At 37.6% G+C, this 139,522-nt stretch overlaps 17 protein-coding genes and 3 long non-coding RNA genes across 29 annotated transcripts in view; 16 read left to right on the top strand and 4 right to left on the bottom strand.

Moving 5' to 3' along the window:
- Positions 1 to 34,811, bottom strand: part of LOC117572754 (5-hydroxytryptamine receptor 2A) — a 71,399-nt gene extending 36,588 nt beyond the window's left edge. For 2 of the 3 annotated variants that reach the window (XM_034255838.2, XM_052006181.1), the window contains exons 1-4: positions 34,469 to 34,811; positions 8,118 to 9,010; positions 7,150 to 7,857; positions 3,867 to 4,000 (exon numbers count right to left, since the gene is read on the bottom strand). In XM_034255838.2, the coding sequence (XP_034111729.2) occupies positions 3,867 to 4,000; positions 7,150 to 7,857; positions 8,118 to 8,142 (867 nt within the window). In that variant the 5' untranslated portion in view covers positions 8,143 to 9,010; positions 34,469 to 34,811. Of the gene's footprint in view, positions 1 to 3,866; positions 4,001 to 7,149; positions 7,858 to 8,117; positions 9,096 to 34,468 lie in introns of those variants that run through there. The other variant, XM_052006180.1, reaches the window with a different exon arrangement.
- Positions 34,812 to 41,588: 6,777 nt separating this feature from the next.
- LOC117571201 (uncharacterized) lies at positions 41,589 to 43,118 on the bottom strand. Its single transcript, XM_034253246.2, has 3 exons — positions 42,980 to 43,118; positions 42,731 to 42,828; positions 41,589 to 42,673 (listed from the first exon to the last, which is right to left on the bottom strand). Exons 2-3 carry the CDS (start codon positions 42,768 to 42,770, stop codon positions 41,718 to 41,720), a joined length of 996 nt encoding a protein of 331 aa, XP_034109137.1. The 5' UTR covers positions 42,771 to 42,828; positions 42,980 to 43,118; the 3' UTR covers positions 41,589 to 41,717.
- Positions 43,119 to 56,321: 13,203 nt separating this feature from the next.
- On the bottom strand, positions 56,322 to 58,106 carry LOC117568683 (uncharacterized). Its single transcript, XM_034249491.2, has 3 exons — positions 57,991 to 58,106; positions 57,700 to 57,933; positions 56,322 to 57,631 (listed from the first exon to the last, which is right to left on the bottom strand). Exons 1-3 carry the CDS (start codon positions 58,076 to 58,078, stop codon positions 57,357 to 57,359), a joined length of 597 nt encoding a protein of 198 aa, XP_034105382.1. The 5' UTR covers positions 58,079 to 58,106; the 3' UTR covers positions 56,322 to 57,356.
- Positions 58,107 to 58,890: 784 nt separating this feature from the next.
- LOC117568609 (uncharacterized) lies at positions 58,891 to 59,834 on the bottom strand. The gene is made up of 3 exons (XM_034249370.2): positions 59,711 to 59,834; positions 59,394 to 59,645; positions 58,891 to 59,331 (listed from the first exon to the last, which is right to left on the bottom strand). Exons 1-3 carry the CDS (start codon positions 59,796 to 59,798, stop codon positions 59,150 to 59,152), a joined length of 522 nt encoding a protein of 173 aa, XP_034105261.1. The 5' UTR covers positions 59,799 to 59,834; the 3' UTR covers positions 58,891 to 59,149.
- A 7,549-nt stretch (positions 59,835 to 67,383) lies between these two features.
- Positions 67,384 to 68,445, top strand: LOC117568447 (uncharacterized). 2 transcript variants are annotated; one of them, XM_034249118.2, is made up of 3 exons: positions 67,384 to 67,477; positions 67,538 to 67,780; positions 67,835 to 68,445. In XM_034249118.2, exons 1-3 carry the CDS (start codon positions 67,393 to 67,395, stop codon positions 67,972 to 67,974), a joined length of 468 nt encoding a protein of 155 aa, XP_034105009.1. In that variant the 5' UTR covers positions 67,384 to 67,392; the 3' UTR covers positions 67,975 to 68,445. The 2 variants fall into 2 exon arrangements, with proteins under 2 accessions (XP_034105009.1, XP_034105008.1); XM_034249117.2 differs by having other exon boundaries at positions 67,384 to 67,480; positions 67,835 to 68,444.
- A 240-nt stretch (positions 68,446 to 68,685) lies between these two features.
- On the top strand, positions 68,686 to 69,408 carry LOC117568446 (uncharacterized). Its single transcript, XM_034249116.2, has 3 exons — positions 68,686 to 68,803; positions 68,868 to 69,110; positions 69,175 to 69,408. Exons 1-3 carry the CDS (start codon positions 68,716 to 68,718, stop codon positions 69,315 to 69,317), a joined length of 474 nt encoding a protein of 157 aa, XP_034105007.1. The 5' UTR covers positions 68,686 to 68,715; the 3' UTR covers positions 69,318 to 69,408.
- A 6,630-nt stretch (positions 69,409 to 76,038) lies between these two features.
- Positions 76,039 to 76,725, top strand: LOC117570822 (uncharacterized). Its single transcript, XR_004572381.2, has 3 exons — positions 76,039 to 76,212; positions 76,295 to 76,498; positions 76,564 to 76,725. It is a non-coding gene; the product is annotated as an uncharacterized LOC117570822 (long non-coding RNA).
- A 3,948-nt stretch (positions 76,726 to 80,673) lies between these two features.
- On the top strand, positions 80,674 to 81,873 carry LOC127565462 (uncharacterized). The gene is made up of 3 exons (XR_007954767.1): positions 80,674 to 80,843; positions 80,938 to 81,150; positions 81,221 to 81,873. It is a non-coding gene; the product is annotated as an uncharacterized LOC127565462 (long non-coding RNA).
- A 110-nt stretch (positions 81,874 to 81,983) lies between these two features.
- On the top strand, positions 81,984 to 82,926 carry LOC117570462 (uncharacterized). The gene is made up of 3 exons (XM_034252124.2): positions 81,984 to 82,243; positions 82,306 to 82,533; positions 82,611 to 82,926. The coding sequence occupies exons 1-3, from the start codon at positions 82,138 to 82,140 to the stop codon at positions 82,721 to 82,723; spliced, it is 447 nt and encodes a 148-aa protein (XP_034108015.1). The 5' UTR covers positions 81,984 to 82,137; the 3' UTR covers positions 82,724 to 82,926.
- Positions 82,927 to 85,394: 2,468 nt separating this feature from the next.
- On the top strand, positions 85,395 to 86,535 carry LOC117570040 (uncharacterized). 2 transcript variants are annotated; one of them, XM_052003970.1, is made up of 3 exons: positions 85,395 to 85,581; positions 85,643 to 85,846; positions 85,937 to 86,535. In XM_052003970.1, exons 1-3 carry the CDS (start codon positions 85,458 to 85,460, stop codon positions 86,389 to 86,391), a joined length of 783 nt encoding a protein of 260 aa, XP_051859930.1. In that variant the 5' UTR covers positions 85,395 to 85,457; the 3' UTR covers positions 86,392 to 86,535. The 2 variants fall into 2 exon arrangements, with proteins under 2 accessions (XP_051859930.1, XP_034107357.1); XM_034251466.2 differs by having other exon boundaries at positions 85,907 to 86,535.
- Positions 86,536 to 86,678: 143 nt separating this feature from the next.
- LOC117569052 (uncharacterized) lies at positions 86,679 to 87,857 on the top strand. The gene is made up of 3 exons (XM_034250056.2): positions 86,679 to 86,889; positions 86,954 to 87,163; positions 87,226 to 87,857. Exons 1-3 carry the CDS (start codon positions 86,787 to 86,789, stop codon positions 87,534 to 87,536), a joined length of 624 nt encoding a protein of 207 aa, XP_034105947.1. The 5' UTR covers positions 86,679 to 86,786; the 3' UTR covers positions 87,537 to 87,857.
- A 4,681-nt stretch (positions 87,858 to 92,538) lies between these two features.
- On the top strand, positions 92,539 to 93,773 carry LOC117569841 (uncharacterized). Its single transcript, XM_034251170.2, has 3 exons — positions 92,539 to 92,778; positions 92,841 to 93,044; positions 93,112 to 93,773. The coding sequence occupies exons 1-3, from the start codon at positions 92,658 to 92,660 to the stop codon at positions 93,402 to 93,404; spliced, it is 618 nt and encodes a 205-aa protein (XP_034107061.1). The 5' UTR covers positions 92,539 to 92,657; the 3' UTR covers positions 93,405 to 93,773.
- A 679-nt stretch (positions 93,774 to 94,452) lies between these two features.
- Positions 94,453 to 95,711, top strand: LOC117569840 (uncharacterized). The gene is made up of 3 exons (XM_034251169.2): positions 94,453 to 94,827; positions 94,892 to 95,095; positions 95,161 to 95,711. Exons 1-3 carry the CDS (start codon positions 94,707 to 94,709, stop codon positions 95,466 to 95,468), a joined length of 633 nt encoding a protein of 210 aa, XP_034107060.1. The 5' UTR covers positions 94,453 to 94,706; the 3' UTR covers positions 95,469 to 95,711.
- A 495-nt stretch (positions 95,712 to 96,206) lies between these two features.
- LOC127564977 (uncharacterized) lies at positions 96,207 to 97,793 on the top strand. Its single transcript, XM_034251164.2, has 3 exons — positions 96,207 to 96,437; positions 96,508 to 96,705; positions 96,771 to 97,793. The coding sequence occupies exons 1-3, from the start codon at positions 96,317 to 96,319 to the stop codon at positions 97,118 to 97,120; spliced, it is 669 nt and encodes a 222-aa protein (XP_034107055.1). The 5' UTR covers positions 96,207 to 96,316; the 3' UTR covers positions 97,121 to 97,793.
- Positions 97,794 to 102,171: 4,378 nt separating this feature from the next.
- On the top strand, positions 102,172 to 108,904 carry LOC117569836 (uncharacterized). Of its 2 annotated transcripts, XM_052004263.1 has the most exons (4): positions 102,172 to 102,416; positions 102,482 to 102,685; positions 102,755 to 103,132; positions 108,816 to 108,904. In XM_052004263.1, the coding sequence occupies exons 1-4, from the start codon at positions 102,299 to 102,301 to the stop codon at positions 108,902 to 108,904; spliced, it is 789 nt and encodes a 262-aa protein (XP_051860223.1). In that variant the 5' UTR covers positions 102,172 to 102,298. The 2 variants fall into 2 exon arrangements, with proteins under 2 accessions (XP_051860223.1, XP_034107054.1); XM_034251163.2 differs by lacking the exon at positions 108,816 to 108,904 and having other exon boundaries at positions 102,173 to 102,416; positions 102,755 to 103,607.
- LOC127565507 (uncharacterized) lies at positions 104,106 to 105,056 on the top strand. Its single transcript, XR_007954814.1, has 3 exons — positions 104,106 to 104,374; positions 104,438 to 104,644; positions 104,711 to 105,056. It is a non-coding gene; the product is annotated as an uncharacterized LOC127565507 (long non-coding RNA).
- Positions 108,905 to 109,996: 1,092 nt separating the features above from the next.
- On the top strand, positions 109,997 to 117,032 carry LOC117569835 (uncharacterized). Its single transcript, XM_034251161.2, has 5 exons — positions 109,997 to 110,029; positions 115,512 to 115,533; positions 115,599 to 115,739; positions 115,797 to 116,003; positions 116,078 to 117,032. Exons 3-5 carry the CDS (start codon positions 115,622 to 115,624, stop codon positions 116,557 to 116,559), a joined length of 807 nt encoding a protein of 268 aa, XP_034107052.1. The 5' UTR covers positions 109,997 to 110,029; positions 115,512 to 115,533; positions 115,599 to 115,621; the 3' UTR covers positions 116,560 to 117,032.
- Positions 110,622 to 114,791, top strand: LOC117569838 (uncharacterized). Of its 4 annotated transcripts, none has more exons than XM_052004264.1 (3): positions 110,622 to 110,851; positions 110,916 to 111,119; positions 113,929 to 114,791. In XM_052004264.1, exons 1-3 carry the CDS (start codon positions 110,731 to 110,733, stop codon positions 114,357 to 114,359), a joined length of 756 nt encoding a protein of 251 aa, XP_051860224.1. In that variant the 5' UTR covers positions 110,622 to 110,730; the 3' UTR covers positions 114,360 to 114,791. The 4 variants fall into 4 exon arrangements, with proteins under 4 accessions (XP_051860224.1, XP_034107058.1, XP_051860225.1 ...); XM_034251167.2 differs by lacking the exon at positions 113,929 to 114,791 and adding an exon at positions 111,188 to 111,848; XM_052004265.1 differs by lacking the exons at positions 110,622 to 110,851; positions 110,916 to 111,119 and adding exons at positions 113,028 to 113,563; positions 113,659 to 113,862.
- A 336-nt stretch (positions 117,033 to 117,368) lies between the features above and the next one.
- Positions 117,369 to 118,541, top strand: LOC117569045 (uncharacterized). 2 transcript variants are annotated; one of them, XM_034250043.2, is made up of 3 exons: positions 117,369 to 117,613; positions 117,674 to 117,907; positions 117,981 to 118,541. In XM_034250043.2, exons 1-3 carry the CDS (start codon positions 117,505 to 117,507, stop codon positions 118,244 to 118,246), a joined length of 609 nt encoding a protein of 202 aa, XP_034105934.1. In that variant the 5' UTR covers positions 117,369 to 117,504; the 3' UTR covers positions 118,247 to 118,541. The 2 variants fall into 2 exon arrangements, with proteins under 2 accessions (XP_034105934.1, XP_034105936.1); XM_034250045.2 differs by having other exon boundaries at positions 117,371 to 117,613; positions 117,692 to 117,907.
- A 3,986-nt stretch (positions 118,542 to 122,527) lies between these two features.
- Positions 122,528 to 134,981, top strand: LOC117570348 (5-hydroxytryptamine receptor 2B). The gene is made up of 9 exons (XM_034251905.2): positions 122,528 to 123,158; positions 126,341 to 127,125; positions 129,381 to 129,514; positions 129,890 to 129,999; positions 130,078 to 130,267; positions 130,338 to 130,475; positions 131,167 to 131,499; positions 132,422 to 132,871; positions 133,093 to 134,981. The coding sequence occupies exons 2-9, from the start codon at positions 126,708 to 126,710 to the stop codon at positions 133,189 to 133,191; spliced, it is 1,872 nt and encodes a 623-aa protein (XP_034107796.1). The 5' UTR covers positions 122,528 to 123,158; positions 126,341 to 126,707; the 3' UTR covers positions 133,192 to 134,981.
- Positions 134,982 to 139,522: the final 4,541 nt, after the last annotated feature.

The following is a 139,522-nucleotide window of genomic DNA, read 5'->3' as shown; positions in this document are numbered from 1 at the left end:
GATATTTCATAGTAACTTTTCTTCGAAAATTGAATGGAACAATGGATATATTATCATTTGCGAATCACAGTGATCTGATGATGAATGCAAAGCGCTTAGCTGGCGGTAAATACATTGACGCTGGTGCAAATTTCGTAACTGATCAAAGTATGACAGAGTACAGCCCCATCCTTGGAGTCGCAAGATACTGCATTGTCGTGCCGTCAGCAGAAAGGCTACCTTTGGAAGATTACCCGAAGCATTTAGTGAATATATCATTGCTTTTATTTCTTTGCTTCGTCGTCCTTGTAAATGTTATGCTTAAGAGATTTGCTTATCCCAGAATGTCATTCACGGCGATACTTTATGCCAGTTTGAAAGTTTCAATGATGCAAGGAATTAGTTGTAGAGAATTTCGAAACTTGCGGTCATCTGACAAATTATTACAGATCTTTATACATTTTTATAACCTGTTAATGACTAGCATAGTCTTCAGTAAATTTATTAGATCATTTACTCATGGAATTTATCAACCAGAGATTGACGATATGCAAACATTTGTGCAAAGTGGACTTCGCATTATGATTTCTGATGATGAACATATTCGTATCTTTAATGATGTCGAATTACCACGCAATCTTTCAGATCGCCTTCTTTTTGTGGACAAAAAAGTACATATGCAACACTTCCTTGCCTTAAATAGAAGCTTTGTATACGTCGTTAACTCAGGGCATAATATGGAATTGAACTACATACAAGAGCGGCTAAGTCGACCAAAATTTCGAATTGCATCCTCGCAACTATGCTCGGCCTATCGAAATCTCAGACTGCCGATTCGTTACGATATGTCCAGCACATATTTTATGGACAGCTTTATAAGAAGAGTTCAAGAAGCTGACTTGTTTGATAAATGGATGAAAATGACACTTTTACATGCACGGAAGATAGGATTAGTTACTCAAGCCCCTTATGAACCATCCGAAATATTGCCTTTACCATTAAGTTTATTTAAAAACTTATTCGTCCAATTTTTCATGGGCATAACACTTAGCTTTATTGTCTTTGTAATTGAATGTATTCTTGCATTTTGGAAAAAGAGACGAGCTGCAAGAAAATATGGTGAAAATCAAAACGACATCGCTTAAATTAACTTTAATCCCAGTTATACCTAATCAAATTTTTAATCATTATCAAGAATTTTACGACACTTTATTCACATAAATAAAACTAAATGTATTGCACACTTCATAAGCACTTCTAAAAAATTTAAATTGTTATTAATTTGGGCGGTTATTAAATCGAGTTATTTTTTAAATATTGACTCAAAATAGTATGTTTCTGCTTGATATAAGATGATATGCGAACTCTTTGAGGATGACAAAATCAATTTTTTAAATATTCATTTCAATGAAAATTTATAAACTTGATATATTTATATACGAAACAAACATATTAAAAATCGTTAATATATATAAAAATATATATACTTTTATATTAGAAATTGAAGTTCGAATTATTAGAGCAAAGTTTCCCTTGAGATTCCTTTGAGAATTACTACTTTGCAATAGAACAGAAAAATAACCAATTTAAGTTTATAGCTGCATTTTCATTTAATAACTGTGCAAACATGGAATGCGTAGACACCGACTCGGCTTTTACTTGCCACGAGAACAGTTTGTGAGTTGCAAGCATGAGGTGTGCCAGCCTTTTATTGTATCTGTGGCTATTTGGCCACGTTGCCAGTAAATTAAAGCCCATAGTAGAAAGTGATAATCAATCTGAATATATTTTTCGATTATTAACATACATGCGAAAACATATAGTCTTAAAGAATGTTGTCATCCTTCTTGAGAATCAGCAACTGGGTAACGAACTAATCAATGTGAACTCTCTGCAGAAGCGTGTTATGAATACTATGGAATATCCTGCATCTATCGTTGATATTAGGACTAGTTCCTTGAAAATCAATTTGAATGTACTCACGCTGTTTATGATACCTCTTAGTGGCGTAAATGATCCTATTCTTAACAGTTTTGTTACTAAACTGCAACCTAAATATTATGTTGCCATAATTTTTATATACCACTCAACTGAAGAAAATTCCTTAACGGAATTGCAAATTATCCAGATGTTTTCATGGTGTTTCGAGAGACATTATCTTTGGGCCATACTAGAAAAAGGCAAAACGGAGCTAAAGCTTGGACATATCGTTATATATCGGAAATAAAAGTTATTCAACTAACTGATACTTATATGAATGCTCCATCTAGGAATGTTTATGCTCACTCCTTCCACCATCGATGGTTGGTATCAGCTTATAATAACATTCCTTATGTATATTTGGTAAGAGATGAGCATCGAATTGAAAAACAAATCAATTATGTTAACTTTACACACATCATTCACAGTATAATTCAACGGATCAATCAGATTTAACCGGAGGCAATTTGAACATTGGAGGAGTAATGGGTTGTTTTTTGTCAACTTTTCTACGTTATTCGAATGCAAAGATGGAAATTTTAGCATTTAAGAATCAAAGTGATCTCGCTTTGAATTCTAAGCGTCGAGCTGGTAATCGCTTGATTGATATTGGAGCGAATCTTTCATGGAATCAAAGTCTGGGAATACACAGCCTAACCGTGGAGTGGACTAAAGTTTGCATTATAGTACCGACAGCAGATCGAGTACCATTACATTTTTATTTACGACATACCATCAAGCCATCTTTGCGTGTATTCATGTGGTTTATTTTTTTTGCACATATTGTGATAATACGTCTGACTTATCCACGAATGTCATATATGGCGATCTGCCATGCAAGTTTAAGGATTATTTGTATGCAAGGTATAGATATAAAAGAATTCGGCCGTCTGCGATTACCTGTCAAGCTACTCCAGCTCTTCACACATATTTACAATCTATTGATATCCAGCATCGTCTGCAGCGGCTTTATTACCGCATTTACCACTGGTTACTATCAATCAGAGATTGAAGATGAACAAGGACTCCGTGAAAGTAATCTGCGCATTATGATATTTGATCCTCTGCTCATTCAATTCTTTGAAAGTGATCAACTACCAAAAGGTCTTTCCGATCGATTGCTTTTGGTTGATCAGAACACACAAGAAAAGCATTTCTTTGGTTTAAATAGAAGCTATGCCTATGTAGTTGCCCTAACTAAAATGTTGCAACTTGAGGACATGCAACAGAAATTGATGCGTCCCAAACTTCGAGTTGCATCCTTAAAGTTATGTTCAACTGATCTACAGCTGAAAATGTCGTTTCGACCAGAACTGCCATCGGCTATGCTACTGACTCGTTTTGTACATGTGACTCGTGAAGCGGGCTTGTATCAAAAGTGGTTGGAAATATCGTTTCGACAGGCACGGAAGTCAAGTTTGGTTACCCTGCCATCATACGAACCGTCCAAAGAGTTTCCCTTGCCGATGGATTTTTTCAAAAATATATTCATTGCATTTGCAGTTGGGCTGCTTATTAGTTTTGTTGTCTTTGCACTCGAATGCATATATAAGGCTTGGCAAATGCGAAGAAGTCACCATCGTTTAGATATATGTTGAATTTTTTTAGAATTATCCTAATCAGTAATCTTATTTCCTATCACACTTTTCATGTAAGTGAAACACTATTTTGTCATTATGTGAGAGAAACAATCGATCAGAAAGCAGAAGCTATGGAAATTTCGCTTAGCTATATGAGAGTAAACTAACCAATTAAAATTTGTATATTTAATCACAATAACGCATATATCAATAAATACATTTGTAAACTTAATTGTGACCTTACCTAACTCAGTTTGATTGAAACATTATTTTCGATATCGATTCTTACATTCCTAAGTTGTATGGTGTTTTTTTTTCCAAACTTACCTCATAGACAGCACCCAGTGGCATCACCAAACAAGCAACAAATAGATCAGCCACTGCCAGCGAGGCAACCAGATAGTTGGCCACATTCTGTAGATTTCGCTCCAGTATAATAGCCGCTATCACAAAGACATTGCCTGCAATGGGAGAAGGAAAAAGCAAAAGGAGGTTGAAAAATTTGTGTGAAAAAAAGAAGTGGCAATGACAGCTAAGGCGAATTGTTGCCACTGCAGCTGGGCCTAATTGCGAAAATTGACTTGAGCGAAAAGTTTGCGATTCAATTAAGTACGTTTGCAAGTCGAATCCGAGCGCAGCTGCCAAGTGAAAGCAATGCGAATGAGAAAGCGAACGCGAATGAAATGAAACGAAACGAAAAACGAAAATGAAAATGAAAACGAGACGCAACCGCAGTGGGCGGAATAAAGTTTGTAAATTGCCAAAGTTGGATGTGTATGTGTGTGTGAGGGGTTAAATAAAATGGGAATCTTATTAAACTTGCCGCTAGTCGGTTTGTGCGCCGCATGTTGCATTGTAACATTTTGCAGTTGCCTAGCGAAACCGAATATCACTGCAATTTTGCCTTCCCCCTCACTTCTGCCTGCCTGCCACATTGTGTTGCACTTGAATTGCCCCGGACAAAGTTCACAAAAGCTAAAATAAACGACATCAGCTAATCGCGCTGTCGTAAACTTTGCTAAGCCCGTCGTCGACGTCTGTGTCTGCCTTGAAGGTGGTGGCACACAGCACTCGTTGTTAGGGGTTGGAGATGAGGCGCCAAATTGACAGCGGCCTGTGCAGAGATGCACTCAGTAGCGCCACCTTTGATGTCTGCTAGTTGCCTGGCAGTGTCTGCCAGTGTCACAACTACTTGTGGCGCACTTGAAGGTGCAAAAAAGAAATGGCTGCTAGAATACCTGTAAAAGTTGAGCCCAAGTGCAAGACATGCAATTTGCGGCATTGAATTTGCCGTCTGCAGCAGCAACGGCACTCACAACGACAGCGACGGCGACGGCAAGGGACACTGCCCTGCAGCCCCCGCACACACATATACATGCTGTCGACAAAGGAATACACATGCAATTAGACACTTCAGTGTCAAAGTGAAGGCAAACTGACAGGCTGCCTGTCCCTCAACTGTTTGCATTTCAGCTCAACTCATCTCTTGTTCTCTACGCTTCTGCTATCTCTCTCTCTCTCTCTCTCGCTCTCTGTACAGTTTTTGCCCTGGCTTCTCAAATGAAGATTTCGCACAAAGTTGTCATGGAAATCCCCAGGAAATAGAACAACAAAAGGTGATTGTTTAAGATAATATAAGAGAGGGCAAGCAAAAAAAAAAGAAGTACAGTATTCAGTGCAGCTGCATATAAATTGCACTTACGGAGTAATTGAATCGTTAAATACTGATTGAATAATAAATGAACAAATAAAAACAATAAGTGGCTTAATGCAATCTAAAATGGGGCATTGTGCGCTGATAACATAAATTATAAACTACAATACGCATTTACATATTAATTGAAAATTATTCTGATTACAAATTTCAGCAAAGTGAGCAAATAAATAGCATACAGATTTCGTTCATTGCTAATGTGTTCGCTCGTTCGTTATATGGAATTTGTTAAACATTTCTCAAATGCTAACGAGCATGTCCATTCTATTCAAACAAACTGTTGTTATTGAAGCCCTGTGTGTCGTTGGACAGTTAACTATTTGTCGTGTTTGCTCTTTTAAAGTTGGCATTAAAACTCATTAGCATTTCCTTTTATTTATATGCTAAATGCTGGCACTCAAAAACAGAGAGCAAAGCAACAGCATTCAACGCAAATGCAACCACTACGAAGCTCAAAAGTGAAGAAAAACGAAATGAAAATGGCAACAAAAATACAAAATGAAAAACGTGGAACGTGAAACGAGGGTAAAACTAAACTGAAAACAAAAACCAGCCAGCTCGAAAGCAGAGCGAAAAAAGCTAAATAAAATACACAACAACAACAACAGCGACAACAGCGAGAACAAAAACAAAATAAAAATAAACACAAATTAGATGAAAATCAAAATGAATACTAAATGAATGCAGAAAACAAGGCACGCATGTGAATGGCAACTGGCAGGCGGCGAGCAAAATGGCCAAATAGCAAATGGCGGCAGCTGCCATTAAACTGGGCCCCCGAAACGGCGGCAAAATGTAGCATACTTTTTTGGGCATTGCTTTTCGCTTGAGCTTGGTTTTTATTTTCTGTTTAGCTCTTGACTTTTGCTTTGCTTTTCGTTGCGTTGCGTTGTGTTTAAATGTAACGCAACGAAATGAAATGAAATCTACTTAAATTAATGAAATCAATTTCAGCCGCTGCGCTCTTTTACTTTCGTGCTTCTGGTTTTATGCCAAATAAATGTTGCGCCGCAGTTTTACAATCTGGTGGGCCGTAAAGTTCTCATGGTAATTTTTTGAGCACAAAATTTGTTGGTTTCGCGTGGCTTGAAACTGTGATTGATTGTCTGTCAATTTTAATGCGGCGTGTCTTTGCATCGTTTTTTTCTATCTGTTTTGTTTTTTTTTTTTGTTTGCTGCTGCCTAGATGAATGCTGTGCCGAACGTCTTCTGTTTGCTATGCGGATTTATGGCTAAATGCGTGTAATGAATGAAGCCAACAACAATGGCTACGGCAATGGCAATGGCAATGGCATTGAGCTGCCTTATTAATAACAAGCCGTCGAGTGGCACTGCGACTGACGCTGCCCCTGATACAGCCGCCGTCGTCAATGCTGAGCTAAGTATAATAACAACAATAATAAATAATATAAAATGGTCCCAGCATCATAAATATCAGTTACGCGTATTTTATTATCTGAAACTCAACCGAAATGCTGAGTGGGCGCAAAATCGCCACCCAAACACAAATCCCCCAAACCAGATCCGCCTTCTTCTCATCAAACTGCGATGGCTGCTTTGGCTGCTGGTTGCTGTCATTCGGTTTGCCTTATTGAATTGTTTGCCATATTCCCCAGCGAAATGGCGCGTCGGATTTGCTGGCACGCGCGTGCCTGAGACTGGCTTCTATGGAATTTATTGGCGTGGTAAAGGAGAGCGCGCGCAAATAATTATGTCTATGTTTAGGCTTTGGCTTTAGCTTTCGCTTTGACTGTCTCTCTTACTGTGGCTGTGGCTGTGGCTTTTGACCTGTCTATCGCTCAACAACTGAAGCATCAGTCCCGTCAGTTCCGTCAGCGTCGCGTCGCGTCACCCTAATGAGCTTTCCATGTTCCGCATCCGTTGTGGACGACTTACCAATTATGGTGACGAGTATCATCAGGCCAAGCAGCACCGATGTGACCGCCATGCGTAGCAGCTGCGTGAAGTCATCTTCATCCACTTTGCTGTCCGTCACATTGACTGCCCCGCTGGCATTCATCAGCTGCCCGGTGCCATTGACCAAGTCACCAAAAATGCTCAAAGCCGTTTCATTTGCCTCCAGCAGCAGCGTATCGTTTAACAGCATGGCGCCAAGGCCAACTGCCACATTCGTGTAGTTATTGTCCGTCGTGGCAGCAGCAGCTGCAGCAGCCACAGAAACCCCATTACTGCCATCCACATCGATCAGTTCGATTGCCTTGCCGTTGCCACTGCTGCTGCTTGTGGCCAGCGCTCGATGGGCGGCCTTTGCTGTAATGCGTGCTGCTGCGGCAGCAACCGAGGCAGTTGCTGCTGCCGCCGCCAGCGCTGCTGTGGCAAGCGGTGAGCTTGCTGTTGTTGTTGTCGTTGTGGTTGAAGCAACTGCCGAGGCGGCATTTATGCTCCGAAAGTCTGTATCGCCGCCGCCATCATTATAGTAATGATTGTTGTTGTTATCGTCGCCGGCAAAATCCTCGTCCTCATCATCGTTGCTGCTGTTGTTGCTATTGTTGTTGTCGTCATCATCTTTCGGCCGCTGCGGCTCGGCTATCAAATAGGCGTTGTCGTTCATGCTATTGGCTATGTATATGTAATCCAGCGCATCTGCAAAAGGCAAGCAGGTCGTGTATATAATATAATGAATAAACTAGTTGCTGGCTGCCTTTGGCAATTTGTCAATTTCAATCAAGAACTGAGCAACTTCGAGTCTGTTTAATAAAATTAATTAATTTTGTAATTAAACAAAATTGTAATTTCAATACAAAATTTGTAATGATTAATTCAAGTTTATAATTCGCTTTGATAAAACTTTCATCTACAGTTGCAAGTCAATTTTGAAATTAAACTTTGTACTTTTTACTTACCATTAAAGTTAGTCTTTCTGTCCATTTTATTTGTCGTGTATTATTTTTGGTGTTCTCCAGCTTTTTTTTTTTTGTTATTTTTGTTGGTGCACGAAGGGAAAGTAGCACGCTTAATTGCAGCCGCAGCGGAAATGAGGCGAGTGAGCGTAGACGGAAACGGAAGCGCGACTATGCGACTATGCAATGGCAATGGCAATGGCCTGGCTGAGGTTCAGTCTGAGGCGAGATGAAGCTACTCAGGCGGCGTCGTTGGCGTCGGTACATGGTGACACGCACACACTCGCACATACACACACCGATGTAGGCTGCCAGCCCAGGATGTATTCTCTTAACGAGCTTTTGAGTGTTTACACGAAGCGTCGTTTACAGTTTTCTTCTTTCGGCTTTCACTTTCTTTTTGCGACTTTGGGCTTAACTCTGATATGCGTGTGTGTGTTCGTGTGTTGCCATGTGTTGTTGTTGCTATTGTTGCTCTCTTCTTTGTTTTTTTTTTTTTATTTTGGCTGGCAGTGTTGTTGTTCTGTTGTTGTGTTGATTGTTGTTGCTGCCAGCTGCCGGTTTTCGCCAACTGCCTTGTTCTTGTTGCCTGTTATTTTGTACTCCTTTTAAGCTCTTCCGTTTGTTCTCATGTGTTATGGCTCGTTTATGTGCTATTTTCATATCCTCAAAGTGAATTTCACATCCGCTGGCGGCGTTCTCATGCTCGTGGCTGGTGCTCCTCGTTGCTGCTCCTGCTGTTGATTTAGTACCCTCATATTGCTGTCGCTGTTGCTGTTGCTGTTGGTGTTACTGCTTTTGCCGTGTGTCGTGTCGTGACTGCGCGGGAGGCGTTGAGCGGTGGGGAAGACGCGGGGGGCCAATTGCCCCGCATTAAACCGCATTCATTTGCGCAGCTGCAATGAAAATTCAATTAGAATGCATAAATTTATTAACAAAACGCGCACACTAAATGCACAAATTCCACATTCCAACACACAAATTTCAAATTTCATAATTTCAATATTTGAACATTTTCAATTTGCTACCGAGTTTATGGCGAAATAATTTCCTGAACTGAAGCATCGTCAACAAATTTATTGCATATATATATCAATTTCCTGCACATTGTGCGTAAAGTGTGTAAAGTGAATTTGAATTTGCCACACTTGCTCTTACTCTCGCCTTTGCACTCGCTCTCCCTAGCTTCGCGCTCGCTTGTTAAATAATTTAACGCAATTTTTGCAATTACACACAATCACTTTGCACGATAAATAAAAATGAAGACTGGCACGCAAGTTGTTTTCATTTCTTTTGTGCTGTAAAGCAGAGTCTCGCCTCTTGCGACACCACACCACATCGTGTGTGTGCGTGTGTGAGGCATATATCTACCATATATACATACACATACATATATGTAAGTGTGTGTGTGGCCGGAAGCTTGCGTGCGTGCGACAGGCGCCATCGCTAGTGGCTTCTCTGTGCAGCAGCAAAATAAATTTAAAGCGCATAAAAAAACGCACACCATACATGTGCTAGTAGAATGGAGCACGGCTAATAGTTACCCAGTAAAAATATTGTATAAAAATCATAAAGTTTAAAGCAATGAAATCTAACTTGATATATTTATCATGAATTCAATATAGAAGAATATAAATAGCATAGATAATCTTAATATACTAGCGTGTGTACGTGACTATCTGTTACCCTATAGCAATAATATTGTGATAGGAACAATGTCTTTACACCCAAATGCAATTTACGCTTTCTCTGCTATTCTGACAATTCTCTATTGATATTAGTTATAACTCTCTTATCTCTTTTGAGACTCTGTATTACCGGATGAACCATTCAGAGCGATGGAATTAGTCTTGATTGAAGGTTTGAATAAATCTGACTTTTAACAATAAATGCTTTTCATTTTATCATTTGATTACCACAATATTAATATAGTTAAAAGCATTAAAGATTATTTGCTACTGTTAACAACTGCTGTATTTACAGGGTATTCAAAGTAGAAGCCGACGCCGAAGTAAAATGTCATCGCATGCCTTTTGTGTGCTTTGTAGCTGTAACTGTAACTATATATCGCATTTTGCCATATAGTATACATTGCGGCGCCATAAACGCGCTGTGAGAATGTTGAATGCGTAATGTTGGTATAAAATCGACAAAGAAATAAGTTTTCCACAAACACAAACACCACACACTGTAAAGGTGGCACTCGTAAAAGCTAGAGAGCGAGAGCTCTATAGATTTATATGATCATTACTGAATTGTTTGCCCATTGCTTAATTCTCAACTAAGTAAATTATAGCGTTAAATAATTAAATTCTCTAAGCACTTTCCATTTTAAAGTTAAAGTATGCAGTTTTTAGTGTAGAATTTTAGTCGTAGCTTTAGTCTTTGCTCTATAAATGTATATGATCCAAACTGATATGTTTACCCATTGCTTAATTCTCAACTAAGCACTTTCTCTTCTTTTTCTTTAAAGCAAAAGTCTGCAGTTTTTCTGTACATGGAAATGTTGTGCTTTTGCAATTGGATTAGTCGTTGCTTTAGTCTTTGCTTTAGCCAAAATGTATGCACTGCTAATTACACAGCTCAAATGCTAAGTACAGCAGCAGCACAGCAGTTTGCATTGAGCTCATTAAGCGTTCGCATTTACTGTGCACACAACAACAACAACAGCAACAACTAGTCTTCCCCCCTTTCGTTATCGCTCTCTTCATTTTAGTTTGCTGGCATTCATATGCAAGTAAGCTGACTTGATTGGCAATCGTGCATATACGTTGCTGAGTAGCTTGTCTATTATGCATCCTCCAGAACACTTTTTTGGGCTTTGGATTGTGCTGTGGATGTGGATGCGAATTCACTTTGGACACGTGCAAAGGATCCCCAAAGTACAGCTGCACAGATTTCAATGATGTGCTTGCCGCACGTTTTCAGCAAAAGAAGAAAAAAAAAACAGCTGCAAGTTGCCAGCTGCTTAAATATGATGCTATAATTTTGCATCTTTAAATATTTACAGTCATTGCAAAAGGTCGATTCCAAGCACTCTGTGTGTGTGTGCTTTAACCTTCAAACAACAGGCAACACTGTATATTGTTTATGCTTGAGTAAAGCTTACATGTGTATGTGAAGTGTAAGCTTACGTGTGTGTGTGTGTACGCGAGCAGGTAACTAACATTTTCAAGTTCAAAGTCGATTTAATGCGGAAGTTTATGTCAGCCATGAGTGTTCAAGGCAGAGCAGTGGCTACACTTGCCTCCAGTTTCAAGGGGCAGGCATTAGTCCGGGAGGTCTAAAGAGAGAAGAGGTGGAGGAGGGGGTGGCGGTGGCCAAGGGCGGGCGGTGGACAGTTGCAATGTGCACAGCGCGCGCATTTGAAGTGCATTTGAGTGTGAAGACGACACATGTCGTTTAAATGCACACCTGTCTACGTGTCAGTCTGAGTGAATGTGTGAGTGAAAGTGTAAGTATGTTTGTGTGAGTGCGTGTGTGTGTGTGTATGTAGTAGTTTGTCAGCAATGCTGCCGAGTGCACTTGTTGCGGTTGGCTAGCAGAGAGCCACAGTCAGTGCAACTGCATATATAATGCATGAGTCTAGGCACAAACGAGTCTCTGTCTCTGTATTAGTGAGTGTTTATATTAGTGTGTGTTTGTACGTGTGTGCGGTTGAGCATGCATCTTTTTATAGTTAGCTTATCGCTTATTTATGTGGTTTGGCCTTTAAGCGTGCGAATGAATCAACTTTAGATTCACTTTGCCTGCAATTATAACTTTGACTATCAGCGTTTCACATAAGGTTTCTCTTTGATGTTATTTCCTGTGAATGAATTATTGTTATAAGTTACTACGCATAATTCACAATTCTAAGCTGAGATCAAATGGCTTAAGCTTATCCAACACAATTGCGTATTGATTTTACATAAATAATATGATTTATTTTTTTAAAGAAGTTCATTTTAATTTTACATAAATAATATAATATAATTTATTATGTGTCAAATATTTTTAAAAGGTTTCAGTTTTTATTGTTGCTCACTTTTAGAAATTATGTATATGCATATGTATATATCATATATTTATATAATATATTTTAAACGATTTTAAAGAGAATAAAAAATTTAATTGTTTCTTCTTTAATGGATAAACTTAGAAAAATAACTTTTTCTGTATATACGTCGAAATATAATATTGTTTATATTGACTGATTAACTGAACTACATACAATTACTTGAGCCACCCTCGTTATATAGTTACACTCTATATGCAAGTTTGTTGTTTTGCTTTTTAAAGTGAATTTTGAAAATGTTTGGCGAAAACGAAGCGTTTTGTTTGCAATCTCAATGCCAGCTGTTGGCTCAATGCGCTTATTCTGCGGTTTTATGAGTGTGAATTCGTGTGAATGTGTGTGTGTGCGTGTGTGTGGTTGTGTGAGAGAGTGTGGAAATGAATGTAAGCGTGTTGGTCGAAGTGGGCCAAAGAAGCAAAGTATACTAAACTGAAATAAAATAAAATAAATTGCATGCATTTTTCATTCGACGCTCGATTTCATTCACAGGCGCTTAGGCAGGCACAAACACACACACACATACACCAATGCACTCGCACACACACACTAATAGTGGAATACGAATACAGGGAAATGGGCAAAAGCAAAGGCAAACATGACCAGACATTTATCAGTTGTTCACATGCATTCAAAGATACTAATGTACATATTAGTTCAGCCCTGTAAGTGGCTGCCACACTCTTCCCGCTGCCGTTCCTTCAACCTCTCCACACCCACCGAACCCATGCTTCCTCTAGCAGCGCAACCGCATCGCCCACTCCTCCATTTCCCTTGCCCACCCTTTACTTCCTATTCAGCCAATGTTTGTGCATCGAGGATGTGTGTGTATGTGTGTGCGTGCGTGTGTGATAGCTGGGTTCCTTTTTGTGCCATTTCCGCTTCATTTCATGCGCCATTTTTCTCTATCTTTGCACTCGAGTGTTTGCGCCTTGTTGCCATGTCCTGGCAAGGCCTTTCATTGGCCTGACTGACTGTTCTCCGTTGGCGCTGTCGTTGTTCTTCTTGTTGTTGTCATTCTGGTTTGCTGCTGCCTCTCTTGCGGTTGCAGCTGTTATGTGTATTCTTACAGCATCAGTTGGCATTGTGTTTTTGTTTTTGAATTTTTTGTATTTTTTTTTTGCCAGCTTGCAATTGCTTTGCCAATCAGTCTACTGCAAATAATTTATAACTTTTGCGCCTGAGCCGGCAACCAGCCAACTTTACAGGCATTTCTCTTTCACTCTCTTTCTGTGTATGTGTGTTCCTAAGCTCATAAATATTACGCATACGCAACGTGCCACATAAGAAGTGCCATGCATTGCATTTGTAATTAGTTGGGCTTAGTTTATTTTCGTTTAGGTTTAGTGGTGTTTTAGGTTTCTATTGTGCCAAATAGATTGCATCTATTGTACCATTATTAAGGTCTCTGTCTAATTGCTCATTAATATTCGATTGCCTGTGGCTGCCCGTCAATTATTCAATAATAATCCAACAATCGAGTACTGTGTGACCACAAACAACAAATTATACATAGTGTAAATAAAAGCCGGAATCGCACTCTATTTAACTGTCTCTCTCAATCCCCCATCCGCGTTTGCATGTATCGCTCAACCAGTCAGTCTCTCTGTCTCTCTCCTCCCTCCCTCTCACTCTGTCTCTCTACCTCTCTCTCTCTCTCTCTCTCTTTCTCTATAGCTATTGATTGCGTTGTAAAACAACGCAAATAAGAAAAGTGCTGCAAATATTTAAACCAATAAAAATGCAATGCATTCAATGCTGACATTTTTACATATGGCAAAAAACTGTGGAAATGTTATTTTGGTTGTTATCGTTGTTGTTGCTGTTGTTGTTTGTAGCATGTGCAAAAATTCAATAACCCAAGTGCTTTGTGTTGCACAAATAAAACAAACGGCAACCATGCCAAGTATTAGCTGAAATTGTAATTCGATTAAAGTCCGACAATTTTCAAAAAATAAATAACAATTGTATTTTCATTTACAAAACGATTCAATTTTTTTCTGCGGTCAAAGTCATCGAAGAAGCGTTTAAATAAAGCAAAATCAAACTTTCAATGGTACAACATAACAAAATCTATAATAAATTTATTTCACTTCAACATTTCAAGTGGCAATTTCAGCAAAGGAACAAAAAATTGTTAAATTTATGCGATGAAAATTCAATTAAACTTCTTTACAATTCTTTACAATATAAATGTGTGTGTGCATGGGAAATTGTTGCCTTTTAATTACATTTCAGCTTCAGGAATCCACATAGAAATACACTGGGAGATCAGAGTGTGGTCTGGCGACTTCAATACGCATGTGTGCGAGTGTGTGTGTGTGTGTGTGTGTATACTTCTTGAATGCCATGCCACATGATAATAAATTTCCGCATGCAATATCCTGCATTTAAATAACACTTCCTGTGCCGTCTAGGCCAAGGCATCCGTCGTCCATACGTCAACGAGACACTGAAATGAATTTATTTTCCAACAGCTCTCTCTCACAGTCTCTTTGTACGTCTCTCTTCCTCTCGAAGTCTGCCGTGGACGTTACTGTTCTGCTGAGTTACGTTGAGTTGAGCTGCTCTCGTTCGCTCTGGGTTCGGTCGGTCAGTTCATTTCGCGTTGAATGGCGGGCGAACGCACTTTGCTTCATTACTTTGCCATGCCCTTACCGTAGTATACGGCTAAAGCAATGGTGGCATACTTCTGTGTGTGCTCTTCAGCCATTTGGCACTTCATCGCAGAGTGCGCCCAAAAGGCTGCTACGTTTATTTTTTGTTGCTCTTTGCTGCGTTACTGTTTTTGTTTTGCTTTCTTCCTTTTTGGCGACCACACGCATAAGAAAAACATGGCTTAAGGTGGGCGGGGTGGTATAAGCAAGGAGCGGGGAGGCCACCATCTTTACCACACAATAAAAATTTATGAGCCGTGTGCGTGTGTAGCCCTTTTTGCCTGAAAGTCGCACAACATTTGTGCGAGGCGCGCATAAATTTTATATGCCGCAACTTGACATGCTTTTTGCAGAGCCTTTCTTCCCTACTCCTCGTCTTTGGAGTCTGCTTTGTTGTCATTCGCCGACGTGTTCCAGTCACCGAATGTCTCTCGCTATCCAGTGCTGCTCGTAGATAGCTGCAGGTAATGCAGCGCCGTAAATTTTTAGTAGTAGTTGTCGTTGTCGTTGCCGTTGTGTCGAGCTGCTGTACGGTGTCTCATCATGCATAATGCATAAACTTGAAAGGATACGCGAAGGCAGTTGCAGCACTTGCGAAACTGAGCGCGGGGCGTAGCCACTTTTGCAACGCTCAATCAATTAGTCACAGGTCAAATGCGTGTGCAAAAACCTATACTCCATCACAATTTCGCGCAATTAAAGCGCTCTTGAGGGCTTATCCTTGACAAGAGCAGAGACAGAGACTCGCAGTCGTCTACCAACAACACACACACAAAAAAAACAAAATGAAATAAAAATATGATTTCATGCTCTTGCGCACAATTTAGTTACACAGGCACAAAGATTTCACGATGTGTGTGCGGGTGTGTGTGAGGCCCATGTGTGCGCCGTGATTTCTTTCTCATGCAAATAAACGTGAGTTACAGACACGTAGAGACATGTGGAGTTCACAGTTCAAGGGAATGCGGGCAGCATGTAGCGGGGCGGCAAAGCCAAAAGCTGCCAGCCAGGCAGCCAGCCAGACAGTCGATCGATGTGAATGAATTTGAGGCTGCTTTTTAAATTGCCTGGCAACCTGCATTTGGCGTTTAGCTCCCGTTAAGTGCGGCGAGACGTGAACATTTTTCGGGTAAATCTGTTGTAATGACGTGACTGAAATTCATTCCACAACATCTCATCAGAATTAAGTAGGTGTGATTCAAATTATATTAATTTTAATAAGCTAACATATTGTAACTTATCAGCCACACTTCAGTACGTTCTTTGAAAATGTCGCGTGCTTGGCTTAAAAGTAACGACTGCTAAATAGCGAGTAAATAAATATAACAGCGTTGAATTAAGTCGATACAGAGTAACGAGAAGTGAAGTGGATTTTTTTTTTAAATATATGTCAAAGAGTAACAATAACGAGGAATGAAAGCGAAATTAAATGACGCTTCTATTAAGTAGGGAAATGGTAAATTTCGAGTAAATAAATATAACAGCATTGAATTAATCCTCTGCATAGCAACGGTAATCGGTATAAGATTTTGATTCCATATATAGGAGTCAATAATGAGGTGTTAATGATAAATGACACTTTTATTTCACAGACGACTAGTAAGAATTGAATAAATAAATATAATAGAGAAATAAAGTAGTTTTATGTGGAATAAGTATAAGTTTCAATTCCATATAAACGAGTGAGCGCTACAAGTTTGAGGTAAATTAACATTCCTATTAAATAAGCGTCGAGTAATCAGGTATTAGGTAATTAAGTATAGCAGTTCTGAATACTTACTGCAGAACAACGAGAAGCGATGTTTTTGATAAGACAAGGTATAGACTATTATTGAAAAGGCATAAACTTCTAATACACAATTCAATAGTAGATAAAAAAGTAAGGAAATTTTGATATATTTAATGACAGCTTTAACTTAAATTGGTTAAGTTTATGGAAGTCTGATAAAAGCAAGCAAAGTAGCGTAAAGAGTAGCGCTTTCCCTTTTTAACGATAAGACTAGATATTTGATATCTTGTTTTTTGATATCTCTAAAGGAAAGGCAAAGTAATAGTATATTCCAGCCACATCTCGAGTTATCACTCTCGGGTCAACCCTTGACGAACTCTTTATAGCCATGATGGACCTTCAACTTTTTTGCTGCAGGCTGACGCTTTGATTAAAAATTTATTAATATTTAACTTTCTGCACGCATTGACAGCAACAACATCAACATCAACAACAACAAAAACAAGAGCAACAACAACACAAGCAACATCAACAGCGACGACAATGAAAGCAATGTCCAACTAGCAGCTACTTTGCATAATTGCAAAAATAATCGGGCCGAAAAGCGTCGTCGGGACTTAAATGAAGTTGTTAATATTAATGAGGAAATTTTTCCAGCATGGCCCAGCCGTTGCAATGTTTGGTTTTAATATTGTTATTAATCAGCTTTTAATGTATTTAATTAAGTTTTGCTCTCACTCTTCCTTCGGTGTGTCTGTGTGTGTGTGTGGGTGTTGCGTTGCAAATATGTTGAAAATTTAATCAACATGCTTTTGCCAAGTTCGAGTGCCCTCAGGCCTCACAACTGGATTGGGCCAGGCTAATAATCATTATTGCAAATACTCTCAGCAATCCACAAGATTTAGCAATAAGTAGTAGGGGCAGAGGAAGGGCAGCGAGTAGGGGAGCAACAGACCCATAGGGCTTGTAACTGGGTCGCCGAGTGAATATTATTACCATGGCATCCAACTTTTATCGACATTTAAAGCAGAAGCAGCAAAAAACTTTTGCAGCAACCAAAAAGTTGTCCAACAGTAAAAAAAGAGAGAAAAACTTTTTCTTCAGTTTTTTTTTTATATCAAAATTTTTTGTTTGTTTTTTTGCGTTGTAGAATCTTTTCATTTTTTTCAATTTGTTTATGGGCAAGTTGAACGAATGGCCAAGCGTTGCTGTACATGCCTGACACTAACATATTAGGGTGTTGTTCGAGCAGCTGCAGCAAGTGGCAAGTGGCAGGCGACAAGCGACACAATTGGCAAGTCGCAGGCAAGCAGCTGTCCAATGTTCGATCATGTCCACCACTTGTCATACTGAGTGTCCGCTCATTTGTCTGCGCCTTTGCAAATTTGCACTTTATTTACGCAAGCATTCTCAGTGTCTTCTCCCTCGATGCTTTGTCTCCCGTTACGCATTCAATTTTTCATCTTTATGCGACGCTAACGCTTTCGAATGGCCGCCGGGCAGCGGCATAAACGGTGCGAGAGAAAGGGAATGAGAGAGTGAGAGAGAGCCTCCCATATCCGGCTGGCGTTTATCTTTTGATTTGTGTTTGGCTTCACTTGCTCCATCTGCTGCTGTTGGTCTTCGCTTTTTGCTCAAGTGTTTACAAGTGATTTGCTGTGTTGCTTGTTATGCTTTTGAGCGCAGTTTGAAATTTCTCTGTTTTCTTTCGTTCTCTCGGCTTCATTTTTTTTTTTTTTTTTTGTGCCTTGTCGGTGTCTTGGTAAAAGTTTCGGCAACAGGAAAACCCAAATGACTCGAGTGAGCTGTGCTTCCGGCTGTTTTGTAGCTTGTTAGCTTTGAACATGCCAATTGAAAATTCGGCTGTTGCCTCCTCTTGGTCCGAGTTCGAGGTGACAATTCGCCAAGAGGCGAAATTTCAGCTACTCATTTGCATTCGATTTAAATTGAAAATTTGCGACCGGAAACTGTTAAATGCACGTATCAATTGCCAAAATGACAACGTTAAAGAGCTTCAAGAACTATGTGTTTGTACGCTTAACATAGATATATATCTATATGTTTGAGTGTGTTAGAACGTGGTTGGGCAACCATCCAAATCGTCAAGCTGCCAAGCTGCGCAAACTGTGCACAATTCTTGTCTAAAAATCGATGAGATGACGACGCTGATGGTGACAAAAATTAAAGGCAATCTCCAAGCAAGGAGTGAAGCACTCTTTCACATACTGCTCATCGAGTATCACAGCTGGAGATGCGGCTCAATCTGTGTCGCATTTTATAGGAGCACACGAACGAACCGTGTCGCCGTCTGCTTTTACTCTATTTTATTTTCGCTTTATTTACTTAATGTGCGCACTCGAGTTGACGACATCGCTGGCAGCCATATCTGGCGCCTGATGCTCGTAAAATGAAACTTGCAGCCAGTGAAATTAGTTGTTGCAGCCTTACCTCTCCTCCTACTATGTATTTCCTGTAGCAGCGCGTTGGCGTGTTTGGGCCAATTTTTTGGCCTAGTCACCTAGTGTCAGGCTGTCAGACTGTCAGGCTTTTCAGATCTTTAGACAGTCAGCGAATTCACCGAGCTACGCTTTGTGGTTACTCGCTATTAAATGAAATTGACTTGTGCTTTGGCCTTGCAATTGAAGCTTTACCTCTTGCGAGCTGGGGTATATTAAATTTGAGATAAATTTGCAGATATCAAAACGAGCTAGCGTATAATCTTTTTATAAATTCAATTTGGCTGAAAAGCGGTCTTAAGACTGAGCTAAAAATCAAATTTTGTAGCATGCAAAAAGAGTGTAGAAAAATGCTGAAAACAGCTAAGAGAACAATATACTTGTTTGTATATTTTGTATAACCTAATAGTAGCTTTTAAGATCTTAAATAAATATCTTTAAAGTTTGCTACGCAAGTGTATTTGCTTAGTCGTTTCGTTTCGTTCTATTTGATTTCTATTTGTTGTAAGTTGCAGCTCTTACTGGCTGCTTTTAGCTGTAGTAAAAGTTTATGAACAACAACGCTGCAATTGTCGTTTTACAGCCATTGCCAAAGCAAAGCCTTGAAGTTTTAAGAGTGGCCATTGTATGTGAGTGGAATGCGAAATGTGGAATTGCGCAAATGTTCAGCATACAACTACTATACTATATATGTATGTACGTATGTAGTGTGTGTACATGAGTATGCAAATCAATCGACAGTGAACAAGCATGAACTGCATCAGTCTGTGTCGGCGCTCAAGTTCAAGGAAATCACACATACACACTCGAAAAATAATCATAGACGTGAGTGGCTGTGCTCTTAAATATTCCACTGCTCTATAAAAAGTACAGAAACTAACCAGATTGAATAAAAATTCTAATCTAGTATATGACGAGTATCAAATGCAGCGCACTTTGAGTGAGAACAGCCCTCGTCTTGGGCCGCACGGAGGTGTGTATATAATATGAATCGCATATACAAACAGCCAGTGAAGCCATAACAAATGAAAAGCAAACTTGTGGCTTGACATTGATGAATGCACGATGAGATTTATGCTACGCTTCCTCTCTCTCGCTTGCTGGCTGTTTGACTGCGTATACGTAATATACGTAGTGTACAATATATATGAATGTATATAAAGTGAAAATGTGTATAGGTATATACTATACGTAGCTGAACGTTGTCTATGAGCTGTCACTCATTCGCTCACTCTCTCCTTCGCTTACTCGCCCAGAAGGGCTCACTGTCTGGCTGGAATAAATGTTAAGTATACGCATAATAGGCCCCACACTACGCCGCGCGCTGTTGCTGTTGCTGCTGCTGCTATTGCCTGTTGTGTCTGCCTCTCGTTAGACTCTGGTGTGTGCTGTGTGTGTATTTTGCTCATTTACGCACTTTAAGTCGCTGGCTTAACACACGTGTCTGCGCCATAGTGTGCGCTGCAGTGTTTACCTGCCCGTCAGCGATATGGAGGGGAGAGACCGAAAAGCAAAGCAAAACAAAAGTAGAGCAGACACAACACTCATACGCCACGTTGGCCCCAGTCACAGGCACAGTCAGCATCCCCCAACAGGGTCGTCATTTTTATATCTCTCTTTCGACACAGGCATAAAGACGGGCATCATTGGCTAGTTAGCTTGATTGTTGTTGGCAATATAACTAGCTCTATTGACTACGACTCTATTACTTGGTGAATTGATCTGCTAATTGGGATTCAGCATTTTATTTGAATGTTGTTAAGTTTTGCTTTAAATAAATATAAAATACAACGCTTTGTGTTCTTCCATGTGCTCTAAACAAATAAAATGGCAAGTGAAGCTGCTACTTCAATGCACGCTTCATTTCTCTGTTTTGGCATGAGGGCATCTCGACTGTCGACTAGTTGCATTGTGCGCACTTGGCTCGGCGTTTTTATTGTTTTGTCTGCTGTGCACACGGGTAAAAGTCGCTTTCTCTGTTTTAATTGTTTGTTTATTTGCTCGCTGGGGCCAAGGACCAACAGCCCTGGGCAGCGACGGACCACAGTTCGTCCCTGCAGCTGGTCGCCTTTTCGACTGGGCGTCTTCTTGGCTTTTTGCGTGCTTTTTTGCCATTTGGCAAACATTTGCATAGCTTACAATTAGTGACCCACTGGCCACGGTACACTGCACGGCACAGAACGGCACTGACTGCGTTGGAAACATTTACTGTTTATTGTCTTTAGTGACTCTAACTGTTGCTTGAGCACTCGACTGTTTTAATCATATTATTTTTGGACTGCACTCCACAGCTGAATGTCAAATGTCAAAGTTTGACCCTGATCTTGGCATGATAGCCATTTTTGTAGTATAAATGCCAAGTTAGTTTGCCATGACATTTATTGTGTGATGGAATTCCGTTCAGATCTCTAACTTGAAAGTTCTAGCTGAGCATAGTTTATGCGCAGTACAAAATTTGTGCTTAAGTCAGTTGCTACCTGGTGCTGCCAGTGCAATTAATGCTGTAGAAGTAATTATATGCATTACCGAAGCACATGTCGAGCAAAAACGGGGGAGTGAAAGCACAGAAAAAATTAATTAAAATGCAATTAAAGTGGCTGCTGGTACAGCACAAAGTACTCCTCAAGTCCTCCCCCCAAAACGACCACATGCACTTTAACTTATTTCTTTTAATGGTTTATTTTATGAAAACGGCAGCCTTAAGTGCTAGTCGGTAAAGCGGAGGGTGCGGGGGAGAAGAAACGAGCAAAATTACGCGGTAAAGTACCACTTGGCGTTGCGTATACGCAGCGTGTGTATAAGCTCTTCTCGCTTCAGCTTCCAGCTGGAATGTATGTTAACGAAAATTGCATCGTTTATTTGCATTAACTATGCCATACTCTTCACTCTACCCTCCCCCACCTCGTCATCACTGTCTTGCAGAGTGCACTTTGCCTAATTGATTGTGCTTGGCAAGCGCTGTGGCAGTGACTGGTCAGCAGATTTCTTTCTTTAATTGCAGCTGCCAAATCCAACACAGCATAGAGACGCCACAATGTACCTACACACAAGTACAATCACACTCTCGCCCACACACACAGACATACCTGAAATACGCAGACAGTAAAAAAAGGGTTGCTGTTCATCGAAGTCGCCAAGAGCAACGTGCGTTGACTTTGTCGCACACAAATATCCAGTTACAGATGAGAAAAGACTCTCGACTTGGACCCCCGCCCAAAAAAGGCATTTCTCTCTCCCCTACTTCTGTGGGTGTGCTGTGGTACTGTGCTGTGATGCGTCATCAGCCTTTGGCATTGTGTTGCCTTTGTGCTATTATTAAAATGCTGCTGCTTTATTTTCTGTGTGTGTTTCTTTTATTTTTTTATGCAAACATGTCTTATGTCTTCATTGCGAGTACACTTACTTTCCACACACACACACACACAACATGTACGCGTATTTTGCGAATTTGTCTTTTTTTAGCCTTTACTCTGGGGAAATTTTCGGGGCTGAGTCGGGGTGCTGTACTTGATTATGAGCCATTGTTGCTCTTGTTTGTCTTGTTCTTGGTGTTATGGATTATGCGACCATTGGGAGCAACTTTTTTGCCATGTTGTGCATTTCATTTGATTATGCAATGATAATGGTGACGATGAAACTTTAAAGCAAACTCTCAACCAGTCATGTGACAACAGAAGCGAATTAAATGTAATTAAAAGCATTTTTGGCATTTGCTGGAATTTCGGCAAATATTTAAACACTTGAAATTCGACAATGACAGCGACAACGACAACGACGCGGGCGACATTTCAACATTTCAGCATTTCGACATTTTGGAATTTGTTTTGCACCTACATAACATGCATATGTGTGTGTGTGTGTATATGTGCGTGCTCTCATGTGTGTGCGCCCCCATGGGCCATAAAACGCAATAATAAGGCACATGAAGCATATTTTACACATGTCTTTGTCGCATTTATCACAATCAGCAAACGGGCTGCTGACTGCTGGCATGCCACGCCCCCGCCTCCCCCAGGACTTGCTCAAGTAAGTCTTCCGCCATTCGCATCATCTTTTGCCTACCTACGAAATACTTAAGCAAACACGTCGCATTCAGGGCAACTTTTATTGCATTTTTTGTGAGTTACTCGCAAAAAGCGAGAGGCGCACACACACACACACACACACATTTTTTTCGCCAATTGTTTGCAAAAGTGCTTGCCACGCAGCAGCCACGCGTCGTCGGCGCCATCTCCCGCACTTATTGTGTTCCCTAATGTGGCAAAGTTTTTAATAACTTGGCCTTTTTCATGCACAGGTGAATAATAAACATGTTGACAGCCATAATGTGCTTAGAGGCAGAAACAGAAGCCGCGTTGCCGTTGCCATTGCCGTTGCTGGGCATGGGGCAACACATGTTGACACGTGGTATGTCTTGAGGCACAAATATGTTAAGAGTGGCAGCTGGTCGTGGGTCATGTCAATAATCAAGTGCCAGCTGGCTTAGAACTAAATATATACGCATACTGCAGGTAATTACATTATAAACTTTACGATCTGAATGCTAATGCCAAAACAACATTGGTGACAGCAATACGAATAATGTGTGATTATCAAGTGCTTATTCATATTCATAACAGCAGCACTTAATGCTGCCCAAGCTACTCACATTTCCTATTCCGAAATCAAGTAGATTTCTAGTATAATTGATGCAACTTAAACACTGCTACAGCAAAACAAGTAAGAAAGCTAAAGTTGAATGTGCTCGTCCGTCAGATACCTGCCACACCTTCTCGATAAAATTAAAATAGTATTATCCTTAAAATATACCATCTTAATATACCCAAAAATAGTCGAGAATGCTTCAGTGTCAGAAACCCGCTACACATTTTTAATAAGAGTAAAACAGTTCGTTATTATTCTTAATACCATACTAATAGACCGAAAATTAGTAAAATATGGCGATTGTATATAGCGAAATACTATTATTATTAAAATACACAATATTAATACACCGAAAAAATTCTATAATATTTTGAATTCTACATTTGGAATATCGATATACTAAAATTACATTCAAAATAAACTCCAGACGCATTTTTTCCCATATAAAGTTGTTTCTTAAATAACTTTTATAATTTGTATCTTCTCAACCAAATGGTCAGAAATCATAAAGTCTATACTTATGATTAACGCTGGTCAACAATATATACGTATATATATATATATATATATATATATATATATACATATATGTTACATTATGAGGTCGGAGTTGCCTCCGTTTTTCTGTTAAAAAGAGTTATAATACCCTTTTCCTTTCAAGGCATCGGGTATAATTATTGACAACAGCTTTCACCATTGACGATTTACAGAGCACAAAATGTGCAGCACAATTTACAGAACAGATTTCCAATCTCAATTTCTCTCTCTTTCCCACTCTCTCTATCTCTTGGTCTCTTGCGAATTGAATGAATTCTATGGACATTGCTCATACGCAATGTGTGACAGCCTTGCAATTGCAATTTGCCGTGAGCTGACTAAAACGGAAATGCAACCTGAAAATGGTAAAATCTGTGCGCACTCTGCATGCTGTTGTGTGTGTGAATGTGTGTGTCGAGTGAAGCTGTCTTTGTGACGCTTCGCCACCAGTAGATTGATTAGTTGTGTTGCCATTCAATGTGCCTGTAACGTGTGCTGGATGTGTAGGTGTGTGCGTGGGCACGCGAATTGTCTGTGAATGCGCGAAACAAAAAAAACAAAAAAAAAAAAAACAAAAAAAATAGGGACATATAAAGCGTATGGCGAAAAGCACTTTGAACGCGTAAAGCAATTAACACGCAATTACCATTTCCACTTTTGCCATGTCACTGTGTGTTGACATTTCTCACTGTGTGCGTGTGCCATTGTGTGTGTATGGCTGTGTGTGAATATACATAGGTGTAATTGGCAATGTGGCTGCGTGTGAAAACGATGTGGCCAGAAGAAACGCCTCCTCGACTGGACAGCGTGAGTGTAGCGATATGTCAAAGCGAACAGATAACAAATGACAGCACAGACAGTGCCACTAAAGCAAGACAGACAGCGGAGGGAACGAGAGAGAGATAGAGAGATACTCTCCAAAATGTACCATCTCCTTCGCAGGGCAGTTGACCGAAAACTGTTGCGCTTCAATCTGGTGGGTGGGCGATAGGGAAAGAAGGTCATCAAGTGAGGCTTTGATTGTTTTTCTAGTCTCTTCGCTGTTTGCTTGTTTGTTTGTTGTTGTCATTAGTTGAGCGTGTGACACGGCCCAAGCGAAATCACTCAAATTGTCACTTGCTTAATAATTAACATTAATGCGTGCTCGCAGCAGCGGCAGCAGCAACAGGAACAATAACAGAGTGGCAGCAACACAAACATAAAACAAAAGGCGAGGCGCGGTTGACACTTGGCAGCCAAGCCAGACGCAGGACAGCTGCTTCCGCTTAATTTATGTGTGTGTGTGTGTTTGTGTGTGTGTGGGAGTGTATGTGTGTTCCTAGGATCATTATCATCATGTTTGCCCTTTAATTAATTTGTTTACTTGCCAGCCAAATCGACGCATAATTAACTCAAATGTCTTCTCTCCCAGCGCAATTAAAACCCAAAACGAACTTTGCCAACTTTTGCCTCCGGCCGACAGCCAACTGCCAAGAGCGAACTGCCAGCCACTGCTGCAACTGTCTGCGACGACGCGTCGCAGCAACATTTACTCAGCCAGTTTGCCACTGACATTGAAATTAAAAGTTTACCTGCGAGAGCAGTCCAGCCACTTGTTTAGTGCAATAAATTCTGATTTCATTTCGTTTTGTTTTGTTCCGTTTTTCTCCGAGTGTTTTTTTTCCCACTGCTCTGTTCTGTTCTGTTCTGTTGTGTTCTTCCGTTTGGCTACGTTTATCAGTCGTAAGTCTGGCAGGCCATAAAAACCATAAAGTTTCATCCATAAAATATGCTAAAGTTCTGCGACAACAGCACGTAACACAAAAATCCTAAAAGTTAAAATGTCCCGGCCAAGATGTTGCCATATAATCGTAAATTACCTTTAGTTTCGGAACTTCTGCTCGTTCGTTTATTTCACATTCATAAATTGAGAAGAACGCGCACTTCAATGTTAATGTTAGTTTCATTAATCATTAAAATATTTGTTCAACTATGCGAGCAATAAACATATACTTGAGTTAATCATAATCGCTCAAATGTTTATTTGGCATTCTAGAACTTATTTGTAATTACGTTAAACTTTGAAATTCATAAAAGAGTACGCTCTTAGGGTCATTTTGAATTTTGAATAAGTATGACTTTAAATGACTTAGTTATTTGCCTTCTGCTTCAACAGCTTCTACGACTAATGAAATGTCATAAAAACGCTCTTTGGCAATTTGCGACAGTTTTGTTAATGTATGCTTGGGTGTGTGAGTGTGTGTGTGTGTGCGTTGGTGCCATTATACATATGTTGCTACACATGCTACACAGATAGAAGATATATGAGTCTCTCTGTATCATGTCGAAGGGCAAGCTGCAATTTACGACCGCTGCTTTGGTAAAACAAACACGTTTTCATTAAAAAGTCTGCGTTTGATGGCACAGAAACCGATGTAGGCGGAAGGCAGCAGACGGGAGACAGCAGACGGCAGTCAGTAGTCAACAACCGACAGTCGACAGTCGGTTGTAGGCGGTAAGCGGTCAGGGGCGTGGTTGAAGGTCATGTGCGCGCTTTGCTTGACTTTTGCCAAATTAACCAAAACGAAGAAGAACACGAAAACGAAAAAAAAATAATATGAGAAACAAGCAAACACACTTTTTGCATTTTTGATATGTCGACAACGTGTGCACTTTGCGTTCCTCACTTTCCTCGCTAATGTCGCGCTTTATACGATTTTTGCGCGAATTACTTTGCTTTTCCTTTTGGGTGGACTTTAACATTTGCTAGTGATCAGCGTAATTTCTCTTTTAAGCTTGAAGACAAATTCGTATGATGAAAAAGCGTCGAGTCAACGTAGGGAAAGCCATGACCTGCATGTCCCTAGTTCAGAACACGTCCCAATGGCATTTAAGACAAGCAACGACAAGTTTCGCTAGTTATCGTTAAGCTCCCTCGTATGTATGTGTGCGCAATTGATACAAGCAATTACCCACGGCTACAATTAGAGAATTTTGTAATGCAGTAGCATGTTTTTGGCTGCTCTAATTGTGCAATTAAGTAAATCAATTACACATTCACATATGTTCACATCTACACACACACACACAGACACACAAGTAAATATTTAATGCTAGCGAAAATTTCAAGCTGTTGCGAGCTTAAAGTCATTCACGTGCGCCCAGAAGTAGGCAACACTTTAAATTATTCATGAGTCTTTGAAATGGAAATGGAAATTTGTGGGACGACCTCAAACTGAAGATGGCCAAGTTCTGACTGAGTTCTAAATCGCAGCAGATCCTTTGGATTCATGTTCGTAGAGCTTCACTTGGCTTTGGTTTTGAACTGATAGCAGCACAGCACAGAGAGAGAGAGAGTTCACGTGCTATGTGAAAGCGTCTGTAAAACAGCCGACTGAAATATGAATAGACATATTTTGGGTATATGCTAATTATGGTAATTATTAGAAAATAATTATGCAGTTTCGTCGTTGCTAATTATGCTAATTAATACTAGATTATTATGGAGTTTTGTTGAGTTTGAAGTTTTGATAAGTGCATTTAATATTCGATTTGGCATTTTGTTTTTATGAAAACGAATTTATTTTGTCATTTGCTATGGCTCCACCTGCTGCTGCTGTTGTTGCTGCTTCGTTTTGTCGTTTTTGGGGCATAAAGTTATTAAGTTTGCCCCAAAGTTGGAACAGTCGTGTCTGCAATGGTATTGAAGTTCCATTTTGGAAAGTCCAGTGCTAACTTTGGTCTTTATCGCAAACGCAAATGCATAAATAATTGCACAATTTCAACTTTTTCATCGAAATTTAGTGCGACAAAAGTTGTACACTAAGAGGAAATTGATTTGCTAACGCATTTTAAAAAATATACATACTATATATATTTAACAGAAGATTGTTGAACAAACAGATCTGGGAATAAATATAAACTTCACTTAGTCTAAGCTCGGCCTTCACTTCACTCTCCACAGCTTTTTTGATTTTTTTAAGAAAGTTATTTGTGTGTTTGTTTGTTTGTTTGTTTATCGCTCTTTCAGTCTGTCTGTCCGTTTGTCTGTTTGTGTGGTTTCACTGTAATTTTATACAGAATTAGAAAATTGAATATGCCAGTATGTCTTGTCTCGGTCTCGTTCTCGGTCTTTATCCTGGCAGAATGACTGCACGGCTGCCTTTAGCCGAGTCAAGGTAAAGCTGAATGCGACATTAAGAATGGGCGTTGCGAATTGGAAAATTTAATTTGCAATGGCCGAGAACTTTTCAAGCCGCAGAAAGACAAAAAAAGACCACAACGCAGTGAATGCTTTAATTGAGGCTGATCGACTAAAAAATGCCCTACTTCAGAGATAGCCGAACAACAATTCGACTGCACTTTTGCTATGCCAAAAACTTAATAGCAACATTCCCATTCTGTAGCCGATTTGGTCACAGGGTATTAAGACCAGAATCAACTGACAAATCTGCACAAAATAAGGCCACATTGTCGTCCTGGTCTGCGAATTTCTTGAACATTTCAGTCTCCATTTTTTTTTTCTTCATTTTCGACGTGGCTTAAATTCTCTTCGTAACGTATTTTTTTCGGCGTCGTCTTCTTCTGGTTTTTGTTTTTGTCTCTATGTTGTCGGCATCTGCTTTTGTTCTGGCATTTGCTGGCATTCGCCTCAAATTTTTGTTCTCATTTGGCCAATTTTTTTTTCGTGGCCGCTGTTGCTGTTGTTGTGCTAAACCAAATTTCAATTATTTTGTTTGTTACCATTTTCATTACGTTTCGCTTTCATAGTCGCCTGTCAGCGTGTAACAAAGCGCAAAGAGAAAACTTGGAAAAAAAGTAAAAATAGAAGAAAAAAAAAATGGAAAATGGAAAATTGCTTATAATACACAAAATACAAACAGTCTCTATCTCTGCGTGTGAGATACTAACACAGTCACTCAATGTGGAACGGACATTGTCCTCAGCCCGTCATTGAAACCCTTGCCCCTTGGCCCCTTCAATTGTTGCACCATTTTGTGGCTTTGTTTTGCGCTGCGATAGCGACTCTTTAAACGACATTAAACTGCTCTAGTGGCATAATGAACTACCAGCAATAGAATGAGCAACAGCAAGAGCTATGCCATCGATGCGTGTAGCCGGTGCTTTGATGTGTGCCTGCCACCTAGTGCCTGCCACATGCCACATGCCCCAATCCCAGTGCCGTCTGTGCTGTCAAATGCAGTGACTGTGCCTGGCTTTTTTGTATGTGTGTGTACATTTCACTGGCCTTTTCTTTGTTGCTTTCTCTCGTTTCATTTTCGTTTAATTTTTTCGGCACTGCCTCGACTCACATGACAACATGACGACGTCGTCACATACGATGAACCCATTCCCTTCCCTTTATAGATTTGATCTCACGCGGTGACGGCGGCGGCGATACGCTTAAAATTCCAAGCACTCTTTGTGCGAAAGTAACTGGCAATGTTTTCGCTGAATTGTTTTCGAATTGAAACTTGATTATGTATCAACAGCTAAGACAGCCATGGCGGTTAGTTTGGGGTCTCAGACTGAAGGGGAGACCCATGGCCAATGGTCAGAGAATGGGAAAACGAATGGAATGGTCAGGGATCGGCGCGTGTCCATTTCATTTTATCGCTCGACTGCATTGTAAATATTTTGTTTAGCCGCGCTTTGCCAGCTGCTGACACAAACGCCCTGCGAAAATATAAATAAGGCAAACGCTTTGATAAACTAAGCTCGGGTGTGTCAGTATGTTTCTCCGTCTCTCTCTGTGTGTGTGTGTGTTTTTATTTGTTGCTGTGTCTGAGTGAGTGTAAACTGTGATGTGCTTGTGTTTGTCTGCACATTGGAGATGAGATTATAGACAAAATGTGAAAACATGGAAATCCCTCAGTGATATATTTGCGAAAATTGCAAGCGTAACTTGTGCGTATTACGAAAATATTTATGTCTCATTTTGCTTGACTTCACTTTAGAACAGCATGTAATTTAAGATTATTTAAGTCAATAATCTGCAGTTGATTTTAGTTTAAAATTCATGAGATTTTAGTTTGTAAATAAAATTGTAAATTTTTTTATGGTTCAGAAAACTTTTGAAAATAATATTTATGGCAATAAAATAACTTATCATCTTAGAATAATATGTAAAACTACAGATAGATTGTTTTGCTTTTTTAAAGCGAAATAAGAAATATTTTTTGTATAAAGCTAAAAATACAAAATAAAAAATACACGAAATATTATGAGATCAAAAATTGTTTAGTGCAAAAGAATCTTTAAATATTGAAAACGAAACGAAGAACACACTAACACCAATCTATCAACTTAGAATAATATACAAGAACATTCTCTTTTTACTGCATTTTGTTTGTTAATCAATTATTTTTTATCGTTTAGCAAGTAATCGAGTTTTCTTTGTTTTACAAATAAAATTCCTAGTTTTTAAGAAAATGTTAAATATCTCGTTTATTTTCTCTTTATTTTTTACATATGAAAGAACTTTATTATATCGTTTAGCAATTAATCGAGTTTTCTTCGTGACTATCGTCAGCATTTTTCTCCAGAACAAACTGCGCGGGTTAAACGAAGCCAAGAACATTGCTTGTTTGTGTAACGTTTGCTGCTCTGACAGCTGCTTTTCAAATGCAAATAATATCACTGTTGGTTTTTATTTCGTTGCTTGGCTGACTTGGCTTTTTTTTGTTGTTGCTGCGACTTTTTCAGCGTTTTCTTTTTTTCTCAGTTTGCTGCATTCGAATGAAGTTGACGGACGCCTTCGCTGTCGACGTTTATGCACGAAATGTGTTTTTAATGAAGCCTTTTAACCAGTCGGCTTGGTCTGCCTAATAAAGACCACGCCGCGTTCACAGCCCGTCAACAGAGTCCTTTCGCCGTCCCATACAGTCAGTCCGTCCGTCTTTGTCGGGACTCGTCAACCGCCCGTCACTCGTCACTCATCGCATTTATTTTATGTTTTTTTGCCGTTTGTCCTGGCCCTGCCTTTCGTTTTCTTTTTCCCTTTTTCAATAAATCGCAAATGGGCATTTGTCCTTGCCCGGTTCTGTTTGTGGGTCTGGGTATAAGGTATAAGGTATAAGGCATAAGGCATAAGGATTGCGAATGCTTGCTAGGAGTTTGGAAGTCTCAACTTGGAGAGTCAGTGAGAAATGGGGGCAAAGTTTATGCAAAGTAGCTTTTAATATGTTTACGACTAAACATTTTCGGCTGCTGGCTGTGCAGGTTAATGGCTGCTCTCTTGCTTTTATTACACAATTTTTAATAATTCCTTTAAAGGAAATATTAAACTTTACTGCTGTAGCCGCACTTCTGTGCTCTCCATTCATTCACACTGCGTGGCTCTTAGCTCTCAGCTTTCTGCGTTCTGTTTCGTTTTCCGTTTTCATTTTCATTCAAAAATGCCGCAGCAATTTTATTGTAATTTATTTCACAGAATCTGCTGCCAAATTTAAGTGGCTCAAATTTAAATGAAGCGCACAAAAATGAAATGTTAATGGACCAGCCACCAACCAACATTACAGACACTGAGTGGAAAGTGAACAAAAAAAGTGACTCTGAGTGGCCTTTGCAGTGGTACATAGTTTATTTAATTTTTGTGCATGAAATATGCGTGACTTTTAGCCACGTTGAAGCCGTTGACAGTTGTTACGAAGTACATAGTCTGGCTCACATTTAAAATGAAAATGCGGCTGCTTTTACTTTTTCTCTCTGTTCGAGCACAAATTAATTAATATTTAAGCTGCTTAAAAGTTAGCTTATATTTAACATTTCACGCTGGCTATTTTCCGGGAGAGCGGGAGACATGGAGAGGGAGGGAAGTGGAGCGAATAAGATCCTTGGGTAAATTAAACAGCACGTGGAAGCCAAGCAGCAAAATTTCATATTCATATCTTGGCAAAAGGCCTTTGACTTTTCATTCATCAAGTTGATTAAGGCATATAATAAGCGAGTAATTAAAATTGCGGCCGGCAAATTTAAATACAATTTAATAGAGAATTATCTCAATATTAGGCAAATGATTTTGCTCTATGCTATGCTTCAAGCTTATTTTCAACTTTCTAATTATGCTCAACGTTGCGTATACGCAATGTTGTGTGTTAATTGTGTGACTTTTTGTGTTTGTTCAGTATATTCGAGCACCGAATATTATGGCCCATCACGTTGTGGACTGCAATGGATTAACGAGCGGACTGCACATAAAACTCAGCTGACTTTTTGAGGCCATAAACCGCAAGCGGAGTGAAGTTCATATATATGTATGTATAGGGCATAGAGTATAGAGTGAATGTGTGTGAGTTCCCTCGGGCCATGGTGTCCCAATGTAGGCAATAAAAATGTTTAAACCCAAAAATTATACTCATACAAGCTGAAAACCCCAGAGAGGCTGCATTATGCTGCTCTCGAGCAAATGACATACAGAGCGAGCGCGTAGGAAAGTTCTTAGAACATTGTTTGCAGGATAATATGCGAGAAAGTTGCACGTTTTTTTGGGTAAAACTCGTGACAGGAGACGCCACTTGATGATGAATGGGAATCACCTCCGGCATCTGCCGTCGCTGACTTTACTTCGCTCTCTCTCTTTCTCATTTTCTGTATGCGTTCCGGTGATACTTCTCGTCGTATGTGGCAATGAGGATGTGTGTGGGTGTGTGTGTGGCTGCTGCCCTTGCTGGTCGATAGCTGAGGGTCCTGGCTGGCATAAGTTTTATGGCGCTCACTACTTTCAGCTCAGGCGGGAACGTTAATCTTATTTGCTGGCAGCGCTGTTGTACATTTTTCGGGCGGGGGTTTTGTGCGTAAATAAAAGTAACAAATGTCGCCAGCTGCGAGTGTTAGAGCTGTACACTAAGAACGGGGAGTGGCGAGAGGTTGGGAATGAACGAGGAAGAGAAAGAAGATATCAGCAGCTGGCGACTAAGCGCCAAAGGCGCATATTTTGTCTACTAAAAGCATGCCAGGGATTTTCGCATTACAATAAAAACGTGGCACTTTGTGCCATGCATAAGTCAGCCTCAGTTCATGTATGTGCATGTGTGATGCTGCTTATAAGTTTTTGCAAGCACAAGAATATGTGTTTGGTGCGTGTGTGTGTGTGTTTAGAAGATGTAGCCATAGACAAGACGCTGGTCGTTGCCAAGTTTTGGTGCGTGAATTGAATGCAAAACTCGAAAGTTAAATATTGCACGCTTCGCTGGCAGAGAACGGGGAAGCCAACTTTTGCTCGGCAGCATCTTAAATTTAATTAAAGCGACAGCCAAAGCAAATACGATTACATCAGAGACCGTGAGAGAGCCTTCAGACTGTGGACTGTAAATGTAACTGTAACAGTAAGTATAAATGTTACTTTGACTTTGAGTTTGGCTTTTAGACAACTGCCAAAACTGATTTGCCGAGCCGTCTCCAACTGACAACAGCAGACAGTCAGCGCATAAATCTGAACATTCCCTCGTAGTACACGATTTTTAGCATGTCAGGTGACTGACTGACTGACTAACTGACTGCTTGACTTACTGACTGCCTGACTGACTGACTGACTGACGGACTGCTTGGCTGACTAGGTTCTGGGCTTGGCTTTTGCCTCGGGAGTTGAGCAACATATCTTTGCATACTTGATGGCGCATAATGGCGCAAAAAATTGTTTACATGCATAAAAAATGTTTTGCATTTACATAATTTTTGACTTTTCAAGTCGCATTCAGGTTTTGTGCGCTTTTACGCTGCCTTTGCACTTTTCTATGCTCCATTCCTCTCTCTCTCTCTCTCTCTCGGTATGCTCTGATCCCTCCCCACACTTGTGAATTCGCTTTAGAGTTTGTTTTGTTTTTGTATCTTGCTGCTAGCTAAAACAACAACAACAATAATAAAAGAAAACAAATTGTGAAAATATTGTTGCATACTTTCAGGTAATTTAATTTTACCAATTTTCTCATTCCCATCTTTGTCTTTATCTCCATAACCAACGCTTATTTACTCGCTCTGTTTTTCTCTTTCTATTTGTGTGTGTGCGTAAGGTCAGTTAAGCTGTTGTGCTAGCTAATTTTAAATGCATATCCAACCAGTTAAAACCCGACCGCTTTATTTTGTAATTACCCAATTCTAGGAAATTATATTTCTATGAATTTATGCTAAATTTAATTTCCAAGAGATTCTTGCCTCTAATTTCGATTAAAATGTTTTGCATTTTATGTGTTATGTCAAGCAGCTAAATTGCAATGTGCATTTATTATTTAACATATTCGTTTTTGGGTACAAACCATTTCAATGGTACTTAAATTCTACTTATTATTGCATTTACTCACATTTCGAGAGCGCTTTAATTGTTGTTGATTAGAAATTTCGAAGCTCAACATGCCACAGAACACAAATATTTTTGCAATAAATTGAATATTGGAATTTTTCGAAAATAATTTGTTTGCACTTTGTTTCTGACTTAACTTTGCACTGAAATTTGCCGGCAAAATTCACGCATCACTTGCGGCACTGATAAAACCGTTTAAAGTTATGCCCCTACAATAAACACGAGTGCACAAGCACACACTGAGAGAGACACACATACACACAGAGAGATGAAGAAATTGTTAGGTGAAATTTGTTGGGGCACACGTGAAAGTCTCGGTAAAAGCGAAAGAACGTCCAGTTGCGCGCTGTGCCATCGACAAACTGATGATAAACGAAAAATGTTTATCAGCAGCAAGCGTCGCACAGAGCACCCAAAAAGCCGCTGCCGCAGTCGACGTCAGCAGCAGCAGCAGCGCAGGCAGCAGACAGCAGGCAGCAAACATTGACTACGTCACAGCGTGTACGTGAGCAGCAGTAAGCGCAGCAGGCAGCATCGTCGTCGTCGTTCTCGGTTCGTATTTTTGGGCCGAAGACTGTCCCGATGTCCGTCGCGCCATGTGCAAATTGTTGCTGCCAGCGTCGCAGCTGGTACGCCTCTGGGCGCTGCTCTCTTTGTGTAGAGTTTCGCTCTTAGTTCGAAAACCAAGAGAGAGACATAGAGAGCGCTAACTGAAGACTCTTTACCATTGAGCTGTCTGTTATCAGTTGATAAGCGCTGACTGCTTTGTTGGGATAGGCCCCGCTGCTGTTGCATGCAGCCACAGCAGCTTATGTAAAGTATGTAAATCTCAAGTATGTATCTGCATCTCGGTACAAGTTGTTTCGCTTTCAGCAAATGGTCAACAACTTGGACGATAAGCCATCGGTAGTAAGCGAGACAACGGTACGTATACTTTATGTAACTATTCGTAGCCAGCGGCAAGTGCAGCTCAAAGTGCTGACCAAAACAGAACTGCAAAGGCGAGAGCTAAATCAGAGACAGAGATACGGGCACTGCAACAATAAGCTTTAGCAAATAAGCATTAGTTGATAAGAAAAACGAAGACTAGTGAATACCCTATGAATGATCGAATTATTACAATACATTTTGTTTATCAACATTACTTAAAACTTCGTTATTGCTTCTATTACTTTTTTACATTTGTAACTTCGTGTTCAGCATACCCTTCTGTGACAGTCTACAGGGTATAAGCTGTGAAATTGCAATGGCGAGCGAGCAGAAAGCACAACCACAGCAATATATGCAAATGTCTGTTTCCTGCTATGAATTCTTGTCGTTTTTCAAACAAAATGGAACAATGGCAGCTAGATGCTGTTGCTGCTCTTGTTGTTGTTGTTGTTTCTGCTGTGGCTGTTCCCGTTACTTGATGCTGCCTATGATGACAACATGGCAACAGCAACTACAACAATGACTGCAAAAAGTGACGCTGCCAACACCAGCCAAAGCCCCAATGTGCTAACAATAAACTTAAGAAATGTAAAATACAATAACGTTTTATAACCACACACAGGAACACATAGAAAAAAAAAACAAACAAAAAAGGCAACTGCAATACAAACTAATAACAATAAGCAAAAAAAAAAAAAAACTATAGTTTTTTGTTGAGAGAAGCATTTCTGCAGCTTTTTGATAAATTTATGATTTCGGAAATGCCAGAAATTTATATTTCTTTGCTATATGCAGTTTTTGGTTATTCTAAAAATATATCTGCAATCATGTCTTCAACTTAATTCCACAAAAAGACATGACAATTAAACCTCAAAGAGGATTTAGTAATTTCATTTGTTGAATTTTTCTTGTCATATTGAATACTTGCACTGCCTTCCATCTATTTTTGGCGCCCACTGTATAATTGAGTTCAGTGCCAGACGAGTTCATTCGTGGTGCTTTCCTCCTCAACTAATGAGCAATAACTAATTCATAATTAAGCACTTGCATTTCCCCCCTCATCTATCTTTCATTTTCTGTGTCTCTGGCTCTCACTATCGCTGTTCTCTTTCAGTCCATCTCGACAAGTTGCGTGTAATTGGCACAATTACAAACTGCAATCGTCTTATGATTCAACAAAAGTAAACAAAATTTGCAAATTTAATTTCCCCAGCACTTTTCATCCGCAAGAGAGAAAGCAAAATGAATTTTCTAAAAAAATGCAGACAATTTACAGTGTCGATTAATTTGTGGAACTAAGAGAAATGTAAATTATGAACTGCAACTTTGCTATATTCGACTAACTAATACCCTTTCTATTTAAGGAACTGAACGCTATCTAAAAATACTATTGAAATTAATTGCTTTTGGTCCAGTTTAATTTGCGGCAAATTGAAAGCTTGACATGATTAGATTTAGCCGCAGCTTCAAATACCGAACCTCTAAGCTGCCATTTAACCTTTTCACCTGTCCAAGGTCCTTAAACCAAAATGTGACAGAGAAATTAAATTTGTTCGCAGCGACATCGACAATGACCAGCAACCTCCTTATGATGGATAAATTAAAATGCACTTAGCGTGCGCGGTAAATGTTACGAGCCAAGTTGCTGAAAGAGTCAGCAGCCAACTGGCGAAGTGACATGCGGTTGGCCAGAAGCTGCAGTCGAGAGTTAAGCGCGCGAGGACAGGCAAAAGTTAAACTCTTTTTTACAGCTTAATGGCCGAAGAAAGTAAGTTGGCACACGAGTATACGAAGCCGGGTCATTAGTTTTTATATGTATGTGTATGTGAACTCTTTGCAATCGAGTCAACTCTGGGGCGGCAATAAATAAAATTTTAATACTGTGAACTTATAAGCATTTAATCTGAAAGCTTTGCTAAATTAAACAGTATTTATTGCTGACTTAAGTGATTAAATGGTTTTTGGCCAGAGGCAGAAATGGAATTAAATGGAATTGAAAATAGATTTCAAATATAAATCTAAAAGCTGAATGCCAACTAATTGTAACCATTTTGCAACTGTTTAATTCGAATTTAAATAAGTAATGAATGGAAATGTAAGATGCAACGTTTGACCTTTCATTCGAGTGCTGCAACTAGTGCAGAATGATGATGTAATCATTAGTAAGAGGATATTTACGAGTAGTTTTCATTACTTAATATTTAAGTCGACTCTTGCTGCTACTAATCTAGCTTATTGTCAATTATCATTATCTTTGTTCTTTGTACTGCTGCTGCTGCTACTGCCCACCTGACCACCTGCCGATTAAGCAATTGCTCCGACACGACACGACGAATGAAGCAACAGTAAATAAAAGCTCATTAAATCTGATAAAGCTTGTCTCCCAGCTGCCTGCTGCCGTCTGCGACTGACAAAAGTCAAAAGGGGTTGTGCTCCACTCCACTGAGTGCTAAGTACGAGCACTCATTGTGCAAATATTAATAATAATCACATTTTGAACGAGCAAAACTCGGCAGTAAACACACACAGACAGACTGACTGACAGGCAGTCAGCAGGACGCTTGTTTCATCTTCAAAGGCAAAACTTACGTTGGCCAAAAAGCAAAAAAGAAGAAAAATCTTAAGTTGGCGCACATGTGTAAAATATGAAATCTGCATTTATTTATTTAATGTGTTGCCCCATTATAAACTTAACTGCTTGTCTATAAAATATATCCAAGCCAGTCATTTAAAAAAGAAATAGATGCTATACTCAAGCAAATTGTGTTGCGTGAAATGCACTTAAATGTTTTAGTAAAGTTTTCTGCAAACAGTCACACAGATAATAAACTTAGAGCTATAGTTTTCTTTATGTTTAATAACAGCAATTAACATAAAATTAATTCGCTTGACTACACCATTAATTATAATGTAAGCTCATTTTGAAATTGCATAAATAATGCGTTGCAAGTCTCTTATCCAACTACGCTCAGGCCAAGCAAAATTGACTTGTCACCCGTATCTTATGGTTGCATCTCTTGCTGAGCTGCTTTAGCTGCCATTTGTATTACTCAGCTGTGCTTAATATTAACTTGTTTTGTTGAGCTCAAGGGTCAAGTTGCAAAGTGTTTACTGGAATTTGTCAGTAGAGCTTTGCACTAGTATTTTCAGGCGTTACTCGTGCGTATGTTAATTGCATTAAGTGAAGGAGTGATTGGCCGAAGAGGCAAGCAGAAGTATGGAAGGATTGAGAGGGGTGTGGAAGAGCACCCGCAGCAGGACAATGGCAGCCACAACAGCTTTCAATTTATCTTTTACAATGTGATTTATATGCTAACAGGCGGTCAATTTGTTTTTGTTGCTGCTGTTGTTTTCGCTTCTTGCAGTTGTTTCAAGTTGCAAGCGAAGGCATTTTATTTTCCCTCTCGCTTGCACTTAACTTCTCTCTCTCTCTCTCTCTCTCTCACTTTCTTGTCATACATGCTCCGTTGGTATTTGTATTTGTACTTTGTGTACGTTAGTGTGTGTGCATGCAAATGACTTGGCAACTGACAGCCACAACCAACAGCAAACTGCTGACCAAGTGTGTGACTGTGAGTGTGTGTGCGTGGCTGTGTGTGTGCCTGTTGCAATTGTAGTTGTATTGTGTGTATCTTGCCCAACCAAAAATTTGCACATAAAGTATCTCTGACAGCAAAGTTTTCACTTGTAAAAGTTGCATACAACATGAGGCATTCGAAATGCCTTTCAATGCCTGCGATACCCTTACTGCCTGCGGTTTTTGTTGCAGCAACGCGTTGCAAATAAATTTGACTGAGACAACGAGCGGCAGCAGCAACGGCAACAACAACAATCAGAGCAACTGGCATGACTCAATTAAAAGCAACACAGACGACAGACAGCCCCAAAATACACTCGAACCGGACCATGCCTCATAAATTTGCAGCATGCCCCAACGCCTCACTCTATCGCGCTCTCTCTGTCTGTCTTTCTGTTGTTGACAATTTAAATGGACTTGTGCTGCATTTAAGGCGCTTTGATGTGTGCGTATGTTCTAGTTATTTGTTATTGTTGTTATTGATTTCAGAGTGATATTTTCGTTAGTCAACTGCCAAGCATAATAATCAATAGTAAAACTTTACATATACGCCATGTACTACAATTCTAATTATAAATGTAAAAATGAGAAATAAACTGATAAATTGGCTTGCTTATTGCTCTCGATAGGTTTTAGATTTCCGGCCATTTTTCTAGCATTTAATGCGTTGCAATGCATTAAAATGAAAGTGCTTTGCACTAGAACGCAAAACCATTTCTAGTTTAATTTTTTTCAAACAATTTTCAATTGCATTTTTATAGAAGCTATCTAATTGCATACTTCAGCAAGCATCTGATACGTGAATGCTGCTCATAACAGTTTCAAATAGCATCAAGCATTCTCCATTAATTGTATACAACTATTGTATATAGTATATTGCGCCATTAGAAAATGCTTTGCAGTTGAATACGTAAAGTTTGGAGTGTTTCGCAAATTAGCTTTAATGGACTTAAAGAAAAGGGAAACGCGTTTGCTCAGTGACTTTTCAGTTGATACTGCTGCCGCTGACTCAACAGTTCAATTGAATTTGATGCTGGCCGCCGCCGTCATGGTTTTTGACTATGAAATCTAGATAACAACTTTTTGGCAACAACTTGTGGCAAGCATAATTACAAGCTGCCAAATGACAGCCATAACAGTAACAGCAACAGCAATAGCAATAGCAACAACTTTACTGAATGGCAAATGGAAGCCTTGGCAACGCTCCTTCTGATGGCCTGCTTATGGATGTTTCTCATCTCTCGCTCTCCTGACTTCCACTTGCCTTTGTTGTGCCTCATAATGAAGCTATAAATTTGAAAGCAGCCAACAAAAAGATTAACAAAAGCCGTCGATTCGTTTTGTCTGTGTTTCATTTTGTTTATTTTTGTCAGCAAGTTCAAAATACTTCTAATGCTGCTGTTGCTTGTTGTCATTCACTTAAAAGCGAATTTAATTTGATTAAATTGAAGTAGAAATGAAATTCTTCTCTATATATTTTGCCAGCCTGTTGTAAGTCCATTCCATGCTATGCATTATGGTTCAATTTTTTTGTTTATTGGCTACCATTGAAATCATAATTCAAGTATTTCGCAAGCTAATGCACTCCTTACGCTCATAGAAGCGTCTCTCCTTCTGCTGACTGAATTTATTATTTACAATAGTAAATAAAAATATAAGAGGGTGCATGAGTTCGCCAACAGTTGGTTTAGTTTAGAGGAGGAGTTGTTGAAAGGGTGTTGGGTAAGGCAAGCTTGGCCATACATTCACATTTACACTTCAGTTAACACCCCAGGGACAATGGCAGTGCAGCTACGCAATTTACGAATGCTGCGTTGCACTTTTCTACTACTGAGACACACACACATACACACCCATACACATGCACAGTCACAAATACACACACACAGAGTAACGCACGTTTGCTTGTTATATAAGCTTATGTATAATGGTTTCCCCCAGAGTATTTGTATGCACTTATGTACATTGAATGTACACTTAAGGCAACATCCACACATCAACACACAAATACACACACGCACACACACACAATCACACTCCTGTACACATTCAGTGACGTGCATTTGTAAAGCAAATTTGTATTTATGCTGTAGCTAAAGCACCCATGACATTCGCTTGGCATTGGGTTTGCTTCGTTTGTCTTTCAATGCTCTTCTGACTTTCAGCACATTATGTGCTCCATTTAATGTCCATGTATTGTATACACACATACACGCAGAGCCACAACTAACAGATGCCAATGTGTGCCGAACGTCAAGTGGCAATTTACATTAGTTTTATTGTATAAGAAATTAGCAGCATTTAGCAGCCAACAACCAACAGCAGGCACAACTTTTCCTTTGCCGGGCACTGTCTTTACCTTTTTCATGAGTATTTTCGTCTGTATGTGTTGAATTTATTTACTCTTATGGCACATTGCTGTCGTGGCATACGGAAAATCAATTTTTATTAATGAAACCTTTTGGCATTGGCAATCTAAACCCTAAAAGTAAATACGTGAAAAGTCGAACTGGCTCAATCGCTAGTAGATAGGTTTCAAAAAGCAAAATTAAATGCACAAATACACGAGCTGCCTAAAAGTATGCAATGTTTTTTAATATCGATTAACGTATACTTATTTTTTTGCGTATATCAGTTTTTATTGAACCAAAAAAGTAATTAAAAATACAACTATGAAAATAACCTACCTAAAATTTAATAAATTTGTTTTTAAACTATATTCCCCTCTTTCTGTGTCCTCAACCTAGACAATGTGACACTCGTTGACCAGCACTACATCATCGTCAATAGCATCCCCATTAGCGTTCGCATGATGTTCGTGGTGAATAGGGCAGCTAACCAAGAGTTCGTCCTTGGCCTTGTCCTCTTTGCTCAGTTCGATCTTTTGCAATGACAACTCATTGGCGTCTTCTTCGTGGTCCTTAGTTTCTTTGTCTTTCTCCATTATTTCATCATGATAATGATTGTCCAGCACACGATCCATTAACTCATGATTGTTGTGCAGCGCATTATCCACAGCGTTGTCGAGGAATTGATAGATCGGCGTGTCTGTATGACGTGGACTCTGCGGCATCTCCATGTCGAGATTTAAGTTCGGCTGCAGCATTTGCTGCAGCATGTACAGAAAGGGCGGCAGAGCCAGCGATGGCTTGTGCCTGTGATGATGTTTTGGCTTGGACAAGCCTTGCATACGACTGTCTGCATTCAATAGCAGCACACCGCCCATTTCAGGTACTGGACCATAGTTCATATCGCGCTGCAAGCTCTCTATAACCATGTTGGGTGCTAGCAGCTGAAACTCTTTAACTTCCTGCTTTCCATCCGGCGAAATCATCTTGTTGTAGTATACAAGAGGTGGGGCAGCAACATGTGCGGGATATGCTGCGTGGTGGACTGATTTTGGCAACACGGATTCGTCCTTGGGCAACGGCGACAAGCGACGCTTGGCGCGATACATGCGTTCAGCTAAATCATGGGACATTGGCAGCTCCTCTTGCAGTTCCAATTTCTTTTGTGGCTGCAGCACCGCAGCAGTCGCTAGAACAGGAACTGGAACCGCACTTGCATTAGAAGCTGCAATAGGCACAATGATCTCAACCTGTGGCTTATTTAAAACCTCTGACACGGCCTTGACAGTTCCATTATCAGCACGCTTAATGCGTAACGCAAGAATAGGTTGAGACAGCATCAGAAGACCGCCTAAGAAACATTAAAATTAGTAAACCAAGCTCGAATTGCGCTTCACACATCACTTACAACAAATGAGAAGTAAACATTTAACCCACGAGTCGTCCATAATTGCAGCTTGTCCCGATTTCCAGATTTTGTATGCTTGAATAAGAACTCTGAAAGAGCTGACGAATAAAAACAAAAATATAAATTGTATCAATCAAAATGCAATTCAATTTGTTTTTAAAAAACATTAAATAAATCTCAGTTGTCTCGTGATTTGTATTTATAGTCGTTGTTTTTTTTTATTTTATTTTTTTTTTGTGATTGACTCACTTTTGTGATGTGCACGTTACGAGGTTTGTACATTGAATGATTTGAAATGTTTCACTTTTTTAGCTTCTCAGTCGCACTTTGACAGTGAGTTTTTGGAGAGCAGCAAAGCCTGCTCTCTATAGTCTATTGCCACACTCGTACATACACTCGCACACTCACTCTCGTATATCAAATGATTTTTTTATGGAAATCCGGTGAACTTCTGTTTTTTTTTTTTGGCTGGCACGTTAAAGTTTCCACTTATAATTCATCATATGGCTGGCAATATTCAAAAGTCAATAGCCAAACATACATATGTATGCGTGTGTGTAGCGACCTTTTCAAGTGCTGCGAATGGCAGCGGATACAAAAAGCAACAAGAAGAACAACAACAATAACGGAAAATGGCTAAAAAGTTTGCTTCTGATTCCGCCGCAAAACAAAAACCGAAAAACCAAAAGAACAGAAAAGAAAAAAAATACTGTGAAAAAGTTTAGCTTATAAATTTCCAATCAATTTTTGTGCAAAAATCAAACAACACACACAAGTGCCCCACTCACATATTCATAAGCGCTTGTGCTTACTGCTTCTGTGTGTGTGTGTGTGCGTGCTTGTGAGTAAGTGAATATGCGATTGTGTGTGTGTGTTGCTATTACTTGATTAATAAATATTAGCAGCAAAATTGGAAAATTCTCAGCGAGGCGTAAAAATGCAAACACACAAACGAAATGCGATACATTTGCCAAATGGCAGAAGCATTTACCAACACAAGCACACACACACGCTTACGCAAACACACATGTGCATAAGCAATATGGCTGCCACAGACATTGCTACATCCGTTGGGCGACTAATTTGTTGTTGTTGCGCCTTCAGCGTCTGGCATTAATAATGTAAAGTGCGTGCCTCAAATGTAAATTTCAACGCTTGCGATTTCATAAACTGGCGACATTTTCATATTGACACAAACACACACAACACAACACTCACAAACACCCACACCTACATTTTGTTGCATACTTCGCGGCGCAGGTGAAAAAGGTGAGAGCTGGAGAGGTTGGAGGTGAAATGTCTCGCAGTTGGAGGCGGAAGCACTTTGCTTATCAGCTTATATGTAAATGCCAAGGCGATTGCCTTGCCTGCCAAGAGGGGGAGAGCGAATCTCCAGCTTGGATTGGGATTGGAATTGAAGCAACTGCTGCTGCTGCTGCCGCTGCACTGGGATTTGCACATTGTATGCCCTCTAGCTGTTCGCGCGCGCTCTCGCAGCTGCTTATCTTCAACTGTCTGTTGTTGCTCGAGTGTATTTAATATAAGTCGATTCGCCTGCTGGATTTGCGCACGACAAGCAGCTTAAATATTTAAAATGCCCATATGTTGTGCGGGGTCAAACGCAGTCTGTAAAACGTTTAATAAGTCCATCCACATAGACTGCTGTTAGGGCAGCTCGACCAGTTCCAAGATACTGTCAAATTTAAGCTAACGAGAGAGCTAACGAGCTCAATCAAAATCAAGTAAGATAGTAAAGTATACTCGATTGTGAGATACTCTCTAATTTTAAATTAGAGTCAAACATTACGGTATTATTCTTGAAATATACCAAATCATTATTCCGAAAAATACTTATATATACCGAGTAATGTATTTGGTATAAAGATATAATGCGTTATCAGTCTGAAATTATACTAAAAAATACTTAAATAACCCAATTTACTTTATTATTCTTAAGATAGAGTAAATCAAGGTTATTACTAACTGCTAAATGTGTCATTTAATATAAAATATACTAGATTGCACCTCTGTCAACTAGTATTTCATACGGACATAGCTGCCTATTTCTGCCTGCTACATGACATTTTCTACAAGCATAATGATATATATATATATATACCATTCAGGTTGTATGATATATAACATATATTATATTAGCGGGTATTATTAATCAACTTGAACCATTAACTAACAGACCTCTCACTTATGGCTAGAGAGACCCTCGCTTGAGTAGCGTCGTTCGTTAGTTGAATACACTTCAAAAGGCGTCAACCTGAAAGCCACTCGTTCGTTTGGCCTGTCGATATTTATTAGAGCAACCCATGTTCTAGCCGAGAATAGCAGTCCAGTAGTCCCATATTGGCATATTTGTTGGGATTTGGCACAGCGCAGACAAGCCAAGTAAGTAAACAAAGAGTTGAGCAATAATTGGGCAAAACTCTGTGTTGTCTGCGCCGGCAGCAGCCAGACAGGATTTGGGTGCAGGATTTGTCGTGGCCAAGACTTGACTTTGATCTTAAGGCTGTGCAGGTGGTGGCGTGTCGCTTACAGCAAACATTTAATAAGTATTCAGTTAGTTGCTGTTGCCAAGGTGGCAGCACACTCCAAACCAACACACGCACACACGCTGAGAGAAAGAGGAGAAGAATGAGAAAGAGGGCGCCTTTTGTGAACTCTCATTAGTTGGCTCGTTAATATTCCAATTGTTGACACACAAACTTTTCGGCTTGGCGACTTAACTGTATAAAGCAATTTAATTAATAGCGTCCTTCATTCCCTCTGCTCTGCTCCGCTCCCCTAACGCGTCTTGCGACCTGCGATCTGCGTCCTTTACGTGTGCAGCGTGCCGTAAACTTAATTAAATGTGCAAGTGACGCGACCGAGAAGCACAAAATGAAGCAGCAATAAGCACAGTTTGAAGCACGAGTCCTTTGACATGTGACAAAGACAACAAGCAAACTAGAGACAGCAAAAGCGGGCAACACGAGACACGAGTCGACAACTAGTTTGATGAGCCAACATGGCGTATACTCATCTGCTCACTTTTCAGTTTTCTATTTCGATTTGCTTTTCGTTTTGCGTTTTTTTTTTTGTTTTTTTTTTGTGTAATTCTAAGACTGCAAAAAGATGATTGCAAATGCTTGGACAAAAGCAGATGGTACAGTCTGAATATAAAAACCGCGATTTGCGGTTCACCGACTGCCTTAGTTGATGTTTAATACGCTTGTCTGTTGCGTTTTTTTATGTTTATGGTTAGTTGTGAAATTTACAACCAGAAACTGAAGGTTGCATATTTAGTTTATGCAAATGTTATGAGCTCTATGCGAGAGAGATTTCCATCAAAATGAGATATGAGTTATGCAGCATGCAAAGAGTAGAAACGAGAAGAAGAAGCTGAAGGTGGTTCTGTGGTTACTGTCATTTCGCTTAGAGTGGCAATGCAATGGAGTGAGTGTCTGTTGTGCATTCGAGTGAATCCTACTTAAATGAAGACTGACAACTGGGGAAATACTTTATGTGCATTTTATATGATCATTTCTGTGCTCTATTAACGGCGAATTAATCAAGAACTTAAGGTTTGCTAAGCTGATGCTGACCGCATTATGTGACAGTGTCTCATTTGATTGCAGACCACGCCCACACGCAACACAACACATTTGAGGCTTAAATCAATTTGAGTTTGGCCGCCTTTTTTCGGCTGCCATTGATTTATGGCCACGTACGGCAAAACTTTACCGAATTATATTTCAATTTCGCAGCGCAACAAAACGATAAAGAAACAGTCGACACAGCGGCACAGTTGCACAATGATTGGAGGGGCGGGCGCTGGGGTGCAAGGGAATGGTGCGTGTGGGGCTCTGGCTCTGAAAATACGTTAAAAACTTTTTGACAATTGACTTAAAAAGTTTTCAAGCCTGCCAAAAATTGAGTGCTTTTGTATACAAATAGGCTGAAATCAGAATGAAAATGGGAGGGACAGGGCAGAGTCTGAGAAAGCCGTACCTCATTTATAAGGTCGATGTGCCGAGGGCCGTCACAATCATGAAATGTGCCTGCCTGAAGCACGCAGCGGAAGTAAACACATAAAACGGAAATGAAAATTCAATTATTTCGTTTGCGATTTGTTCAACTTTCCTCTCGTACTCCCTCCCGCTCTTTCGCTCTTATTTTTATACATTTTAAGCAGAGTTGTTGCTGTTTATTTGTTTTATTTTTTTAGTGTGCACTGCAAAAAGTTGAGTGAATTAAGTTAACCGACAGGGCGAGCAAATTCAACTCTGTGTGTTGCATTCAATATGCATGCAACATGTCGCTTTAACCAAATTGCATTTCAGCTTTTTTTTGGTGTTGTGCACAATTCTCGCAGTCAGTTGGCCAAATTTTTGACATATGCTACGATTGCTCCGTAACAGTTAGATGAACGAACTGGGCCAAAAACGCGAATTTAAATGCCATTTTTCACAGTCCCTTCACGAGCAATTACCCTGCACTGGATCCAAAGAACTTTTCCAAGCCATTTAGGAGCAGCAGCAAATGCAGTTATGGAACGCGAGGAGCTTTAAGCTGATTAGCCTTCGATTAATGGTCAATAACAGTAGGTGAAAAATGTGTGGCGATCAATAGAAGCTTTTGTAAGGTTGTTGACAGTTCTTTGGGGGCAATCAAATAGCTCTCGAAACTGAAGCTAAAAAGTTGCAACGCAATGGCAACTGACATTTTTTTTCCTCTGTTGTTTTTTTTTGTTTTTTGGTGGTTGCACGTTGCAGGTTACTGCATCCCAATGCAACACATCCACAGCTGGCAGCTGGGTGTCTTTTGTGCCATTCTGACGTCTGTCATTTACAACTGTCAAGCAGAGCGTAGGTGTGTGTGTGGGTGGGGGGAACGTGAGCGTGAGTGTCAGTAGTAACAGTAACAGGAAACACACATGAGAGGGGAACGGACCGGGAAATGGAGACAAATGCCAAGGTGCATGCGATGACCTTTCGCTTTGCTGCTCTTGTCACTTTGCTCTCACACACAATGCACTCGTCGCCATCGCAGTTGCAGTTGCAGTTGCATTTGCCCGCTGATACGTGGCGTATACGCAATGTGTCAGCTGCGAAACGTGCAAGAACGTAAATTTAAACGCACAAGCGATAAATAAACGTGGCGTTAAATGCACACAAATGTAAACTGCAAATTGTACTCACACGAGATTAGCTTCAATATAAAGTGTAAAATATTAGAGTTGCGCTACATAATACTTCAGTAATTTCACGCCAGTTTGACTAATTGTAAAACTGTAAGCTCTTCTATATCAATGATTTCAACCACACAAAATCTGATCAACTGTAAAGTGTGTGTGTTTGGTTTTTTGTTTGCCAAGTGCAGCGCCATTTATGTGTCATAGACAAAACATTTTTGAACACAATTTATTGCATTTTAATACGATTTCATAAAGTGCTTAAATTGCTTTGCTGCAGTCCAATGCATAAACTCGAAATGTGACTGACAGACGGATGAGCTGACAGAGCGACAGAGTGACAAGTGAAGAGCTGGCAAACCACAGCAATGCCAGCAGCTTCGACTTCTGTGTTGGCTTTGGTTGCTGCTGCTTCTGCAGCTCATGTTGCTGCCTGTGGCAAGTTGACTGTCTTGTTTTGGCCATTTCTATGGCCATTGCCTGGTAGAAAAACGTGCCTTTTCCCACTTGAAAAGCGTGTGTGTGTGAGTCGTTGACAGCAACCGAAATTGCCACAATTTGCGGCTGTGTACAATTTGGCCACGCATCAATCTGGGCGCATGTTAACCAAAAAACCATTACAAACAAGCTAGACAATGTCGTCAGAGAGACAGAGAGGGGTGGTGGAGAAACACAGAACATATAGGAAGAATGTAAACGGATGACATGTGCTGCAGAGCATTTCCGTTTCCGGTTGCGCTTTTGTGTCTGCACATTGGACAGCCAATCGAGCAGAGCAAAAGAACAGCACAAACAGACCTGTGTTTGTGTGTGTTGCAAGTGGCTAATTTTATTTGATGCGCGCATTACACTTTTCGCGCACAACAGCGTGCCACATGGCGTATACGCAATAATTTTTAACTAGCTGTCGCCGTCACCGTCACCGTCGCCGCTTTGTCATATTGAAAGTGCCCCAAAGGGAGGAACAGATACAAACCGAAGCAATTTTGAGGATTGTTAGTTGGTTGTGGCCTTTTGCCTGCCTTTGCCAGACTTGAAACTTAATTAACATTTGATTGATAAAGGTCACACACACACACACTCGCACGCTCGCACACACACACATGTGAACGCTCGAAAACGTGACTGTCTAACTGTTGTCGTAGTCTGCATGCAAATGGAAATTTTCAATGCCAGAGGCGTGTCTTCTACCCTTGATTATTTGTGTGCGTATATCTTCGTGTGTGAGTATGTGTGTTTGTGCCAAGATCGAACGCATGTGAGTGTGTGCGTGTTCAAAATTTTAATTAGTATTATAAATTATTGCCAACGGTGTTGTAATTAAATGTGTGTGAGTTGAGTTGATTCGCATACGCATACACTAAAGCAATTAAATTTGGCTGCCGAGATAGATAACGAGAGACTAAGAGAGAGAGAGAGAGAGAGATGGGAAAGGAGCGAATACAGTTAGCGAGCGATTCAATCAATGTCTCATTCCCAGTTTTAGTTGCCGCCATCCGCCGCTGACTCTATGCAAATATTTCGTTTAAATTTGCATAAAAATCACAAATTTAGTGGCGTTTGCCATTGATTTGATTGCCCCAATTGAATTGGGCACTGACTGCTTCAAAAGGCTGCAGACAGACAGCAGGCAGCTGCTGCTAAGCTGCTTAGCTAGTACAAGACTTCTTTCACCTCATTCCCTCCATCTTCTTCTTCTGCTTTACACTCTTCAACTTTTGTCACATGTGTGCTGCTGAAAATTGCATTTTTCTTATCACTTCCACTGGCCAAACGAATGTGGAAAGTGTAAAGCGGTAAGTGGCAAGTGTCAAGTTGCATGTGGCAAAGCGGCGAGTGGCAAAAGGCAAATAGCAAATGGCAAATGGCAAAGTCGAGTGTAAAAGATAGTACGAAGTACAAAGGCAAAAAGTGAATTGAATTTACTGCATAGATCCAAGATTGAACAAACCTTTTCAAAAAACGTGCAGCAAGTTCATGTTGCAACAACATTAGCAGACAAAAAAAAGAAGCGAACCAAATACATGAGTACCACACAAAAGTTGCCTTGAAGAAGTTGAAGCTCAATTTCAATCATCATTTGACGCACTTTATCATATGTATTAAAAATTTATTGATATTCACCCAAAAGTGCCATAAAATACTTCAGCGCAAAACTCAAACTGTAAAGCTAAAACCCAAAATGAAACATGGCAAAGATAAAGACAGAGACAGAGACGGGGACGCCGAGAGAGAGAAGGGCAAGGCAACGAAGGAGAAAATTCAATAAATTGCTTGGCTCGACATAAAATAATGCTGCATTATAGACTTGCTCGCCTCAGGCAAAAACCGCCAAATGTTGCCCTAGGGAGCGCGTTACGATGCCGAGACAAGGACAGCGGCAACAATCGCCGGAGCACCGCAGACCTAACGACAGACAGATACAGATACAGATACAAATACAGCTACCCAAATACAACTACAGATACAGATACGTGCGACATACGCCAAGTGCCTCAATGCCAATGCCTTCAGTCCTTCTCAAAAAAAATCCTCTTTTACTCCGTGTTGGCAAACCTTTGCCAGCGATTTTCCTTCTGTTTTTCTTCGTCGCTTTCTTTTTTTTTGTGCTGGTAATTCAAATTGTCGCTGGGCAGACGAAACAATGACAATCGAAACGGCAATGAAACTGCCAATGGTTGTGGAAACTGAATGGGCATGAGCTTGAATTTGGCGGCACAAGAATGTGGATGTGGCAATGGAAGCCTGGAGTGAGAGATAGGAGATGGAGAGATGCCTCCATCGAGCATCGAGCATCGATTTCTATTTATGTTTTATGGGACGTAAAATGATTGAGCCAACGGAAGGCGACAATCGACACGAGCCAAAGACAACGAAGTGCCACAGCAGCATTGAAATGCGTATCAAAGTGCTAAAAAAAAAAATAAATGTAGTTAACATAATATGAACGTGCAGAAAATACCCTTCATTTGTATAGAATTGACATTATTTTCAGATTTTACACCCATAAGAAAATTATTATTATTATTTTAAATAGAAGGGAACTATTATTATTATTTAGATAACCATTGGGTTTAAACAAATTAATACTGAGTAAAACCCAATTCAGCAAAATAGTTATAAGTAGTTAGGAAAACATATTAAAAATAGTAATATAAAATAAAATGCATTCAAGGAATCACAATTTATAAGATTTAGCTTGTATATCTAAGAAACAAAAAAAAATATTGTACAAAAAAATGTTATAATTTATAATTAAAGTTGAAATTATGTGAAACTCCAATGATTATATATTCTTGCATATCCGTTCTGTTAGGATTTACAGGATATTCACAACCGTGGCACGCATCCACAAAACGTCAGATAAAGGCGTGCAATGGGCGTGTCCAATGTGGCCGATATCAGCAAAACGTTTCTGACGTTCATATTGAGCGTGAAGCGGCTGTGTAAATTACAGCTTCCGCTTTCCCTCTATCTCTTTTACAATCCCCTCTTTCTCTCGCTCTCTCTATCTCATGCTATGTCTCGCTTGTGTCACTCTCGCTGTTTTTTTTTTTATTTATTTATGCGTTTGTGTTTTTGGCTGCCTTTGTTACTGTTCGCATATCTTGAAAAGTTCGCGTGTGTTGTTGTCACGCCGGCCATCATCTTAAGTTGATGTGGTGTTAAGTGTACTTCTTCTTCTTCTCCGTTTTCATCTTCTTCTTCATCGTGTAGTTGTTGCTGCACTTCAAATGATGAACTGACAGCTGTGTGTGTGTGTGTGTGCGTGAGTATGCGAATGATGGCCAGCCTCAAGTGTTAAACGAACGCCTCAAGTTGCCACGGCAATAAAGACCGCAAAGTATGCTTTAAGATTTTCCGCTTCACGAAAAGCGAAAGCACCAAAAATTTAATATGATTTAGGTTCGGTTTTTTTTTTTGCTACGCAGTTTGTGCAATTAGCAGAAATCCAGTCGCTTTTTTTTGTTGGTGGCTTCTTTTGTTTTCATCTAATGGACAACCATTATTAACATTGACGAAATTTTTCAAGCGAATTCCACATTTAAAGAGGGACGCGTCCACGAATTCATCGATCAAACTTCCAAGAATTGGAGACGCATTCTAAGTAACATTAATGACTAAATAATTGATCGAAAAGCAATCGGGAATAAAGAGGAATTAGCTCCGTTGTCAAATATTGTATGCTGAGGACCAGGCGAGGCCAATATGCAGCGCATTTCAATTTGCTAGACCAAAATGCCGCTAAGCGGCTTACATTCCTGTTACCCCATGTGCGAGGTGTCCCTCTTCAACTGTCTCTGCGAGTGTGTGTCAATACGTGTGTGTGTGTGTGTGTGTGTGTGTGTGTGTGTGCAGCTAAGTGAATAAAAATCTTTTTGCACAATTCATTAAACGCAAATTATGCCCAAGAGATGGACGAGCGAGGGAGAAGAGACGAGCGTGCGGCGTTGCCATTGCGATTTCCATTGCCTTTGCCACTGCCACCGCCATTGGCTTTGCCCTTTTGTGTGTTATTTGTTTGCCACGCACACGCGAGGCATACAAATTCACCAAACATACACACACCCATACACGTGGCAAAAGGATTCTCACTCACACAAATAGCAGACGTTGGTTAGCACTTTGGTGTCTGGTCAAAAAGACAATGAACCCGACAAAACAGAAAGCGAGCCAGCAACAACTACAACAAAAACAAATGGAAAAAAGGAAATGGCCAACAACAAGAAACAAAAACGTATTTGCCTTGTACAAGTGAAAAAAGGTAATAAAGCGCACTCGGCAGCGCCATTTTGACCACAACTGCGGAGCACAAATGGCAATGAGCAGATGAAGTGCCAGTTGCTGCTTTATATACCCTGTATTTTTTTCTTGGTTGAAGGCGCAATTCTATGCAACCACTAGGTAATGAAAGTAGTATTGTAAAACACTTTAATTAATACGTTGTTTAGTGAACATGTTACTGACTAAACTTTAGTAAGCTCAGTCGGAAGGCCTTCAGTTGTTGTAGCTTGCTCTTTGACTCTATAACTTAACTTGCAAATAAAAATTATATTTAGAGTTGAGTTATCTTGCTCTACGCAAGAAAGAATTTAATTAAAAGTTACGAAAGAATATAAATAAAATAAGAGAAAATCAGATTCATTTTCCTACACTAGAATTTAATTTAAAATAACACAAAAATAATTATTCAGTTTGGTAACAAACTGACAATAAAACAGATAAATATAAATAAAATACATGTAAGCATTTAATAGTAAGCAGTTAAAAAAAACTTTAAATAACAATATATAAATAACATTTAGCAAAAACTGTTTTTCGTACTAAATAGTAACAAGAAAGATGAACATAAATAAAATAAAATATATGTAAACAGTTAGTAGTAAGCAGAAAATACATTTAAAGAGTAAGAAAATGAAAACTTTAATGGATTTTGATCAACATCAATTGTAGCCAACACCTAACCTAGTACACAAATTCTCCATTTCATAGAGCATCTCAGTGTGCTTCACATTTACAGCAATTGTGTTGCTCATATTATTGCTTGGCTTGGACACGAGCCACACACAGGAAATGGCCAAAGCTATAGATAAATAAAACTTGACAGCAATTTATTGTCACACTTAACGAGAGTGGGTATATATGTGTGTGGAAGGTGGAAGGAGTCTAAGCTAACCCATTGTTATGCAAATTGGTGGTGAATACAACTTTTTGGCACAGTGCGTATACGCAACGTCGTTGCAATCGACGTACAATTTGCATTGACGTCACGTGGCCAACTGCGGACTGCAGCAGGTGTGCCAGCTGTGTTGATTTGAAGTTGGTACAGATGCCAGTCAGCCAGCCCAGTGTATTGTTATTGCTGCTGTTGCTGCTGCGATAAAATGCGACGGCGCAAGGACTTGCCATTAAACTGAGAGGACGAAAAGAAAAACGTGAAGAAAGGGAAAGAAGAGTTTACGTTTGGTTTTGTTGTTGTTCTGCTTTGTTTTGCAATGCGTTTCGTTTGCATTATTGAACCACTTTAGTGTCAGCGAACGCATTGTTTTTCAATCGTTTTACCGTAGAGCCCATGCAATATTTATAAGCCGATTGCTGGCAGCTGGCATAACCAACAACGCAGCGAACGCACATCGCACAATTACGGCTTCGGCAATCAGAGTTGCCAACATTCAAACACACATACACACACACACAGACACACACTCGCAGCTCACTTTCCTTGGCTCGACACAATGTGTGACAATCAATGACAGTTCTGTCGCCCAGCTTCCTGTCACTCGAATCGCCTCCAATGCCACTCCCCCTCCATATCAACCTTGCCCCGATCTCCCTCTCTTACTCTTTCTCTATAGCTCTCTCTCTCTCTCTCTCTGTTTATTGCATTCCCTTCAGGGCCATTGCTGCGCTGCGGCATCATTTGTTGCTTTTGACGTTTGCGTGCATTTAGAAAATTGGTATGGGAAAACTATTTTTCAACAGGTAAAACGGCCTTCCCTCCACTTTCCCTCCTCTGACCCATCTACAACCCCCCACAAGCACTTTTGTTGTTTTGGACTGCTGGTTGGCAGCAGTGCTTGGCAAATACTTTCGTCACTTGAATGTTTGCTGCCTTTGTTTGCCATATTTGTCGAGTGTTTTAAATAGGCAAATACAATGGATATTAAAGCCCAAATTGAAATTGAAATTGAAATTCTGGACAAAACTGAACTGCCCAAAGGAAAAGTGAAAGCTGAAAAGGAAAACAAGCAAAAGGCAACGGCAAAAGGCAAAGGCAAATGCCAGAGCGAAAAGTTTTTCATTTTAAGCAGGTTTATCGGTTTTGTATTGAAACAAGCGCGGTGGGGCAACAATAAATTTTGCAGCGCATACTTCAAATGTCAAATGCGGCAGCGATAAAAATTTCTTTATTGTGCTAACACACACGCAGTCTGTGTGTGTAGGGCTGCTGAAGAAGAGGAAGAAGAGCAGAAGACCTATAGCATAGGAATCGCCTTTCGACTTTGAACGCTTTTCATTGCATTCCCTGTGTTCTGTTTTTTTTTTTTTGTCATGGCTTTGACAGTTTTTGCAATTTATATTTATTTTGCCAGCTGCAAACATCGCACACAAACACACACACATTCCGTACACGCACACACAAAGGCATAACAAACACAAAGTCCAGCAACTGGACTTGTGCATAAATTAAGATAATCGCGCACATTCTGCTCAGTATGTTAGTCTGTCAGGGCCAAGTTGTTGCTGCTGCTGTTGCTGTTAGCCTATTAACTGTCAGCTGCCTGCTGCATAATTTATGGACAACCTTCTAAGCGACGTCGACAGAAACAGACTGACAGGCAACTCCTTGTTGCCTTATGTATTTAGCAGACCTCAAAATGGCTTTAATTTGACGGCAATCACTTGGCGCGTTATGAAACTTGTCGTTAATTGAAACTCGCACTTGCCAACAACGTCCAATTGATCAACATCCAAAAGCGACCACGACACGCGGTCGCATCCTCTAGTCCGTCAACGAATAGATAGCTGTTAATGGTTTTGGCAAGCATCAGGCTCAAATTCCAAGCGACATCATGGGCAGCATTTTGACAGTTGGCCATATTTTGAGTGGCTCGTCAATGGGTGCAAATTGACAGCTAATGAATTGATTGTCGCTTCAGCTAATCATTGAGCACTAAGCTCCCGTGTCACTTTATTAGCCACCCTCAAAGCGAGTCCTTCCATTAAGCGAGCAGGCTTTAAGAGCAAGTGCTCATTTGTGAGGTGACTACTGACTACTACTGACCACTAAACACGATTCGTAGAGCATCGAAATTATTTGCATAAGTACTACTGAATGCCGCTTCCGATGTCTTCGATTTCATTGTCATTGGTTGGGTCACGAAATGCTCGAGTTGAGTCCATTGTTGGGACTGCGGCACGTGCTGCTCATATTTAAACATCCAGAGGGACGAACACACATATTGTGATCATTGCTATTAGCTGGCCAACGGAGTCAGTCGAGGGACCATTTGGGGTCTGCTTATTATTTTAATGGGCATTTTACTGTGTCGATTTCGAGTTGTTCTTGCAAGTGTCATCGCATCAGCCATGATTTTAATGCCACTTTAATACAATTTTTATGCATCGCTTAGCCATATAAATACGTGCCCAAATGCCCCGCAAATACCAAGCATTATTTCGAATCAATGATTTGACATATTCCCACAGAGCCTGTGGTCAAAATGACGCCGTATCATTCGACAATATTAAAAGCAAATATCGATCCAATGGCTGATTATTAGTCAGATAAATAAAGCTCTCTCTCTCTCACTTACTTACTCACTCACTGACAAGAGAGTAAAGACAAGAGAACACCACAAAATACTATACAAATTTATTTAATTCTGTTTACAAATTTTGTGCATATGCAAAAGAATTCAAATTGAGAGAGATTTGAGTGGTCTTCCATTGTTTATGTTTACTTCGCGCACATTTTATTCTTGACTACAGAATTGCTTTCAAATTTGGATATTCTTTAAATAAAAATCAATTTTTCATGAGCACAGATTGAGTGCATTAAATTAAATAGTTTGGGGATGTTGTACAATATTTAGTTGTTAATAAATAAAATAAATGGAATTAATTTCACTGGCTCGAAAATTCAAAATTTTTTCTCTCTGAAATCACAGGAATAATTGACAATTGTTTTTTAGTGTTTCTTTTTCAGTTTTTTTAGAAAAGTTGGGTTTTCCGTGCCAATGAGAAAAAAATTGTTGGCCTACAAATTAGATTTGGCCTCGGACTTTTGGTTATTTGTACAATTTTCTTGTCACATTTATACAACATTTAATTTAAGTACATAATTTCCATGGTTTGGCTTTGGGCCTTTGCTTCTAGTTTCAGCTAATTAAACGCTGCACCAGGCAAAGCCAATTGGGAAAAGGCAAGCGGTAAGCAGCATGCGGCGAGTGGCAAGTTGCAAGTAACAAGTGGCAAATGCAAATTGGAGCAGTTCAAAAGTATACCAAGTTCGGGGCAACTTTTCAGCGTCAAGTGACAGGCAGCATATGGAAACTAACGATTTATCTTACTTTTTTTTAATTAAAATGATCACATAAGGCGAATGCGTTGTTGATGCCACATTGCCACAAGTAGTTTCCTCTCTAATTAGCAGCTCAACTTTGACTAACAATTTCGCTTAATCATTGCGCATTTCGTTCTCCTCTCTCCCCTGCTTTTTACTTTACCGTCAACTCTTTTGAAGCATTCTGAAATCAATTGGTGCAACAAGCTGTCTGCAGTCTCGTGTGCAACTTTGTCGGGCTTTCGTTGCATGCGTCACTCTTTAGTCACAAATTTCAATATTGCACATACTTTCTGGGTCAAATTGTTAGTACACGGACTTAAAATGGTTAGCTTGAAGCTAGTTAGTTTAATGAGTGATTGTAAATTCGAAAACTATATTTCCATCCTCTTTCCATGAACCAAAATCGTGAGATTCTCTGTATTGGGATAAGGAGACGGCTTCTTAAGATCCTCTTGAGTCTTTGCGTCGACTTCTTCGACTGGCTTTCCATGAACCGAAATCGTCAGATTCTCTGTATTGGGATAAAGCGATGGCTTCCTAAGTGCCTCTTGAGCCTTTGGGTGGACTTCTTCGACTGGCTGTTCGGCTCCGATGGTCAATTCTACATATTCGTTGTACATAATAATCCACAAATGAGCCACCACACCTGCGGCAAATGTTAGGTAAAAGTTATATGTGCTTCACAACGCGTTTAAAGAGCTAAGAGCAGCTAACCTGCAAGGCTCCAAGATATCAAAATCCAGATAAATGAGACAGGTCCTCTGTCTACACGTGGACATATGATCATGACTCCAGTATTGAGCATTGAGAGAAAGCAGAACACTGTTATTACCAACCAGCCAAGCATAAGCTTAGCGCGATGCTTTGGATGGGCCTTCAAAATTCCAAAGAGTAGACTTAAGGTAGCCACAAATTCTAGATCACGCATTGTCTCCAGACCCTCATTCCCTATTAATTCAGACTGATCAGCGGTTGAACAAAGTTTAATATCTTAAGTATACTTACAAGGAAAGGGAAGAGTATGGGTAATGAGGGCTAGGCCATAGACCATTAGCCCAATGGCAATCTGCGCATTGCGATTACTCAGCCACATTGCTAGCTAAGGAACAGAACAGAACTGAAGAATCGTACAACACAAATTACTACTCATATTGATGAGATCTAGAACGCTCAATACATGTTTGCTAGCACTCAAGTGTTGAATCGAACACGGTATGATTAAAGTAAATCGAAAGTGTATCAGCGTTAGATTTGTTGTGCATGAGTTCGATGCGAACACTCAGTTCGAATATCTTATCGATTTCTTTGTGTTTGCCAATCAAACTCAAACTTCTTGCTGATCAGAGCTTTTATATTTGATTGCCTATGACGTCAGATCACAGCAGCAAGTTCTATATTGATATGTATATATGTGGCTTTTGGATTTTTAAACAGTTGTGTCTTTGTTTATAAAGCTCATATCTCGTATTCTTTCCGAATTCGCAAAAGCAGTATACCTAATCTCTCATCCTACTTTTGCAAAGCTATGTTTTGACACCGTTATATTTACTGACGTGGGAATATATTGTTGGGGTGTCTCAATAGATGTATATTTTTATCATTGACTAAAAAAAATAAACTGCTTACAATGTCCGAAAAGTAAACTTCTGTGGTTTCCGGTTTAAAAAGTTATAGAATATCTGTATGAAAGGGATCGAAACATGCTCCGAATGTCGTCATCTGCAATACTCAGATATTATACGCGGATTTCATCTTATCTACTGAATAATTTAATTTAGTATTACCATGAGAATGAAATCAAATGTCGCTTACTCTCAACAGAAAATCGAAATGGATATCCTAACGCGATCAGTAATTTTTGTTTGTTTGGCAACATTTCGATAAGGGAAATCAATAACTATTGAATTTGTAAGCATTGTCTGTAAGCTCTTTATTGGTCAATATAATCTAGATGTTTATATTACTAATTTCTCAGTTATCTTATCGATTTCGAAAGTATTTTATTCTTTTTTGGTAGTATATACATGATAATAATCTCAATAAAAAGCTTTAGCTTATACTTAATATTTGAAGTGTGTAGTAATTATTTCTTTGTTCTTGTGCTTTGTTCGCAACAATATTTATTTACACTTTTTATGTGCACTTTACAAGATAATCGTTTCCCTTAACTCTGAATCGATACCGACAGATTCTCAGAGGTTGGAATATATGGTGGCGGAGTTTCCTTTGTCTCGTAGATCGGACTAATCTGATTAGCAACCGGAGGAAGACTTAGTCCTGCTCCATTGACTTGGATCAACTCAACATATTCCAAGTAAATGATGTACATCGCGTAGCCCACAACAGCTGCAATAAATTTATAATTTTCATTATGATATCCTGATTAGCTACATCAATTTTCAACTTACCCATTGCTAGCCAGAATGCCAAAAGGGCAAATAGTGAGCCAATAAAGTATCCGAAGGTGTAGGAAACAAAGTCGCTACCAATAAACTTAAAACTGCAAATCGCTATGGACATTTCGAAGAATGTCGTAGTGCCTAACCAGAAGAGGATAAGTTTATCCTTATGAAGCTGTTCCTTCTTAAAAATTGCAAAGAGTAGAACAGCTGTCGCCACCAACTGCAATCCGCGTACCACATGCAAGAACATCTGCAATTCTTTAAAAAATTGTATACAATTAGTTATTATTTTGAGACTATAAACAAATGGTTATTTTTCCAACCATAATTATCATAGGCGTAGGTGGCAATTGCCAATCCCATGACAATTACTGCAGCTGCACAATGCCTGTATGTCTTGTTTAACAACATCTCGATTCGGTAACTGAAACACGTCTAATTTGGTGAATTGCTTTTCGAGGTGTGGCGAAATATTGCCATTAGCTGTGTATTCTCGATTGGTTTGCTCTCTATCTCATTTTTCCAGTATCTTATCGGCTCGGAGAGCAGCGTTCTGGGAAGCACACGCAATCATTTTGCAAGTGTCTATCAATGGCAAATGCTGATTCCTCGTACATTCATTTTTTTAAAGTTTGTGGTGCCTTCTATAAACTGAGAGCATTGACTCCTGGGTATCACGGAGTATCTAAGTGTACAATAGGGTATTATAATTGAGTAAGAATAACATCTGTTTGCACTGTTATTTAATTTGGAGAGATACTTCTGTTATTCTACACCATTTACTCTAATTTACTTTTATATATATTTGTGAAATTAAATTTGCTCTAAAATATGTATAGCACATTTAAAATTTTAAACTTATGCAAGCACTGAAGTTCTGAAAATAGTTTATTATCTTATGGTCGAGTATTGTGTTTGCGGCTTTTTCTTCATGTTTGTATTGCGCTCTTCTGTTTGATACCCTTTTGCTTTGTAGAAATTCCTGAGTCAATCTAAAATGCATGGGCATTCTGTGCCTGCCTGGAGCATATTAACTTTTTGGCAACCCATTTGACCAGAGAGGCAAAAGTTGCATTCATTAGAAATCCAATTGGTCACACACTTTGGCTTTTTCGGTGACGCCAAAGCTATGAAAAGTTCATAAAGCAAAATGAATGCTTAACTAAATCAGACACACATACTAACGCATGCACAGTGAAGCATACAAAGAGAGAGAAAGAAAGAAAGAAAGAGAGAGAGAATGTGTTTGTGTGTGTGTGTGTGTGTGGCACATTGTGCATTCATGTTCATTTGATAGCTGAAGTTTTGCTATTTGTGCATAGAAAACTTTTGTTTTTCGGGTTTTAGTGGCAATTATTTTTACATTTAGCGAGAGAGGCAGAGAGTTCTTAAATCGTTTGCCTATCTAGACTGCCAGCCTGCCATATAAACAGGTGCAGGATGTGCATGCAAATAACCTTAAAGGCGAAACTTTTTCAAGTTTCCCATTTCAAGCAGGCAGCGAAAGTTGATCGCAACTTTTCAACGAATTGACTTTTTAATTAAAATTTGTTTTCTCCTCACACACACACAACCACGTGAAGACTGCATTAAGTGTGTCTGTGTGTGATTCCTATAAGGCATTATACAAATTTTTGGTAGCACTCTGTCGTCACTGGCATGCGTAATTTATGAATATTTGTAATTAACATCCCGCCAAAATCATCATAAATTTCATCTAATTGCATTTTTATGATGTTCAAATTGTTGTTGTATTTTTTTTTGTTTTTTGCTTAGAGAGAATGCCCATAAATAAACCAAACTCAGGGCTCGAAAGCAAAGCCAGTCCATTTAAAGTTTGCACGTGAAGACGTGAACAGAAAAGACAAATGAGAACAACATTTCATTCAGGTAACTAAATATTTTCTTCAAAAATGATGATGATTAGTCTTAATGGCAGCAGTATTTTTATAACTAACTGCCAAAAAGTTTAGAGACAAGTTTCACAGTTATTCAAATTAGGTCTGCCTATAAATTAATGGTATTAAAAATGCCTGCAAAGTACGTATAATGTAAATTTTGCTTTAAATGTTCTATATCAAATTCTTAACTAATTGGCTGCTCAATATTTCTAGTTTAATTCACATTTTCATTATTTAAAGCGCAAACTGTCATGGTAAATTGTTTGCTTTGAATTTAAATCGTCCAAGAAGTATATTAAAAAATTAAATTGATTAAAAGATCGTTCTCGTATATCTTAGTAGTTTAAAATATTTTTGTTTTACTTTTCAGATTATAGCAAAAGTCTTGACAGTGCTGTCAAGTGAATTGCATAGTCTTTTGGTTCACTTTTGTTTGGCTACAAAGTTAGCAGCAAAAAAGGAAACCAAAACTTTTGTGTATTGTTTGTCTTTCGGCAGCGCTTTCGTTTAGCTTTAAGCTTACTTTTTATTTGTATTTTGATTTGTTGCTTCATTTCCTCGATTGTTTATTAATTTGCTAGTTTATTAGGCATGAATGTTAGAATGAAGTAAAAGTTTTGCCATTAGCAAACTGCCTCAACAGTCTTGTCGTGCATCAAAGGTGTCTGGTTAGGGGCTGAGAAAAAGAATAAATGGCACCCAAGGCACATTGGGGAGGTGCCTCACAGCTGTCTGTCTGATAAATGAGTCCATTGCAGGCTGGCTGCAAAAGAAATGTAAGCACAGAGAGGCCCAACATGGCCATGTGGTTAAAATATCAGCTGCCATTCACAGTTGTGAGAGATGTGAGGATTGAAACAGAATGGATTAGAACAGAATGGAAACAGAGAGCGGAGTGGGTCTTGAAATGCTGCTCATTTATTTCATTTAAATGCGCATTTAAATCTATTTAAAAGTCCACATGAGCCGGGCACAAAGCCGAAGAGACAACAGTCCTTCTACAGCCTGAACAGCAAAAAAATGAATGAAAATAAAGGGCAAATAAAAGGCAAGGCAAGGCAAGGCAAAGGCGCAAAGGCGGGACAAAGGCACAACCTCAACTCGAGTTAGTTCAGTGGAGTACGAGTTCAGCTCTCAGCATGATTTAACGATAATGAAGGTATTTACGAGTTTAGCCTTAGTCTGGCAAAAGCAAAACTCATCATAATGCCGGCAGCAGTAGCAGCAAATAGCATTGGCAGCACCAGCAGCAAAAGGTTACACATTCAACACACACAGGGAGAAAGAGAGCGAGAAATGGAGATATACACGCATAGATGCTTAACCTGCCGTAGAGTTGAATGTGGAAGGTACGCATGTCCTGGCACTTGTAAGATGTTTTGCAAAAACTTTTTTGTTGTCGCCGTTGATAAGGACAATGACAATGACAACTACTCGAAACGACAGCACGCTGAGCACCAACAGCTCACCTGCCGCATCCATAACCCGCAGCGCGCAACCCGCAACCCGCCAAACAATAGCTAAAGTTGTGTACCTTTCCAACCTTTCCCTATATAGTAAAGTACTACTTGAGCTGCCACACGTAATCCAGCCAAAAGGAGAGAAGGAGCGGGGGGTGGCTATGTCAAGGCACATTGTGCGCTAATAAAATTTAATTTGCTATAAAATGTTACACACACACACACTTTCAAATATACATATAGATCAGTGTGGTGGGTGTGCGTATCAGTCATAAAGCAGCGTCAACATAATTACAAACGATTCGAAATGAAAAATTTTATTTTCCAATTTATGATACACACAGTCTCAGGGCGCTGGCAAAGTGAAACAATTTTTGGTTCGTTGCCTTTTTAGTGCCTTTTAATATTAAGCAGCTGCATTGAATTCAAATTAGCCCCGCTCCTCCCACAGCCTCAAGGAAAATATGAAAATCTAAGCGATAAAAGCGATTTAATACACAGCTCATCTCTTTCCACAAGCCAACGAACGAATACTCTGTAAAATATTCATATTAAATAAATGTAATTTTCAATATATATGAAGTTCTTTATCAAATAGTCATTTTACCAACATTGAGTTAATTTCGTTGTTGAATTAAAGACAGCTTCAGTTGGACTTCTGTTACAGCTTGAGTTTCATTTTATTACATTTCTATGCAGTGCAGTCGAGAGTCGAGTCGTGAGAGTCCAACACCTGACTCTGCATCTGTGTCTCTGTCTTCGTCTGCGTCTCGGTTTTCGCCTTGGACTATGGACTGTCCATGGCTTTCATCTACATACAAATTTTATGATGCTGCCGTCTGTGTTCAGCGTAAATCCACTTGCCACTGCGCGGGTTTTATTGTCAGCCAACTCCAAGGTTGTTCCGGAGTCCTGGAGGGAGAAGTGTTGGCAATGCGCTGTGGTTGATGTTGGATTTGCTGGTGGCGGCATTTAGCGAGAACAAAAGGCGTTGCGAACTTAGCCGAATCGTATCTCTCAGCAGTTGATCCGACTCTGCCACTTGGCACATGCCACATGCAACCAAGCGATGCATTGCGTATCCGTCAAACCAACAAATTATTCGCATCCAGCTGAGCTACCTTCATTACCTATATCCGAAAGTGCAACTGGAACTGAAACTGAAACTAGAGCAGTCCTTGGTCAAGACAATGGCTTCTATTCCCTACCCATCCCAATCCCTCTTTCCCTATGTGGCTGGATTGGTGTGGCACCTTCAGTTGGCATGCAGCCAAAAATGCTTTTTGGTTGCTTGGCTGTTACTTGTGTGATTTCCAGCTGATTGCTGATTGCAGTTTGCTTTGTGGTTGCATTAACCGAACCGAGTTGCAAGTGTAAAGACAATGCCAATGCCGTTGGCCATATCTGTGAGGCATTGCACACATTCACACACACACACGGCGTATACGCAATATGCATACACACACTTATAGTATTATCCCCATGTGTCTGCAGCTTGCCTTTTTCGCTCATTGTCTTTGTAAGTACTGCTGCTGCTTCTGCTGTTGCTGGTTATTGTTGCTGCGCATTTTCAATTATAATTATTAACAGCTTGCAAATGCATTTTTGCTTTTGTATGCTTTGGGGAATTTTAACTCACCTGAGCAATGCACTTGATGCTTGCATAATTTCCTGGCCGTGCGCCTTGCTCTGCATTCATTGCATTGTCCTTGCGCTTCGTTGTCGTTGCCGTTGCCGCTCCCGTTGATGTTGCTCTCGTTCGTTGTCTGGTTGTAGTTGTTTTAAGTGGTTTTTTCTGCCAGTCCAGGCACTTGTAGTTTTTCTTTATTATTTTTACCTGCTTTCCGTGCTGCCATTTTGCCCAAAGGCAACTTTTAACATTTAATGATGCTGCTTTGTATTTTAATACGCTTTGCTTGCTTCACAGCACCTCCTCCTCCTCCCATTCCTCTTTCCTGTGTGCCCTCTATTCCTAGTACCCGACTACATTCTCTTTCCTATCTCCCCCCTTCACATTCCCAATATGCCACGGCCCTAGTACTACTGACAGCACGTGCCATAAGCAGTGCTTTGAAAAACTTTTAAGTAGACATGCAACGTGGCCAACCCCAGTCTTCCTTCTGTTCCTCCTCCTTCTCGTCGTCTTCTCTCCGCCTACATCATTCTGTTTTTTGCCTTTTGCGCTTTAAGTTGTCTACTCAGTTCCAATTTTTTGCGCTGCCTGTGCTCAGCCTGCCAAGGTGTTTGCAGCAATTTGTGTCACCCGACTCGGATTCGGATGCCTGCCTTCCTGGTGTTCTCTGTCGCTCTCTGCTGTCTTGCTGTCCTACCATCTTCCATCCTTCTTGTCGTGTCCTTGACAAAGCAGCTGCTCCAACTCCTGCTGTTCCTGCTGTTTCTCAGTTGTCCATTGGCTCTCAGTACTTTGATTGTTGCCTCAGCATGCGGCGCACAGATTGCGCCAATTTAACCTGTTGCCATTCGCGCTTTGGATTTCATTGACATCGCTTGGCTTTGCTTGCTCTGAAGTTGAGGTTGAGTTGAGTTGAAAGTTCAACTTCGATTTGGTTTTCGTTTTCGATTTTGGCAGCGAAAACTTTTTGCTATAGGCTCTCTGTGCGGCAAAGTCAAAGACGGAAATGAACTGCAGTCGAGTTGAGGCGCACTTTTAATGCAATTCCAATTTAACTTCGTTACAGTTTCAATGCACCTTCAAATCGCATTTGCCGTTCAAAACTTTTCGCCACTTTCCAAAATCACGAAGTAATTGCAATTTCCCAAATTTGTGAACAATTTACAAAATTAAGTTCGCTAAAGTTTCAAAACACGCTCCCGGGCTTCGCAAAGACCACAGCAGCGACAAAGTCAGAGAGGGAGAGGGAGAGTGAGAGAAAGAGAAAGAGAGAGAGAGAGAGTGAAAAAGCGGGATAGAAAATGTGGTAAAACAAAGGCAAGTTAGGTTGATTGAAGGATGGAGTATATGGAGTATACTATATGCCTTTAGTCACCACGAAATGAAAACTTATCGGCGCTCAACATCCAATTGAAATCCAAAGTTTGAGCACTCAATGCAAGCATGACTCAAAGCTGGCCAACTTGATTGGCATTTGGGATAAGACATCGGACATCGCTTGGATGGACAGAACAGCTTTCAATTTCATCTTTTATTTTGCATAGGGCGTTGGCATCGGCTTCGGCATCGGCATCGGCAAATGCAAATGATTCTGCTCGGTGCTGCACATGCACATGCTCATAGTCATTACAAATTAATTTCACACGTGACTAAGTCGACATGGCAGCTAGAACTAGAAGGTGGAGCAGCCAGCGAGTGAGGGAGGAAGGGAGTTAGGGATGCAAAGGAATGCCAACATCAGGTTGGGCAGCAAACTGACATTGTGTCACTCATATGACATTCAATTACGAGAAGTTGTTGCATCTTGATGAGCAAATGTGCCATATAATATGCTCTTGCGCCCTCCGGCATCATCATCTTTGTCCCCCTCTCTGTGCTGCAGAAGTACTTCCCTCTATCGTTGTGCCCTAACTGCCACATGCAACTGCATGCTGATTGCTGATCCCCATATGGAGCGCAATCGATGATGTTGTCGATGCTTCTGATGCTGACGTTGCAAGCAACAGAAACTGTTGCATAAGCCAAGGGACAATGTCGAATTCAAGAGTGTGTTGAGTACTTTGTGCGTAAAATTGACTGAAAGCCGAATGCAAATGGAATCTTGGCTTGGTTCATTGCATTTTTTGAACCACCTTCACAAGAGTTGAAAGACCCAATATCAATATTGGGGGGGATAAATGAATTTAGTTTCTATAGGGGCAAATCGTTGTGTTCTAGCTAACGAGCTGAGAGAAAGAATGTGAATATAACCAGAGAGTAATCTGAATTTTCATCTCTATCAGAAAATTCACCTAAGTACGGTAAACACTTAATTACATGAATTGTTTATTTCAAGAATTGTTTATATAATTATTCGAATTGTTGTTTGGTTTGGCTTTCTTTTCTATTTTTAACGCAATCATTTCTTTGCAATAAACAAACTGCGTAAATTCGGTTTGCTTACATTGGTTTTTGAATGCCAAATCGCAATGAACTCTGTAGCATGTATAAATTATATTTTAATTCTTCAAAGTGCTTGACCTTTACAGTCCACTATAATTTGTGGAATCCAGTACAATAAAAGTTGACTTTTTTTAATTGAGCAAAATAATTAAATATATTATATTGTATATTTCTTGTTGGAAAATGTGTTCTATAAAATGTTGCAAAGCAGAATGTAAATAATTATTAATTGATGTTGTGTTTTCAAATAACAAAGAGATTGCACATTGAGATAAGCCCAGCCGAACACGCAATCTCTCACTCACTTTCCTCGGGCATATGACAAGTCGAATAAGATAAAATAATCATTAAAATCTTTTACTCACTTAAAAGTTCAACATTTGAAGCTATGCATTAAAAGTGTCAATAAAAATATTATTAAAGATTTTAGAATAGATAAATATTTGAGTAGTAGTGTATTTAACTGTCGCAAAGACCTGCGCTTTATAAAAATACGTTGTTCATTGAGTACATAAGATGTAGAAAACTAAAATATGCGCTTTCAGTTACTCTGAAATCGTTGCAGTGAAATGTCGTTGAGCAAGAAAACTATTAATATTATTATTGGACTCATCGTGATGGGCTTGAGCCTGTCCACCTGTCTATTATCGTATCGTAGTAAGGAAGGATAAATTTCATAAAACTGTCTTTTAATTTTCAATTATTTCGAAATAGATCAGAGAGAGTATCTTGATGTTTTGCGACCATTACAAATTTTTGCCACTGCAATTATGATATATGGAATTCTTAAGGCTCATCCGGCTCATATGCCCAAGATGCTGCTCTTCTGGTTGGCCGCATCGTCGATATTCTGTACCATTCTGATTTACGTTTGTCTTGACTACATAACCAACTATAATTATAGATATTATAGAACTGAATGGTATATTGGTACTGTAGCGCCTCTTTTGGCTGCTGGTAAGTGTGTGAATTAATGCCTTGAAAACAATTCCTACAACTATTCAATTGCAGCTGGTGTAGCGTACATGATGAACAAAATTTATGAGGAGTATGTTGAGCTCACTCTAGGTGCAGATGAACCCGTTAAAGACAATCAACCACCCAAATATGATCAGACCTTGAACAATTTTGTTATCTCATCAAACGCCTAAATTGAATTTCGACCAAATTCTTGGAATATTTAACTCGAAATAACTTTGCATCCGCTTCAATTCAGAATAGAAAGGCAGAAATTTTCATTCAATTGTGAAATAGAAAAGTTGCATGCTACTTTTTTAAATGCGCACATTAAACTTTAAAGCTTTGAAATGAGGGTTTAACATGCACATTAAAGTGTTAGTAATCGATCAATTTTTACATTACTCTATCAACATAGAAAATTTGTATTCCGCTTTATTTAATTGTGAACAAATTCTTCGAAATAAAATTACATTTGCTTCATTTCGGAGAAAAAAGAAACCCATTTTCATTGAATTGTGAAATTGAAAATGTACATGCTAATTTATTAAATATACACATTAAATTTGAAGCAACTAAATTGAGGTTTATCATGAAAATATAATGTACTATGTATAAAAATGTTAGTAATCGATCAATATTTAAATTTTATTATAAACACTTCAATCTTAAAAAGCTTTTCAATTGAGTATTAGCATTAAAATATAACTATATAGTAAAAAGCTTGTAATCGATCAATATTTTTATTTCACAAATTTATCTTCAACGACTTTTGCATTTCGCCATTTCGTCATTTCCCATCTCTCTTTCTGTCTCTTTTTTTCGTGCATACAAGCTCTCCAATCTTTTTTGTTATCAATTGTTGTTGAATAGAAACAACAGCGACACCAAACCAAACGCAACACCTTCAGTTGGTGTTAAATCGTTGTGGCGAAATGTCGTTGAACAAGCAAAATGTCCGAACATTAATTGGACTCGTTGTGATGGGCTTGAGTCTGTCCACCTGTTTGTTATCAAATCGCTGTAAGCAAATACTAAATTGCGCTTTACAAACCTTACCTACTATAGTATGTCTATTTTGCAATAGCTCAGTCAGTTTTTCTTGGATTATCACGAGCACTACAAGTTTTTGCAACTATAATTATGATTTTCGGAATTCGAAAGGCTTATTCGGATCATAAGCCAAAGATACTGCTCTTTTGGCTGGTTATTTCATCTTTTTTCTGTACCGCGCTAATTTACATCACTATTGATTATTTAGCCTATAATGGTTTCAGATATTATAGATTTGAGTTGTACTGGGCTACTGTAGCACCTTCTCTAGCTGTTGGTGAGTAAACATCATATGTGAATTTAATCTTCGATAATTATCTCTGTAACATTGCCAATTACAGCTGCTGTGCTATACTTGATGAACATCATATATAAAGAGTACGTGGAGCTCACTCATGGAACTCCACAGTTTGAAGAAGTGAAACTAAAACCTCCGCCCTATGAATCCGATTTACATAAATTTCTTGTGTCATTAAATGAATAAATTTCATATTTTGTTGATTTGTTACATACATCTGGAATGTATAAGCTACTTGCATTACCAAAACATTAAAATCTTGAAATAAATTATTTAATTGTTGCAAACTGTCAATTATCTTATCAGTTTCTCTGGAATTGTTGTGGTGAAATGTTTTTAAATATGCTTTTTACACATCTAATGGGTATGGAAATCTTTTCATAGTATGTACCTGACAAATTACAGATAGACAAATTAAGTTAAATTCAAATTAAAGCATTATGAATGCTTGGGAATTTTGAGAGACTCACAAGTCTTAGCAACTCTTACTTTGATCTTCGGAATTCCAACTTTCTCGTGTGAACAAATTTGACTGTGAGTAAGTATATTTAAACATAACTTCACCAACAGTAAATTTTTGGTTAAATCTAGTTAAGAGAAGCTGCATAAGAAGTGAAGTTTCTAGAGCTGCTTATATTTGATATTGCAATATAATTGGTGCATGCAACCTGCACAGATTCAGAAATCGACTGCAGCTGCTGACATAACAAAAGGAAGTGTTTGAGGGATGTGAACACCTGCCATGAACACATTGTTTTTGAACAGTGATGCATATTGACGTAAGCTTCTCCTTTCTTCCTCCCATTAAGCTGCGTTTGCCAATTTTTGGTTGTTCTGGCCAGCTGCCGTTCAAACGAGTCTAAATTGGCAATTCGAGTATGTCCTCGCGTGTCCTGTGTCCGATAAGCATGAGAATAACACACATCAGCAGTAATGAAAACAACACGAATCATTTTTATTAAAAATTTCATTTTCATTTGCAACGCGAAAATGCGAAAATACGAAAATGGGGAAAATGGCAGAAATGGGGAAAATGGCAAAAATGTGGCAAACATGAAATATGAGCATTAAATGGCTGTCGGGCGGGGGGCATTGCGTACAGTCCATCACAGTCCTTGAGCGCCAACCCAACCAAAAAAAAAGCCCGAGTCCCCACAAACCCAATCCCAAGTCCGAAACCGACTTGCAATAACGATCTGCCGCTTTCATCCAGTGTCCCCTTGGCTATCGTAGAGCTGCTGCTTGCCTCGGGCAAAGCGTTGACGTTCGAAAATTAAAATTACACAGCAAAACTTGCAGTGCAGTGTTCAAATATGCTAGAAAACGCGGAGCTGAGGCAGAGTAAGCAGCAGAGGCAGCCAAAGGAAGCTCTAAGGAAAAACAAACTGAAGAGCCGGAAACGACTTCCATTGGCGCTGGCGGCCACAATTATTATTTTATCCTAAGCTGGAACCCGCATCGGGATTGAGTAAACACGCAGGCAGTTAAGATTATTCGATTCTTAAATAAACAAACAAAAAAAAAAAAAAAAAAAACGTTTGCAGAATAGGTCAAAATGGAATCTCATTCCCACATCGAAACAACCCAGCTCTCTGTTTTTTCTTTCTGACTCGTTTCGCATATAGAAATGACTCTTACAGGCAGAGGAATTTAATTAAAGACGTTTAAGATTAATTGTTCACAAATATAAAGAATTTATTTGTGTATCCAATCGAAACTATTATCGTACTTCCGACAAATTAAGTGTGAGAGACTAAACCAACTGCTCCATATGAATCATTTAAATAACAATAAAATAAACAGAGCGATAAAAAGCGTTTCCCAGAAAAAATAAATAAACATTGTGTCGCTAACTGATAACAAAGTTCGGCCAGAGACCAATCGATCGTTGTTTGAGTGTAGCTTATCTTAAAGAGTGAGAGAGAAAGAAAAAACATAAAGAGAGAAAAATATTTCGAATACAGTTCTGAGCTAAAAAATTGAGATAACATACCGAGGCAATTTTGATTTGTTTTGTGCCTCAGGCGAACAGCGACTCAAACACAATTAAGCCTAGACCTTGTGGAGAGTTTATATAATGTGATGTTTAGTTAGTAAATCAAAAGAAGTCTATTGAAAATACTTTAAGCACATTATTTACATGTTGTTGTACATAATTCTTTTACATTGAACTTGCACTAACAATCAACAATGCAGCTCGAGTGAACTACAAGCTCCAAGCACCGCAAGCCTTTGCATTCTGTGCGCAATTAGCCCCACAATGGCAGCCAATGTGCATGCGAATATATATATATGTATAAGCATAACACACATATACATATGTGTATGTGTGTGTGCATGCATGTGGCAAGCAACAACGCTGGCAGCCAACAGGTGCCCCTACCCCTGTCGGCAGCCGGCTGCCGGCAGTCTGCAACCTGCAACCTGCAGCCTGCACATACTCGGCCCGAGCACTTAAAATTTAAAGCGTTTCAAGTGTAATTGCGCGGTAGCCGTTAACGAGCCGCTTGTTAAAGTCCCAACCTCTTTGGCACCTGCCCTGAAAACACGCGGTTAACTGCAGCATTTAAGAAATAAATCAAACTCGACCAGCTAGATACTCTGCAATACAAATAGAGATAAGAGCTCTGCATTCAAGTTGCTCATGAAATATTTCAAGTTGAGTTTGCAGCATTTTAATTATTCCTAGTTGATGCCACTGGGGAAACAGCATGGGCTGTGGTAGAAACAACTGCTGCTGCTGCTGATGCAACTTCTGTTGCATAACCAGAGTATGCTGACCATAGGTAACCTGAGTCCTTAGCCGCTGTGGTTGCCGGCATGGCATTAATTAACATTTCAATAGCGAGGGGCACTGCGCAGAAATAATTTCATTGCATTCAACACGCTGGACCTTAAAGAGGGCGTCATTTAAGTTTTTAAATTGCGCGGCGCCTCCAGAGATGCTGCACGAACTATCGCGTCGCATAATTCAACTTTTTGGTGGGTGGCCTGTAAAATGTGCAGCATGTAGACCGAAACTATGCAAGTTTCATGAAAGTTAAGCGCACTCTTCGCGCTCTTCGTGTGTGTGTTTGGGGCGCCACAATGTTTAAAGCATGCCACGCCGCATCGAGTGTGGGCCAGCAGCTGCGGTCAATGTATGGCAAATTGGATACACTAATTGACACCTGTGACATCCACAATGATGGTCGCAACTGACCATCGACGCAGAGGAAAGCAGCAGAAAACGAAGGACACGAAACAGTTGAAGTTCTGACCAAAGCCCAGAGCCTAAACAAACGAAAGAAAATATAATGAAAATACTGCGGTTCGGGCACCTCAATCAAGCATAAGAAAAATGTAAAAATGCCTTCAAAGCGGTGTCAGAAATTAAAAATAAACAAATTTGTATGCACAGCAACAACAAGGACAACAACAACAACAACCATGAGAAGGGACGCTGAACAGAAGCAGCATCAACAGCAGCTGCTGCTGCTGCTCATTTGAAAGGGAATTTTTTCGGGGTTTAAGAATTTAGTTGACGTTGATATGACTAAGACTTGTGATTATATATTTATATAAAATATATATGTATGTTATATATACTGAATAGTTGCTGGATGCATCTCGTCCCGCGCCATTATCCTGCTAATGTCCCTTCGTGCCGTCTCTCACTCACTGCCAGAAATTTGCCATTTACGTAATTAATATTTACCTCTCATTGTTGAATTTTCGGTCTCTGGGAAAACTTTTGTGATTTTTTGCGCTGTTGCTGTTGTTGTTGTTTGTTTCCTGCTCGCTGCGCGCAGACTTACAAATTACGCACTAATTAAGCGGCTTCTACGGTGGCGTCGACCATTTTTCAAAAAGTCCTTGGCTCACTTAAGGCTCACGGACAAGGGGACACGGCTTTTGGGTCAGCCTCAGCCACAGCTTTTGGCTTATTCTGATCACCTCCGAGCGTCGAACTTGCAACGCGCATTAAGCGACAAAAGTTAATGTGCATAATTAATTTGCTTTTGCACTTTGCTGAGCCTTCATTTTGTTTTGTTTCGTGTTATTTTTTTTGGTTTTGTTTTTGCTTCGTTTCTTTCCCTTTTGTTTATTGCCAATGTCATTGTTGTTGCTGTTGTTGTAGTTGTTTTGTTGGTCCGAGCATAAATCAAATTGAAGTGAGCTGTCGACACGGGTATTCAAATTCAGCTTTCAGTCAAAAATACCTGAAGAGGGGCAATGGCAATGGCAGATGTGGAATGGGGGATGGCCAATTAAGCTGCCAAGTTGCCAAGTGGCGCACGTGAGGCACAAAAGCCGCAGCTGTTGGCAGCCAGCAACAAATTCATCATACGCACTGTGTAACATTTTTAATTGGCTGTGAAATTAAATTGCGCCCAACGCACACCTGACGATGCCTAAGATCCTTACAGCATCGAGCAACAAACGCAAACGCACTGCAGGTGGGTTGCTGGGTGGATGGTCGAGTGGTTGCGTTGCGTGCTTGCGTGGGTTGCTGGATTTTAGGCAGCAAATTCAATTGGCATAACATCGTGCGCAATAAACAACTTCATTTGCCAAATTTACTACCAGATAATTGAATAGCTTCCAGCAGCGACATAGACAAAGCCAAAAAAAAAAATGAACACACAGTCACAATCGAGTCTTGAGTTGGGCAGGCTCGACTCGGCTCAGCTGGCTTCTGTTTGCTGTGTGTCGCTCCACATGCTCAACTCGTATAACATGCAAATGCCAAATTCAATAAACTCGATGCCTGGCAACAAATAGACCAAATTATTGCAAACCTACAAACAAACACACGTGCAATATCAACACACTTGTCGCTACTTGCCACTTGCCAGGGCTTAGACAAGTCGCCGAGCCACTTAGGAGCACAAAAATGCCATTGCCATTGCCATTTCCATTCCCATTCGCATTTCCACAGCCATTTCCATTACCATTGCTATTGCCACTGACTGAGGCTGTGGCAATACCAAGTAAATTGAACGACAAAAGTGCGTGCAATTGGCAAGCAGCCTGCTTCAGCCAGGATTCGTCTTGCTCTTTTCCCCCCGCCATGCGATAGATTTGTGGCCATAAGTCGAGGGGTCGTATGCGTGATGTGAGCACATTTGCCTACGAAAAAACAGCAGCCAGCGGCGGCAATCTAAAAGATACACACGTACGGCAAACTGTATCTTTAAAATAGCAAAGTCAACTTGTGCCATAAGCCGCCACCGTTGATGTCTCTTTTTTCTTTCTCAGCAGCAGCAGCAGCGAGTGAATAAATTTAATTGTGAAATTTAAGAACAGTTGCCAAAGTTCATATCGCTATTTGATTACTTAAAAAATCATATTTTCTATGAATGCTGTCTGATTCCTTGATCAATTTCCTTGACGAAGCTTAAATTTGCGATGCTGTATTTACTTTTGGTTTCGCTCAGCTTGTTGTCGTTCTCGTTGTCGTGACGCCTGGGATTAGGCCTATTAATAAATTTTGCGCCTGGGAATTACCACTTAAAGTCAGCTGACCAAAACTTTCAGCTCTTCAGTCCGAATTGCGTCGCATTTATCAGCTGGCATGACGTTGTTGAGCAAATGGCCGAACTTGACGTTGTTTAAGCGCCGTCGAGGGATTCAAATGCTGCCACAGCGCACGGCAGCAACAGTGGATGGCCATCCACTAGTAGTAGCAGTAGCTGCTGGAATCTCTCCAACATTTTCATTTTGTGTGTGTTTTGCTAAATGTGAGAGATTTTGATTTTGTCGCTGTAGTCCTAAGTATTCTGCATGTTTAGTTGGTCGCTTGTGCCGGGAATTGGGGTTTCCAAATGTGCCAAAGGGATGACACTGTTGATGATGGCGGACGGGGGAAGGAGGATACATTCAAAGATACTTTTGCTCGTGAAATTTTGGTTGCACATGGCGAGTTGTGCATTCAAATGGCTTTAAGCTTTTTGCATGTTTTGCCTGCGGTTGTCGTCGCTCATAAATAATTCAAATAATTTACACGCTTACTTAAACGTTTGCTGGAACCGCTTGTGCGTCTGTAAATATGTAGTATATGTATCTGTGTATGTGGGTTGGTATACCACATTATGTGGTTCATTGGTTTGTGCCACACGCCGCCCTCCATGCAACCCACTGGCAAGCCCATGCGTAGCAATCAACTAGGACCGTTCATGCTGCTTTAACAGTTAACTAAAGTGAACTCAACTAAACTTTTCTCACACACACCCAAACAGACACACACACACATACACTCGAAGCTGCCAACTGTTGTTGGTTTCTGTGGTTTTACATTTTCATATCAAGCTTAAATATTTTACACCAATTTTGAGCTGCGCTTGCTCTATCCCTTGTTATAATTTATAAAATTCCTATATCTGCAACACGACAACACAACGCGCTATCAGGCCACATGGAAAAGTAGAGATCAGAGCTGCATGTCAAGAGCATTAAAAACCCAAATGCACGTAAATTACTTTTCATTGAAAGTTTCTCCAGCTAAAAACAAAAAAAATATTATATATAAAATAATACTAATCAAGTTTATCAACGCTTAATGAATTTAAGAGATTTCTATTTGTGTCGATAAAATACCTAAAAATGAATTTATTTAAGTACATATAATTAATGTTTTAAATAAAGGCAACCTTAACGTATGTTACAATGTACAATTTTATTTTATTTGAATGTAGTTGGTCCTTGCTTCCCTCACTCTTCAAGACAGCATTGCGTGTGAGTCTGAAATGCTCGCGATTCACATAAATATATTTTGATTTATAATGACACATCTCTCTTAAGATAAGAAAGATTCTCTCAATCACAATTAACGTTTCAGTTAAGTTCCACAATGCGATTATATGTCGCTTTTAAGGTCTGTTAGCTGTGCTCGGTGATTCGATCGGCAGTTTATTTTAAGCAATCGTTCAAAACATTTGCATTCCACATTTTCCAAATTGAGTTTTTGAATATAATCTCATTATGGGGTGCCTTAAAGCTAGTGGAATCGCAATTACCATAATCAGTGTTCTCTTCACGCATTTTCTTTTTATCGTATACGGCATTGAGGGGACATTTCTTTGGAATCTGAAAAACAATTGTAAGAAGATAACTAATTGGAATTATATTTAACTTTAAATAGGATTTTTTTTAATATGTATCATTTTATAATTTTCTTTCAGTTTTTAATTCATCTATGGTTCTTCTGGGTAACGGCTCTAATTTAATTTTTAACATGTTTGCCTTGACACGCATAATCAAAAACGATCCTCTCGGAGTCAAACTATGGATCGCTTATTCAATAGCTCTTGCTTCGCTTCTTATCTTGGCTATTTTTTATAAAATACTTTCAGGAATAACATATGAAATTTGTTTCGTTTTTATAAGTGAGTATATTTAATTAAAAAGTTTTTCCCTAATTGTTATTACATTCTATTTTATTTTTTAACAGTTTACCTCTTTATTTCAACTATTATAATGGGTTTTCTTCAAAGGAATCTTCAAAGAAAACAGAATGTGACATTTGAGACTCAAATCGATGACTCTTAAAGCTAATGAAAATAATGATATCATCTTTACAATTACAACTTATTTTCAACATTTCAATAAAAGCAACTCAAGAAATAAATTTGACTATTTGTGCAATTATTTAAATACAAGATGCTCAGAATGGCAATAACAAATGCTGATAACAAATAATAACAAAAGCTCTTTCAAGATCTCAGAATAAAGAGTACTTACTCTTTAATGCTGAGTTAAGTAAGACGATTTTTATTTTGCGATACTCTTAAATTTCTCTTTGTAAATATTCCTCTTTATTGGGTTATGTTCATGATGCTCGGCCTTGTGTACGGCAGTCTATGTTGAGCATGAACTCTAACAGCATTAGTGCTCTAAAAATCAGTTTTGTTAAACTGAAGGCTTTTGGAATTTCTGTTGCCGACATCAGTGTGTTGCTTGCGAATTAGATTGTTGTGAAAATTTGGATAGTTGGTGGTAAGGTATGATCAAAATTTGATATTTGTAACTTATTAGCTTCAAATCCTTTTTTTGCAGCTGTCATTACTTTGGATTACAGTTTTAACCAGCAACATTGTATTTAATATAAAGATTCTTCTGATCAAAATGACCGATCTGGAATTCGAGAATGGATATAGTTTTTAATCGCATTTGGTTTGGTAATCATCGGGCCCATTCACTCAATCCAATGCTACAAAACGAACAACAACTTCGGGCGGTACTGAAAGTTATCACCAACATCAACAATATGCGAGCTTGAGTGGAAATGGGAGAGTTCAATTGGCCAATTGAATTTTGCAGTTGGTGAACTATTGACCACTTCACTTGGCTAAGATAAAGACTGATATGAGGCTGTCCATATATTACGTAATCACGTTTTCTGCGATTTTTGACCCCCTCCCCTCTGGTAATCAAAAGTAATCATTAAATGAACACCCTCCCCACCACAATGATTACGTAATCACAAAAAAAGAAAATTATTCAAATTTGTTCTTTTAATCTATATTTTCAAGAGGAGATTCCAGCCAATCCTTAATATTATTTATTACTGGAAGTAAATAATAGAATATGTATATCGACTTAATTATAGAGTTGCATTCGGTACTTATTGACGGAGTAATCGGCGCGAAACCAATTTTTGAATAAATACTTTTAACAATAAAATTTTTATAAAATGATTACGTAATCATTGAGCAAGACCCCTCTCTCCGCATGTAATCAAACATAATCATATCCTTGACCCCACCGCCACCCCTAAGTGATTGCGTAATATATGGACAACCCCTATAATGACGCAGCTCTCTTAAGATAAGAAAGATTCTCTTAATCATAATTCACGTTTCAGTTAAGTTCCACAATGCGATTATATGTCGATTTTAAGGTTTGTTTGCGGTGCTCGGCGATTCGAGCGGCAGTTTATTTTAAGCAATCGTTCAAAACACTTGCATTCCAAATTTTTACCATTATACCATTTGGTATATTTTTAGTATTTTTGTATTTTTGGTATATTACCGCTGATAACAAATAATAACAAAAGCTCTTTCAAGATCTCAGAATAAAGAGTACTTACTCTTTAATGCTGAGTTAAGTAAGTCTATTTTTTTTTGCGATTCTCTTAAGTCTCACTTTGTAAATAATCCTCTCTATTGGGTTATATTCATGGTGCTCGGCTTTGCGTTCGGCAGTCTATGTTAAGCTGAACTCTAACAGCATTAGTGATCTAAAAATCAGTTTTGTTAAACTGTAATTCAACATGAAATGCTTGAAGGCTTTTGGAATTTCTGTTGCCGACATCAGGGTGTTGCTTGCGAATTAGATTGTTGTGACAATTTGGATAGTTGGTGGTAAGGTATGATCAAAATTTGATATTTGTAACTTATTAGCTTCAAATCCTTTTTTGCAGCTGTCATTACTTTGGATTACAGTTTTAACCAGCAACATTGTATTTAATATTAACATATTAATATTTAATGATCAAAATGACCGATCTGCAATTAGAGAATGGATATATTTTTCAATCGCATTTGGTTCGGTGATCATCGGGCCCATTTTTTAGGAAACATTTTTTAAAAGATCAAGTTATTGATTTATATATTTATCGGTAAGTACTACATACTTACATAGCTTAGCCACGGATCATTTAATATATATTATACTCCACAGTTTACCTAATAGTTTCGGTTGTTGTCATTACTACATCACGAACTACAACTTCGGGCGGTACTCAAAGTTATCATTAACATCAACAATATGCGAGCTTGAGTGCAAATGGGAGAGCTCAATTGCCGAATTGAATTTTGCAGTTGGTGAACTATTGACCAACCCACCTGGCTAAGATAAGGACTGATATGGAAACTGTGATGATTCTGAATATCTCACTCAATAATGATAATGATGAATGCTGTCAATGATTAAGAATTTAATGACTGTCAGTGCGATGTATCTGGCGGTTAAGATTAAGTTGACATAAAATTATTCTTTTATAATATTAATATAATAATATAATAATATTAATATATTTAATAAATACCATTAGTTGCTCGACATTTATATTAATTTATTTTTCAATGCAGACTTATCGCATTTACCGTATACAAAAACCTTATTTTTCATTTCGTTTATTGCAGAGCAATCAGCCGTCGGTGTTGAACACCGTGAATATATGCATATGTATTGAACATAAACTCACATTCTACACTAGGTTCCACTCTCTGAAACTCTCTCACGTAGTAAAAAATTTTAGTTTTAGTTTTAGTTTTAACTGATCCACCTCTAACAACACGTGTTGATTCCTATACGTAAAAAATAATAACTGTTTTTAAATGTTATACTTAGCTTGTGGTGCTGTTATTGCACATATAAATTTTACATATTCGCTTCACTACTTTGTTTTCGTGTGCACAGACTTGGTCACAGGGAGCAATGGTTAGTTTTTGTATTGTTGTGAATATGTTTTGCAACGTCTAGAGTTCATATCTTTATCTTCCAGACAGAAGACTTTGGTTTTGGTTTGTAGTGTACGCTTTGAATATGGCTATCAACTCGTGTATGTTTATACGCTTTAATAGACGCCATCGAGACGGCATTTGGTATTGGTTCTTTGCGACTTTCGGCATGCTTGTCTTACATATCTTAAGAATCCATTTTGGTAAATTAAATTCAAAAATCAGAGTTATAAACGGATTGTTATGTCGTGAGTACTTTAGTTTGTACGAGTACATGATTTGTTTTATAACTAACAATGAACTTTATTTGACAGTTTATATATCTATCTCGCTTATTATTATGCTCTTCATGAAATGTTTGGGGAAAAAAAAGAAAGACGAATCTCTTAAGAATTTTCCAACAAAATCCAGAAAATCTGTAAATGGCTTCGAATCACCAATAGGCGGAAATAATGATACACCCGGAAATGATGGAAATGATGTTCCTTTAACAATTATAGTTGAACAAGAGTCCACAAATCCCTTTGATTACGATACAGATTGTGTTAGCGATAATGCATCTGTATCTGAATGCTCATATGGAGGTTGCTCATATGGAGGTTACTCGGGTGGTGGAGGTGGCTACGATTCGTGAATACCGGAGTCTATTTTAATTTACATATTTACTTTTGTTTGCACTACCAAAAATTCTGCCACTTATTGATATTCTTGTTGCATTCCTCTCTCGCTTGTTCACATTCTCTTTTAGGCAATCGGCTTTCATTGCCGATTGGATCGTGCTCTTATCGCTCAAAAAAATTTGTTTTATCAACATACAAAAACAAATCATAAAACATGAGATAAAATGTGCATTTATGTTTGCATTTATAAATTAATTGTATAATATTGTTAAATATAGTAATAATAAATTTCTTGAAAAAGTGGTTAAACACTTGGTTTTTATTTAAAAAATAAAATTAAAGAGAGCAAAACTAAAATTTCTCTTAAATCAACAACTTCAAGAGAATCCACATAAGTTCCACATTGCGAATATTTTGCTTTCGTGAAATATGTAGACTTGCGTTGCTCAAGCACATCATCAGCAGTGTCCGCAAAATCATCATTCAGGGAACGTGTACACAAAGTTATCTCAAACGAGTATTTAAATATTACTACTTTAATATGGGATGCTGTGAAGTATTGAGAATCGCTTTTAGTGTCATCAATGCATTATGTACTCCTGTACTTATTGCGGCAATTTACGGTGTGAACATGGGATATCTTTATGGTGAGAAGTTAACCAAGTGACAAGATAAAAGATTTTATTTGTATATTATGGCTAAGTTCAAAAATATATATTTATATTTATAATTATTTTTCAGATGTTCCACGATTCGTTTTACTTTACGTAGTCGCGCTATTCATCAATGTACATCTTAATATGCTAGCTTTGGAACGCACATTTAAGACGAATCGTAGATTAATTATAACATGTGCTTCCTGCTCGATCTTTTTTATTTTTTTGCAATTATTGAAACTTAATCTAGTAATTGTATTTATATTCTTCATACATTTTATTAACTTCTTGATCCTATGTAAGTAATATTATATTATTCATTATTGGAACTGTTTAGTTCATTACGATATGTATATTTATCTTTTCAGGTTATCTTGTTATTTCGTTTATTATTGTGTGCTTAATACACTTGGATTTTCGAAAAAATCAAAACACGGCGATTGATACTGAATTGAATACGATCGAAACATCACCAGAGTAATGAGAGATCTGATATCGATACTAAATACATTTTGAGAATTAATTATTGGATACTCATTCAACGCTGAATGCTCAACTACCTCAGAAGAGACTTTTATCTAAAATATCTAGTGATAATATCTAGTGATTTGAGTTATTTTTATTACTGTAAATTGTTTTATATTTCAATCAAAATCAAGTCGAATATATTAAAAAATTTAATATAGTTGCTTAATATTTATAACTTACTAGTAGAGTGCAAAATCAGCTTGCAACTATTGAACTTGATTTAAACTATGGCAGCGTCAATGAATCTGTATGTGATGTAGAATACGGCGGTGGCTACAGTTTGTGAACACCGGAGTCTATTTCAATTTGCACATTTTTTGTACTCATCAATATGCTGATAATTGTCGATCTTCTTTATTCACATTTCTCTCTAGCTTGTTGAAATTCTCTTTTTGGCAATCGGCTCTTAATGTTGATTAGCTGGGGTAAATTGATACACAACGTAAAAAAAAAGCGTAAATCATGGGAAGAAATGTACATTTATTATTTTAATGTCTTATTGAAATATTAATTTTCTTAACAAATTGACTTAGCATTTTGTTTTAATTTTAATAAAATAATGAAAGAGCAAAACCAAAATTTCTCTTTAGGCAGCAAATTCAAGAGAATCCACTTAGATTCCACATTGCGAGTCTTCTAATATCTCGAATAGACATGCGTTGCTAAGACAAATATCAGCAGTATGCTCAAAACCGTCATTCAGTGAACGTGTATTCAAGATTATCATAATTGAGTATTTAAATATTACCAAGTAAATATGGGATTCAATGAAGAATGGAGAGTCACTTTTAGTATCATCAATGCGTTATTTACGCCTGTGCTTATAAGGGTAATATGGGGAAAGGACACACTATCTCATCTAGGTGAGATATCAACCAAATGACAAGATAAACGATTTTATTAAAAATATATAATTATATTTCAGATTATCCACGTCCTTTACTTTTATTTACTTATTTACTTTGCCTTATCGCGCTATCGATCAATGTACATCTAAATATGCTCAATTTTGAACGCACATTTAAGACGAATCGTAGATTATTTTTAACAATTTTCTCCTGCTCGATCTTTATGTATTCATTGTTCTCTACATTACTTGGGCGAGTAATTTTATATTCAATGATAACAAAGTTATTTCTCATTGTTGTCATAGGTAAGTAATACTATATTATTTATTATCACATTTGTAACATTTGATTACTATATATGTATGTATATTTATCTTTGCAGTCTACTTTGTTGTTTCGTCTCTTATCGTTTTTTTGATACACATGGATTTTCAAAAGAATCAAAACACGGTGTTTGATACTGAAATGACTACCATCGAAAGGATACCAGAGTAATGAGAGATCTGATATCGATACTAAATACCTTTGGAGAATTTATTATTAAGTACTTATTCAACGCTCAATGCTCAACTACCTCAGAAGATTTAAAGTAGACTTCTATCTAAAATATCTAGTGATGCGAGTTATTTTTATTACTGTAAAATGTTGTATGTTTCAACGAAAATCTAGTCAAATATATTAAAAATGTATATTAATATATAGTTGTTTAATATTTATAACTTACTAGTAAAATCATCTTGCATACATAATTCTCTGAACTTTTGAACTTGATTCAAACTATGACAGCGTCAATGAATCTGTATGTGATTGCTCAGATGTAGAATAAGGCGGTGGCTACGATTTGTGAACACTGGAGTCTATTTCAATTTTCACATTTACTTATGTTTGTACTCATCAATATTCGAACTTCTTTGTTTACATTTCTCTCTCGCTTGCTCAAATTCTCTTTTTGTCAATCGGCTCTTAATGTTGATTAGCTCGGGTAAGTTGATACACAACGTTCAAAAAAAACATAAATCATGTGAAAAATGTGCATTTAGTATTTTAATGTCTTATTGTAATATTAATTTTCATAACAAATTGACTTAACATTTTGTTTTAATTTTATTAAAAAAAAATGAACGAGCAAAACCAAAATTTCTCTTTAGGCAGCAAATTCAAGAGAATCCACTTAGGTTCCACATTGCGAGTCTTCTAAATTCTCGAATACACATGCGTTGCTAAGACTAATATCAGCAGTTTGCGCAAAACCATCATTCAGAGAACGCGTATTCAAGATTATCATAATTGAGTATTTGAATATTACCAACTAAATATGGGATTCAATGAAGTATGGAGAGTCACTTTTAGTATCATCAATGCGATATGTACGCCTGTGCTTATTGTGGTAATATGCGGAATGAAAATACGACCTCATCGGGGTGAGATGTCAATCAAACGACAAGATGAAAGATTTTATTAAAAATATTCATATATTTCAGATTTTCCACCTTTGCTTTCACTCTGCTTATTCGCACTATCGCTCAATGTACATTTAAATATGCTCAATTTGGAACGCACATTTAAAACAAATCGTAGATTATTTACAACAATTTTGTCCTGTTCGATCCTTATCGTGTTTTTTTTATTGCTCATTACGGAATTTGATCGGGTAATTTTATATCCAATAATAATAAACTTATTTGACTTTATTGTAAAATGTAAGTAATACTATATTATTTATTAGAACTGTTATATTTGCTTGCGATGTACACATGTTTATTTTTGCAGGTTACGTGGTTATTTCGTCTATTATAGTGTTTTTTATTCACAACAATTTTGAAAAGCATCAAAACACGGCGATTGATACTGAAATGAATACGATCGAGAGGTTACCAGAGTAATGATCTAAGACCTGATGTCAATACTAAATGAGTACTTATTGAACACTCAATGCACAACTACCTCAAAATATATCTAGTGATAACTTAATGACTGAGAATTGGTTTAAAAAACTGTAAATTGTTCCATTTTTTAATGAAAATCAAGTAAAATATACACATAATTTTTTTTAATATATAGCGGGCTGACATTTATATACTTAAAAGTCTAGTGCAAAATCAGTTTGCATATATAATTACCTGTACTTTTGATCCCTAAGCAAACTATGGTAGCGATGAAGTTTCTGTATGTGATTACTCAATGGAGAAGACGGAGATTTAATTTTCACATTTGTATGGAAGTCTTATTTTATTATACTCTCAAAGAGTCTGCAACTCTTTGATGTTCTTAATATTTCTCTTACTCTCTCTCCCTCTCCCTCTCTTTCTCTCTCTTTATTTCGCTAGCTTAAATTCTCTTTTTTGAATTATTGTAGTTTGTAATGCTAATGATACAGTTAGGTTGTAATGCTAATGATGATACAAAAAAGGGCATGTACAAATTTTTTTAAAAAGAAAAGTGACAGTTCAAGTATTTATGTATTCATTATGTATTTCAATATATTTATAATTTCTCTTCAGTCAGCATCGTCAAGAGCAGACATTGAAGTTACGTAGACTTACGCTGCTTAAAGAAATTATATGTAATGTTCACAATATCATTATTCAGTATACGAGTATTCAAAATGTTCTGAAATAAGTATTTCAAATACACTGTTCTCTTAGGATAAGAGATAATTCTCTTAACTACCGAATTCGTGTTTCAATTAAGTTACATACTTACTTTGATTTCTCAGCTGTGTTCGGTAGATTTTTCTAAGCTGTCATTCAGGACACATTCATTTTGACTACAACATTATTATGGGATGCATAAGGGCTTGTAAGAACGCTGTTATCATCGTAGCTCTATTAGAGTCAATTTCCATTGAAAGAATGATAGTGTTGTTCAAAAGCTACATACATATGTCCAAATCAATATTTGTTTATTTTTTTAATAATTTTTGTTTTTGTGGTCATAAAAATCATTTATTTCATTTTTTACTGATAAGTATTAATTCGTAATTTTGTGCTATTAGTCATTTTATTTTTGTTTTTTTCCAATAAGTAATGAAAAAACTTTTTGAACATAAAGAGAGTATTTTATTTTGAGTTCAATTAATGTTAAAATTCTCTTATGTTCACATTGCGCCTCTTTCTCGGCCTCGAGTTATGTGCATGGCGCTGGGCTATTTTACCGGCAGTCTACATTCAGCTTCAACTACGAGGGCACAATACATAGCTGTCTGAAGCGAATTTTGAAATATATCAACATGAAATACTTGAAGGCTTGTGGAATTGCTGTTACCATCATCAATCTGTTGTTCTCGATTGTAATTATTAGGGCATTATTAGATATTGGCATGGTTGATAGAGAATGCAGTAAAGAGAATTGTGGTATGATATGATCACAATAAGATATTTTTGAACATTTATTGGAAAATTTTATTTTTTTTAGCTAATATGCCATTACTTTGGATTGTAGTTTTAATCAGCAACATAATTTTTAATGTGTGTATTCTTGGTTACATATTCTACAATGAGCAATCTGCAATTAGAGCGTGGAAATATTTTTCAATAGTATTTGTTTGTTTGATCGTTGCGCCAACTTGTGAAGAAACATTTGTTGGAAAGATCAAGTTAATGTTCATTATATTTATCGGTAAGTATGGCATAGCATACTTAATCTGTGATCGTGTACTAACTTTTTTTACCCCTAAAGTTAAAATATTTATTTCGATTATTATAATAGTCATTGTTGAAAAGACATTACCACAGAAAGATGATTTGCCAAATTCAATTCAATTCTATGCTACAAATAGAATACCAACTAATTCAACCAATCAAAGAAGTAACTTTGCGACTTCGGCCGGTACTAGAAGATATCGTCAGCGTCAACAATATGAGAGCTGGAGTGAAAATGAGAGAATTGAGTTGCCAAATACTCAATTTGAATATGATTTTACAATTGGTGAACTATTGATCAATGGTGGCACTGGCTCAGATAAAAATGATTTTGGGAACTGTGATGATTCTGATAGACAGAATAATGGCTCACTCAATAATGATAACGATGGATGCTGTCAGATCTCAAACGATGATAATTGTGGAGGTGGTTATGATTATAGTTGCACAAATGATTATGAATCTAATAATTGTGGTTGCGATGACTCTGGAGGTTATGACTGTGGTGGCGACGATGATTAAGTTATCATAAATTAAATCCAATTACATATTTACGTGCTAATTAGATCACAGTAATTCATTACATGTTCATAATCTTAAATACAATATTCTGCTATACCGATTGCACTTACAACAAAATAACAGCTTTTCATGTCATCGACTGAAGAACATTCACCCTTCGGTGTTTAGCTCGGTGCTTCATATTCATATTATATATGTATATGTATAGACTCATATGTATTTGTATTGTCTATAGATTTACATTCCACACTAGGTTCCGCTATCTGAAGCTTTCGTACGCAGTTAGAAGGCTTAGGTTTCAGTTTGAACTGATCCGTCTCCGACAACACGTGTGTATTCCTTTATGTAAATTACACTTGAATATTTGTAAATGGTATAACTGAAAACTTTTCAATATGGCATACCATATTTGTGGCGCTACAGTATCATTCTTAAATTTGTTGTATTCCCTTGGGTACTTTGCAATCGTGTTCGCAGACATGGTCACAGGCGATGTCGGTGAGTTTGTGTATGTTTATGTATATTTATGCGAATTTGTAGAAACCGGATATTTCTCTTCCAGACACAAGGCATTTGTATTGGCCTTGGCTTGTGGTGTACGCTGTGAATATGTGCGTCAACACATTTATGTTCAGACGCTATTACAGAGCCCAACGAGTAGGCATTTGGTTTTGGTTCTTTATTAGTTTCATCGTACTTCTATTACATATCTATAAGATTCAATCCGGTAAATTGAGTTCAACTATCAGAACTATAAACGAATTCATTTGTTGTGAGTACTTCAGTTGGCTCATAATTTTATTTTTGCAACTTATAATTAACTTTATTTTACAGTTTACATATTTATCACGCTAATTATTATGCTCTGTATGATGAGTATTTTAAAAGAGAAAACAGACGAAACTATTGAGCCAGCAAAATCTAGAAGAAAATCGGGAAGTGGTGCCGGATCATCTGTAGATGAAATTTGTGATGCACCTGCCGCCGTAGTAATGGGACCTCCTTTATCAATTACATTTCAGCATGTTTCCCCAAGTCCCGCAGGTCACGACGAAGACTGTGGCAACGATAATGGATCTTCATGTGATGACTCAGATGGAGGACACGGAGATTGCGACGATGGTGGAGACTGTTGCGGCGAATGAAAAAGATATATTACATTTACATACTTCCGCATTTCAATTGATTCCATTATGCCAATCTTTTTTGCTTGTGTTCTATGCCACTTGTTGATGTTTTTTGCCATTTTTCTCTCTCGCTTACCTAAATTCTCTCTTTGGAATAAGCTCTCAATACTGACAACTAATTGGCTTGGTTTCGCGCTTTTTACTCAAACAAAATATTGTTGTGTCCGCCCACAGAAAAAAATCAAATGTGCATTCATGAGCATTCAGTATTTTATTACGCTTAAATTATATTGTAACAAAATTCAGTGTCAGTGGGAATATAATAACATGTCAAATAAATATCTTATTTTATTTAAATTTTTGGATAATATATATGTATGTTAAGAGAATCCGCTTAAGTTCCACAATGCAACTCTTTCACTTTTAAGAATTATTTGGACGCCCGTTGCTCAAACAAATTGTCCGCAGTGTGCGCAAAACCATAATTCAGAACGCGTGTATCCGTAAATATCTGTATCGAGTATTTAAATATTACTGTCTAAATATGGAACACTGTAAATCATTGGGAATTACTCTTACTATAATTAATGTTTTATTTTCTCTTGTGCTTATTGTGGCAATATACAGTTTTAAAACGGGATATCATGGAGGTGATACTTTAACTATAAGACGAGATACAAAAAAAATATATATTGATGCATTATGACAGCTTCATAGGTATTTACTACTTATATTTATATTTCAGACTATATTCTTTGGGATTGGTTTTGGGTTGTAGCGCTTTTCGTCAATATTCACCTTAATATGTTTGCTTTGGAACGCATATTTATTTACATGTTAATTATTATACAGAATAAATTTGGAACGCATATTTAAGAAATATTACATGATAATATATGTCACCTGCGCGATAATTTATTGTTCATTGTGCATAATTAAAATTGCCAATGATGCTCAAATAAGATAATACATTTTTAATTTAATTTTTGGTGGTAAGTAGTTCTGTTTCATCTTTACAGTATACTACTTATATTTATATTTCAGACTATATTCTTTAATTCGATTACCATATTACATGTGCTACACAAGAAATTAAAAAAAAAAAATACAAATTACGACGAATGATACTCAAATGAAAAGCAGCCAAAGGTTACCAGAGTAATGAAATATCCGATGTCAATACAAAATTAATTTCGAGATCTTATTATACAATACTTATAAAACTTTTAATGCTTGATTATCTTAGAAGGTTTGGTGAAGATTTCCATATAAAATATTTAGTTTTATTATAATAGCTGGAATTATTTTTGATACTGTAAAATTTATATTTAAATTAATGTTAAGTTAAGTTAAAATAAGCTATATGAATACGAGATGTTATACATTATATTCTTTCTCGTTCTTGCTGCCTGCCAAACCAGATTTCATTTTTATATTCTTAAACTAAATGAAGATTGTTTACCAAATGTAGTCAACGATAATAGGACATAACTAAATTAAAATTAAAAATATCATATAACACGTGGGCTGAAAAGTCCCGGGCCTTACACATAGGTGGCGCTAGTTTTATTGCAGTCACCTTTTTTTCAGTTAATACAATCCTTCAGAAGACAGCTGCTAAAATTTCATGATATTCTATTCATTAGTTTGTAAGTTATTGAGCTAAGAGTGACACTACTTTTGCTATTTTCAAAACAATGGGTCAAAAGCAATTTCGTGTTCTAATCTTACACTGCTTCTTGATGGGAAAAAATTCCGTTCAAGGACAGTTTTGGCTTGAATAGTGTTATGGGGACTCCTCTCCATCAGAAACAACAATTAAACGTTGGTTTGCTGAAATCAAACGTGGTCGTAGAGACACCGATGATGCAGACCCCAGTGGACGTCCAAATGGGGAGGTCACACCAGAAAACATCAAAAAAATCCACAAAATCGTTTTGAATGATCGAAAATTAAATTTGCATGAGTTAACTAATATCGTACAGATATCAAAAGAACATGTTGGCCTAATATTGCATGAACATTTGACTATGAGAAAGCTCTCTTCAAAGTGGCTGCCGCGTTTGCTCACTTTTGACCATCAACAAGAATGTGTTCATGATTCAATGACAGTGACAAAACTACATGAATTTAACTTCGAATTGCTCCCACATCCACCGTATTCGCCAGATTAGGCTCCCAGCGACTTCTGGAGGTTCGCAGTCCTGAAAAAATATTCGCCGGTAAAAAATTTCGTAGGAATGAAGAGGTTATCACTGAAATTGAAGCCTATTTTGAAATGTTACAGCGGCTCTGGAATGATTGCGATGCTCTTGATAAAGATTAAATTAATGAGTAACGCCAATTTTGATCCAAAAAAAGCGTGTTTTCTTTGTTAGGCCCGGGACTTTTCAGCCCATGTGTTATATAACAGTAAGTTGGAATCCAAATAAGAGTTTCGAGGCAGCGAATTTCCAAAGAGAATGAATTTGGATTGAATTCATTTAATTAAATATTCACAATCATCTTCAAATTGACATCAACATGAAATGATTTCCAAGAAATTAATTTTAATACATATAAAATTATCAAACCACGTCTGACTAACAATGCCACAAAAATGCAGTTAATTAAAAAAAAGTCGAATAACATCGATTCTCTGCCATGGAAAATATAATATTATATGTTCTTTGTTTATCACATTTTTATCAAGGGTATTTAAATTTGGGAATTTTGGCAGCACGCGTATGAATCTAAGAGTTCCCTAGGTCTATTTACTCAGGTTCCACACTAAGTTTGTTAGCTTCCACATTTTGGAACTCTCTCACGCAGTCGATAAATTGCGTCATCGCTCTACTCTTGCTACGCTAAACTTATTATTATATATGTACGGGGTAGACTGAAATAAATTGTACGCAAAAAAATAATTTATGTTTTTAGGCATATGGTCACGGTTATAACTCAAAATGGGCTACGCTGAGGAATTTGAAAGAAACATACTCATCCAAAGTGAATCAAGAAATGCATAAAATAATTAACCATAACCTATCCTAATTGATGACTCGGCCAAAAACTATATTTTTTTATTCATTTATATTATTTTTGTGCAAGATATTTTGTTGTTCGCAATGTATTCTGTAAATTAAGTTTTGTTGTTCAAAATTTACTTTGTGAGAGTATAAACAAATCGGCATCAAACTGTTGATGAATGATTCTGGTTTTTCATTTTTTTTTTTTTTTTTTTTTGCGAACAACTGTTGACGCACGAGTTCGGGCAATATCCTACTTTCTAATCTAATTGCTTTCATTCTCACTTGACTGTTCTCCCAATCGCTCCCATCGCTACTTTGCCTCTCTTGATTTTTCGCTCTCGGACTTGTCTTTTTATTTTGGTTAATTTTTTTTCGAGCATGCTCTTCTTAAGCAGAGCGCTGGCTGAAACCGGCTAGTTTTTAGATCTGTCTGGTTTTGTTGAACTGTTTGTGTGCCGGTTTATATATTATATTATAAGATAGTATTCATTTAAAACGGTTCACTAATTCCTCGAAAGATTTTAGAACTATTCTGCATCAATATAACAAATGTAACTAGTTGACCATAATTTCTAAAAAAAACGAACAGAACATTCAGGCTTCGACATGTTACCAAGTATACAATTCGTGAAGCAGGGTGACTTCTCCCCCTACTTATTTTTAGAAACCTCTCTTAGTTCCACTTTTTGGAACTCTCGCACACAGACGAAAAATGTCGTCACCAGTTTTTGCTAAAGCCTCGCTGCCGGCATTTGTTTATAGTAAAAGTAGACCTAACACAATATAGTGATGTTTTTCTTATTTCAAAATACTCTTTTGATTTTTTTAATATGACTTGCTTCAGTTGGGGTGTTATAATTGGGATCTCTAATTGTATGTACTCAATTGCATATTTAGTAATCCTATTCATCGACTTGGTTTTAACTGAAAATGTTGCTAGTCTTCGTGAGTGATGTCATTTTTTGTGTATATAAGGGTGTGTGCGGAAATACTTAAGTTTAATGCTTCCAGCTGTAATGCAATGGGTGTGGATTACAACATACACTTCCAACTTTTCCCTAAATGTGTATATGCTAGTCTGTTTTATAATAAATAATTATAAACCGATATGGACTTGGATTTCTATCACATGCGTTGTACTTCTATTACGACTGTTTGGGATTAACTACAATAAACTCAATTCAATTGATAGAATTGTCGATATACTTTTAAACAGTGAGTATTTCAGATTACTCAATATTGTGAACAACTTATTAATTGTATTATTCCGTAGCTTACATTTTCATTTCGATAATAATTATGCCCATTTTGATGGGCAAGCCTAAGAACAGTCGCAAGTCTTCAATGTTTTCCACTTCTACCTGGATGACGAATGAACCAATCAATATTATTTATCAACCTAGTATTTGTGCAGTAAGAAATGATAGAAATTTTAAAAGTAATGCGGGTCCTTCACCCGTGGACAACATTTCCTCAATTCAACAAGACAACACAATGAATGCTTTGTCAAAGAATCACACAACAAAAAGTTTCAGTCCTTCGTCTAATTATTTGTAAGCATTTCTCTGTATCACCACTAGACCAGAAAATAATAACGATTGACATAAACAATTGCAAATTTTGTGATTTTAAAGAATATCGGAAGAGTTACAGGCAACAATTATGTATAGAAGCAAAATTAACTACATATCGAAAACCTAGTGTTGTTACTTTTTTGCAATTCTTTTGTAATCACGTCAACATTTTTTAAATAAAAACAAAATGTACTTCTAACGAATTTTTTCATAAGGGTATGTGGAATTCTGCTAAAAATTGTTCATGTTTATTATTCGTTTGTTAACTGAATAGATTCCACAACATGTGCTCGCAGAATTTGCTCAGTTAGCAGCTCTTTGTTATTCACTCTCTCACTAATTCTCTTTTTTCACTCTCCCTCTCGCTCTATCTCTCACTTTTATGTATCTTTTGTTGATTTCATTTGTCTCACGATACTGAACAGAAATACGCTCAGTATACATAGAACGCTTGTTAAGCGGGGCTGCTTTTTTATAGTATCACCTGTGGTTAATGTCAAAAGTGAATTAGTAAATATAAACAATTCACAGAAAACAATTCATTGCTATCGAAAATGGCTAAAGAATCATGGACCATCAAGTCGTGGGCAATTGTCATAGCTGTAATTAGTGCGCTATACTCGTTAATCTACATGGGAATCGAAATTTCCAATGTGATGAATCGTATCATTGGGCGTTAGTCATACATATATATTTTGATTAACCCCTACGCAAATGAAAGACAATTTTGTTTTCAGCTGGGATGTTGGCGACATGGACTGGAGTCTACTTTGCGAACATATTGATGAACGCGTTCTTTATGGGAAGAAAAGGCGACTGGGGGAAAAGCGAAGTAGTACTTTGGATTATAGTTACATTAGTTGTGTATATCCTTCGACTTGTGCTCATTGATTATCGAAAGATAAGTGAGAGACAGCTGATATTTGCAATAGCTGTAAATGGTGAGTCAGTTAATACTCTGAAATATCATTAAAAATGAGAAATTAATACGTTAATATCTTTCCACAGTTTATATACCATTAACATTCGTTATGAAAGCACTATTGTATTATCAAGTGGCGAATCCAACTACAGACATTAGTACTTGTTTATTTGGAGGAGGAACAACGAATGTAAAGTCAAAAAATACAGGAGAAGTAATTGTTGAAGATCTGTCACATACTCTTCATTCTACTACAGCCCCAAATATTAACAACTTAAACAATGATATTGAAGTTGTTTGTGATGCCAATGATCGTCCTCCAAGTTACAAAAATGTTCTGGCTGGTCAGAATACAAACTTGTTAAGTTCGAAAGATTAATACTGAGCACACACACTCTTGCAATAGTTAACGTGACCCAATATTTTGACATTAATTGCTCGAATAATATGGATTTCCCCTATAATAATAGAAATGGAAAGGCCATGGACAATAATGAATCTGAAAATGAAAGCAGCAATCTGGATTTGATGACAAAGATAATGCAAATTTAAATTGAAACGAGCTATTTATCAATACACAAGTACTACCTCAACCTCACAATGAACAAATGTAATTTATGAGTAAACTGCCAGACACTCTACGTTTGAGTGTATTATCTTATCTCAGATATCAGCCAACAGAAGCAACGTTGAACATTTTTTCTACACCTTTTTGTGTTCTTACTTTACAAAAATAAATTATTAAAAAAAATTTAATTTTATTGTGTAGTTGATAAGGGTATACACTATTCGCTACTCAAGCAAACAGATTGGAATTTAGCGTTTATTTGTTGTGAATAAGTTCCAAGCCTTATGCTAGCTGTCATTGACTCTCTTTGGCCGTCCTCTCTCACTCTCTTTGGCTTTCCTCTCTCGCTCTCTTCCTCACTCTCTTGGCTAGTAATACGTTCGCCAATCTACACAAAATAAAATAAAATTTTAAATTTTTTGATTTTTTGGATTTGTACATGTTTTTACATAAATACAACAATAAATACAAATATATATTATTATTTTTTTATTGGTACCAAATAATCATCTTAGAATTTATTGAAAAAAATTTTGTTTTTCTTTTTGGCAAAAACGGTTGCTGCTATCAGGTCTTAATTGCTTTTGCAGACAATTTTTTATATATTATGTTATTCGCTATCAAATATTTTTAAAGTAGTAGTATATGGATATACCAAAAACGTATTTAAATAGTTTTGCGTCTTATTAAATTGGTATATTTCAAACGCACTTTTCGCATCGGGCTCACTTGATTGTAACTTTTCTTGTCGTTTTATAAAAAATAATTCACCTATAAGAAGATCTCAAAATAGCATTTTTAATAAATGAAATGATATATGTATAGAATGAAATAATAGCAAATTCTGTGATGAGTCTCTGCATATTTTGTAGCTCTTTGCCATTCACGCTCTAACTTTTTCACTTTCATTCTCTTTCTATCTCCATCCGAATGTCTCTTTTGATGATTTCATTCATCGCTATCTCACGATACTGGGTAAAAATGCGCTCTGACAGCAGTCAACGTAGAGCTCTCGCTTAGCTTAGCTGCTTTTCGATACTGACAGCTAAAGTTAAAGTGAAAATCGAATTTAGAATCATAAACTCGCAAAAACCCAGTTCATTGACATTCATAATGGCTAAAGAACCATGTACCATCAAGTCGTGGGCAATTGTTATAGCCCTAATTAATGTGTTCTACTCGTTAATATACATGGGAATCGAAATCGCCAATGTTTTGAATGAAATAGCAGAAAGTAAGTAATACATATTTTTGATCTTTTTGAATATACACATACTAAAGGTAAATATGTTTTTCAGTTGAGATGATGGTGGTATGGATTATGTTGTACACTTTCAATTTTTTGATAAACCTATTCTTTACTGGGAGAAAAGGCGATTGGCAGAAAGCCTTGGTTGTTATTTGGTTTATTATTACGTCAATTGTATACATCCTTCGACTCGTGTTCATCAACTATAGCGTCTTGGGAAATAAAAACTTGATATTCGCAATTTGTATAAATGGTAAGTCCGTTAATACTTTGAAGCATTTGCAAAGACAAGAAATTAATATGAATATGTCTTCACAGTTTATATACCATTTACACTCGTTATTGAATCATTACTCTATTATCAATTGGCGAATCCAACTACAGATATTAGTAGCTGCTTATGTGGGCTCAAAGGAAGAAGATCGAATGTAATGCCGGAAACAATTGGGCAAGTCATTGTTGAAGATCTATCACAAAGCCTTCATTGTACTTCAGCCCCAAATAATACCAACTTAAGCAGTTGCTCTCAGAATACGATCAGAACGCCATATAATGTTATGAACCCTCCAGATTACAACAATGTTGTGGCTGGTCAGAATACTCACTTATTAAACTCGAAGAATTAATACTGATACAATTATAAAAATAATATAGATTAACACTGTCATAAAAGTATTGGAAATGTCAAGGACTACAATGGACCTTAAAAGGAAAGCGACAATCTGGATATAATGCCAATGAAAATGCAAAATTAAATTGAAATAAACTTTTATCAATACTGAAATAATACCTCAATCTCAGGTGTGATTGTTTTCACTTACTCCTTTTTGTAATTATACTTAACAATAAATAAATAAACATAAATTAATTGCTTGGTTGGTAATAGTATTCAATATTCAGATAGACAACCATATTAAATAAAATAATTATTTGTTTTTAAGAAGTTCAAAAGCATGTGCTCGTTGCCAGAGGTTGAAGAGGGCTTTTTTTAAAATGTTACAAAAATTCTAAATTGCACAACTTAGAAATTCAAGATTATAATGTCTTATGTCAAACTTAATTTTTTTTGTCATTTATTATTGTGTAGTCACGATGTCTATTTTACTTTTATCAATCGAAACTTGCTATACGCCTTTTATGAATTTTCTGTAAGTGTATGCGGAAGCTAGTGAAAGTTTTGAAAAACTGATAACTAAATAGATTCCACATAATGTGCTCACTATACATAATTACACAATCTGTGGCTCTTGGCTATCATCTCGCTCACTTATTCGCTCTCTTTCTTTTTCTCTTTTGATGTTTTTATTAAGGTATCTCATGATACTGGAAAAAATGCGCTCATACACCAGTCTAGCTAGAGGTCTCCATAGGAATGGCTGCTTCTCAATACTGTCAGCTATAGTTAAAGTAAAAAGTGAATTCATACATAATTATAAAGAGAAGCCAGCAGAAACAATTCTTTTCTATTCCGATAATGGCTGAAAACTCGAGTAACATCAAAAAGTGCGCAAATTTAACAGCTCAAATTAGTGTGGCCTACTCAATAATCTGCATGGGAATCGAATTCATCACTGCGTGGGATTCTTTCACAGGCGGTTAGCCATAGACATATTTTTGAATGACACACATACATATTTGCAAATGAAAATCAATTATGTTTTTCAGTCGGAATGTTGATGACTATACTCTACTTTACAAATATGTTGATAAACTGGATTATTGGGATAGATAACATAAAATTCGAGAAGATCCATTTAATATATTGGTTTGGTTTCACATTATTTTTGTTAATCATTCGACTCGCGTGCACTGACTACAGCAACTTGAGTATTGGAATTTTGGTATTCACAATTTTTGTAAATGGTAAATCCCTAAAAACTACATAACAAATACAAGAACTTAATATATATGCCAATATTTCTTTACAGTTTATATGCTATTTGTACTTTTGGTAATATTATTATTGAGTAACAAAATGAATTATTCAACTACAGACATTGGGAGCAGCGTAACTTCCAATCATAATAACTTACACAATGATTCTGACAGTGGTGGTTTTTCAAGTTCTAGAAATATAAACAATGATTCCTATATTGCCTTTGGTATAGCTCCAACTTTGAATGATTTAAACAACGATTCGCAAAATGATTTTGGTACATCCCCAAATTTCACCGATTTAAATTATGAATCTCACAATATGGCAAGATCGGCTGATATTAATATTATTTACAATGTGAATGATCCTCCTCCAAGTTATGATGATGTTATGAATCTTTAGAGTTGAAAATTATAAATTTAAATTATCTAATACTAATACTATTTCTTTAGACGAAGTGATAAAATAATCAAATACGATAATAATAGTATTGGAAGAACAACACAAAAACCTTGAAGCGAAAGTAGCAACCTAGATAATTATATAAAAATGCGATCCATTATTAAGAGCACGTTACTTAAAATCCATAATGTCACAGTGATAATAATTGTATTGCTGTCGGAGTTCGCTGATGACAAAGATAGTACAAAATCAAATAATAACAATTTATTTAAAAATACTCAAAAACTACATACCTCAATCCATTTATAAGTACAATTTATAACAGACACTACGTATGAGATGTGATGTTCAAACTAAAATAAAACAAAATCATATGGTCGCTGCCATTGTGCTCTCATTGACCTTCCAATCTATATCACTAATCTGGCTAGTAACACGTTCCCCAATGTTCTCAAATTGGATAGAGAATTTTTTTTTAAATATTGAGCCATTACATAGAGCAGTGAAAGACTTTTACTCTGCTGTCTGTGCTAACGATCTTAAACTCTAAATTTAATGTAATCGCTACAAAAAACATCTTCTTTATGAATTAAATCAAGATCATAATTTTACAAAAATATTCAGTTGCCCCATCTTGAAATTCCACACTATAATTTTCCAAGAAAAAAAAACTTCAAACCAAAAACAACTTTTAAAATTTAGATTGTTTAAAATAAAGAAAATAAAAAAATATTTAATTGTGTTTTTTTATTAGATATATTATATTTTACACATTTATGGTTGTTGTCTAATTTTTTATTAATATAAGTTACTATAATAAAACTTGCCCGTTTTTAAAAAAATAATATGAACCCAGTAGAGTTCTAACCCAAGACAAACGACCACACGGCACAATGTTTTGCGGCATCTTTTCACACTGAGCTAAAAGCAACAACATTAGAAAATGGGATCTAATTCTAAAGGAAGGGAATTCCAATTCATGAATTTGAGATCTTTTTAAAAATATCAGAAGATTTTTAAATCTCAAAATGATGATTGGAAAACAAAATATTGTTTTAAGATTTTTCAAGATCGAAAAGTTATACTATAAAGTCGAGTATTGAAATCTTCTTTTCAATCTATTTTAATTTGAATTTTTCTCTGTGTCTATGGATTTGGATTTCAATCATACTAATCATATCATAAAATTAAAAAAGTAATATATGAATTCGAATAAATCATTAAAATTAATTATTTAATAGTCACCATGTCTACAATTCCTTTGTCAATAGATTTTTGTTAATGCACCTGGTATGAATTTTCTGTAAGGGTATGCGGAAGTCTAGTGAAAGTTTTCGAATTAAAAATTCTTTTGATAAGTGAATAGATTCCACAAACTATGCTCGCTTTTTGTGCGATTTGAAGCTCTTGGTTATCACTTCGCTCACTTATTCACTCTCTTGCTCTCTCTCTCTCTTCTTTTCTCTCTTTTAATGATTTCATTCAACGCTATTTCATGATACTTAGCAAAAATGTGTTCTGACACCAGTCTACGTAGAGCTTTCGCTCAGATTGGCTGCTTCTCAATACAGTCAGCTAAAGTTAAACTGAAAATTGAACTAGTAACTATAAATAGAAACTCGCAGAAATTCCTTATTATTCCGAAATTGGCTGACATAAGGATGGTGGCAGTTTTAACAGCTGCAAAAAGTATAATCTACTCCATAATCTGCATGGCAATCGAATTTACCAATGTGTTGGATCATTCCGTAAACGGTTAGCCATATAAAACTATCTTTGATTGACATAGTGCATATGCAAAATAATTATGTTTTTCAGTGGTAATCGCAATGATATGGTTTATAATCTACCTTACAAATAAGTTGATAAACATTGGAATCCTTGGGATGGATACATTAAAGAAGGGCCGTTTAATATTTTGGTTTGGTTTCACGTTATTTTTATTAATCATTCGACTCGTGTGCACTAATTACACCCACTTGAGTATTAGAGTTTTATTATTCACAATTGTTATAAATAGTGAGTTTCTTAAAATTTAAAAAATTGAGCACAAGAAATTAATATATATGTATGTTAATATTTCCTTACAGTTTATATACTATTTGTACTTGAGGTAATATGGTCATTGATTAACAAAATGGATAATTCAATTACAACAGACATTAGAAGCAGCTTAACTTCCGTCGCAGTTAATAATGAAATAATAGGTCTGACTGCGGATGAAACAAATATTGAAGATCTATCAGATAATCTTCGTTCTGCTATAGGCCCATATCATGACGACTTACACAATGGTGGTCGTGTTCTAAGCTCAAGTTCTAGCATCTTAAACAATAATTACCAAATTGTCTTTGGTACAGCCCCAACTTTGGATGACTTAAATAACGATTTTGTCGAATTAAACAATCATTCTTACAATCTGGCCAGATCGGCTGATATTAACATGACTGCGAATGCGAATGCGAATGATCCTCCTCCAAGCTACGATGATGTTATGACTCCTAAGAATGAGAAATTATAAAATCATATTTTGTTGACATTCCGACAGCTAAAGTAATCAAATATTTGTTTAGTAATTAATTAAATAATGACACCAAATTATATATTAGAAAAGCCAGTAACAATAACGAACATGGAAACGAAAGAAGGAATCTAAGTATTTATAAACAAGTAAGAAAGCTACAGTTGAGAGTGCTCGACTGTGAGATACCCGTCACCCATTTTGAGTAAAAGCAAAACAATGCGGTACTATTCCTAAAATATACCAAAGAGTCTGAAATCTACCAAAGACTACAAAGTGCAAAATATACCAGATTGTCAGTCGAGGCGTTTTCACCATACAAAAGAATTCCTTAAACAACTTCTACAATTTGTTAATGATCGCAACCTAATTTTCGAAAATTATAGAGACTATAGTTATTATATTATTACAATTTTATCGACTAGGGGGAGCGGCAGAGAACGTGGCAAAAATTTGAAACAAACTTGATCTGCGGGCAAACATAAAAAGTGCTATCGAAAAAATTATATCTTTATCAATTATACACTCTGAGAAACAGGTGTTCATAGTATGAACTTCATACGGACTGACATTGCCATATCGTCTCGGCTGTTGTCGGTGATCAAAATTATATGTATACACTTAATGGGGTCGGAGATGCTTCCTCTGCCTGTTCCATACATTTCCTGAAGTCACAAAGTTTTAAAACTCTTTTACCCTATGGGTATAATATAAAGAATGATCCATTTTTATAAGCATGTTACTTAAAATCCATAATGTTACTGTGATAATAATTGCAATGCTGTCATAGTTCATTTAAACTGATGACAGAGATAATGCAAAATGAAATTAAGACGAACTATTTATCAATACTCAAATACTCAATCCACTTAATAAATATAATTTTCGATTGTACTGACGTATGTGTGTATTAAATAACCTCAGGGAAAAGCCTTAAGTATTATTTATTTAATTACTTTTAATTATTTTATATCTTTTTATATTGTGTTTTGATAAAAATATAAATATAGAAACTTTGTAAAATTTAAATTTGTTTTTTTTTTGTGAATAAATTTCAAAGCAGGTGCTCTCTGTCATTAGGCTTTCATTGACCTTCATCTCTCGATCACTTGAGAGTCAGGCTAGCAATCACCAATGTTCGAAAATTTAATAGAGACTTTTTGAACTATATCATAGCCTTGCGCAGTGAAAGACTTTTACTCTGCTGTCTGTGATAGCGATCCTACGATTTAACTTTAGTATAATATAATAGCTAGGAAAAGTGCTCTACCTTATGAATTGATTTGTCTACATTTATTATAATCAATAATTTGCTTAAGAGTATAATGAAATCGGCTATAAGCTTCTGTTGATTGCTATTTGAGTTGATATAAACAAATGTTGAAGCACGTGGTAATAGCCTACTTTCACAACATTTAACAACATTTTATTCTTCCAATTGCTCGCATTGCTATTTTACGGCTCTCTTGCTCTTTCGCTCTTGGAGTTGATCAAAATTAATATCTTTCAAACGCTATCTTGTTACTCACCAACTCAGTGACCTGTCTACGTAGAGCACTTGATTAAAGCGGCTGCTTTTAATTTAATTTCGCACATTTTAATTTAATTTTTCACATTTGCTGCAATCGGCTATGGATTTATGAATAATTAGATAATAAACAATTAAAATTGCTTGGTTTAATCATTCTTACATTCCGAGTATTCTTTGGAGGTAGTTCTCTGGCTACTTTATATAAGAAAATTATTAATTGAAAAGATATAGCAATTGTCTGCAGACTAATGCATCATATGAGTATATTATTTGTTTCGTGGTTTACTTTTGATAAATGAGGATAAAAAATAACTAGTTATCTGTAAGTCCTAAAATAAGAATAATGGCGTGTTAAGAGTCAACTTATTCTTATAACTAATATGTGGATTCATAATCTATTTTAAGTTCCAGTTTTGGAACTTTCACGTAAAGTCAAAAAAAAATGCTATAACAATTTTTTGCGGATCATTTGCTTATAAGTAACAAAAGTAGGCCAACCACAATTTAGATATGTTAATTCTTAAAGAAGATTCCTTTAAGTTTCTGAAAATTATTTTTAGCTTGGCTACTATACTAGTTAATTCCCCATCTTCTTTTTAACTTTTTCCCAACATGTATTTTCTAATGTTCTTTATAACAAGTGATTTTAAATCAATTTGGTTTTGGGTTTCATTCACAATAATATATGAAATCATATAAAAATTAACTTCAGATATAATGTAAGCGTAATTGTTGTGTCACGAAGTCTATAATCAATGTGCCTAAAATGATTTTTTTGTGAGGGTATGCGCAATTCTAGTAAAAGTATTTTAATCGAATATTGTTTTGCTAACTGAATAGATTCCACATCATGTGCTCGCTCTAGACAATTGGGCAGTGTACAGCTCTTGCTTATCACCTCGCTCACTTATTCGCTCTTTCTTTCTCTTCCTCTCTCTCGTTATGTATATGTTGCTGATTTCATTCGTTGATATCTCATAGAGCTTAGAAGAATGTGCTCTGACATCAGTCTACATGAAGCTACCTTTCAGGTTGGCTGCTTTTCAATACTGTCAGCTAAGTAAAAGTGAAAAGTAAACTATTAATTAATAAACAGAAACACGAAAACAGTTCATTACCATTGATAATGGTTAAAGAGACGAGTGACATTAAGATGTGGGCAGCTTTAACAGCTCAAGTTAGTGTGGCCTACTCGATAATCTGCATTGGACTCGAAATCATCGCTGCGGCGGATCTTTTCACAAGTTAGCCATATTCACCTATCTCTGATTAACCATATAGGCATATGAAAAACAATTATGTTTTTCAGTGGGAATGTTGGTGATATGGTTTATACTCTACCTTATAAATATATGGATAAACTTGGTCTTTTCGGGAAAATGCAGCAATTGGGGAAAGAGCGATATAATAATCTGGTTTGCTATCACGACATGTATATTAATCATTCGACTCGCGTGTACTAACTACAGCCACTTGAGTATTGGAGTCTGGGTATTCACAATTATTGTAAATAGTAAGTACCTTAAAACTTTAAAAAAAAATTAAAAACAATTAATTTATATTTCCTAATATCTATTCACAGTTTACATGCTATTTGTTCTTTTTGTAATATTCTTATTGGGTAAAAAAATGGATAATCCAACTACAGACATTAGAAGCAGTTTAACTTCTGACCCAGATAATAATATAATAATAAGTGCGACGGCGGTTGAAACTAATATTGAAGATCTGTCAGATAATCTTCGTTCCGCTATAGGCTCTTATCACTCCAACTTACACAATGATTCTCCCAGTGGTGGTGTAATTGGTTCAAGGTGTAGTAACATAAATTGTGATTCCCAGATTGTTTTTGTTACACCTCCAACTTTGGATAACTTAAACGACGAGTCCCAGAATGATTTAGCAATAGCACCAAGTTATGGCGTATTAAACACTGATTCTCAGAATTTGGACAGATCAGGTGATATTAACAATATTTTTAATGCAACTGATCCTCCTCCAAGCTACGATGACGTTATGAATCGTAAGAATGAAAAGGAAAAAAAATAAAATTATCTTATATATTGTTGATATCATAACTGCCAAAGTAATGAAATATATTTTTGCGAATTGATTTAATAATAATACACTAATAATAGTATTTGATAGGCCAAGAACAACAATGAACCTTGCAGCGAAAGAAGCTATCTAGGTATTTCAAAAAAAAAAAATTATCCATTATTATAAGCATGTTACGTAAAATCCATAATGTCACAGTGATAATAATTGTAATGCTAGTAGAGTTCACTGTTGATAAAAAAATTATAACGAGTTATTTGTCAATACTCAAGTACTACTTCAATCCACTTATCAAGAATAATTTACTAGAAAACAGACCGACACTCCACGTATGTTACAATAATGTCAAAAATTTTAAAATATTTGTAATTACTTTATAGCTTTTAATATTGTATTTTAACAATAAATATAAAAATAGAAATTTTATAAATTTAAATTTGTATGTTGTAAATAAATTCCAAAGCATGTTTTTGTTCCCATTGGCCCCTCCTTGCCCTCTCTTTGAATTAACCTGACGCTTCCGCTCTCTTGACGGGCTGACCAGTTATACGCTCACCAAAATAATTCAAACTTTTACTCTGCTGTCTATGGTAGCGATCTTAAGCTTCAACTTCAATACGATCGCTTTGCAAAGTCTCTATTTTACTTTGCGAAAATATGCAAAATTATATTCCTATTATGTAAAATTTTGTTCGTCAGAGTAAGTTGATTGCTGCTGTTAATTGCTTTTTTTTGATAATACTTTTTATCAAAATTTAATTCTTTCTCTCCTAAATTCCCTGCAATATATTTGGATTTATCAATATTCTGTGGAGAAGGAACAAAAGTTTTTAATTGCAATTGTATGTATTGAATTGAATATTGATTTCATTCAACGCTATCTCATGAGACTTAGCAAAAATGTGCTCTGACACCAGTTTACGTAGAGCTTTCGTTCAGATTGGATGCTTCTCAAAACTGTCAGCTAAACTTAATGTAAAAAGTGAACTAGTAAATATAAACAGAAACTCGCAGAAATTCCTTATTATTCCGACAATGGCTGACATAAGGATGATGGCAGTTTTAACAGCTGCAATAAGTATATTCTACTCCATAATCTTCATGGCAATCGAATTTACCAATGTGTTGGATCATTCCGTAAACGGTTAGCCATATAAACCTATCTTTAATTGATATAATGCATATGCAAAATAATTATGTTTTTCAGTGGTAATCGTAATGACATGGTTTACAATCTACCTTATAAATACGTTGATAAATTTTGGAATGTTTGGAACGGCTTACAATACATTTAAGAAGGGCCGTTTAATATTTTGGTTTGGTTCCACGTTATTTTAATTAATCATTCGACTCGTGTGCACTAACTACACCCACTTGAGTATGGTAGTTTTGTTATTCACAATTGTTGTAAATAGTAAGTTTCTTAAAATTTTAAAAAATTGAGCACAAGAAATTAATATATATCAATATTTCTTTACAGTTTATATGCTATTTGTACTTTGGGTGTGTGTGTGCGACTAGTGTTATTGATAAATAAAATGGATAATCCAACTACAACAGACATTAGGAGCAGCTTAACTTCCGTCGCAGTTAATAATGAAATAATAAGTGTGACTGCGGATGAAACAAATATTGAAGATCTATCAGATAATCTTCGTTCTGCTATAGGCCCATATCATGACGACTTACATAATGGTGGTCGTGTTATAAGCTCAAGTTCTAGCAACTTAAACAATGATTACGAAATTATCTTTGGTACAACCCCAACTTTGGATAACTTAAACAACGATTTTACTGAATTAAACAATCATTCTTACAACCTGGCCAGATCGGCTGATATTAACATGACTGCGAATGCGAATGATCCTCCTCCAAGCTACGATGATGTTATGACTCCTAAGAATGAGAAATTATAAAATCATATTTTGTTGACATTCCGAAAGCTAAAGTAATCAAATATTTGTTCAGTAATTAATTAAATAATGCCGCCAAATTATATATTAGAAAGGCCAGTAACAATAACGAACATGAAAACGAAAGAAGAAATCTAAGTATTTATAAACAAGTAAGAAAGCTACAGTTGAGTGTGCTCGAGTGTGAGTTACCCGCCACCCATTTTGAATAAAAGCAAAACAATGCGGTATTGTTCCTAAAATATACCAAATTATTATACCACTAAAAAATAACCAGATTGTCATTCGAATCAATTATTTATTATATCAAAGTATTTCTTAAACAACTTCTACAATTTGTTTATGATCGCAACCAAATTTTCGGAAATTATAGAGACTATAGTTATTATATTATTCTAATATTATCGACTAGGGGGAGCTGCGGGCTATATCGTCTCGGCTGTTGGTGCTGATCAAAAATATATATACTTAATGGGGTCGGAGATGCCTCCCTCTGCCTGTTCCATACATTTCCTGAAGGCACAAAGTTTTAATACTCTTTTACCATATGGGTATGGGGTATAAAGAGTGATCCATTTTTATAAGCATTTTACTTAAAATCCATAATGTTACAGTGATAATAATTGTAATGCTGTCACAGTTCAATGATGCTGATGGCAGAGATAATGTAAAATGAAATTAAGACGAACTATCAATACTCAAGCACTACCTCAATCCACAAAATAAATATATTTTACCATAGTACTGACGTGTGTGTGTGTATGTGTATTAAATAACCTCAGGTAAAAGCCTTAAGTATTATATATTTAATTACTTTTAATTATTTTAAATCTTTTTATATTGTGTTTCGATAAAAAAAATTAAACATAAAAACTTTGTAAAATTTCAATTTGTTTTTTTTTTTGTGAATAAATTTCAAAGCAGGTGCTGTCATTAGCCTCTCATTGACCTCTCTCGATCACTTGAGAGTCCGGCTAGTAACACAATCACCAATGTTCGCAAATTTAATAGAGACTTTTTGAGCTATACCATAACCTTGTGCAGTGAAAGACTTTTACTCTACTGTCTGTGATAGCGATCCTAAGATTTAACTTTAATATAATATATTAGCTGTCTACATTTATTAAAATCAATAATTTGCTTAAGAGTATTATGAAATCGGCTATAAGCTTCTGTTGATTGTTATTTGAGTTGATATAAACAAATGTTGACGCACGTGCTCCGGCAATAGCCTACTTTTTAACAACATTTTACTCTCCCAATCGCTCGCATTGCTATTTTACGGCTCTCTTGCTCTTTCACTCTCGGAGTTGCTCAAAATTAATATCTTTCAAACTCTCTCTTGTTACTCACCAACTCAGTGACCAGTCTACGCAGAGCACTTGATTAAAGCGGCTACTTTTAATTTAATTTCGCACATTTTAATTTAATTTTTTACATTTGCTGCAATCGGCTATGGATTTATCAATAATTAGCTAATGAATAATTAAGATTGCTTGGTTTAATCATTCTTACACTCTGAGTATTCTTTGGAGGCAGTTCTCTGGCTACTTTATATAAGAAAAAGTTTGTACCCCAAGCGGGGGCTCGAACCCGAGCACCACAACATGCTCGGCTTGCACTTTACCACCTGACCTATCGCATTGCTTATGAATCTTCTACGCATACAGATACTAATGTTGACGAGCATGTATATACGTTTACGAATACATACAACACATACATAGAAGGCGTTTTTGCCCATACAAAACTATTTCTCTAATAACTAAAACAATTTGTATCTGATCGTAACCAAATTTTCAGGAATCACAAATTTTCAGGAATCACGTCTAGCTTTAATATTACTCTTGTTATTATTGATTTTCAGGAGCGGGAGTGGGCGTGGCAAAAATTTGAAACAAACTCGATCTGCGTGCAAAAATAACGAATACTGTCGAAAAAAATTTTATAGCTCTATCTCTTATAGTCTCTGAGATCTAGAAGTTCATACGGACAGACGGACAGACACACAGACGGACAGACGACATGGCTAGATCTTCTCGGCTGTTGATGCTGATCAAGAATATTTATACTTTATAGGGTCGGAGATGCCTCCTTCTACCTGTTACATACATTTCCTGCCGGCACAAAGTTATAATAATAGTTATAATACCCTATGGGTAGCGGGTATAAAAACACTATAACAATTTTTTGCGGATCATTTGCTTATAAGTAACATAAGTAGGTTTTCCACAACTTAGACATGTTAATTATTTAAGAAGAGTCCTTTAAGTTTCTGAAATTATTTTTAGCTTGGCTACTATACTAGTTAATCTCCATCTTTTTCTAACTTTTCCCCAACGTGTAGTCTAGTGTGCTTTATAATATGTAATTTTGCATCCATTCTGATTTGGATTTCATTCACAATGAAATCAAATAAAAATTAACTTCACATCTAATGTGAGCGTAATTGTTGTGTCACGAAGTCTATAATCAAAGTGTGTGAATGTGCCTAAAATGATTTTTTTGTAAGGGTATGCCCAATTCTAGTAAAAGTATTTTGATAACTGAATAGATTCCACATCATGTGCTCGCTATAGATATTTGGGCAGTTTTCAGCTATTGGTTATCACCTCGCTCTTTATTCGCTCTTTCTTTCTCTTTCTCTCTCTCGTTATGTATATTTTGCTGATTTCATTCGTTGATATCTCATGGAGCTTAGAAAAATGTGTTCTGACACCAGTCTACATAAAGCAATCGTTCAGATTGGCTGCTTCTCAATACTGTCAGCTAAGTTAAAGCGAAAAGTGAACTATTAATTAATAAACAGAAACACGAAAAAAATTCATTACTATTAATAATGGTTAAAGAGGCGACTGATATTAAAATTTGGGCAGCTTTAACAGCTCAAGTTAGTGTGGCCTACTCGATAATCTGCATAGGACTCGAAATCATCGCTGCGGCGGATCTTTTCACAAGTTAGCCATATTCACCTATCTCTGATTAACCATATAGGCATATGAAAAACAATTATGTTTTTTAGTGGGAATGTTGGTGATATGGTTTATACTCTACCTTATAAATATATGGATAAACTTGGTCTTTTCGGGAAAATGCAGCAATTGGGGAAAGAGCGATATAATAATCTGGTTTGCTATCACGACATGTATATTAATCATTCGACTCGCGTGTACTAACTACAGCCACTTGAGTATTGGAGTCTGGGTATTCACAATTATTGTAAATAGTAAGTTCCTTAAAACTTAAAAAAAATTAAAAAACAATTCATTTATATTTTTTAATATCTCTTCACAGTTTACATGCTTTTTGTTCTTTTTGTGATATTCTCACTGGGTAAAAAAATGGATAATCCAACTACAGACATTAGGAGCAGCTTAACTTCCGATTCAGATAATAATTTAATAATAAGTGCGACGGCGGTTGAAACTAATATTGAAGATCTGTCAGATAATCTTCGTTCTGCTATAGGCTCATATCACTCCAACTTACACAATGATTCTCCCAGTGGTGGTGTAATAGGTTCAATTTCTAGTAACTTAAATTATAATTCCCAGATTGCTTTTGGTACAACTCCAACTTTGAATGACTTAAACGACGAGTCCCAGAATGATTTATCAACAGCACCAAGTTATGGCGTATTAAACACGGATTTTCAGAATTTGGCCAGATCAGGTGATATTAACAATATTTTTAATGCAAGTGATCCTCCTCCAAGCTACGATGACGTTATGAATCGTAAGAATGAAAAGGAAAAAAAATAAAATTATCTTATATAATGTTGATATCATAACTGCCAAAGTAATGAAATATATTTTTGCGAATTGATTTAATAATAATACAATAATAATAGTATTTGATAGGCCAAGAACAACAATGAACCTTGCAGCGAAAGAAGCTATCTAGATATTTCTAAAAAAAAATTAACCATTATTATAAGCATGTTACTTAAAATCCATAATGTCACAGTGATAATAATTGTAATGCTGGTAGAGTTCACTATTGATAAAGAAATTATAACGAGTTATTTGACAATACTCAAATACTACCTCAATCCACTTATCAAGAATAATTTACTAGAAAACAGACAGACACTCTAGCATGAGTGTATTAACTAACCTCAGGTGACAGATATGATGTTACAAAAGAAATAATTTCAAAAAATGTTATATATATTTTTATAGCTTTAAATATTCTATTTTATCAATAAATATATACATATATAGAAATTTTTTAAAATTTAAATTTGTTTATTGTGAATAAGTTCCAAAGCATGTTTTTGTTCCCATTGTCCTCTCTTTGCCCTCTCTTTCAATTAATCTGTCGCTACCGCTCTCTTGACGGGCTGACCAGTTATACGCTCACCAAAATTAACCAAATTTTTACTCTGCTGTCTTAAGCTTCAACTTCAATACGATCGCTTTGCAAAGTCTCTATTTTATTTTGGGAAAATATGCAAAAATATATTTTCATTGTGTAACATTTTGTTTGTCAGAGTAAGATCTATAAACTTCAGTTGGTTGCTATTTGTTTTTGATATAAACAAATTCAAGTGCACGTGCTCTGGCAAAACTTTCTATCAAAATTTAATTCTTTCTCTTCTAACTTTTCTCCCAATAGCTTTTATTTCATTTCTAATGTACCGCTCTTTTGCTCTTTCGCTCTCGGAGTTACAAAATTCTTGTGTTTTTTTCAAAGGCTCTCTCGATACTCACCAACAGAAAGGTCAGTCACCAGTCTACGTAGAACGCTTGATAAAAGCGGCTGCTTTTTAAATCTATTCGCATTTGATAATGTCAAGAGTGATTTCGCACATTGTAAATTCCCTGCAATATATGTGAATTTATCAATATTCTTTGGAGAAGGAACAAAAGTTTTTAATTGCAAATGTAAGTATTGTATGTATTGTTCTGGACTGTGAAATATCCGGTTCACATTTATTAATATTATTGTTATTTAATTTATATCATTATTTAATATACCAATATACCGTAGGCTATATTGGTCATATTAGTATTATATTAAATTAAAAATATACCACAGAGAACAAAGTGTAACACAATGTCAATCAATGCAACTAAGGACAGACTGCACAGCCGTTTTTTATCATATACAATTATTTTGTAAATATCTTCTACAGTTCGATATGGCTCTATATACATATTAAAATTTCCGAGATATAGGAAAGATGGACAGACAGACAGCTTTTCCAATTACTTTTCAAACTTTTATCAAGTTTTAAAATAAAAAATATATTTTCTGTAAGGGTATGCGAAAGTCGTGAAAAGGTTTGAATCAAATATTCGTTTGATAACTGAATAGATTCCACATTATGTTCTCGATTTATTTACACAGTTTGCAGCTCTTATTTGCTCTTTCGCTCTCCCTCTCTCTATTTTGTATGTATCTTCTGATGATTTCATTTGCTACTATCTCATGATACTGAGCAAAAATACGCTCTGACACCAGTCTACGTAGAGCTCTCATTCAGGTTGGCTGCTTCGCAATTCTGTCAGCTAAAGTTAAAGTGAAAAGTGAACTATTAATTAATAAACAGAAACTCACAGAAAACAATTCATTGTTATCGATAATGGCTGAAGACTCTTGTAACATTAAGATGTGGGCAGGCTTAATAGCCCGAATTAATGCGTGCTACTCGATAATCTACTTGGGAATAGAAATCATCAATGCGTCGGATCATTACATAGGCGGTTAGCCATATACACCTATATTTGATTGACCTATAACCATATGAAAGACAATTATGTTTTTCAGTCGGAATGTTGGCAATATGGTTTGGACTCTACTCCTTCAATATATTGATAAACTTATTCTTTGCGGGAAGAAGCAGCAAATGGGAGAAGTTTGATGTAGTCTTTTGGTTTTGTTCTACGTTAATTTTGTTAGTCATTCGACTTGTGTGCACTGATTACCGCAATTTGAGTATTGGATTCTTGGTATTCGCAATATTTGTAAATAGTAAGTCCTTGAATTCTCTTAAAAATGTAAAAAACAAGAAATTGATATATGTTAATATCTTTTCACAGTTTATATGGTATTTTCACTCATAATAATATCGTTATTGGGTTACCAAGTGGACAATCCAAATGCGGACATTAGGAGCTGCTTAAGTTGCAACCAAGTTAATAATAGAATAATAAGTGTGGCGACTGATGCTGCAGAAGAAACAAATGATGATGGTCTATCGCATAATCTTCGCTCTACTATAGACTCATATACCGACTTAAGCTCTAGCAACTTAAATAATGATTCTCGGATTGCTTTTGGGACAGCACCAACTTTTAATGACATAAACAACGATTCCCAAAATGATAATGCTACAGCCCCAGATTTCAGTGACTTAAACAATGATTCTCAAATTATGGCTAGATCTGCTGATGCTAACGTTTCTTTGAATGTCAATGATCCTCCTCCAAGCTACGATTATGTTATGACTCATGGGAACAAAAAATTCTATAAATGTATTATGTAATATAATGTCCTGATATCACAGCAATTGATTTTGTAATTCAAATATAAGTGTAGTATTCGATAAGTCACGGGAAATACTGAACTTAGGAATGAAAGCAGGAATCAAATTATTTATAAAAAAAATAACTATTTGAATATGCATAACTCTAAATCTTCTTATTATCACAATGATAAAATGTTAATTATTATGCTGACAGTGATCAATAAGGTTGATGGCACAGGTGATACAAAATCAAATTAAAATAAACTTTTTAACAATACTCAAGTACTACCTCAATCTCAGGTGTGATTAACCTTGCAATAAACAAATTCGACTAACGAGTAAACTGATAGACACTCTACGTAAGAGTGTATTTATTACCTTATCTAAGGTAGTAATGGTAATGTCGAAAATTGTAATATATTTATAATTACTTTATAGCTCTATATATTGTATGTTCGCAATAAATATAAATATAGAAAATTTATAAAATTTAAATTTGTTTGTTGTGAATAAATTCCAAAACATCTTTTCGCCGTTATTAGCCTCTCTTTGGCTTCGCTCTCTCTCGCTATCGCTATCTTGAGGGGCTATTATTTAAATATTGATCTGTTACCTTGGGCAGTGACAGACTTTTACTCTGTTGTCTGTGGTAGCGTTCATAGGTATCAACTTAAATAACATCACTATTCAAAAACTTTATTTTATTTTCCAAGACACCTTATTATATTTGTTGTAAGCAATAATTTCGATAATTGTATGTCTATCATGTAACGTTTAGTTTGTCTGAGTAAGATCTATAAGCTGTTATTGATTGCTATTTGCTTTTTATATGAACAAATTCTGGTGCACATGCACCGGCAATAGCCTACTTTCTAATAAAATTTTATTCTAGCATCCGCCCGCATTTCTACTTTACCGCTCTCTTGCTCTTTCGCTCTCGGAGCTAAAAACTAATCTTTTTCGAACGCTCTCTTGTAACTCACCAACAGTTAACTCAGTCACCAGTCTACGCAGAGCATTTGAATAAAGCGGCTGCTTTTTAAATCTGTCCGCATTTGATAATGACTAATGTGATTTTGCACATTTTAAATACCAGTAACATTGCAAGCTCTCGGCTACGGATACATGAATAATTAATTATTGACAAATTAACAGTGCATGGTTTAATATATCATAGTCATTGTTTATCGCTGTCTTACAATACGACAATATTCTCTTGAGAAGGTTATCTGATTGCTCGATATAAGAAAGCTATTAATTGAAAGCAGATATAATTTTTTTACTTCATATTGTTAATGTACGTATTGTTGTGGACGTTGAGATATCAGTTTCCATTTTTTTTAAATAAGGAAAAGTGCGGGTTTTTTCTTAAAATATTAATATACCAATATCAATACAATATTAAATTCAAAATTTACTATAGAGAACAAAGTTTAACACATTGTCAACCAATGCAACTAAGGGCTGACTGCACAGCCGTTTTTTGCAATATAAAATTCTACAATTTCTTCTACTTCTACAACTTTGTATAGCTCTATATCTTAAAATCTCTGAGATCTTGGAAAGATGAACAAATATTCCTTTGATAACTGAATAGATTCCACATTTTGTGGTCGCTATATTTGCACAATTTGCAGCTCTTATTCGCTCTTAGTCTCTCGCCCTCTCTATTTTGTATGTATCTTGTGATGATTTCATACATCGCTATTTCATGATACTTAGCAAAAATGCGCTCTGACACCAGTCCATGTACAGCTCTCGCTCAGGTTGGCTGCTTTTCAATACTGTCAACTAAAGTTAAAGTAAAAAGTGAACCCGTAATTATAAACAAAAACAATTCATTGCTTATCGATAATGGCTGAAGAATTGTGCAACATCAAAATGTGGGCAGGCTTAACAGCCCGAATTAATGCGTGTTTCTCGATAATCTACTTGGGAATAGAAATCGGCAATGCGTCGGATCATTACATAGGCGGTTAGCCATATACACCTACATATATTTGATTGACCTATATGCATATGAAAGACAATTATGTATTTCAGTCGGAATATTGGCAATATGGTTTGGACTCTATTCCCTCAATATATTGATAAACTTGTTCTTTTCGGGATGCAGTCGCAATTGGAAGAAGTTTGATGTAGTATTTTGGTTTTGTTTCACGTTAATTTTGTTAGTCATTCGACTTGTGTGCACTGATTACCGCAATTTGAGTATTGGATTATTGGTATTCGCAATATTTGTAAATAGTAAGTCCTTGAATAATCTTAAAAATGTAAAATGCAAAAATTTGATATGCTAATATCTCTTCACAGTTTATATGGTATTTTCACTCATAATAATATCGTTATTGGGTTACCAAGTGGACAATCCAAATGCGGACATTTCGAGCTGCTTAAGTTGCCGCCAAGTTAATAATAGAATAATAAGTGTGACGACGGATGCTACAGAGCAAACCAATATAGAAGTTCTATCATATAATCATCGATCTCTAGACTCATATCGTACCGACTTAAGTTCTAACAACATTAATAATGATTCTCAGATGGTTTTTTGGCCAGCCCCAGCTTTTAATGACACAGACAATGAATCACTGAATAATTTTGCTACAGCCCCAGATTTCTGCGACTTACACAATGATTCTCATATTATGGCTAGATCTGCTGAAGCTAACGTTTCTTTGGATGTAAATGATCCTCCTCCAAGCTACAATGATACTATGACTCGTGGGATGGCAAAACTCTAAAATTATATTACATAATTGTAATCCTGATATCACAACAATTGATATTTTAATTAAAATATGAAAGTAGTATTCGATAGGTCACGGATAATATCGAACATAGGAACGAAAGCAGAAATCAACATATTTAAAAAAAATTAACCATGTTTATATGCATGACTATAAAAATCTATAATGTCACGGTGATAGAAATTTATTTGTAATGCTCGCAGTTATCATAAGGCTATTGACACAGATGATAAAAATCCAATGCGTTTTGTGTCAATACTCAAGTACTACCTCAATCTCAGGTGTAATTAACTTCAGAATGAACAAATATTGTGCGCGAGTAAACTGACAGCCACTCTACGTATAAGTGTATTAACTTATCTCAGGTAACAACTTTAAATGTGATGTTAAAATGAAAATAACGTTGAAATTTTATAATATACCACTAATTACTTTATAGCATTGTAAAATATACTTTAATAATAAATGTAAATATATAAATTTTATAAAATTTTGGTTTTGGTTTGGAAAGGGTGTATACTATTAACTATTCAAGCTACATAATATTATATATTTATTAACTTCTATGCTGCTGACGCTGGTCAAGAATTAATACTCTATGCGATCGGAGATGGCTTCTCCCGCATTATACATTTATTTCCTTTAAGCGAAAGTTATACTACCTTTCTACCCTATGGGTAGCGGCTATAAAAATTCGACATCAAGTTTTGCTAAGCTCTTAATGTAAAATTAACAGAAGACCAGCTAATTATGTACAAAGAGTTCTTATATATCCTAGGCTGTTTTATAATAATTTATATAATACCAATCATATCATACAAAATATTAGAAAATGACTGGCAATCATTATATGATATAGTATTAAAATGAATTTCTTATCTTTTACTAAGTAACTTTTTGGTTTGTCTTTAATTATGATGTTTAAGTTTTTTTTTTTTTTTTGTTAGGGTATGCGGACGTCTATTGAAAGCATTTTAATAAAATATTCCCATTCTAACTGAATAGATTCCACATCATGTGCGCGCTATTTTTGCACAGTCTTCATCTCTTATCTATCCACTCGCTAACTTATTTTCTCTTTCTCTCTTTTATATATCTTTTGATGATTTCATTAGTCGCAATATCGTAAATGTGCTCTGACACCAGTCTTCGAAGAGCTCTTGTTCAGGTTGGCTGCTTCTCAATACTGTCAGCTATAGTTAAAGTGAAAAGTGAACTAATAATTATTAACAGAAAACAATTCATTGTTATCGATAATGGCTGAAGACTCAATCACCATCAAGATGTGGGCAGTTTTTACAGCTCGAGTTAATGTGCTCTACTCGATAATCTACATATTCATCATATTCATCAGTGCCTTGAATCATACGATATGTAAGTCATATAGACTTCTCTTTGATTGACTATATATAATATAATTATGTTCTTCAGCACGCGCAATGCTAGTAATTTGGCTTACAGTCTATGGTTACAACATATCGATAAACTTTTATTTTGCGGGATGCAAACGCGATTGGACGAAGTCCGATGCGGTATTTTGGTTTTTTGCAACGTTAATTTTATTGGTTGCTCGACTTTTGGGCACTAACTATCGCAACTTAAGTGGCGGAATGCTGGCTTTCGCAATAATTGTTAATAGTAAGTTCTTGAATACTTTTAAAAATTAAACAAAAAAAAGCATGAAACTAATATATGTTACTATCTCTTCACAGTTTTTCTTGTATTTTCAATTATAATATCAATAATATTGGGTTATAAACTGAACAAACCAAAGGCAAACACTAAGATCTCCAAAAGCTATGACCCAGTTGACAATAGAATAGTAAGTGTCACAACGGATGAAACAAATATTGAAGATCTATCAGATAATCTTCGTTCCGCTATAGGCTCATATCATACCAACTTGCACAGTGATTCTCCCACTGGTGTTGCTATAGGTTCAAGTTCTAGCAACTTAAATTATGATTCCCAGATTGTTTTTGGTACAGCTCCAACTTTGAATGACTTAAACAACGATCCCCAGATTAATTTAGCTATAGCCCCAGATTCTAGCGACTTAAACAATGATTCTCATAATACGGATAGATCATCTCATATTAACGTTATTGTTGATGTGAATGATCCTCCTCCAAGCTACGATTATGTTATGACTCCTAAGAATGAAAAAGAAAAAGTAAAAAACTGTATTATTTAATACTGATATTACAACAGCTATAGTAATTGAATATGTACTTTTAAACGAATTGATTAACTAATACCTCGATATACTATATTGGATAGACCATGAACAATAATGAACCTGCAAATCAAAGAATAGCTAATAATAATACTTATACGAAAATTGTGTTAAATATGCCATGGAGAATAATCAACCTAAAAGCCAAAGCAGGAATATACATAATTATATTAATCTGTATAAAATTAACCCTTTTTAAAAATTCATAATGTCACGATGATAAAATGTTAATTATAATACAGGCAGCAATCAATACGGCTGATGACACAGATAATACAAAATCAAATTGAAATGAGCTTTTTATCAATACTCAAGTACTACTTCAATCTCAGTTGTGATTAACTTCACAACTAACAAATATAATTTACGAGTAAACTGCCAGACACTCTGCGAATGAGTGTATTAACTTATCTCAGGTTTTACAACAGAAATGCTGCTAAAAATTTGTTTATGTATATTTTTAGTTAATTTAATATTTCAATATATCATTTTTGTATTGTATTGTATAGTAATATATATAATATATAAAATTGTATTGTATATAACAATAAATATAAATATAGAAATTTTATACACTTTAAATTAATTGTGTGATTCGTAAGGGTATACACTGTACACTATCTAAACAGACAACAATGGAATTTAACGCTTATTTGTTGTGCACAAGTTCCACAGCACGTGCTCATTGTCGTTAGACTCTCTTTGGGCGCGTTCTCTCGCAATTAATCTCTCTCGCGCTCTCTCGCTCTCTTGAGGGGCTGGCAAGTAATACGTTCGCCAGTCTACGCTGAACCCTCGTTCTGGGCGAGCGGTCTCGGGTTCGGATTTACGTTTGTTTATGTAGTAAGAGCGAACCCCTATCCACAGCTGAAAGGAAAGGAACGGCACTCGTCGCACGCCAAGATGAGTAAATTTTTGGACTTGGGCCTTGGCATTTCCCTAATCAATGTCTACTATTCGCTATCATATTTTTTAATGTGGTGCGTGGAGCTGCAATATGGGTATGAGGACGGTAAGATAGATGATTTATGTTTCATTCAATTTACTTGTAATTATTCGTTAATTCAAGCAGATGTTTTGTTTTCCATAGACACTGAGACATTTGTTTGGCTAGCTGTTTATACATGCAACCTCTTTCTCAATGTGTTTCTCTTTTTGGGGCTGCGCAAGAGAGATCGTCTGGCCATTCTGGTCTGGTTCTCTTTGACTCTGCTCTGGTTTCTGCCCAAGCTCTATGGTCATTCAAGGGGCTGTCGATTGGACAGACGCGGTTCAACGTACAAAATGGTCAATCTTGTTGTGGAAAGTGCGTATAAGTCGCACATTATTGCGAAACTGAACTTAAGTAATCCATTGTGTGTATCTTTCTCTCTCAACAGTCTATGTGATTATATCGTTTCTGGTAATGATACTGGTTTATATATATCTGCCCCAGCGGAGCAAACGGACTTTGGCCAAACAGCGCTCCGTGAAGGACAATAATGATGATCCCCGGGACATTCAAATGGTTGACTTAATGGACAAAGCTGCCCCCTCAAATGTGGAGGAGATAAATGCCAAAACAGATGTTGTCGGCTGCTTGGATCAAAAGGTCACAAGCTTTGAGTTCCATAAAGCTGAGAACGGCAGCGATGACGATAATTAGACTAATGTACATAGCACAAAAAAAAAAAAAAAAAAAAAAAAAAGAAAAAGAAAAAAACAATACTTAACATTCCTGCACAAATTTTTAGAAAATTTACAACTTTAGTAATTTGAAATTGTTGTTGACTAATGAGGGTAATCAAAATGTAAATTATTGTCACAAACTTAGCCAATCGTTCCAAACGCGAGTATGCTCACCTGATGCACTGACTTACATATACATACAAACATATACATATTATTCATATATATACAACCAAACATATATAAAATATATTGTAAATTTGTTAAGTTTATTCTTGGTATTTTAATGCCTGACAATAAAAAGACCAGCGACTAGATGTCGTATCATTGCAAAAATTCCTGTTCAGATTTCAATTATTTCCTTGGCCAAATTAATGCACTTATCGGAAAAGCCAAAAGTTTTGTTGGCAAGAAAACAAACAGAAAAGCTGAGAAACGAGCAAACAGTCAAACAGACAAGCAGACAACAGCAGCAGCAACAGCAGACAAACAGCCAAATGAAGAGAAACTTAACTAACTTTTGTAGCTGGTGATTTTGGCCCAATCTCTGTGCCCTGTTCCTCTTCCTGTTGTTGTTGTTGTTGTTGTTTATTGGCTGAAACTGAGATGAAAACTGGGCAAAAGAAAGCAAAGGGATTACGATCAAAGCGTTCGATTGAGTGTGTCAATAAATTCCTGCCAGTCGCCCGAGTGCAGAACATTTGTCCGGGCATCAGCGATAAATAGTTGGCCCTCATCCTCACATCCCCTGCGACTGCTGCTGTTGTTTCTGCTGCTGCTGTTGCTCCCTAAACCCGATGAGCAGCTCTCTAGAGCATTTGGCCAAAAGTTTTCGTGTGAATTTAGTGCGGCTCATTAAGCTGACCGGGCCACGTTTCGATGTCCTTCTCTCAGTCTCCAGTCCGACCAACGTCACTCATGTGTGTAGTTCCCTCTATCTATGTGTGTGCGCTATAAGTGTGTGTGGCAATGGCTTTTTGTTCAAACTTCATTATGTAGCAATGATGAAGAGGAAATTGTTTGGGCCATTGTCATTCGCAAAGTCATTCGCCTCAAAAGAGAGCGCAAGCATTTTCACCATTGCCGATGCCACACGCATTTGTCAATCTTTTCATTTTCATTTTCATTTTGTTCGCTTCGCTTTTGTTTTCCTTTTTATTTAATTTAACTTGTATTTGGCTTCTTTTTCGGCTACTGCCTTTTCGCCACACTTAGTAAGGTTTAAATGAGCGCGCTCATTAAGAAAATTAATGCTAGGCATTCATTAAAAGTGTCAAAGTGCGCACATTAAAATATCATATAAAACTCTAACAGATCCTTGGTCATGTCCTTGGCTTGGATGCCATTTTAGCTCCAGCTTCAGCTTCGGCTTTGTTTTTGGCGTTGACATTGTTATTGTGTCTCGATTTTATTAACAAACAAACATTAAAGACACATAAAACGTTGACGCAGCGATGCGTAGCTTTGTTTTCCGCTGCTCATAAAAAAGTATTACGCGCGAGAGGGGGACTTAGAGAGACCAAAAAGAGAGAGACAGAGAGAGAGAGCGACACAAAGAACAAGCGAGATCATATAGTATATATATCAGAAAATATACATTTATAGTGTATGTTGTCTCAGGGCATCTCGTAAAACTAAACCGCAATTCATCAGTAAATTCATTTTGGCCCCGTCAACCGGTCGATGCTGCTCTGATTGTTGTTCTCGTCGAGCAACTGCAAATAATTTAGTGCGCCGCCTGAAAATATGCTACGGTTTTATGCGCTCATAAAATGCCCAAAATTGTTTTTATTATATGTAATTATTATGTTGTGCATGTGCGAGTGTGTGTGTGTGTGTATATGTGTGTTAGTGTGTAGCAAGTTTATTGGCATATATAAACTTGAAAATGAACTGATGATTCCTTCGCTATCGTTCCCTTGCCTTTTGCTTTGTCTTGCCTTACCACACATAAAATTTAAGCTCATTTTCGGTTGTCAGTTGTTAGTTGACAGTTTCGTTTGCTTATCTGTTGCCCGCTTCGCTTATAAGAGCAAATTATTAAGCTTTTTGCTTAACTTTTTAGCCATTCGAAACAATGGCAAAAAGTCAACAAACTTCTGCTGCAATTGGCCTTGCATCAGCAGCAACATTCGCTGTGGCAGCCATACTAAAGTGCAGCACGTTTAATAGCTAGGGGAAAGTTGATTTTATGTCACGCACTCTGGCAATGGCAAAAGCTCGCCCTTGCTCTTAATGCTCCCCATCACACACACAAAGCCATATACACAAACAGAGACACACACGCACTCGCAGATAGTTTTCAACTGCTACACGTAGCTTGCTGCAGGGGTCTTTGTCAGTCGTGAGTGTTGCGATTGCATTACAGCTTTAACTTTCTGGCTCATTAGGATGATGTGCACACTTATTAAATGTGTAGGTTAAAACTGCCATCGGGCGCGCATTGAAAATGGCTTATTGCAGCAACCAGATTGCTCATTGCAGCAGCAACAATAACAAGAGCAACAAATACGCATTTAATTAAAATTCTCCCAATGGTCGGAATTTTCTTTAGCCCCTGCGGTCTTTAAATCATTGCAATGCTCGAACTTTTCTACAATAAAATACTATAAAGCAGGAAGTTGCCAGGGAAGTGAAGATTTCAATAAAGAGTACGCAATCATTATTAACTTTTATTTCAAGTGCAGTAAGAAATCCTATAGAGAGTTTCACTTTAATTTATGGTGGGCAAGTTTCAAAGGCAATTATCATTTCGTTGGTATTAATGATAAGAGTGCAATTCAATAATCAGTCACAATCGTGTTGATTGCCATTAGAGTTCAAGTAGTCCGTTTGTAGTCTTACTTTTGTTGGCCACTCAAAGGCATTAACTTGAGTCAGCGCCACGCGACGTATACGTAATATGCGCCTAACGCAAAACTTGACTAAATTGTTGGCAGTGTTTTATGTGAGGCTGCAGAGAAAGGGGAAAGGAGAGTGGCGAATATTTTATAGAGCAAGGCACAAATGCAACAATCAAAGTTTTATTGCTGTTCAAATATTGAAGAAGGAAATGTTAAAGTGGCAGAGCCAGAGAATGGGTCGTGACCCCACATAAGCCACAAAGGCAATGCTAACTTAAAAGACAATCACAAAAGGCCGACCAGCAGCAGTCAAGAGACTAGAGAGTGGAGGTGGTTGCTGACCAGCAAATGAATGGACGTCGTAATAATTGCAGACGCCGGGACGTGTCCAAAATGTCACGTACTGGCAATAAACCGCTGCTAATTTACGATGGCCCCCAGACATGGACTGGGCCAATAACAAAGCTCTGATGGCGGCGGAAATCAAATGGCAAACGAAGCGGCTCTCCTAAGCAGCCACTTGGCCACTTCGAAAGTCGAGTTGAAGCGCCATGTGAGGCGGCGGCAGTGGCAAGGGTGAAGCGAATGTTTGGGTGCTTGGATGCTTGGGAATGTGGCACGTTACGGCGACTGCATAGAAATGGCCTTCAAAATGGACGCAAATATCGAAAATACCAATAATGCCGCATAGTAGACTAAGCTTAATGCGCATTAGATGAAGGACAAAAAAAAAAAAAAAAACAGAGAGGCACGCAGACACAGCTGCAGAGTCCAGTAGCCAATGTTTGTGGTAAGTGATTGGGTGCGGCAGAGCTTCCACCGAAAGGCAGTCCAACTTGTGGTGGCCACGCCGCTGCATTAGTCATATTAAAAACTGCTTAAATGCAAATCCCCTTCTTCTACTTCTTCTACTTCTGCATAAAACGCGGCATTGTTGAAAGTTGCCTGGAGCGTGCAGCATGCAAATGGAGCTGGCCAAAAAAAAAAAAAAAAGTTTGTTTGGCTTTGCAGCTTCATTGAGGCGGAAATCCCCCATCTGACTGCTGAGTGTTACCACAATTGCAGCAGCTTAGCTTGAGCTTGAGCTTCAGCTTGATGCTGTTGCACTTAAATGATTTAATTGCAGTGAATCTGAGGCGCAACAAATTACCGTGGCGCAGCCCTCAACAGGCAGCCGCATTATTAAGAGAGAGAACAGAACAGAAAAGAGAGCTCCAATTCCCTTTTTTCGATCTCGAAAAACTGGCATTCTCTTAAATTGGAGACTTGGAGACTTTCCACACAGTATAAGAGCGTGACATGCGGCAGGCGCGTGCGTTGGCAAAGTCTACAGGAAATCAGCTGGTTGCGCTTTGAGCCTTTGCCAGAAACGGCCACATTGAGGCAGTTTGTCAATAGTTATGCTTGGGTATAGGTTAAAGACGCATGTGCTGAACCGCCAGCAACAGGACATTAAAGACCAAAACAGTTCCCAGCTTCAAGACTGACAACACACACTTGGTTGAGAAAACAAACAATTCAAAAAGTGCAAAATCAAAATCTAATTAAATCAATCAAAAATGTAAGCAGAATTAAATCTTAAATTCTAGTTGTAATTGAAAATGAAATGACAAAAATTAAATTAAAGTCAAAGTGCAGAGTGCGCGTAATGAAATAACAAAACGTGAAAGACCCGCATAATTAGGACGAAAAAAAGTAAAGAAAAGTGAAATCAAATACAAAATCAGCCGTTGACACGCACACAAATACCAAGGCAGACTCACACACACACACTCACAGTGACACAGAGACACAGATACACATGCAGATGCAGAGATTGCGGCTGTGAGTCAAGTGCGGGATGGGGCATTGTTGAGGTTGCCCCTTGCCATCGTATCGTCGACGGTCCTCCTCATCGTCTCTCGTCTGTCGATTGTCGTCTGTCGGTTGTCGGTTGTCGCCCCGTGACACTCGGTATAAATAATTATGTTGACGAATTTACCTGCGGCAGAGCGTCGCTAATGAAGCGAACAAAATGAATGTGAAAGGACATAATTATGCTTATGTGTGAGTATAATGAATACTTATGAATATTTATTAATTTTTTTTTTTCGTTCGTTCGTTTTTTTTCTGCACTTTTTTAACGTTTTCCAAGGTCAGTCATCTGCCAACTGCCAACACTCATCGCCATCGTCATCGTCAGACCATAAATCCACCCGAGAATACCAATAACTCAGCACTGCGAATTGCTATGAGCTGCTGCTTCGGCAATCAGAAATCGCTGGAGAAAAGTATAAGCAAATATTTTATATTTATTTTTCGTTAGTGAAAGAAAGATTGCTGTTGCAGTTGCTGCTGTTGCCATGGAGCTACTTCCACAGAACTGCTTTTGCGATTGCATTATTGTTTGTCATTGCATTTGTTGAGGGGCAAATTGCAATGGTAGCAACTTGGCCGCAGGTCAATCGAATCCAATCGAATCGAAGAGTCCAAGTTTTTATGGCTCCGTCCGCTTCACTTGATTAGTTCAATAACTAACTTCACACTGCAAATGGGGCGCAGACAGTTGCAGCGCGATGCGTCGTCAACGGCAATGACAAAGTGCAATTAGTGTCGCGGCATTAGAAACTTTCTCGATATGCTGAAAGTTCAATGATGGGGCAAGATCAAGGGGAAATGCGCACTTAAGTGCAGATTGTAGTTCGACTCTGCACATCATTTCTAAAAGTTTTTTCCACAATGCTCTATCTATAGATTTACAATTAAAGTTGAATATCGCAATTGCTTTAAAGCAACGCTCAACAATTGCCAAAGCATTGTTCTGGTATTTAGCAACTAAAATATACATATTTGATTAAAACATTTGCTCAATAAAAAGCCACTACTAATTGGCACATTGTCCAACTGCCACAGACAGTCGAAAGAATAACGTGAGAGCGAGGAAGAGATGAAAGGATTGAGGGACCCAAAAGTTCTAGGCAATGGACACAGCAAATAGAATTAAAATGTGTGCTACACATTTTCAAATGTCCACACAAGAAGAGTCAGTTGGAAAACGAGAGAGAGAGAGAGAGAGAGAGAGAGAGAGAGAGAGAGAGAGAGAGAGAGAGATAGAAGGAGGGAGATGGATAGGGAAAAAAACACAGAAAGAGTTAAGCCTGATAAAGATTATGCTGACACAACGGCAGGCAAGTGGGGCGAGTGGGGGTCGACGCTGCCAGTTTCAGGCAACACACACAAAAAAAAAAAGAAAACTTTTTGTATATTTATTAGAGTATGAATTAATTCAAGTGTGAGCAAATGTGAGTGTGTGTGTGTGTGGTATATATACACTGCATTCTACACAGCGTAAAAGGATTCCATATCCCTGACTGCGGTTGTTAAGCAAACTCGCTCCTCGTCGGGGTAGCATGCCCCAAAGCGAGTTTGTTGCAAACGTCAGCAACTTGTTTTTATATTTTTGCGTTGAGTTTTTTTTTTTTTTGTTTTACATGTTGTGGCTCCCGTTACAGTTGTTACACAGCTACCTTCGTCTGGAATTTGGTAGAACAAAAAATTGCTATATACAGCAAGCAGCCTTGGCATAGCAGCAACAACAAAAAGTAATAGCAACAGTCACAGCAGCAGTAGCATGAACAACTGCAACAACATGAGTGAAACCACTCGCATTCATAATTAAAAGCGATTCGCGAAATGTACGAAAAGTAGCAACCAAATAGAAAAACGTAAAACATGAAAATAAAAGTTGCAAAAACAGAGACAACATACGAAAAACAGTTAACCCTGCGCAGCTGACAAACATTTAGTGCATTTATTAATAGCCAAGCTGAGACAGAGGCAAGGTAAGCTAAAGGGAAGAATGAGGGAGAGAGGAGGGAGCCAAGGCGTTGGAGGCATTGCACACTTGTATGGACAGGCAGGAGGAGATGCGCCTGGTTTACCTTGACTATGAAAATATTTCTCACACATGAGCTGCTTGGGCGCATCGCTCTGCCTGCCACACTCCCACAGTTGCTGCTTGTTCCCAATGGCTGCCTCCTTCCCACAGCATTCAAAGGCATTAACATTTTAGCCAGTCTATGAAAAACCCAAAAGACACACATATACAACAGTTTCAGCTCAGCAGCCAGACTCAGCTGAAGCGAGGGCAACCTGAAGAGTTTGCGCATACGAATGGCAAACGAGTTGTGACAACTTTAGGAGCAACTTTCGCTGCCAGTCAAGGCAGTTTGCTCAGTCTGTGTGTATCTTTCTTCGTCTGAAACCACACACATTTGTTAATGTGTATGCACACACACACACACACACACTCGCTTGCACTCACATGCAAATGAAAGCGCTGCTGCTGCTGCTGGTTGCTTAGTGTTGTGTTAGTTGAATTGCTGCCTCGCTGGCTGCCTTGACAGAGACAAAGGTCACCTAATGTGTTGCATTCTCATGCATACAAAAGGGCAAGTGGCGCCACCAACAGTTGCACTCTCTCTCTCCCATGCATTAAATGATTATAAAGTGAATGTTGTGCTCACAAAGGTGCAAGCATTCTTTATTCTTTATTTATTTTTTGTGCTCTATATAGAAAACACTTTCAAGCGCTGCGAAACGGCGGCGATTTGAAATTCGTGTGAAATTCACTGCGTCCTTCGTAGGGCAGACGACTTCCAGAATCGAAGCGAACTCCTCTTTGGGGCAGAGCTGCTGTTGTCAGCAGCAGTTGCAGCAAGCAGAGCAGCAGCAGCGGCAGCAATCGATGTACTCCGAACGACATTGTGAAATAAACTGAAATGTTTTTTAACTCCGAACAACATTGTGAAATAAACTGAAATTCGTTTGAATATAGCAGATAATCATTGGGTTTTTTATTACAGATTAAGAAGGGGTCAGCAGGTTAGATTGAGGCAATTGCGCAATAAAAATACTGAGACTGTAATACACTGCATAACAAACTTACGACTGTTAGATAAATGAATCATATTAGTTGCACTTTCATGTTTAGTTGGCAATTTGGTGACACGTTATGATTACGCTTGGAGTTGTTGTCAGCGTGATTGTTGTTGTCGCTGTCTGTGCTCGGATTTTGGTGGCAAATCAAATGATTTATTTTTGGTCGCATTTTGTTGTTGGTCTCTTTATGTTTGCCATTCACAACTGACAGTCTATCTCTCTAGCTATCACTTCCCCCCATCTCTCTTTCATGCTCACTCACTGACTCTCTGTCTCTTTTATTCTCGTTGTTGCTTTCGTCATTTCAGTTTACGTGTTAAGTGCTTGGCAAGCACGATTAAGGCGCTTTATCACCCGCAACAACGGCACCAACACGAGCGACAAGCACACCAGCAACAGCAGCAACAACAACAACAACAACTGAAACAAAATCAACAGCAACAGCTGCGACGCCAGCAACAAAGGCGCTTACGGCGAACCTTGTCGCAACAGCAGCAACAGCAACATCAACAACAACAGCAACACCAACATCAGCAGCAACAAAAACTGTTTTAAGCACTCGCTCATACATTGGCCGCCACGCCCATTGGCAAGGAGTGGGCGTTTAAGTAGAAGCAACACAACAACACATTACTACACCACAGCAACACACAGCAAAAAATATTCGTATACATTATGCTTGGCGCAACGACAACGCCAGCAACATTGCTGGAGTTTGGGGCAATTGGTGATGTTCCAAGCATTTTGGAAATAGAACTGCCAGCAATATTGTTCAACGAGAGTCTCTACATTGAACTGAATGGCAGTGTGACACAGCTGGATGCCAGTGGCATTAACCAGAACAGCTGGAACATTAGCAACAACATCATCAGCACCAGCAGCAGCGGTCTCAATGCCACCAACAGCAACAACAGCGTCGTCGGCAGCGGGGTCAACAGCAGCAGCGGCAGCAATGCAAGCAACCAACTGGCGACGGCCGAGGAGGAGCAACAGAGGGCGGCCAACGAGCGAGCTGCAGCCGAGTTTTGGCTGCTGGTCAAGATGATAACCATGACCGTTGTGCTCGGCCTAATGATACTCGTCACCGTTATAGGCAAGTACACAACAAGTATACAAAAATAAAATATATATAAAAAAGAGAGAAAAGTTTATCAAAAATACATTCAAGTCGCCCTCGCTTCCGTTTAAAGCAGCAGCTGGCAATTTGAGCTGGCATTTTCTCCTCCTGTGTTTTTTTTTTGTAGAAAGTGTTTTGAGAGTGGGCGTGTTGCCAGATTTAGGCGTTAAATTATTCTCAAATTTATGCCGCCGGGGAATTTGGTGCAAAAGTTTCCATATCGCCGCCAAAGTGAACTGTAAATGAAGTGAAATTTATGATGCAGAAGATTTTTATTGCGCCCCTTGAAAATTTTATTGATTTTCGGCTTACAAAGATGATTTGCTGCCTGCCTGTGATGCCACGACACACGACAGCAACCGAGCGGGGAGGTGGAGAGATTTGGAGTAATAAGGAGCAGAGCGTAGGGAAGCATGTGGCAAGCAAAGCGTGGCAACTTTTTGCTCAGAGTCGCGTTAAAAAGCTTTGTGTTAAACGTCGCACTTAGCCTGCGACTGTGGCAGATAGAGCCGATTGAGCGGGAGGAGTTCAGGGATTCGCCTGGGACGCCATGCGAACAGCGACACACACACACACACAAACGACATGCGACAACAACGAGAACAACGGCAAACAAAGTTTCAAAATGTTTGTCGCTTTCATTTTTTTTTGTGCTTTATTTCTGTTTGCTTTTTTTTCGTCACTGCTGTTGCAATTGTTGTTGTTGTCGGCTTCGACACGTGAAAAGCTATTAAAAGCGCGCCAAGGCGTCAAATGGAAATTACGCAAGCACCAACACACATAAGCAGGCACTCAGCCTGCACACACGCGCAGACATAGAGAGACAGCAAACAGTGTGCGGCTGCTCGGCACACGCGGCGTATGTGCAACATCCTGGGCAAAGCGACGGCGACAGAGAGACACACGGACACCGACAGTGGAAGCATCATATGCAAATGCATTTCTGGCACGAGCCAAGCGAGGACAAAACGTTTTGATAACTTGCAGACAAGCGGAGACTCTCAGCAATGACAACAGCAACGGCAGACAGACAATAGCCCAAAAATGGGGGCAGTTGGGGGAAAGAGCAGAAAGTTTGAGGGCAATGCTTTTGGGGAGTCGCTGTGGCAATTACAATTTGCCAAGTTGCATGCGCTTAATCAAAGCGTGCGATGCCAGGCAGGCAGGCAGCAAGTCCATCAGACCATCAAACAGGCTGGCAGGCAGGCAGGCGTCAGGCAGCTTCTGCGTCTCATTTGCATCACACAGAAATTGACAGAGACTGCAAGCACCTTGCCACATCGTGCTGCACAACAGCAACGGCCATACGTTGCACGATTGCCGGCAATTAGGGAGAACTTTAGGACAGGTCCTTGGCAGTACTCCTCCTGCTTCGGCTGCTGATTGATTTCAGCATAGTTAAACAGTTGACCCAATTTTATTGCTGGCATTTTAATAAGGTCTAAGGTCAAAGGTTGTTGCTGCTGCTGCTATGGCTGCTGCTGCAAGTCACGTCCAGCTCAAAGTCAATTGTTTAACGTTTAAATACGGAGTGAATAAATACAGATTGTGCAGATTTATTGAGAGAGTTTAATTTCAATTTGAACAATTAAACAAATAGCTATCTCGATTCATTTGCAACTCTTGATTTAATTTGTATTAATCAGACGCATTTATATCATATATATCATATAGGTATTGTTGTACATGCATGCCGTAGTATGGCAATGAAATGATTACTTTAATAATTGGCATTCATCAGATAGCTGCGTACAGAATAGTTGACATGCCATTCCGTACCTGACACATTCATTTTATGATTAAAAGATATTTTATTGTAAATGCTGAAATTAAGTTTATAAAATTGTTGTTTAAATTGTTGTATTCATAAATAGATAGATATTTTTACAGTATGATTAACAGATATTTGACTAATCTGACAGCAATTTACAAAGCTATTTTTAAATGTAATTGGTATATTTAAAAATAAAATTTATGTTTACGTTATTTATACAATGTCTGATGGAATTTTGCAATTTAACATAAATATCATTCAAAGCTAATTTTAGACGTAATTCCTATACTCAAAAATAGCTAAAAATATTTGTTATCTATAACAAGTCTCATCGAATTTTGCAATTTCATGCGAACGCCACAAAAAACTAATTCAAAATTAAATTGCTAAATTTAAAAATAGCTAAAAATATTCATTATCTTTGCCACTTCGATTATAACATATTAAATTTTTATAGGAAACGTATTCGTTATCGCTGCAATAATTCTGGAACGTAACTTGCAGAATGTTGCTAATTATTTGGTGGCATCTCTGGCAGTGGCTGATTTATTCGTTGCTTGTCTCGTCATGCCACTTGGCGCCGTCTACGAGGTGAGTTGTTATTATTATTGTAAATGTAGATTGAGTCCTGTTGTTGCTGCTGCTGCTTTGTTGTCGCCGACGTTGCAGCAACACAAACTTCATTACCCTAATGGAAACTTGGAGCGAAAAGCGTGCAAATGAAATTAAGCGCAAAGAGTTGACTTTGCCATACACTCTCCACAAAGGAGACAACTTCTATGTGTGTGTGTGTATGCGTGTGTGCGTATGTGTGTGTATATGGGTAATGAGCCATTGCGCGTTGTTAATTGTTTAACTTGCGTCATCTTGGCAGCAGTCGGAGACAATGACATAATTTAATTGCACTCAAACCCCCGCTGGCAAAAACACTCAAATCTCTGACTTGTTCTTTTCGCAAATCTTCAGATAAGCAATGGCTGGATACTGGGACCCGAGCTCTGTGACATTTGGACCTCATGCGATGTGCTTTGCTGCACAGCTTCCATTCTCCATCTGGTGGCCATTGCAGCGGATAGGTGAGTGTGAAATCATCATAAAGCAATTGTTTGGCAGTTTAGCACATTACGCATACGCTACGTTGTACGTGTGTTTAGATACTGGACCGTTACGAATATCGATTACAACAATTTGCGTACACCGAAGAGAGTATTCTTGATGATCTTCTGCGTGTGGTTTGCCGCATTGATTGTCTCGCTAGCACCGCAATTCGGCTGGAAGGATCCCGACTACATGAGTCGCATCGAAGAACAGCAGTGCATGGTTTCACAGGATGTGGCCTATCAGGTATCAGGCATTCAATAGCAAATTTGCTAAATATCACGCAGTCCATCATTGTCTCGTATTTCTGCTGCAGATATTTGCCACATGTTGCACCTTCTATGTACCATTGTTGGTCATCTTGTTCCTATACTGGAAGATCTATTTAATCGCCCGAAAGCGCATTCAGCGTCGCACACAAAAGTCATTCAATGTGCGGCTAACTGAAACAGAGGTGAGTAATCGATTCATATGTTCGTGTACGACACGTGTCGTGCTACTAATGAGCACGAGATTGGCCCACAATTAAAGTGATACATTTTTGTGGGATGCTTGTCACAATAGCAAAAGAGTATTACGCATACGCAGTGAGTGGCAGTCAACTAATGAAATTTGAGATGATGATGATAACCCATCTGGCAGTCACAATGAACGTGTCATTAACCGAAACAATAATGCGAATCCTTTGCTGCCCATTAGCATGTGGCCCCAGCGAGCACTTGAAGCCCCAACAATGCCACAGCCAGGATTTATGCTCCCTCCATTTGGGCTCGTTTCATGAATGGGTTGCGTTTCGCTGGAATAAAGCACCGAATTCCGCTGAATTGTAGAATATATATAGAGATAGAAAACAAAATGTGCCTCTGGGGTGCGACTAGCATCACTTACACAGCTACTCTGCGCTCTCTTTTGTAGTCGTTGGTGTAGCTGTAATGGATTCCATTTGTGAATCAAATAGTCAAATAGTTGAAGAGACGACTGAATCAGACGTCTATTTAATTTGCAGCGTCCTAACTAAATATTTTATTAAATACTTAATTAAAGAGAGAGCGCATTTCTGCTTTTAATTATTCTTTTATGCAAATCGTCTAATAATGAACCATGAAAATTCTCCATAATTATTTTAATATTTTATTTTGCTGTAGTACGATTCGACAGCGCGTGAACTGCAAAAGGAGCAACGGGGGAAGCGACGCATAGCCAAGCGGGAACAGGATGTCGAGGAAAATGGAGCTGGCGATGGACAGCCCCAGCGACGCACACGCAAACGCATGAAGATTTGCTTTGGACGAAAATCAAATACGGCCAACATCATTGCGGGATCCGAAGGTGCTGTGGCTCGCTCGGTGGCCGCCATTGCGGTTGACTTTGCCAGTTTGGCTATTACACGCGAGGAGACGGAGTTCAGCACCAGCAACTATGATAACAAAAGCCATGCGGGCACCGAACTGACCACCATATCCAGCGATGCGGACGATGTAAGTAACCAAACAGTTAAACAGACCCATCACCTTGTGTTTGGATACCCGTTAACCGTAGGATAGAAGGGTATTGTAACTTTGTGGCTACAGGTAATGGTACCCTATGAAGTATATACGCATATATGCATTCTTGATAAGTGTGACTATGCAGCAGACTATCGCTGTATGAACGCCTAGATCTCAGACACCATAAAAGATTTTTTGACAACACTTAATATTGCTACTCGTATAGCAATCGTAAATTCAAACCAAGAGTTTCAATGGGTACACGCAATAATAATTACACTCGTGATAAGATAAAAAAAAACTTAAGACTCATTCAAGCAATTAATTGATATTTGCTGATATGTTTTACTGTTCATAATTACTTTTATTGATAATTTCGTATATTTTGGATACCAATAATCGAAATATAACTTTTGGTATATTTTAGTATTTTTTCAACAGGTTTATTTGGTAAATTGAAATAATATTTAAGCATTGTTTGGGTTTTATTAAATATTTCTATAAATATAGCTCTTAGTATATTTAAGTATTTTTCGGCGCATTTATTTCTATTTCTATATGTTATTTCTGCACTGTTTTGCTGTTATTGCAAATGGGTAGAAATATAGTTTTTGGTATACTTTGATATTTGTCCATCATATTGTTTTGGTATATTTAAAAGACAATACAGATCAATGTTGTTGTTGGGTAGCGGGTAGTTCACAGTCGAGCACTCCCGATAGTAACCTTATTTCTTATTTATTTACTATATTTTTACGAAGATACAACACACTTTTGCTTTTATTGAAAATGTGTAGCGGGTGTCTAAAAGTAGAGCACTCCTGACAGTAGCTTACTTACTTGTTTTTACCATCTCTTTGTCTTTCATTCTCTCCATCTTCGAACTCTTTGTCTCTCGTCTCTCTCCTTGCAGTATCGCACTAGCAATGCGAACGAAATCATTACGCTGTCCCAGCAGGTAGCCAGTGCCACACAGCAACATCTAATCGCCTCCCATTTGAATGCCATAACGCCGTTGGCGCAATCCATCGCCATGGGTGGTGCAACAAGCAGCAATCAGACCCCGGGCAGCGTCGGAGGAGCAGGAGCAGGTGGCACTAGTCCAATGGGTGGTGGCAAGGGAGTGCTGTCGAGCATTGCGAATCCCCATCAAAAGCTGGCCAAGCGCCGGCAGCTATTGGAGGCGAAGCGAGAACGGAAGGCAGCACAAACATTGGCCATCATCACCGGCGCCTTTGTCATCTGTTGGCTGCCCTTCTTTGTGATGGCACTCACAATGAGCCTGTGCAAGGCTTGCGAAATTCATCCAGCAGTTGCATCGCTCTTCCTCTGGCTGGGCTACTTCAACTCCACACTCAATCCGGTGCGTAAATGCAAAGAGGAAATGCGATTTGTCCATCCCCAAGCTGCTTGTCTGTCTGCCGTGTTGCCTAAGTGGCCATTTGGCCATTTGGCCGCGTGCTTTGTCGAGTCAATTATGATTGATCAATCGTTTGGCATACGTGCAGGATTATTACTATGATACTTTCCTTTCACTCATTTCTGCTTTTGTTTCTTGTCTGTTTCTATTTGCTACTCTTACAGGTCATCTACACTATCTTCAATCCGGAATTCCGACGCGCCTTCAAGCGCATACTTTTTGGCCGCAAGCATGCGGCACGTGCCCGCAGCGCGAAAATTTGATTTCAACTGAAAGGAAACGAGGACCAGTATCTGTAAGTCCCATCAAAAAAAGGTGAAAGCGAAAGTTACTATTCCAATAATATGCGTCAACTACTAACTATGAAAACAACAACTCACCAAGAACAACTAACAAAATGGTATGTAAATATGCTCTAAACGGAAATGGAATTGAAATTGACATTGCATTGTATTAGATTAATGACTAGTTAATGGTTAAGTATCTAGATGTAAAGTTAGCTTAGTAGCGCGCGTTAAACGATGTTTTAGCAGTGACAATCCCAAGTACATGTACTACTAAGAAATATTCCTTGCCTACCTTAAAGTACCACACACGTGCCCCGAAATACAACCGATGGAGAAATCTAACAACAATTTTGATATGCTATTAACACAGCGACGTCGATGTACATATGATAAAAATTATATATTCGAATTATGGTAACTGTAAAACGCTTAATTATATTCGTATTGTAGTTGATATATATATATATATATGTAAATGTATGTGTGTATTTTATAAAGTTTCTAATGTCTTCCCTGTGTCTTAAAGAGGTCAGAGAACAATTAATGTTACACAAAGATTTAAATACCATGTGCAAAATCTCCACTTTCACATCAATTTCAGATCTCAATTTAAAACAAAAGAAAATTTCTAGTCAAGAACATTCTTCATATCAACTCCAGCTGAAAAAGAAGAGTATCATACCGAATACTAAAGTATACTCAGGAATTGAAGGCGAAAGTGGAGACGGGAACAAGCAAATGTCCTGTAAATAGTTTTAAAGGCTGGGTCCAAAAACTTTGTACGCTTTCCAAAACCAACAAAAGAGAAAAACAAAACTGTGTTAGTTCCATGTGTTGCAAGATTTAGGCATACGCATTAGATATTTATGTTTCGCGTTCAATTAATTAGCATAAATTAAGTTTAAAATTAAAAACACTTGAAGCGGGTCTAACTAACTGAATGTGTAACGAATTAACGCACAGTTTGCAAAAAATAAATACATTTAAACCAATTCACTCACTTTGTATAACGACAGATGATAGTAATTAGAAAGCATAGCAGTAAGACAAGAGCAGCATATTATAAATTCAACAAAAATAAAAAAAAAAGCTTAAATAAATATCAAATGAAATTATTCAGAAATTGTGTAATCAAACTATGTAAATGTCTGTTATTTTACGCTGCAAGACTAAAACAACTCAAATGAATAAAAACAACAAAAGGCAAAGGCAAGCACTTGCATTTCATTAGCTAAGCATGAAACACATATTTTTACATGCGAGAGAGTAAATTTTATTTGATGCCGCTGGTGCAGAAGATGTATGTGTGTGTGTGTGTGTGTGTGTGTGTGGCAATAGCAAACAAAGCAAAAGTCAAACTTTTGTTTATTATCTACTTTGTCTGCAACAAAGAGCAACCGCAGCATAGGAGGATGATGATGAAGCAACCGCACTTTTATGCAGCAGCAGCATTCAGGTTTTAACTACGAGTATTTACAGATAATTTTCAATGTAAATGGACTTAGAGCCTTAGAGTAAATATGTATAAAGAGCGATGCAACTACAAGTTGCAGTTGCAAGTGCGTACGTGTGTCTGGCTAATACGAATACGCTTCAATGTGCAAACACATACATACATATAGTATACTTAGTTGATAGGCTATATAGATGTGTACTCACTTAGGCATTCATTAGATATATGTATATGTATATATTGTACTTGTAATTTGTCCGTGTGTGTGTATCCGTGTGTCATCTGTGTGTTATTGCAATTTCTCGATGTGTACTTGATGTCAAAGTTATTAAAATTGTGTTTTATCAAAAAAAAAAAAAAAAAACTCTAGTGTTTTATTAGTGTTTGCGCTGTGTCCCGGAATTTTGTTTGCTCTCTCTCAACTCAAAATTGACAAACTTTTGCATGCCACACCGACCGCACCACACGCACGCACGTAAGCAACAAATGCCAGGCGCATTGCCAAATGCCAAAGTTCAAGTGCACATGTCGAGTGTCGGATCTGGGATTCGGATATGGCTTCGGATTCAGATTCGGGCACGCGCTTGACGAATGCCCTGGCAGCCTTCATAGAGATGGATTACGCATTGGCATACAACCCGCAACACCGGAACGGGGCAAAAGCCGACAAATGGCCCAGAAATGGCTGTACTTCCACTGACAAACGACCAGCAGAGGCAGAGGCAGAGGCAACGGCAACAGTAACAGTAACAGCAACGCGAATCAGCACCCTCAATCAACAGCAACAATAACACAGTAACACAGCGACAACACAGCTGAAAATCAATACATCATGCAACACTCACATTACCAGGGCCAACAACTCTTGCTCTTACTCTCATTTTGCCTGTCGTTTTACTTGTTTTGCCAACATTGACAACATTGTCGCCGCGAAAGTTGCATTGCTACACTGGCAGTTGCAGTTGCAGCTGCCAAGAGGTAAGCTTATCAGGTTGCAACAGCAGTCTCTATATCCCCAAGGAGAACCCATATTGTAAATATTTGCCAAACACCTTTAATTTTCTGCAGCCTCAACTTGACAGGTTTGGCATGTCAAAGATTGACGAGAATAACAGCAAAAATAAGAAACCTACTCGCTGCTCGACTGTGAGATACCTGCTACCCATTTTTAAAGTTAAGCAGTTCGAAATTAATTTTAAAAGATTTACAAAAATTAATTTACCACAAAATACTAAAAATATACCAATTGCTATATTTGGTATATTGATATGGCACTGTATCTGTATCTGTATCTGTATCTGTATCTGTATCTGTATCTGTATCTGTATCTGTATCTGTATCTCTATCTGTATCTGTATCTGTATCTGTATCTGTATTCTATACATAAATATACCATAGAGTGCAAAATATACCAGAACGTCAGCCAAAAACAGACAGACAGACGGAGATGGATATATCATCCCGGCTGTTGACCCTGATCAAGAATCGATATACTTTACGCGGTCGGAGGGGCCTTCTGCCTGCCACATACATTTCCTGGAGGCACAAAGTTATAATACCCTTCTATCCTATGGGTAACGGATATAAACAGCCACTTTTTGCATACTCTATAATAAATAATTAATTTTTATAAAAAATGTAATTTAATTGAAAATACACAACAAAAAAGTAATTAGAAATAGACTTGCTGTCGCTGTGGGCAAACAATAAATACTCCAAGCAGCTTATGGTCATGTCGAATACTTTTAGCCTGGCTCATCCCTTTAAAGCCGTCAAATATTCAAGCAATTTTATTTTATGTTCTTTACTGTATTTATGTAAGCAAGCAAAAAAAAAAAAAAAAAACTGCCGTAAAATTCACGTGCATAGTTCAAATAGTTGGCCAGATATATGTCACGAATGTGAAAAATCAATCAATAACGCAAACGTTGTTGTTGTTGTTCTTGTTGCTGTTGATATCGAGTGAATCCAATAAGCCGCGTCATAAGCCACAACCGCAGGACATAAGCCCACAGACCGAATACTTCAAATATGCAACATCATTTTGCCGCCCAGCTGTGCGTGACTGAGTGTGCGACTGTGTGTGTGTGTGTGAGTTTGTTTGTTGATACACAATTGCATATAAGTATATGTAAATATGCGTGCCATTATTAGCTACTACACAATATTAATTTCCTTTTTTCGTCCCTTCTCGCTCTCACTTTCGCACAATAACAACCGCAGGATAATGTCAATAAAGTTGGATTTTTATTAAAAAATGTCTTTGCCCAAATTCCATAAATCGAATAAATATCCTGTGTATGCCGCACACACAAGTGCCACTCGCAAAAAGTACACACTCAAGTGACAGCGAGAAGACAACTTTGTGTTCTGCAGTTAATATGCCACATGAGCGTTGCGCGCGCTCTATTTACTTGGGCCAACATTTTCGATGCCTACGAGTGAAAGTACGAGACGGAGGGAAAGTAGTATAAAAAACTTTCAAAAGCAATTCGAAAGGTATTAAAAGTATTAAATAGAAACGGGTGATTATAAACACGAGCTGTTGTTGTTGCTGCCTGCCCAAAAACTTTGAGTGCCTCTTCTCGTATCTATCAGATACTTTTAACAGACATACTTAAAGCCACTCAGTTGAGTTTCTGTGTATCTATCTCACTGTGTGTGTGTGTCTGTGTGTGTGTGCAAATAACACTCGAACGCTTCCACAACTGTAAGTACATGAGTACAAGCAGCTAGTGCTATAGCTCTGTCTCTGATTCCCTCTCAATCTTTCACTTTCTCTGCCGCCTCTTTGTGCTACACAAAGTTGTAATTGAATTGCAACGAACGTGCGTAAATTGCTCGAAATGATTAAGAGCTTATGGCGCAGCATTAGTTCAAGGACTAAAACGACTTAGACATGGCAATTAAGAACACCTGCCGATCGACCAGGCAAATTAAAGTCACTCCCAAAGCCAGCGACATTGATTGAGCGGTCTTAAAGTCACTGCAGCAACGCACTATAGTTCTTTATATTGTACTATATATACTTTATAAGCTATCGTTTATTTCTTTTAAACTATGCGACGCCTGGCAGCCATAACAGTGATGAGATGAACAAGTTGTGTTTATTAAAGCGCAGCAGGTAAAACAGCTCGTAAAATGCTGAAAAATATAAAATATGAATTTATGGCTGGCAACAAACTCATTTTAAAGTTGTTGACACCACTTGCTGCTGCCCCTTTGGACCGTTGTGTGGCAAGCAAGTCCACACAAAGCGCCGTTGACAACTTGGACATTTTTGCTGAAGTCTTTGCAAATTTCGGTCAAGTGCACTTTGGCAATGCCTTTGCAACAAGGCGCCGCATTGTGCAGCGTTGCAACTTGCCATCGCCATCGCCTTAGGTAGAGATGTTGCAGCAAAGACAGCGCATAAAAGATGGCAATCAATTAGAGTAGTTACACAAAAAATGTTCGTTAATTAAGAAAGAAGAAAATATTATTAAAGATGAGCTTGCCACTTGTCACCTGTCAGCTGCAACTAGAAGTAAACCAAAAGTATAGAGTAGAGTACTATAGTTGCTGTAAGTGAAGTCTAATCAAATTCCAGAGCGCGTCAAATCTTATCTTCATATGGCATCCGCAGCAGCTGTAGCAAAGCACGTGTCCAGCTCGTGGCATGCTGACAACTTGAGCGAAATACCAAAAAGGACACGTACGTAATGAACACCAACACGTACGCAGCAGCGACAACGTTTCGGGCTTAGAGTTTCAGCTGGCCAACTTGCACATCCTCGAGCCCTTGGCTAAGCAGCAGCAGCGCCAGCAGCACCAACTACTGCAACTAAAATAAAACTTGCTGAAAAACTTTTAACAGTTGTTGCTGCAAGTCTTTCTACTTCTACTTCTGCTGCTGTTGCCGTTGCTGCTGCTCGAAGGGCGTCCAGGCATAGTGGTGTTGGTCCTGGTTGCTGTTGCTGTTGTTGGCGTTGTCTTGGTGTTGCTCAAGTAGGATGTGCAGCCAGCGTGACGTTGCCGTTCAACGCACAGCGGAAGTTCCTGTCGACTGTTGCATTTTCGGGCGTTGGGCACTTGTCGTTGTTGTCGTTGTTGTTGCCACTGCTACAAGTGCAGTTTGCTTAATTTTTATGCAACATGCATATAATATATAACAACGCGTCTGTGTGTCTGTGTGTCTGTGTGTGTGTCTGCAGCAGCTATTGCGCTTGTTGGTTTTACATATTTACATGGCAAACACTTGCGTATAAACGCTGCTTTTGCTATCTCAGTTGCAGTCGGACGACCCCTCCCTTGCTCACTCCTTCAGCAACCACTCTTTGGCAAGTTTTGTGCACTTGGCCAAAAAAGTTTTTTGCCTAGCTGCGGCCTTGGCTAAGTTCAGCCACTGACATTGTGACTTCCGTGCTCCCCAGCTCTTGAATTCCACTCGCTTCCTCTCCCTCCCCTCAGTCTTTCACACTCAACCCTCAGTGAGTCGCGATAAATGAACATGAAATTGAAATTTAATGTAGCGCAGCCGCATTCTGCATTATGATTTGCACATGCTAAGGGAACAGGAAGAAGGTGGCCAACAGCTGCTGCATCGCATCGTTCAGACTGCGGCTGAGGCAATACAATTTGCCACAATGCACTTTGGTGCCGCTGGCATCGACGGGAAGTGCACAAAAGCCACCGATTGCACACAACTTGACTGAGCAACACGAAACTTTCAAACTCGCCACACACATATTAAGAAAGCCCAGAGGAAACTCCATTCTTCGAGTTACCAAAAAATTTGCTTGAATTCATTTTGAATATTTTATGTGACATTTCCAAAGGCAATGCAGATAATTGAAACGTTTTAATAAAAATGTA

This window comes from Drosophila albomicans, chromosome 3 (genome assembly GCF_009650485.2).
Source record: "Drosophila albomicans strain 15112-1751.03 chromosome 3, ASM965048v2, whole genome shotgun sequence".
NCBI lineage: Eukaryota > Metazoa > Arthropoda > Insecta > Diptera > Drosophilidae > Drosophila > Drosophila albomicans.
Note: the sequence above shows the minus strand (reverse complement) of the source record. Positions and strands in the feature narration are given on the sequence as shown.

Coding starts and splice junctions, on each gene's coding strand:
- LOC117571201 (XM_034253246.2), bottom strand. CDS start 42,770: ATGGACGACTCGTGGGTTAAATGTTTACTTCTCATTTGTT. Junction 42,674..42,730: donor ATGTTTACTTCTCATTTGTT/GTAAGTGATGTG, acceptor AATGTTTCTTAG/GCGGTCTTCTGATGCTGTCT.
- LOC117568683 (XM_034249491.2), bottom strand. CDS start 58,078: ATGTGGCTGAGTAATCGCAATGCGCAGATTGCCATTGGGCTAATGGTC. Junction 57,934..57,990: donor CCATACTCTTCCCTTTCCTT/GTAAGTATACTT, acceptor CTGAATTAATAG/GGAATGAGGGTCTGGAGACA. Junction 57,632..57,699: donor GATATCTTGGAGCCTTGCAG/GTTAGCTGCTCT, acceptor CATTTGCCGCAG/GTGTGGTGGCTCATTTGTGG.
- LOC117568609 (XM_034249370.2), bottom strand. CDS start 59,798: ATGTTGTTAAACAAGACATACAGGCATTGTGCAGCTGCAGTAATTGTC. Junction 59,646..59,710: donor CTACGCCTATGATAATTATG/GTTGGAAAAATA, acceptor AATTTTTTAAAG/AATTGCAGATGTTCTTGCAT. Junction 59,332..59,393: donor GGCATTCTGGCTAGCAATGG/GTAAGTTGAAAA, acceptor AATTTATTGCAG/CTGTTGTGGGCTACGCGATG.
- LOC117568447 (XM_034249117.2), top strand. CDS start 67,393: ATGTCGTTGAGCAAGAAAACTATTAATATTATTATTGGACTCATCGTG. Junction 67,481..67,537: donor CTGTCTATTATCGTATCGTA/GTAAGGAAGGAT, acceptor ATTTCGAAATAG/ATCAGAGAGAGTATCTTGAT. Junction 67,781..67,834: donor AGCGCCTCTTTTGGCTGCTG/GTAAGTGTGTGA, acceptor ATTCAATTGCAG/CTGGTGTAGCGTACATGATG.
- LOC117568446 (XM_034249116.2), top strand. CDS start 68,716: ATGTCGTTGAACAAGCAAAATGTCCGAACATTAATTGGACTCGTTGTG. Junction 68,804..68,867: donor CTGTTTGTTATCAAATCGCT/GTAAGCAAATAC, acceptor ATTTTGCAATAG/CTCAGTCAGTTTTTCTTGGA. Junction 69,111..69,174: donor AGCACCTTCTCTAGCTGTTG/GTGAGTAAACAT, acceptor TGCCAATTACAG/CTGCTGTGCTATACTTGATG.
- LOC117570462 (XM_034252124.2), top strand. CDS start 82,138: ATGGGATTCAATGAAGAATGGAGAGTCACTTTTAGTATCATCAATGCG. Junction 82,244..82,305: donor GGACACACTATCTCATCTAG/GTGAGATATCAA, acceptor ATTATATTTCAG/ATTATCCACGTCCTTTACTT. Junction 82,534..82,610: donor ATTTCTCATTGTTGTCATAG/GTAAGTAATACT, acceptor TTATCTTTGCAG/TCTACTTTGTTGTTTCGTCT.
- LOC117570040 (XM_034251466.2), top strand. CDS start 85,458: ATGAAATACTTGAAGGCTTGTGGAATTGCTGTTACCATCATCAATCTG. Junction 85,582..85,642: donor ATGCAGTAAAGAGAATTGTG/GTATGATATGAT, acceptor TATTTTTTTTAG/CTAATATGCCATTACTTTGG. Junction 85,847..85,906: donor AATGTTCATTATATTTATCG/GTAAGTATGGCA, acceptor TTACCCCTAAAG/TTAAAATATTTATTTCGATT.
- LOC117569052 (XM_034250056.2), top strand. CDS start 86,787: ATGGCATACCATATTTGTGGCGCTACAGTATCATTCTTAAATTTGTTG. Junction 86,890..86,953: donor CATGGTCACAGGCGATGTCG/GTGAGTTTGTGT, acceptor TTTCTCTTCCAG/ACACAAGGCATTTGTATTGG. Junction 87,164..87,225: donor TATAAACGAATTCATTTGTT/GTGAGTACTTCA, acceptor TTTATTTTACAG/TTTACATATTTATCACGCTA.
- LOC117569841 (XM_034251170.2), top strand. CDS start 92,658: ATGGCTAAAGAATCATGGACCATCAAGTCGTGGGCAATTGTCATAGCT. Junction 92,779..92,840: donor GATGAATCGTATCATTGGGC/GTTAGTCATACA, acceptor TTTTGTTTTCAG/CTGGGATGTTGGCGACATGG. Junction 93,045..93,111: donor ATTTGCAATAGCTGTAAATG/GTGAGTCAGTTA, acceptor ATCTTTCCACAG/TTTATATACCATTAACATTC.
- LOC117569840 (XM_034251169.2), top strand. CDS start 94,707: ATGGCTAAAGAACCATGTACCATCAAGTCGTGGGCAATTGTTATAGCC. Junction 94,828..94,891: donor TTTGAATGAAATAGCAGAAA/GTAAGTAATACA, acceptor TATGTTTTTCAG/TTGAGATGATGGTGGTATGG. Junction 95,096..95,160: donor ATTCGCAATTTGTATAAATG/GTAAGTCCGTTA, acceptor ATGTCTTCACAG/TTTATATACCATTTACACTC.
- LOC127564977 (XM_034251164.2), top strand. CDS start 96,317: ATGGCTGAAAACTCGAGTAACATCAAAAAGTGCGCAAATTTAACAGCT. Junction 96,438..96,507: donor GTGGGATTCTTTCACAGGCG/GTTAGCCATAGA, acceptor TATGTTTTTCAG/TCGGAATGTTGATGACTATA. Junction 96,706..96,770: donor ATTCACAATTTTTGTAAATG/GTAAATCCCTAA, acceptor ATTTCTTTACAG/TTTATATGCTATTTGTACTT.
- LOC117569836 (XM_052004263.1), top strand. CDS start 102,299: ATGGTTAAAGAGACGAGTGACATTAAGATGTGGGCAGCTTTAACAGCT. Junction 102,417..102,481: donor TGCGGCGGATCTTTTCACAA/GTTAGCCATATT, acceptor TATGTTTTTCAG/TGGGAATGTTGGTGATATGG. Junction 102,686..102,754: donor ATTCACAATTATTGTAAATA/GTAAGTACCTTA, acceptor ATCTATTCACAG/TTTACATGCTATTTGTTCTT.
- LOC117569838 (XM_034251167.2), top strand. CDS start 110,731: ATGGCTGAAGACTCTTGTAACATTAAGATGTGGGCAGGCTTAATAGCC. Junction 110,852..110,915: donor GTCGGATCATTACATAGGCG/GTTAGCCATATA, acceptor TATGTTTTTCAG/TCGGAATGTTGGCAATATGG. Junction 111,120..111,187: donor ATTCGCAATATTTGTAAATA/GTAAGTCCTTGA, acceptor ATCTTTTCACAG/TTTATATGGTATTTTCACTC.
- LOC117569835 (XM_034251161.2), top strand. CDS start 115,622: ATGGCTGAAGACTCAATCACCATCAAGATGTGGGCAGTTTTTACAGCT. Junction 115,740..115,796: donor TGCCTTGAATCATACGATAT/GTAAGTCATATA, acceptor TATGTTCTTCAG/CACGCGCAATGCTAGTAATT. Junction 116,004..116,077: donor TTTCGCAATAATTGTTAATA/GTAAGTTCTTGA, acceptor ATCTCTTCACAG/TTTTTCTTGTATTTTCAATT.
- LOC117569045 (XM_034250043.2), top strand. CDS start 117,505: ATGAGTAAATTTTTGGACTTGGGCCTTGGCATTTCCCTAATCAATGTC. Junction 117,614..117,673: donor GCAATATGGGTATGAGGACG/GTAAGATAGATG, acceptor TAATTCAAGCAG/ATGTTTTGTTTTCCATAGAC. Junction 117,908..117,980: donor GGTCAATCTTGTTGTGGAAA/GTGCGTATAAGT, acceptor CTCTCTCAACAG/TCTATGTGATTATATCGTTT.
- LOC117570348 (XM_034251905.2), top strand. CDS start 126,708: ATGCTTGGCGCAACGACAACGCCAGCAACATTGCTGGAGTTTGGGGCA. Junction 129,515..129,889: donor CACTTGGCGCCGTCTACGAG/GTGAGTTGTTAT, acceptor GCAAATCTTCAG/ATAAGCAATGGCTGGATACT. Junction 131,500..132,421: donor TATCCAGCGATGCGGACGAT/GTAAGTAACCAA, acceptor CTCTCCTTGCAG/TATCGCACTAGCAATGCGAA.